The sequence below is a fragment of the Cetorhinus maximus genome, unplaced genomic scaffold, assembly GCF_964194155.1.
Source record: "Cetorhinus maximus unplaced genomic scaffold, sCetMax3.hap1.1 HAP1_SCAFFOLD_487, whole genome shotgun sequence".
In the NCBI taxonomy this organism is placed as follows: domain Eukaryota; kingdom Metazoa; phylum Chordata; class Chondrichthyes; order Lamniformes; family Cetorhinidae; genus Cetorhinus; species Cetorhinus maximus.
This window is the reverse complement of record NW_027596429.1, coordinates 153,217-297,395: the sequence shown is the minus strand read 5'-3', so window position 1 is coordinate 297,395 and position 144,179 is coordinate 153,217. Positions and strand designations below refer to the sequence as shown.

At 44.8% G+C, this 144,179-nt stretch overlaps 2 protein-coding genes, 1 long non-coding RNA gene and 7 other non-coding genes across 10 annotated transcripts; 2 read left to right on the top strand and 8 right to left on the bottom strand.

Moving 5' to 3' along the window:
* Positions 1–1,784: 1,784 nt before the first annotated feature.
* Positions 1,785–1,866, bottom strand: trnas-aga (transfer RNA serine (anticodon AGA)). The gene has a single exon. It is a non-coding gene; the product is annotated as a tRNA-Ser (tRNA).
* Positions 1,867–6,089: 4,223 nt separating this feature from the next.
* Positions 6,090–6,162, bottom strand: trnak-cuu (transfer RNA lysine (anticodon CUU)). The gene has a single exon. It is a non-coding gene; the product is annotated as a tRNA-Lys (tRNA).
* Positions 6,163–21,552: 15,390 nt separating this feature from the next.
* On the bottom strand, positions 21,553–21,625 carry trnat-cgu (transfer RNA threonine (anticodon CGU)). The gene has a single exon. It is a non-coding gene; the product is annotated as a tRNA-Thr (tRNA).
* A 5,113-nt stretch (positions 21,626–26,738) lies between these two features.
* trnas-uga (transfer RNA serine (anticodon UGA)) lies at positions 26,739–26,820 on the bottom strand. Its single transcript has one exon. It is a non-coding gene; the product is annotated as a tRNA-Ser (tRNA).
* A 3,488-nt stretch (positions 26,821–30,308) lies between these two features.
* Positions 30,309–30,381, bottom strand: trnak-cuu (transfer RNA lysine (anticodon CUU)). The gene has a single exon. It is a non-coding gene; the product is annotated as a tRNA-Lys (tRNA).
* A 10,389-nt stretch (positions 30,382–40,770) lies between these two features.
* trnal-uag (transfer RNA leucine (anticodon UAG)) lies at positions 40,771–40,852 on the bottom strand. The gene has a single exon. It is a non-coding gene; the product is annotated as a tRNA-Leu (tRNA).
* Positions 40,853–48,923: 8,071 nt separating this feature from the next.
* trnae-uuc (transfer RNA glutamic acid (anticodon UUC)) lies at positions 48,924–48,996 on the bottom strand. The gene has a single exon. It is a non-coding gene; the product is annotated as a tRNA-Glu (tRNA).
* Positions 48,997–58,300: 9,304 nt separating this feature from the next.
* LOC144673828 (uncharacterized) lies at positions 58,301–62,821 on the top strand. Its single transcript, XR_013574432.1, has 3 exons — positions 58,301–58,639; positions 59,661–59,767; positions 62,541–62,821. It is a non-coding gene; the product is annotated as an uncharacterized LOC144673828 (long non-coding RNA).
* A 6,516-nt stretch (positions 62,822–69,337) lies between these two features.
* On the bottom strand, positions 69,338–133,991 carry LOC144673827 (uncharacterized). Its single transcript, XM_078535480.1, is given in 6 exon segments — positions 69,338–69,923; positions 75,103–75,894; positions 95,438–95,787; positions 130,850–131,399; positions 131,484–132,153; positions 133,952–133,991. Coding segments are annotated over 6 exon segments (2,988 nt in total).
* LOC144673825 (uncharacterized) lies at positions 119,416–124,572 on the top strand. Its single transcript, XM_078535479.1, has 2 exons — positions 119,416–119,450; positions 122,920–124,572. Exon 2 carries the CDS (start codon positions 123,281–123,283, stop codon positions 123,953–123,955), a length of 675 nt encoding a protein of 224 aa, XP_078391605.1. The 5' UTR covers positions 119,416–119,450; positions 122,920–123,280; the 3' UTR covers positions 123,956–124,572.
* Positions 133,992–144,179: the final 10,188 nt, after the last annotated feature.

Genomic DNA, 144,179 nt, shown 5'->3' with positions numbered 1-144,179 from the left:
TACAACACTGCACAGCTCAGCTGCCCCTTCACCGCACAGGGAATCTTTTGGAAGCGTCTCAAATAACAAAGCACCAGGAAGTTTGACAGCGTTGGGAGTAAAGCCCAAATCATCAGAGAGATCGAAACCTGAACCAGCGGCTGATCCCGCTCGGCCTCACTACCACATTCAGATTAGACACAAACATTGTCTTCACCAACATTGATACTGAATTAGAATATTAAAAAAAAGACCAGGAATTAGCCATTCGGCCCCTCGAGCATCCTCAGCTACTTAATAAGATCATGTGAAATCTTCAATCATCCTCCACTTTGTAACATCCAGAAGTTTAGTTGCTGAACAGTCTCCACTCAAAATTAAAAGAGAAATGTCCTGTTAACTGCTTTTTTTTTTGCTGATATGAAGTCAGGGAACTAACATGGATAGTGTTTGGGTGGTGAAAATGGGAAACTGAACCACATTGGCACACACAAAAAATCACAAATACGCATTGTTAAGATTTGAAATTGTGAATATTTTCACACTGTCTTTCAATGTGCAGAAAGTGGAGCTGTGATCAGCTTATAGCTCAGAAGATGTACAGCAAGAATGTATATAACAGGCTGATGCTCACGGTGCCTCTTTGGAGTCGGTGAGCTGCTTCTTACGATTGTGACCATTTAAATGTCGTTCAACGAGTCCGGTTCCAAATTCTGTGCTCAAAATGACAAGAAAACTCGCTGAATTTGCTTATTGTCTTGAATTCAAAGCATCACATGGAAGATAAGAAAGTTAATCTTAACCGTGGTGTTAGGAAACGTAAAATGTCAGAAAGTTACAGCAAAGAAAGAGGCCATTCGGCCCTGTGTGCTGCTTTCAAAGAGCAGTGTGATTGGTTGATCTGAATATTCAAAGATATTCGCCATTTAGGAAGAATGGGCAAAAAGGAAAACGAGGCGGGGTCGCGCTGTTAATAAGGAACGAGATTGGTACATTAGTGAGAGAGGATCTTAGATTGAAGGATCAAGATGTAGAATCAGTTTGGGTGGAGCTAAGAAACAGCAAGAGGCAGCAAACATTGGCGGGGGTTGTTTATAGGCCACCAAACTGTAGTGGAGTTTACATTTACAAACTTCACCAAGGACAAGTTTCTTTGACCAAATGGTCTGTGTTGGATGAACACAAGTGTCCTCTTCAGCCAATGAGTAGAACCATTGCTGTTCGCTGGAACATGAAATCGATACTGTCCTCCTTTAAGGCAGTTCTTAAAGCCTCCCCCTTTGACCCACCTTTTCGTTATCTGACCAAATATGTGGCTCGGTGTCACACTTTGATATATAATGCTCCTGGGGAACGCCTTATGACGTTTCATTAGGTAAAAGGAGCTTTATAAATATAATTTGTTGTTGTAGTCCATATATAGAAAGAGACAAACTCCTCTTGCCTCATTCATCCTGGTATTTTTCACTATAACTTTGTAATGTGAAGTTGCATAGCTAATGTGAATACAGTTTGTGTTCGTAAAAATGTTTTCACCTCCTAAGGGAATTGAACCACATTGACCCACACAGGAACACTAACAGGTATACACCGAGACTGACAGGGGCCTAAGGAGAGACACATGCCAGAATGAAATCATGTCGCCAAATTGGCTAATTTTTTTTTCCAGTTCCGACTGGAGATTTGCAGAAGGCCGAGAAATGAATGGAAATAAGAGACTACGGATGTGTTTGGATCTCTTTTTTCTCGATTCGAACGATCATTAATTCCGTCTGCGCGTGGTTAAAATTGGAAGTAATGGAAAACATAGTCGGCAGGATTCGAACCTGCGTGGGGTAACCCCAATGGATTTCTAATCCATCGCCTTAACCACTCGGCCATGACTACGGAAGTTGCCCTGATTATCGCATTATTTATATGAATTCATACAATGGTTACAGCAGTGAAAGTGGTCTTTCTGCCCGTCTTGTCAACATTTTCCCCGAAACCCTGCAATTTATCATGTCTCTCCTCGTTCTCCTGACCAAACTGGGAATGAAAGAGTGAGAATGATCCACCCCGGCCTATAACCGCCCCATCAATCTACTCTCCATCACCAGTAAAGTAATGGAAGGGGTCATCAACAGTGCTATCAAGCGGCACTGACTTAGCAATGACCTGATCACTGATGCCCCTTTTGGATTCCGTAAGGATCACTCAGCTCCTGACCTCATTACAGCTTTGGTTCAAACATAGACAAGAGAGCGGAACTCCAGAGATGGGATGAGAGTGACAGCCCTTGACATCAAGGCAGCATTTGACCGAGTGTGGCATCAAGGAGCCCTAGCAAAACTGGAGTCAATGGGAATCAGGGGAAACTCTCCGCTTGTTTGAGTCATACCTAGCACAAAGGAAGATGATTGTTGTTGTTAAAGGTCAGTCAGTGGGGAAGTTTGCCGATGATTGCACAATGTTCAGCCATGCCCCACTCCTCAGATACTGCAGCAATCCATGTCCAAATGCAGCAAGGCGTGGGAAATATCAAGGCTTGGGCTGACATGCGGTAAGTAACATTCGCACCACACAAGTGTCAGGCAATGGCCATCTCCAACATGAGATAATCCAACCATCGCTCTTGACGTTCAATGGCGTTACCATCACTGAATGCCCCACTATCAACATCCTGGGGGTTACCATTGACCAGGAACTGAACTTGACGGGCCATATAAACACTGTGACTACAAGAGGAGGTCAGACACTAGGAATCGTGCAACAAGTAACTCACCTCCTGACTCCCCAAAACCTGTCCACCATCTGCAAGGCACACGTCAGGAGTGTGATGGAATTCTCCCCACTTGCCTGGATGAGGGCAGACCCCGCAACACTGAAGAGGCTGGACACTGTCCAGGGCAAAGCAGTCCACTTGGCTGGCACCACATCCACGTTCACTCCCTTCACCACCGACGCACAGTAGCGGCAGTGTGTGCCATCTACAAGATGCACTGCAGGGTTTCACCAAGGCTCCTGAGACACCAGTGTTCAAACCCACCACCATTACCAGCCAGATGGACAAGCGCAGCAGACACATGGGAACACCACCATCTGGAAGTTCCCCTTAAAGTAACTCACCATCCTGACTTGGAAATATATCGCCGTTCCTTCACTGTCGCTGGGTCAAAATCCTGGAACTCCCTTCCTAACAGCACTGTGGGTGTCCCTACTCCTCATGGACCGCAGCAGTTCAAGAAGGCAGACCACCTTCCCAAGGGCAATTAAGGATGGGCAACAAATGCTGGCCTAGAAAGCGAATCTCACCTCCCGTGAATGAATAAAAAAAGATCCAGGTTAGCCTTCAAATTATATTGCTTTGTTCTCCTTCACTGCAAATGTCAGTGCCTGGAGCAAGTCTGACGTATTGGGTCAGGTGAGGAGCGAGCTGAAGCTTTCAATATTGGTTTTCTTAACACCGAGTTTCCAAATGGGAATTGTGCAGGGCTAACGAGAAAGAGAAGGAAATTGTCATAAATTATAAAGCTCTTTGTACAAAACTGACATAGATACCATATGTGGAAGGTCCTCTTACTGAGCTGTGCCATTTGATGATGACATTGTTGATCAGTCTGTCTCCAGCATTCCTAATGAGAACAGCCGAATTCCATTTCTTCAAAACAAAGACCCAAAGTGCTGCTGCATGACGTCACCGTTTAACATTCCAGACAGCTTCATTGGGATCTTTACAGCGCAGGGTTTATAGAGGCGAGTGGGGTCGTATTCGCTTCACATGTGATGGAGCTGCGGTTTGAAACCTGGCAAGAGCATTATCCAAGCTTGTTCAGTTGACTGTCAGCAAATGCCCGATAATTTAAATTTTTGTAAACACGAGCACAAGGCTGACTAAAGTTTTCACCATTGTTGATTTTAACCAAACGAATTACCAGTTAATTAGAAGGAAACCCATCAAAATACGTCCGTATTTTCTGATTTCCATTCATTTATCAGCATTCAGGAAATTTGCTTTCGGAAATGGAACAAATACTGAGCCAAGTTGATAACACCCTTGCTTTCTGGGTGTGTGTCTCTCCTCAGGCCTCTGTCACTCTCAGTGTATATTTCTGTGTCTGTTCCTCTGTGATTGTCAATGTGGTTCAGTTCCCTGAGGCGGTGAAAACGTTTTTAACATCGCAAACTTGAATCACATTAGTTGTGTGAATTCATGTTAAAATGTCGCAGAGAAAAGTATCAGCGTGAAAGATAAAACAGGAGATTGACCCTTTCTATATATATCCTAGAACAACAACAACTTATATTTATAAAGCGCCTTAACCTAATGAAATGTCACAAGGCGTTCCCCAGGATCATTATATTTCAAAGTGTGACACCGAGCCACATATTCGGTCAGATGTCTAAAAGCTCGGTCAAAAGGGGAGGCTTTGAGAACTGTCTTAACGGAGGAAAGTATGGATTTCATGTTCCAGCTAACAGCAATGGTTCTTCTCATTGGTAAAAAAGTCGGTTGTGTTCAACCTAAACAGACCATTTGGTCCGAAAAAGTTGTCTCTGGTGGAATAGATCGGGAATGAAAAAAAAATGGCAAAAGTTGCCTCCATCATCTAAATATCAAGCCTTATTGGTCGTTTCCTTGCTGTCCAGTGACTGGGAATCTGTGCTTCCATTCGACCAACAGCGAATTGGGTGGAGGGTTTTGGAAATTGAAAGTTACGCATGTGCAGCTTGTGGAGCTATTTCACCTCACTGTCGACTTCATGTTCCAGCTCAGAGCAACCCTTGTTTTCATTGGCTGAAGAAGTCGTTTATCTTGAACCTAAACAGGCAGTTTTGAGGTGAAAGAGATTTGAACTGAAAAACAATAGTCAAAAGCAGCGTAGATAAGCCAAATCGAAAAATTTTGGTTCAACTATCCTGTTAGTCTAGTGGTCTGCATTCGTCGCTCTCACGGAAGCGGGCTAGCTTCGATTCCCGGTCAGGGAATGTCGAGTTATTGAGTTTTTTGGAACGAGTGTTGATTATTCACTGATTGGAAACGTTTAAAAGCTCCACCAGAATCAGAAAAGTGAGGGTTTAAGGGAACCTCAAGTGTTGGAAAACATCACACTTGGTTCAAGTGAAGTGAGGGAATGAAGGAAGAGGAGAGGAGATAGGGCTGGTTTCAAAGCACTGACTATAGAAATGTTGCTGTGAGGCAAAATATGGGTGGGAGAAGAACGAACTTTGCTGCCTACAGTTTGCACTGGCACAAATATCACTCCTGGTGGATCAACCAATCACAACTGCTCTTTGAAAGCAGCACGCTAGGCCGAATGGCCTCTTTGTGCTGTAACGTTCTATAATTTTATGTTTCCCAACAGCACGGGTCATTCTGCCATTTTATAACCCACTCCAGCGAGATGTTCTTTCTTACCTTGTATTCGTCTCTTTTGAAACGAAAACACGGAGCAAATTCAGCGAGATTTCTTGTCATTTCCAGCACGAGATTTGTCACGAGACTAATTGAGCGACACATTAATGGTGCCAATCCTTCCCTGGAGCTCACCGCGTCCAAAGAGCACTGTTATCATCAGCCTGTTATGCATCTTCTTGCAGTACATCTGCTGAACAATATAAGCTTATCACAGCTCTGCTTTCTTCACATTGAAACCCAGTGTGAAAATCAATTTCAAAGCTAAACAACTGGGAGAGATAATCGGCACTGGGCACATTCCCGTAATCAGTATCTGGGAGAACCAGGAAGGTGAGATCCAGGTGTCTCTTCCACGAGTTTTATCCATTCACACGAATTGATTGTGTCTGCATCAAGCAACAGCTAATTGACCTGGGGGCTGAATGGGCAGAGGGAGCTGGAGGCGAGGCAGAGACAGAAGCAGAAAGAGATGGGACATGCATTGAATTTGATGTGTGTCAGTTTCTTTCAGTGGTGAATGTCTGCCTTGTAAGTTTCACAGGAGACACAGCAATTGGTGTTTATTTCAAGCAGCAAGATTTTAAAAGTAAAAAGATAAAAGCGAATTACTGCGAACGATGGAAATGCTGGAAAAACTTCACAGCTGGTGAGAGACACAAAATGAACGTTTCCAAGCCGCACGAATCTTCTTTGGATTTTTAAAATATAATAGCGCCCAACGTAGGGCTCGAACCCACGACCCTGAGATTAAGAGTCTCATGCTCTACCGACTGAGCTAGCCGGGCATATAGAATATTGCGCCATATGCCAACACACATGGAGGAACCTGCTGCTTTCCACCCGATACCTCAGCTTGTTCTGAATTTTAAGGTGTGGAACGTAATCGGCCTACAAATGCCCCAAGGTTGCAATGCATTCCTCTCAATCACCAATAACATCATTCACATCTTACACTTCTTAGCTGCACCTCCTTCCAAATACTGTGATCCATTTCCCTCAGGATTTTCCCCTGGATTTAATATTTACCTGCTTTGTGACCTCATTTTGAAATCAGATTCGCTTCAATATCCAACACAAATTGAATTGCAAACCTGACGGACAAACAATGGAAAACAAGTCACTCGGTAACACAAATCCCATGGTGCTCATTTTCAGATTCACAACAGTCAGCTTTTCAATAAAGTGAAGGAATTTTACGGTGAAAAGAATTAGAAAGTTGGTGTGACTTTTATTTGTGACTCACTCACTCGGGTATTCTGTAAATGCTTCTCGGAGGTTTAGTGACCGGGATATAATCTACCTGTGTTTTCCTGAGCCTGTGCTCGGTGTATTGGGAGGTTTTGCCCGGGTTGGAGTATCTTGTGTCCCAGGGATGGGCAGTAACCCGCTGATTGAAGCTGCAGTCGCCGCTTTCTGCTGGCAGCGGGTGATTGGAGAGTGCGGGGCCGGAATATTGTTGCTTTTTTGCTTTTCCCTGTCTCACTCACGGTGGAGCTGAGGAAGAGTGAATAATTGATGGGTTTGTTTCAATCCAATAACTTGATAAATTTCCAATGGGTTAGATATCGGTGTATGGTCGGTCTAATTGTTTTCTCAATGGAGTCAGCAACGTTTCGGGGGTCTTCGTATTCAGCTCAAGTACCCAATGACAACCGGGAACTGAGTGACTATGAATGCTGATAGGGAGAAAACAGTTAAAGTTTCATTCCTGGGTGGTCTCCAACCACCAACCTTTCGTTTCATAGCCGAACGCACTAAACAATGGCGGCACAGGGACCGATGAAAGTTTAAGCCAGGGTGTCAGTGAGTTAAAGCTTCAGATTGCTGCGAACGGAATGACCATTGTTCTCTATCAGTTTTACTCTTCCAAAATAAAGAGTGGGACATTCATTGTGGATATATGGAAACAGTTTGATCCGACCCACTATAGGCACACCCATGTCACTGTGAACCAGCTCTCCTACAACCGGTGCCGTCTCCCTTCGAGCCTTTGCGTGTCTTGTCTGTTACCAAGTATTCTGATTGTCCTGAAGCTGACATTAGTTTTGAATTCCTGATGTGCAGTAACGAGAATCTTTTCAAAGTCTCAGATCAGTTAATTTCACTGATAACATTAGAGTCAATGTTCCAGTGTCTTAAAGAAGGGAAAGGTGCCTTGACCGTCTCTGGTCAGTCCGACAGTTCACCCTTCATTCTCATCTGATTCCGGTTCCCAAGGAGTTTCTGAAGATTCACAAAGCTGGAGACTGAGTTTTCTGTTTTGGTTCCCAGCCCATTTTCCCAGCTGTCAACTGACATTATTTTCCAAATATTGAGGAGAGGACAGCAAAGCGGCCCCGAGACCACAATGAGATCAGCCATGATCTTGCTGAATGGCGGAACAGGTTCAAAGGGCTGAATCGCCTCCTCCTGATCGTCATTCGTCCCTTTCTGTGACACAGCCCGCATCAACTCCTGACTTTAGCAAACTGCCTTCAGAATTAATTATCAGCTAAATGAACTGAAAACAATCCAACCATTTCCCTGTTTCTTCTTTCCGTTCATCTGCAAACATTCACTAAATCTGCAGTCTGAAATGGAACAATAATTGGCCAGGTTGGTGACATCCTTGTTTTCTGGATGTTTGTCTCCACTTCGGTCTCTGTCACTCTCGGTGCATATGTCTGTGTGTGTTCCTCTGTCTATGTTAGTGTGGTTCAGTTCCCCGAAGTGGTGAACACATTTTCACCAACACAAACTTTATTCACATTGATTGTGCAGCTTCATATTGAAATTTTACGGAGAAAAATATCAAGATGAAACATTCAAGAGGGGTTTGCAATGTTTGGAAGGAGGTACAGCTAAGAAGTGGAAGATGTGAATGATGTTATTGGTGATTGAGAGGAATGTATTGTAACCTTGGGGCTTTTGTCGGTCGATTACGTTCCACACTTTGAAATTCAGAACAAGCTGAGGCTTGAGGTCGAAAACAACAGTGATATGGATGGATGTTGGGACGTGCAATACTTCGCTCTTCTTACATGCCTGGCGAGTTCAGTCGACGGCGTCTGAGGCTCTTAATGCCAGTTATGTTGGGATTGCGACCTGTGCTCGGCAAAATTCCCTTTTTAAACTTTGCTGCTTTCATGGGTGATCCCCAGCTCCCCATTCCTCCGGCAGTGTCACCGCTCAAACTGAGTCTTTCTCCATCCCGCTTTGTTAATATCACAGCTGCTGGTTTATGAATGAAAACTGCTCTCGGCTTCACTGGAAGTCAGAGTATTTAATTCTGAGCATTTGGTGCTTTCACCGACGCAGCCTAGGTTTAATTCCCGTACAGGGAAAACCACTTCCTTCCCGCTGTGTGAACTGTCACAGTGAATAGGAATTCCTTATTAAAAGAAACCAGGTCTGGCAGCGTCTGTGGAGTGAGAAACGGAGTTAATCTTCCAGCTGGATGATCTTTCATCAGAGCTGGAAAAGCCAGAGCTGTAACAGGTGGAAAACAAGTCCAGAGGCGGAGAGATGGGAGTGAAAGGACAAAAGGGAAGGACTGTGATAGGTTACAAGGCATGAGAGAGAAACTGACTAAAGGGATGATGGTGCAAAATGTGGGTGGGAATGGGACAGATTTATGTTCCTGCTGTTCAAACTGGCAAAAATATCACTCCTGATCAACCAATCACAACTGCTCTTTCAAAGCAGCACGCCGGGCCGAATGGCCTATTTCTGTGCTGGAACTTTCTATAACTGTTTCATTTTCACTCGCAATGCTGCTGCCTTCACAGTCATTCTATCATCTTACAACCCATTCCAGCAAAATCCACCTTCTTCCCTTGTGTTCAGCTCCTTTGACGTCATGGGACTGAGCAAATTCAGTGGGAAGTTTTCTTCTCGTTTGGAACGAGATTTGGAACCAGATCTAGAGGATGTTTGTGTCGGTGTAAACAGTGAAATCTCCCCTATTACCTCCACGTTTTCCCTTGCACCACCATCTCGATAGTCATTGCTTTGCAGCCTATCACAGCCCTTCTCTCATTTCCTTTCTTCACCTCTGTGTTTGCTCGCGGCCTGTTGCACGGGTGACATTTCCAGCTCGGATGCAAAATTCCAGCTTTCACTCCACTGATTCAGGCGGAGCTGATATGCGTTTTCAGTTTTCAATCAAGAAGTGATGCACATTTATTTTAATCATTCGCATGATGTTTATAAGGGCTGAACCCTAACCACTAGACCCCCGGGATTGCTACTTTACAGGCCGGCATACCCATGATATCTGTGCCTTTTGTTTTCATTTCACATCTCTTTCACCAGAGACACTTTTCTCCCACAAAATGACACGTTTATGTAGAACACAAACGACTTCTTCAGCCAATGACAACAGCGATTGCTGTTAGTTGGAGCAGCATTCATTGTCACACAGTCCCGGGTTGTCATTGGGTCCTTAAGCGACAAAAAAGGACAGAAATCGCCAACTCTCCTGTCACCTGGCAAGTTCCAACAGATATTTTTTTATTGAATATTCATTTCGAGTATTCTCCACTCACCCGCTGCCAGCTGAAGGATATCTTCACTTTGCTGAGTGTCCAGTTTCTAAAAGGTCGAAGAGCAAGTGCAATCCGGCTGTGAGATACTGCATTCAGCTTATATTCAACAACAAGCAAGAGCGATGCAACTTTCCCTTTCACCTAAATAAACAAGTTTCGAAAATGTTCCTGCTTGGTTTTGAATTGGGGACCTTCAGCATGTAAAACAAACAAGATAACCACTACACTACGGGAACTCAACACTAAGCGCGTCCAGTACTCGTGATTAAAATGATGTCATGCAGCAGCACTTTGGGTCTTTGTGTTGAAGAGATGGAATTCGGCTGTTCTCATTAGGAATGCTGGAGACGGACTGATCAACAATGTCATCATCAAACAGCACAGCATGTTGGCAGGTCATTAGGTCATCACATCTATGCCAGCTTCATTTTAAAGAGGAACATATCAGTCTCAATATAATTCTCCCTTTCCATAAGCCTCATTTTTCACTATTCCAAGTCACTGTCCAATTCACTTTTGAAGAAGGTGTTTCTGCAGAATCCATGTACAGTTTATCTTAATTAACAACGTTTCCCCGACCCTGTAACATGAAGATTTGGACTTGGGTTTCTTCCAGTCCCTGGAGGAATGGATCCGAATCCTAGCGCTGCCACATTTTAAGTCACATTCCTATTTTGGGGAACTTAAGGAATACCCTTTTGGAGAACAAGAGGGGACTCTAGTTTAATATAGGGCGGGTTGTGGTCCTTTATTTTGTTTGGAAGAACATGGAGAGGCAATATAAATATAAATTGTTGTGGGGGAAAGGCGGGTGTTTGGAATTGGTTGAGTTGTTCTTCCAGAGAGCCAGCAAAGGCACGATGGGCCGATTGACTTACTTTGTAGCCATTTCTGATTTGACAAGAACACATTTGAGCTCGGAAGCAGCTGTTAGTCGTTGCTGAATGTTTAAGGTGATGGATTTCAAATCCATTGGGTTTTCCCCCTGTAGGTTTTAATCCTGCTGACTACAGTTCTCATTATTCCTCATTTTAACCAGGTCCCACCAACCTCATCCCTGCGGCTCCTGTGAAACTGACAAGGCGACACACGGCAGAAATTCATCACTGAAAGTAACTAACACACATCAAATTCTGCCGCCTTCATGTCGCATCTTTTAACTTCCTGTTCTCCATCTCAGACATTTCCAGGTCTATCAAATGTCACCCACCTGGAACTTCAGCGTCTGCCTCGTTCTACTGAATATGGTCGATTTTTCGTTTGGTGAGCAGGTGGTTCAATAGCTCAGCGGTTACACCCCTACTCTTGTAAGTCAAGGGCTGTGAATTCAATCCTCGCTGGAGTCTATATAGAACTTTCAGCTGAGAATACCAAGTAATGTGAAAAGCTAAGAGACTGCAGACCAAAATAGCATAAGCTATTACATTAAAATACTGCGGATGATGGAAATATGTATGAAAAACAAAAAATGCTGGAAAAGCTCACCATCTGACATCGTCTGTGGAGAGGGAAACAGAGTCACAGTCTCGAGTCCGTGTGACCACTTCAGATCTATAGAAGCAGAAATGTGATGGAATTTATAGTGTTTACGAGGGGGTGGGGTGGAGCAAGTGGGAAGGTCAGTGATAGGTAGGAGCTCAGGAGTGGTTGACAAAGGTGTCATGGGTACAAGACAAAGGGCGTGTTAATGGTAGTGGCAAGGGCTAGAAAAAGGTGCTGATTGTGGTGTAAAGGTGTGAATACAGAACAAGGGCCAGCACTCTGTTAAAGAACAACATGGAGCAACTGACAGATGACCCTTTAGGGGCTTCCCTCTTCGCCTTCCAAGGGCCCAAACACTCCTTTCAGGTGAACCAGCTCTTCACTTACACCCCCTTCAATTTGGTCCACTGCATTTGCTGCTCCCAATGCGGTCTCCTCTACATTGGGGAGACCAAACGCAGACTGGGTGACCGCTTTGCAGAACACCTTTGGTCTGTCTGCAAGCATGACCCAGACCTCCCTGTCACTTGCCATTTCAACAAATCATCCTGCTGTCATTCCCACATGTCTGTCCTTGGCCTGCTGCAATGTTCCAGTGAAGTCCAACGCAAACTGGAGGAACAGCACCTCATATTCCGATTAGGCACTTTACAGCCTTCTGGACTTAGCATTGATTTCAATAGCTTCAGACCACGAACTCTCTCCTCTATTTTCACCCTTATTAAAATCTCGCTATAAAAATGTATTTTCATTATTCTTTAGTTATTTTTATTCATTTATTCATTATTTTTCCCCCTTTTATCTCCTTTTCTATCCTTTGTCTCCAACCACCGCCCCTCTCCCCACCCCGCCACAAAATAGAGCCATCTGTCAGTTGCTCTATGTTGTTCTTTCACTGGACGCTGACCCTTGTTCTTCAATTCACACATTCTGCTTTCTTGCCTTTATGTCACTATCAGCACCTTCTTCAGCCCTGACCACTACCATTAACACTTCCTTTGTCTTTTGTCCATGACATCATTGTCAATCTCTCCTTAGACCCCACCTATCACTGACCTTCTATCTAGGTTCGCCTGCACTACCCGCCACGCCCCACCCCTGTAATAATAAATAAAAGATAAACAAAAATAGGTGGGAGGACAGGTTGTGATGAGGACATAAGGAATATTCAAGGGGCTATAGACAGGTTGAGTGAGTGGGCAAAAAGTTCTCAGATGGAGTTTAATATAGGAAAGTGTGAGGTCATATACATTGATAGGAAGGATCAAAAGGCAGAATATTATTTAAATGGAGTGAGACTCCAAAAATGTTCAGCACAGAGGGATCTGGGTGTTCCTACGCATGAAACACAAATTGTTGGCATGCAGGTGCAGCAAGTATAAGCATAAGCATAAGACATAGGAGCAGAAATTAGGCCATTCGGCCCATCGAGTATGCTCCGCCATTCAGTCATGGCTGATAAGTTTCTCAACCCCTTTCTCCCGCCAACCTTAAGTAATTAAGAGGGCAAATGGAATTTTGGCCTGTATTGCTAGTGATTGGAGTTTAAAAATAGGGAAGTTTTCTTGTAACTGTACAGGGTGTTGGGGAGGCCGCACCTGGAGTTCTGTGTACAGTTTTGGTCCCCATATTTAAGGAAGCATATATTGGCATTGCAGGCAGTTTAAAAGGGATTCACTAGGCTGATTTCTGGGATTAAGGGGCTGACTGATCAAGAACGGTGAAGCAGGTGAAGCCTTTATACGTGACAGTTTAGAAGGGTGAGGGGATACTTGATTGAAACGTGCAGGATTCTGAGGGGGTTGACAAGGTAGATGTTGAGAAGATGTTTCCACTAATGGGGGAACTTCCAACTAGGGGACATAGTTACAGAATAAGGGGGCACTCATTTGGAACTGAGATGCGAAGGAATTTCTTCTCCCAGAGGGTAGTGAATGCCTACAATTCTCTCCCAAGAGAGTTGTGGAGGGTAGCTCACTGAGAGTATTTAAAGAGGAGCTGGATAGATTTTTGAAATATCGGGGATTGAGGGCTATGAGGAGCTGGCGGGAAAGAGGAGCTGAGGCCTGGGGCAGATTAGCCACGATCTTATTGAACAGCGGGGAAGGTTAGAGGGGCCGAATGGCCGATTCCTGCTCCTATTTCTAATGTTCTTATATTCTTATGAAACATGTCTCTGGTGAAAGAGGTCTGAAACAAAAATAAAAGGCACAGGTAGCCCAGATAAGGCACGTGGTGAGGTTTCTGAGCAGCTTTCTCGGTGGTCTAGTGGTCAGGATTCGGCACTTTCACGGCTGTGGTCCAGATTTAATTCCCAGTCAGGGAATGGAAATTTACTGACCTCGTGAATTTCCTCATCCCTGGACATGATGCAAGGCGGGGGATTGAGATGAGATTTTGGAAAATATTGTAAGTTGGCAGGTGGGAAAATGGAGAAGAAATCACAACAGAAAACCCAGTCTCCAGCTTTGTGAATCTTTGGGAACCGGAATAAGAGGAGAATGAAGGGTGAACTGTCCGACTGACCAGAGACAGTCAAGGCACCATTCCCTTCTTTAAGACGCTGGAACATTGACTCTGATGTTCTCAGTGAAATTAACTGATCTGAGACATTGAAAAGATTCTCGTTACTGCACATCAGGAATTCAAACATAATTTCGGCTTCGGGACAATCAGAATACTTGGTAACAGACAAGACACGCAAAGGCTCGAAGGGAGACGGCACCGGTTGCACGAGAGCTGGTTCCCGGTGACATGGATGTGTCTGCAGTGGGTGGGATCAGACTGTTTCCATGTATCCATAATGAATGTCCCACTCTTTATTTCGTAACAGTAAAGCTGATAGAGACAATTGTCATTCCGGTAGCAGTAATCTGAAGCTTTGACTCACTGGTTTAAGTCTGCATAAGCCCCTGTGGCGCAATTGCTCAGCGCGTCGGGCTGTTAACTGAAAGGTTGGTGTTTCGAGACGACTCAGGGGCGAAGCTTTCGCTGTTTTCTCCCCATCAGCATTGATTATCACACAGTTCCGGGCTGTCATTGGCTACTTGCGCTGAAAATAAAGACCCCCAAAATGTTGCCGTTGTTAACTGATAACCAGTGATCTCCCAGGTAAGTGGCTTTTGTCGAATGTTAATTTCAAATATAATGAGAAAACAATTAGACCTACCACGTACCGATATCTAACCCACTGGAAATTTATGAAGTTATTGGATTGAAACAAACCCATCAATTATTCTCAGCTCCACAGTGAGTGAGACAGGGAAAAGCAAAAAAGCAGCAATATTCCGGCCCCGCACTCTGCAATCACCCGCTGCCAGCAGAAAGCGGCGACTGCAGCTTCAATCAGCGGGTTACTGCCCATCCCTGGGACACAAGATACTCCAACCCGGGCCAAACCTCCCAATACACCGAGCACAGGCTCAGGAAAACACAGGTAGATTATGTCCCGGTCACTAAACCTCCGAGCAGCATTTACAGAATTCCCGAGTGAATGTATTTTTACATAAATGTCACACTTTTTAAATAGTTTCACTAGAAAATTCCTTCATTTTATTGAAAAGTTAACTGTTGTGAATCTGAAAATGAGCACCTTGGGATTTGTGTTACCGAGTGACATTTTTCCATTGTTTGTCCGTCAGGTTTGCAATTCAAACTGTGTTGGATATTGAAGCGAATCTGATTTCAAAATGAGGTCACAAAGCAGCTAAACATTAAATCCAGAAACAAATCCTGAGGAAAATGGATCACAATGTTTGGAAGGAGGTGCAGCTGAGAAGCGGAAGCTGTGAATGGTATTATTGATGAATGAGTGAAAAGTATTGGATCCTTGGTCAATCATCATAGCCGAGTGGTTAAATGGATGGTTCTAAAATCCATTGGAGTCTCCGCAGGTAAATTCAAACCTTACCGAATGCTCTTCTTATTATTGCTGATTTCAACCAGGTGTCCACTGAACTCCTGGATCAATGGAAGAAAAAACATTCAAAATTTCTCCTTATTTTTGGACTCTAAGGGAATGAAGGGCTATCGGGATTGGGTGGGAAATTGGTGTTGAGGTTGGGGATCCGCCCTGATCTTATTAAGTGACGGAGGAGGCTTCTGGGGCCTTATGATGTATTGGTGCTGCTTTGATTCTGTTCTGTTTCAGGAGCAATATCAGACAAGGCAATCGGCAGTAGCATCCTGAGCTCGGTAATTCAGCTGAGTTGTTGTAATTGCTTGTTTAAGGTTTCACTCTTTATTGAGGCGTGGTTTCTAATCCCACTGCTGCTAAATTGTCCTATTGGTCGAAAAGGTGCCAGCTCACAGTTAAAACAGGTGTGTGCGGTGTTTCACTTTAATGGGAAGAACGAGGAGACACAATAAAAATATAAATGCCTGTGGAGAAAATGTGGGGTTGTCGAATGAGCTGAATTCCTCTTCCATAAGCTGGTATGGACAGACTGGGCCGAATTTCCTGCTCCTTTGCTGTAGCCATCTATAATTTTGTACCAACAACACTAACCTATCCATAGGACCAGTCATCGTGGCTGAGTGGTTCAGGCGATGGGGTCCAGATCCAGTCAAGGCGATGTGGAGTAGCATCCTGAGCTTGGTAGCGCAGCTGTAGTGGTTGTTAAGGGTTTAAGGTCTCATTCTTAACTGAGGCGTGATTTTAAATCCCACTGCTGCTAAAATTGCCCCGTTAGTCGAAAAAGTGCCAGCTCACAGTTAAAGCAGGTGTATGCCGCATTTCACTTTAACAGTAATACTGAGGAGAGACAATGAACATAAAAATGGCTGCGGAGAAAAGGCGGGAGTGTTGAATTAGCTGAATTCCTTTTCCATGAGCTGGCATGGACACAATGGGCCGAATGTCCTCCTTCTCTGCTGTGGCCGCCTATAATTTTATACCAACAAAATTACCCTGTGCATAGGGGCAGTCATCATAGTCGAGTGGTTTAGACGGTGGAGTCCAAATCCATTGGGGTTTCCTGCTTCTCATTTTTCCTGGTTTTAACTCTGTGTCTACAGAGTTAATTATCCGTTATATTGAATAAAATCCATCAAAACAAGCGGGCGTTTTCCTCTTTCTGTTCATTCACGAAACCTACAGTGGAAACGAAGCAAAACTTGGTGCCATGCTTGCTTTCTGGGCGTTTGTCTCTCCTTAGAAACAAACCCTTGCCCTCTGTAACTCTCGGTGTATATCCCTGTGTTTGTTCCTTTGTGTGTGTCAATGTGATTCAGTTTCCCGAGGAGGTGAACACATTTTTACAATCACAAACTTTGTTCACATTAGTTGTGCAGCTTCAGATGAAAATGTTACAGAGAAAAATATCAGGATGAAAGATGCAAGAGGAGTTTGCGATGTTTGGAAGGAGGTGCAGCTGAGAAGTGGAAGATGTGAATGATGTTATTGATGATTGAGAGGAATGTATTGCAACCTTGGGACTTGTGTAGTTCGATTCCTTCTACACTTTGAAATTCAGGACAAGCTGAGGCTGCAGGTGGAAAGCAACAGTTGTCTCCATGAATGTTGGGATATGGGATACATATGTTATGTATGCCCGGATAGTTCAACTGGTAGATCAAAGGCTCTTAATCTCAGGGTAGTGGGCTCGGCGCACATTGAGTGCAGCATCTTTCAAACAAATAACCACCAATCTCTGTTCCTTTGAAACTGGCACACGACGGATATTCACTACTGATTCAAAGCACTTCCATGTCACATCTCTTTCTGTCTCACCTCCAGCTCTCTCCGCCCTTCCAGGAGCTGTTTGACCACACACAGTCAGTTAGTGCGAACGTAATACACAACGTGATCGGTTTACAGATAACAGGCTAAAGAGACACCAGGATCTTCCTGATTCCCCCAGGTACTGATTACAGGAATGTGCACAGTGCCTATTATCCACAGTCACACGCTCCTTCCAGTCTTGTCTACGTTGTTCAGCTTTGAAATTTCTCGTATTTTCGCACTGGATTTCATTGTGAAGAAAGCAGAGCTGTGATAAGCTTATATTGTTCAGCAGATGTACTGCAAGAAGTTACATAACAGGCTGATGATAACAGTGCTGTTTGGTCGCGGTGAGCTCCAGTGAATGATTGGCACCATTAATGTGTCGTTCAATTCGTCTCATGACAAATCTCAGGCTATAAATGACAAGGAAACTCGCTGAATTTGCTCCATGTTTTGTTTTCAAAACAGCCGAATACAAGGCAAGAAAGTACATCTCGCTAGAGTGGGTTATAAAATGGCAGAATGACTGTGAAAGAAGCACCCGTGCCGTTGGGAAACATAAAATTACAGGAAGTTACAGCATAGAAAGAGGCCATTCGGCCTCGAAGAGCTGATGTGCTGCTTTTAAAGAGCAGTTGTGATTGGTTGATCCATCAGGAGTGATATTTTTGTCAATGCAAACAGTAGGCACCAAAATCTGCCCTTCTCCCACCCATGTTTTTCTTGGTACCACCATCCCTATGGTCAGTGCTCTTGTCCTTCTTTCACTCCGCTCCTGTCTTTGCTCCCGACATGTTCCAAATGTGATATTTCCAGCTCTGAGGCGAAACTTCAACTGATTCTGGTAGATCTGCTAAATGTTTTCAATCAATAAGTAGTTAGTACTCATTTTGACAATTTCACAAGATCAATAAATTTGCATTCCCTGACCGGGAATCGAAACCGGGCCGCGGCAGTGAAAGCGCCAAATCCTGACCACTACACCACCAGGGAAACTGGCAAGCTTATTTCAGATTGGTTTATTGACGCTGCTTTTATCCATGTTTCTATTTTAAATGGAATGAATTCTTCAGTCAATGATAACAAGGGTTTCTGTGAGCTGGGACATGAAATTGACAGTGAGGTGAAATATCCCCACAAGCTGCTCATGTGTAACTGTCAATTTCCAAAACCCTCCAACCTCATCACTGCAGCTCCTGTGAAACTGACAAGGGAACACACGGCAGACATTCATCACTGAAAGTAAATGAGACACATCCAATTCAAAACACTGTCATGTCGCATCTGTTTCTGCTTCTGTCCCTGCCTCACCTCCAGCTCCCTCTGCCCGTCCGGCTCCCAGGTCAATTAGCTGCTTGATGCAGACACAGTCAGTTCATGAACCCAAGCTTTCCCTGGAAAGCAGGGACAGAGAATAAGGGACCCAAGGATTTTTAGAAAGAATGCGTTTGCAGATTACATGGTAAAGATAATCTGGGATCTCATCTTCCTGATTCTCCCAGATACGGATTACAGGAATGTGCACGGGGCCGATTATCCAGAGTCGCAGGCTCCTTCCTGTCTTGTGCACGTAGTTGAGCTTTGAATCCACTCGCAAGAGTGGATTATAAAATGGCAGAATGAGTGTGAAAGAAGTGGTGTTGGGAAATATCAAATTACAGAGAAGCAAAGAAAGAGGCCATTCGGCCCGGTGTGCTGCTTTCAAAGAACTCTGAAGAGTTTTATGGAATCGAAATATTAACTCTGTTCCTTCTTCCTGAGATGCTGCCAGATATGCTGAAATTTTTTCCAGCGTTTTGTGTTTTTTTTTGTTCAGATTTCCAGCATCTATAGTATTTTGCTTTTATCCCTGGATTTCTAGCCCAGCGACAATACCACTGCGCCAATGCTGACCACTGAATAAGAAAATACAGACATGTCTGTACGTGTTTTCTCCTATTTAAATGATATCTCCTTCGACGGCAGGATTCGAACCCTTGTGTTCATTATTAACAACAAATGTAAATTATTGAACATTCACTCACACTTAAATGAACAAGCTTGGATAATGTTTTTGCCCAGTTTCAAACCGTTGCTCTGCCACATGTGAAATGACCGTGATCCCCACTGCCCTGCACAAACCCTGCGCTGTCAAGATCCCAATGGAGCTGTCTGGAATGTTAAGCGGTGACGTCATGCAGCAGCACTTTGGGTCTTTGTTTTGAAGAAATGGAATTCGGCTGTTCTCATTAGGAATGCTGGAGACAGACTGATCAACAATGTCATCATCAAATGGCACAGCGCAGTAAGAGGATCTTCCACCCATTCTATTTATAACCAGCCTTTTACAAAGATCTTGCCAATTAGTTCCAATTTCCTTCTCTCTTTCCATGAATCAGAATGTTCTCCCTTTCAACCATTACCAAATTCCCTTTTGAACAAGGAGTTTCTTCAGAATCCACGCAGTTTGCCTTAATGAACATTTCCCTTACCCATTGAAATGAAGAGTTTGGCTAGGGTTCCTTCTGCAGTTTTCGATACAAACAGTAGTTACTTACGCAATTCATTTCATATCGAACTTACAAAAGACGTTTATTCTGATCTGACATGTCCTGAGTATTTTCTCAGTCATGATGACTATGAAACTATCATTGATTGCCGTACAAACCCATGTGATTCACCAGTCATTTAGGGAATTCAATCGGTCGTCCTTACCTGGTCTGACCTGCATGTGACTCCAGACCCACAGTGATGTGATTGATTCTCAACTACCCTCTGAAATGCTTTAGCAAGTTACACAGCTGAAGGGCAATTCGGGATGGACAACAAATGTTGGCCATCGATGCTCATGAAAGAATGAAGATTCATGATGAAGAGCGATACAGAGTAATTTTGCACCATCTCTCCCACTCCCTCATGTTAAATCACAGTATCAGTTGCATCTATCTTTAGGATGACGCTAGTCTTTGGATCACACTGGTAGTCATCTTTCAGTCAGTAAGTAACTGTGAATTTGCATTTGTAAATTCATTAATTTCTGTTGTTAATTAAAGAAACTGCTAGTTTTTGTGCCTAGTCAGTTTCATCCCTCTTGATTTTGGGGGGGCTTTTTGAGGCTTGGCGAAGGGCAGATTTAATGTGGCGGTGAGATACTATATTCAGTTAATATTCAACAACAAATGTGAATTATGGAACTTTCCCTCACACTTAGATGTGTAAATCTCGATAATGTTTCTACCCATTTCCAGACAGGGGACCTTTTGCGTGTACGTAGTAATCACTGCACTACAGAAACAATGGGAAGAACCACATGGACTGACTTAGAATATCAAACCGTGCAGTCTTACTGCACTTCCGAGCCCTGTTTTGTGGAAGTACAATTCGGCTGAAAAACATAGACATGCGGCAGAGAAATTGACCTGACATTAGAATGATAAAATGACACATCACATCAGCACGTCGTTCAACACTTCACACACGTGTGAACTACCTTATTGCAATTCGTTTGATTTGTCTCTTTCTCATAACCATGCCTTTTGGAGAAAATCAGTCAAAGCCTGGGGAAGTGCCAATGTCACATGGCTGTGAGATAATGTATTCAGCTATTATTTAGCAACAAACGGGAATTGTGCAACTTCTCACAGTTAGGTGACTTAGTTTTGATAATGTTTCTGTCAGTTTTCGAACCAGCGACCTCGCACTTGTGAAGCAAATGTGAAATAACTACTTGTTTCTCTAATCATTTATTGGATGTGAACATGGCTGGCGAGGCCACTACACCACAGAAACAATTCGTGAGAAAACGCCAAAGGGACTTGTATGGAATGTCAAACTGTGAAGACATGCTGCACTGCAAGATCCTGTTTTACAGGAATAGAATTGGAGTGGGGCATTTTGGAATGCTGCAGAGAAATTGAACTAATTGTAAATTGTCACAGCTCATTATGAGGCCATTCGACCCATCGGGTGTGTGCTTTCTTCTATTTAGTTCCAATACCATTCGCTTCCTTCATAACCCTTCAGTTTTATTTTCCATTTCAATTAATTGCCCAATTCCCTTTTGAAAACTTTGATTGAAGAAAACCCATATTTAAAGAGGTGCAGGAGCTTCTGCAGTGTCCATGCACAGTGTGTGAAAATTAACAAAGTTTCCCTGACCCAATTACACGGAGAGTTGGGCTGGAGATTCATATATGGTCTTCAAAATAAAAAGAAATAATTAGAACAAAGATTACTCCTCATTCGATATCTACAATCTAGTTCCTCTTGCTGTACAACCTGTTACAGAGGCTGTTATGGAAAAGAGGCTTACTGCAGCTACACGAAGCCCTGGTTAGATCACACCTGGAGGACTGTGTATAGTTCTGGGAACGGCACCTTTTCAAGGATCAAAAATTGTTTTGCAGCATTGTCCAACCCATTACCCACTTCTCCACGGAACTTGGTTTCATCAGCTAAACCACAGGCTCCAGCAAGAGTTGAACTCGCGACCCCTGGTTTACGAGACCAGTGCTCTAACCACTGAGCTATGGAGCCAAATGCCAAATCACACGCATGGAAAGTCGACCGTATTTGGTGCACGAGGACCAGGATAACATTTCAGGCAAATGGCATTTGATAGACCTGGAAATGTCTGAGAGGGAGAACAGGAAGTTAAAAGACGCGACATGAAAGTGGCAGAATTTGATGTGTGTCAGTTACATTCAGTGATGAATTTCTGCTGTGTGTTCCCTTGTCAGTTTCTCAGGAGCCGCAGGGATGAGGTTGGTGACATCTGGTTGAAATGAGGAATAATGAGAACTGTCGTCAGCAGGATTCAAACCGACCAGTGGATTTCAAATCCATCACCTTAAACATTGAGTTATGACCAACAGCTGTCCGAGCTCAAAGGTGTTCTTATCAAATCAGAGATGGCGAAAAAATAAGTCACTCGGCCCATCGCGCCTGTGCTGGCTCTTTGGAAGAACAACGCACCCAATTCCACATACCCGACTTTCCCCCGCAGCCATTTATATTTGTATTACCTCTCCCCGTTCTTCCTGTCAAAATAAAGGAGCATTAAACCAGAATCTCCTCTTGCTCACCTAAAGGAAATTCCTAAAGTGCCTGAAAGGGGGAATGTGACTGAAACTGTGGCAGCGCTGGGATTCGGACTAACTCCTATATTCACAAAAAAAAAACAAGTATCTGTTGGAACTCGCTGGGTGACAGCAGAGGTGGCAATTTTTGTTATTTATTTTATTCTGTTTGTCACTGAAGGACCCAGTGACAGCCCGGAACTGTGTGACTATGAATGATGTTCCAGCTAACAGCAATCACTGTTGTCATTGGCTGAGGAAGTCGTTTATGTTCGATATAAACGTGTCACTTTGTGGGAGAAACGTGTCTCTGGTGAGCGAGGTCTGGAATGAAAATAAAAGGCACAGGTAGCACAGATCAGCCGGTTGTGAAGTTTGCAAACAGTTTCTCTGGTGCAGTGGTGATTAGGGATCGGCGCTTTCGCTGCTGCTGTTCTATATATACTTTTTGACATAAACATAATTGATTTCTGCAATTGATTTCATAGCGAATTTAAAACAACACATTTTTTCTTATCAAGCTACCCTCGCTATTTCTGGGCTGATATCTACAATCTGATTCAATGTGCTCTACAAACGGGAGAGCTGGATTCAGGTTCCAGTCTCTGGCGGAGTGGGTCCGAAACCCGCTGCTGCCAAAATTTCAGATGCTTCCCCCTTTCTGGCTCTTCAGGAATTCCGTTTGGGTGGACAAGAGACAACTCCAGTTTAATGCCGGACGAGGGTTGGGGAGAAGCGTGCGGATTGCAGTCCTTGATTTTGTTTGGAAGAACGGGGAGAGGCAATACAAATATAAACTGCTGTGGGGGAAAGGCGGGTGTGTGGAATTGGATGAATTGCTCTTCCAGAGAGTCAGCACGGACACAATGGGCCGAGTGACTTATTTTGTCACCATCTCTGATTTGATATGAGCGGGCTTGGACTATGGATGTGCTGTTAGTCTTGGACGAGTGTTCGAAGCGATTGTTTTAACATCTATCGGGTCTTCCCAATGTAGGTTGCAATCCTGCTGACTGTGGTTCTTATTATTCCCGATTTTAACCAGGTACCAACAGGATTAATTATCGGGTAAATAGAATAAAACAAAAACACCCGCGCTTTCTTATTTGAATTAATCTGTATGGATTCACGAAATCTGCAGTCACAAATGGAACAAACTGAGCCAGCTGGTGACATCCTTTATTTCTGGGTGTTTGTCTCTCCTCAGGCCTCTGCCACTCTCGGTGTATATGTCTGTGTGTCTTTCTGTGTCAATGTGGATCAATTCCCCATTTTTCACAATCCATACTTCATTCACCTTAGTTGTGTGGCTTCATATTAAAATCGTAGAGAGAAAATAAAAATAGATTTAAAGGATTGAAGAGGAATTTTTTCTGTATTTTTTTTGAGTGGAAACTGTTCAGCTACTAAGTGTCTATGTTACAAAGTGGAAGTTGATTGAAATTTTCACCGAGCAACATTTAAACAGACATTCACCGGGTCCTTATGGTCGAGTGTTTAAGGAAATGGACGCTGGGGAGAGATAATTTGTAAATACAAATAGCCCAAACTCATATCCCTCGGACATTAGGAACTGTATTTCTTCTCGAAGCTGTTCCACGTGTGACATTTGCAGCTCTGATGTGAAACTTCAACTCTCACTCCACTGATTCGGGCGGAGCTGTTGTGCGTTTCGGTTTTCAATCAATAAGTAAATCTGGCCTGTTTTAACAGTTTGTACCAGATCAATAAATCTTCATTCTCTGACCAGGAAACGATCCTGGACCGCGGCAGCACAAGGGCCGAATCCTCGCCTCTAAATCACGAGCAAAGCTGTCTATAACTCTCGCAACGTGCTTTATCTGCGCCACATTTGCCATTTTTTCAGACAATTTCACCAGAGACAACTTTTTCCTACAGAATTTTGTGTTTAACTAGAACTCAAATGACATCTTCGGCTAATGACACCCATTCTTTTTAAGGGGTGAGTACAGTGGAGGATTGGCACCAATAAACTGTTGTTCTACTGGTCTGATTCCAAATCCCGTGCCAGAAATAACAAGAAAACCCCCAGATATTGCTCAGTGTCTTGACTTCAAAAGATAGAATGTAAGAAAGTACATTCCCCCATAGTGTGCAATAAAATGTCGGAGTGATAGTGAAAGAAGCAACCGTGATGCTGGAAAAGATAAAATTATAGATAGTTACAGCAAAGAAAGAGGCCATTCGGCCTGGCGCGCTGCTTTCAAAGGGCAGTTGTGATTGATTAGCCAGGGGTGATATTTGTGTCAGTGTAAACAGTCGGCAGTGAAATCTCCCACGTTACCACGGCAGACGTTCATCACAGAAAGCAACTGACACACATCAAGTTCTGCCTCTGTCGCAGCTTTTAACTCCCTGTTCTCCCTCTCAGACATCTCCAGGCCGATCAAGTATCATCCACGTGGAACGTTATCCTGTTCCACTTTCCATTTATTATGGAGACTTACTGTACCAGGTGGTAGTGTTCCCATCTATCTGCTGCCTTAACCTCCTAAATGGTAGTGGTCGTGGGTTTGGAAGGTGCAGTCGAAGGAACCTTGGTGAGTTCCTGCAGCGCATCTTCTAGATGGTACACACTGCTGCTACTGTGCGTCGGTGGTGGAGGGAGTGAATGGTGAAGGTGATAAGTGAGGTGTCAACAAGTGGGCTACTTTGTGCTGGATGGTTTCGAGCTGGAGCCAACAGTGTGTTGCTGGAGCCGCGCTCATCCAAGCAAGTGGAGAGTGTTCCATCACACTCCTGACTCGAGCCTTGTAGGTGCTGGGCGAGTTTGGGGGTTCATTAGGTGAATTACTCTCCACAGCATTATCCGTGCCCGTCTTACCAAAGAAATGGTTGGTAGGACATGAATTTCTTAACAAGAGCACACAACAGAATATACCACCAACGAATATTTACGGTATTAGGCGATCTGTAGTTACAGTTTGAATAAGAGGGAATAAAAACAAACGGAAACATTCTGGTGAAGATAAATCGTTTATCCTTGTGGAATGATGTAGCATGATTTGTTTTCACACACACGTACAGAACAGGCGATGTCTCAAATGTAATTCTGTGGCTGTAATGAAAATGAATGTCAGGAGCTGCGCAGAACAAAGAGTCAATGGGAAACCTCTAGTTTTAGGCCAAAGTCAGAGGCCCATTTCGAGCTCGACGTCCACTTTATAGAGACATGGGCTAGTGCAGTAACAACAGAGACAGACCCTGGTGTGGTAATTACTGAGACAGGGCCTAGAGCAATTTAAGCAGAGACATTACTAGCGCAGTAATAATAGAAACAGCATCTAATGTTACTTAAGCAAAGACGGGGACGAGTGCTATATTAACATAGACAAGGACTACTGCTGTAATATCGGAGACGGGTCTAGTGCAGTAGTTACTGATACAGGGCCTGGATCAATATCAAGAGAAATAGGGTAGTCGTTACAGGCACAGGACATAGAATAATTGCTTCCTAGAGAGAGTCTAAGGCCGTAATAACCGAGACTGCCTCCAGTGTAAGAGAGACAGACATGATTTCGTGAAGTAAAAACAGACACAGGGAGAGTGGAATAGAAGCAGAGACAGAGGTACAAAGGCAAAGTCTCTGCAAAGACAGGATCCATTTTAATTAAAAAGACAGAACAGCTCGAGTGTGATACAGGCTGATACAGAGTCGAGTGTAACTTGTTCTGAAATATGGTCTAGCGGAATATAAGTGCAGATATGATTCAGTGTGTTATAAGCAGGGCCGTGATCTAGTGGAATATAAGTGAGACAGTGCAGAGTGCAGTAATAATTGAGACAGGATCTTGTGTAATACGAACCAGCCTAGTGTAGTGATAAGAGAGACCGGATCCAGTGTAAGAAAACTGATACAGGGTCTAGTGGAGCTTCACATAATTCAGGGCTCTTTGTAATTTAAACTGACGCAGTGTCTGGTGAATTAAATACAGGCAAAGGTACGAGATTAATAAAAACAGAGACATGGACAAGTACAGCAATAAGAGAGTAATGGTTTAGGGCAATAACAACAGGAACGTGAAAGTATGATATGAATGGAGGCATGTATTGGTGCAGCATCACCTGAGACAGGGTCCAGTTTGATAGACACGTGGCAGGTTCTACTGGAGTACTAGCTGAGACAGAGTCTTGTGAAATGTAACTAAAAACATGTTCTAGTTTTCTATGACCAGAGACAAGCTCTAGTGCAGTGCCAACTGGGGCATGGCTTATTGTAACTTTAGCCAAGGCCTGCTTCAGTGCAGTCATGACTGAGATAGTGCCAACGGTATGGTGCCCTATTCCAGTACAGAAACAACTGAGAGATGACCTTCGCTAATATGATCAGAGACATGTCCTAGTGTAATAGAAATATAAACGGCGCCTAATTTAATATGAACAGAGACAGTGCCAAGTGCACTAATACATGAGACAGCGCCTGCTTGATGTATGCAATCACGGTTTCACTGCCACCCACTGGTCAAACTTTGCTATTGCAGGTGTTGTGAAAATGTCGATTCAATTTACTGTTTCTGAGATCAATGGTTAAAATCAGAAATAATGGAAAACGTAGCCGGCAGGATTTGAACCTGCGTGGGGTAACCCCAATGGATTTCAAATCCATCGCCTTAACCACTCGGCCACGACTACATACCTGGACAGTGAAATATATATATTTCATATATGAAATCATAGAATAGTTACATAAGAGAAAGAGGGTCTTCTTCCTGCCCTGTCACTGCCACAACACAACCTTTTCCCCATAACCCTGCAATTTATATTGTCCCTCCTCGTTCTCCCTCACAAACTGGGAATGAAAGGGTGAGAATGAGAGAGGAAGAGAAGTGATGGGTTTTGTAGATCCCAGGGGAAAGAGACTCCGGGAACAGTTCATTGTGACAGTTCACACAGCAACAAGAAAACAACATTCCCTGAGGAGGGCCAGCAGTGGGAGCGTGTTTAGTTCAAACACAGAAGACTTGTTCAGCCAATAACAGCATCGAGTGTCTTAGACATGAACATGAAGTGAGGTGAAATAGTGGAATAGCTTCTTTACCCAGAGAGTGGTGGGAATGTGGAACCCGTTGCCACAGGGAGTGGTTGAAATGAATAGTACAGATACATTTAAGAGGAAACTAGGCAAAAATTTAAGGGAGAAGGGAATAAATAGTTACAATTGTAGATATAAATTAAGAAAGATTGGAGGAGGCTTCGTGGATCATAAACCCCGGAGCGGACTGGTTGGACCAAATTCCCATTTCTGTTTCGTCCACCCTGTGAGAATAATACCAGATTCTGCCGCCTCTCCACATGATTGAAACAGCTTATCCCTGACACTGTTCATGTGAATACTGCCTGTATCCTCTCAAAAGACTTGATATCTTTCCCAAAGTGTGAACACAATATTTCAGCTGAGGTTCAATAAATGATTTACAAAGATTCAGCACCATCAGTTTGCTTTTGAACTCCAAGCCTCCATTAATGAAGCCAAGGACCACATGAGCTATTTTTAAAGAAAGCAGAGAGATCAGCTTGTCCTGCTACCTTCGAAGATTTGTGTACATACAGCCCCACGTCACTCTATCCCTCTACTCAGTTCCCCGCCTTACAACCTTTCACAGCCCGTGTGTGTTTTTTTCCTTCACCTCCTCGTTCCGAACACTGTCCATAAGCCTTGCAGAATGGCTCGTCCACTCCAATTTTGCCATTTCCTCGCTTCAGACCAGCTTCACCAGGGATAACCTTGTCCTACAAAATGGTGCGTTTACTTGGAACAGGAAGGGCTTGTTCAATGGCAATTGTTCAGCCAATGAGGACAACCGTTTCTGGGAGCTGGAACACGAAATCGACAGCGAGGTGAAATAGTCCCACAAGCTGCTCCTGTGTAAACTTCAACTTCCAAAACCCACCAACCTCATCACTGCGGCTCCTGTGAAACTGACAAGGGAACACGCGGCAGACATTCATCACTGAAAGTAACTGAGACACATCCAATTCAAAACACTGTCATGTCGCATCTGTTTCTGCTACTGTCACTGCCTCTCCTCCAGCTCCCTCTGCCCATCCAGCTCCCAGGTCAATTAGCTGCTTGATGCAGACACAGTCAGTTCATGAACCGAAGCATTCCCTGGAAATCAGGGACAGAGAATGGAAGTCCCAAAGCTTCCGGAAGGGATGGGTTCACAGATGACAGTACAAAGATAAAACAGGATCTCTCTTCCTGGCTCTCCCACATATTGATTACATGAAAAGGACACGAGGGCAATCCACTGTCTGTTTAAATGTTGCTCAGTGAAAGTTTCTATCATCCTCCGCTGTGTAACATTCGGGCACTGAGTCAACAAGCAGTCTGCACTCAAAAATAAACACAGGAAGTGACAATCATATCTTGCAACATTAAAACCTGTTAATTTCCCTGTACCATTTACCACGAAGGTACATAACAAAAGTGAACAAATTTTGCGCTGGGAAAAATGTGTTCTTCCCTCGGTGAACTAAACCACACTGACACACACAGAAGAGCACAGACAGACATATACACCGAGAGGGACAGAGGCCTAAAGAGAGACAAACACCCTTGTCACTAACTTGGCTCAGTTTTCTTCCATTTCTGGCGATTTGGTGAATACTTTCAGATGAATGGAAATGAAAAAGCGCGCAAGTGAAGCGGGAAAATAACACGGGAGTATTTGGAAGCTTCTGATTTCATTTCACCAGCAATTAGCTGTCGAGACAACCAAAAGGACAAACAGGGAAGCAGCGCAGTTGGCAGGAGTCGAACCTGCGTGGGGAAACCACAATGGATCTCAAATCCATCGCCTTAACCACTCGGCCAGGACTACTAAAGGAGCGTGAATGTTTTTGAGCTAAAATTGCAGAATGGTTCCAGTGGATAAAGCTGGCACTTGGCCCCATCCACTTCTGGTCACCCTGCAATTTTTATCGTCTCTCCTCGTTCTTCCTACCAAAATAAAGCACCGCAGGCGTCAGCTGCCCCGAGCGCATCCCAATGGATTTTCGAAAAAGACAAACTACTTGAAATTTCGATCGCAGTGGGATTTGAACCCACGCTTCATAAGACACTAAAACCCGCGTTTCATAAAACGCTACAACCGAATTTCAGGGCCTTCGGCCGCTCGGACACACACCGACAGAGCAAACAGAAGCACCGTAACCATCGCCTAGAGTGGTATCAGTGCTGAATTAGACCATAACAAATAGGAGGAGGAATGGAACCATTTTGCCCCTGGAGCCCCTCATAATATCACAGAATGAAAGCTAATGTTACACCACAGATAGAGGCCATTCGGCCGGGGTCATTGGAACATAGGATTTAGCAGTAGCAGGAGGCCATTCGGCCCTTTGCGACTTCTCCACCATTCAATAAGCTCATGGCTGATCAAGTTGTGGTCTCAACGCCACCTTTTTTTTTGCCCCAAACCCCCATAACCCCTTCTTGATCAAAAAGCTGTCAAATTCTGCCTTGAATAAATTCAGTGACCCAACCTCCACTGCCTTCTGGGGAAAATAATTCCACAGACTAACGGCCCACGGCGGGAGAAAAAATCTCCTCATCCGTCTTACTCTTCTGGAAACTAACTGACCTGGTCCCACTCCCCCGCCTTTTCCCCGGAGACCTGCATTTTCTGTCCAATTCTCTTTTGAAATCCTCGATTGTATCTGCCTCCCTCACACTCTCAGGTCGTGCATTCCAGATCCTAACCACTCGCTGAGTAACAGAGAAACCCCTTTAAAACTGTACACTTTATGTGATGTTGCCTCTCCTCATTCTTCCGACCAACAGGAAACACTTCACTCTCCCTTAGAGTGAATTTCAGGTACGTTTTAAGAGTTTACACGAGGAATTCCTGTGCATTGAGACAGTTCACACAGCGGTAAGAAATAATGTTTTCCCTGACTGGGAATTGAACCTGGGCTGCGAGCGATGAAAGCACCAAACCCTCTACACGAAACTCTCCGACTTCCAGTGAAGCCGAGGGCAGTTTTTGCTCAGAAACCAGCGGCTGTGAAATGAACAAAGTGGGATGGAGAGAGACTCAGTTTGAGCGGTGACACTGCCGGAGGAATGGGGAGCTGGGGATCACACATGAAAACAGCAAAGCTTTAAAAACAGGCGGCGCCCAGCGGGGGGCTCGAACCCACGATCCTGAGATTAAGTGTCTCATGCTCTCCCGACTGAGCTAGCTGAGCATTCACACTGCTGGCTTCCTATGCAAAAATTCAGAGAGATAAATATTGTTTTCCACCTGGAGCCTCAGCTTGTTCTGAATTTCAAAGTGTGGAAGGTAATCGAGCGACAGAAGCCCCAAGGTTGCAATACATTCCTCTCAATCACCAATAACATCATTCACATCTTCCACTTCTTAGCTGCACCTCCTTCCAAACATTGCAAACTCCACTTGCATCGTTCATATTGATATTGTTCTCTTGGACATTTTAACATGAAGCTGCACAACTAATGTGAGTTAAGTTTGTGATGATGAATGTGTGTTTGCCCCTCGGGGAACTGAACCACATTGACACACACAGAGGAACGCACACAGACACATACACCGAGAGTGACAGATGCCGAAGGAGAGACAGACACTCAGAAAGCAAGGATGTCACCAACTTGGCCAATTATTGTTCCATTTCAGACTGGAAATGTAGTGAATATTTGCAGATGAACAGGACTAAGAAACACGGGGGTGTTTGGGTGGTTTTGTTTTACATTTGACGGGTAATTTAATCTACAGACAGTTTGTGTCAATCAGGAATGAAAAGAAGGGGATTTGGCAGGATTCGAACAACGTCGAAAAACGCATCAAAAACTCGGCCAGAACAATTGGGTAAAGGCTGCATGTTGTTTGTTTAAAATAATAGAATGAATACAGGGAGTTCCAGTGAGAGAAGGTCTTCCAGTCCGTGTCATTGTCCCACCTTTTCCCAGTCACCCTGGGATTTACACTCTCTCCTCATTCTTCCAACTGAAATACTGCACAGATCAGCTGCTCCTTCACCGCACGGAGAATTATTTGGAAGCGCCTCAAATAACAAAGCACCAGAAAGTTTGGTAGCAGTGGGAGTAAAGCCCAAATCACCAGAGAGATTGAAACCTGAACCAGCAGCTGAGTCAGCTCGGCCTCACTACTACATTCAGATTAGACACAAACATTGTCTTCACCAACATTGACACTGAATTAGAATATAAAAAATTATTATCAGGAATTGGCCATTCGGCCCCTCGAGCATCCTCAGCTACTTAATAAGATCATATGAAAACTTCAATCATCATCCAGTTTGTAACATTCGGAAGTTTAGTTGCTGAACAGCCTCCACTCAAAGAAAAAAGAGAAATGTCCTGTTAACGGATTTCTTTTTAAATGTTTGCTGATATGAAGTCATAGATCTGACATGGATAATGCTTGGGTGGTAAAAATAGGAAACTGAACCACATTGACACACAGAAAATCACAAATATGCACGTTGTTAAGATTTGAAATTGTGAATATTTTCACACTGTCTTTCAATGTGCAGAAAGTGGAGCTGTGATCAGCTTATAGCTCAGAAGATGTACAGCAAGAATGTATAAAACAGGCTGATGCTCACAGTGACTGTTTAGAATCGGTGAGCTGCATCTAACGATTGAGACCATTTAAATATCGTTCAATGAGTCCGGTCCCAAATTCAGTGCTAGAAATGATAAGAAAGCTCGCTGAATTTGCCTATTGTCTTGAAGTAAAAGCATCCCATGGAAGATAAGAAAGTTCATCTTAACCGCGGTGTTAGGAAACATAAAATGTCAGAAAGTTACAGCAAAGAAAGAGGCCATTCGGCCCTGTGTGCTGCTTTCAATGAACAGTGTGATTGGTTGATCTGAATACTCAAAGATATTCGTCATTTCGGAAGAATGGGCAAAAAGGGAAACGAGGTGGTGTCGCGTTGATTATAAGGAACAAGATCGGTGCATTAGTGAGAGAGGATCTTAGATTGAAGAATCAAGATGTAGAATCAGTTTCGGTGGAGCGAAGGAACAATAAGAGGCCGCAAACAGGAGTTGTTTATAGGCCACCAAACTGTAGAGGGAATGTTGGGCATGGGATAAATCAGGAAATTAGAGCTGCATGTGACATGGGTAATACAGGAATAATATTCTGCCTCGCACCACCAGCTCTATAGTCAGTGCTTTGTAACCTATCACAGCCCTTCTCTTTTATTTTCACCTCCTCACTCCGACTCTGGATTTATTCCCGAGTTTTGCCCTTGTGACATTTCCAGCTCTGATGTGAAACTTCCACTCTCACTCCAACAATTCTGGCAGAGCTACACCGTGTTATTTTCAACCAGCAAATCAATCACATTAATTTAAACAGCTCGCCCAGGAGTAATAAGTTCCAACTCCCTAACCAGGAATCCAACGCAGGCTATACTGATAAACTTGCTGCATTGTAACCACTAACCCAGCCGCTTGGCACATGGAAGCTGCTTATGGCATTTTTCATTCCAGATCTCTTTCACCATAGACAAGTTTCTTTGACCAAATGTTCTGTGTGGGATGACATCTTCACCAATGAGAAGAGCCATTGCTGTGAGCTGGAACATGAAATCGATACTTTCCTCCTTTAAGACAGTTCTTGAAGCCGCCCCCTTTGACCGAGCTTTTAATTATCTGACCGAATATGTGGTTCAGTGTCACACTTTGTTACATAATGATCCTGGGGAACGCCTTGTGACGTTTCACGAGGTAAAAGGAGCTTTAAAAATATGATTTGTTGTTGTTGTCCATACATAGAAAGAGACAAACTCCTCTTGCCTCTTTCATCCTGATATTTTTCACTGTAACATTGTAATGTGAAGCTGCACAACTAAGGTGAATAGAGTTTGTGTTCGTAAAAATGTGTTCACCTCCTCAAGGACCTGAACCACACTGACCCACACAGAGGAACACAAACAGAGACATACACCGAGAGTGACAGAGGCCTAAGGAGACAGAGATGCCAGAAAGCCAGGATGTCATCAACTTGGCTCAGTTTTTTTTCATTTCCAACTGGAGATTTGCAGAAGGCTGACATATGAATGGAATTAAGAGATCGCGGATGTGTTTGGATGGGTTTTCCTCGATTCAAACGATAATTAGTCCTGTCAGTGTGCGGTTTAAATCCAAAATAACACGAAACACAGTCAGTAGGATTCGAACCTGCACAGCCTAACACCAAGGGAGATTTAACCCTCGCCTTAACCACTGGGTCATGACTACAGAACTGGGCAGATGAGTATTTGTATGAAATCACACCCTCGTTACAGGAGAGAAAGCGGTTTTTCTGCCCATCCAGTCACTGCCATTATCTGACCTTTTCCCCGGAACCCTGAAATTTATACTGTCTCTCCTCGTTCTTCCTATCAAACTGGGAATGAAAGAGTGAGAATGATCCAACCCGGCCAATTACCCCCGGCCCGATCAGTCTACTCTCCATCATTAGTAAAGTAATGGAAGGGGTCATCAACAGTGCTATCAAGCGGCACTGACTTAGCAATAACCTGCTCACTGATGCCCAGTTCGGGTTCTGCAAGGGCCACTCAGCTCCTGAACTCATTACAGTCTCATTTCAAACATAGACAAAAGAGCAGAACTCCCGAGATGAGGTGAGAGTGACAGCCCTTGACATCAAGGCACCATTTGATCGAGTGTGAGGTCAAGGGGACCTAGCAAAACTGAAGTCAATGGGAATCAGGGGGAAACTCTCCGCTTTTTGGGGTCATACCGAGCACAAAGGGAGATGGCTGTGGTTGTTGGAGTTCAGTCAACTTAGCTTCAGGACATCACTGCAGGAGCTCCTCAGTATCCTCGACGCAGCCATTTTCAGCCGCTTCACCTTCCTTCCATCATAAGGTCAGAAGAGGGGAAGTTTGCTGATGATTGCACAATGTTCAGCCATACCCGACTCCTCAGATACTCCAGCAGTCCATGTCCAATTGCAGCAATACGTGGGCAATATCCAGGATTGGGTTGACAAGTGGCAAGTAACATTCGCACCGCACAAGTGTCAGGCAATGACCATCTCCAACACGAGAGAATCCCACCATCGTCCCTTGATTTTCAAAGGCATTACCATCACTGAATCCCTCACTATCAACATCCTGGGGGTTACCATTGACCAGGAACTGAACTGGACTAGGCGTATAAACACTGTGGCTACAAGAGCAGGTCAGACGCTAGGAATCGTGCAACGAGTAGCTCACGTCCTGACTCCCAAAGCCTGTCTGCCATCCACAAGGCACAAGTTAGGAGTGTGGTGGAATACTCCCCACTTGTCTGCATGAGTGCAGCCCCCGCAACACTGAAGAAGCTGGAGACCATCCAGGGCAAAACAGTCCATCTGACAGGGACCAGAACTACATTCACCCCCTTCACCACCAATGCACAATAGCAGCAGCGTGTACCCTCTACAAGATGCACTGCAGGACTTCACCAAGGCTCCTTAGACAGCAGCGTCCAAACACATGACCATTACGCCCATATCGCATGAATGAATTAAAAAAAAGATCCAAATTAGCCTGAAAATTATATTGCCTTGTTCTTCTGACCAATTTAAAGCATTGCAAACGTCAGTGTTTGGAGCAGGTCTGACGTATTTGTTCAAGTGAGGAACCAAATTAAGATTTCAATATTAGTTTTCTTAACTCCGAGTTTCCAAATGGGGATTGTGCAACGGCTTGAAAGTGAAAGAAAAACAAAGCTAAGGAGAAACCGAAGGAAATTGTCATTAATTATGAAACTCTTTGTACAAAACTGACATAGACACGAAGGGTGGAAGGTCCTCTTACTGAGCTGTGCCATTTGATGATGACATTGTTGATCAGTCTGTCTCCAGCATTCCTAATGAGAACAGCCGAATTCCATTTCTTCAAAACAAAGACCCAAAGTGATGCTGCATGACGTCACCGCTTAACATTCCAGACAGCTCCATTGGATCTTTACAGCGCAGGGTTTATAGAGGCGAGTGGGGTCCTATTCGCTTCACATATGATGGAGCTGCAGTTTGAAACGTGGCAAAATAATTATCCAAGTTTGTTTATTCGAGTGTGAGTGAAAGTTGGATAATTTACGTTTGTTGTAAATATGTACACAAGGGCTGGAATCCTTCTTTTTCTTTTTAACCAAATTAATTATCAGTTAATTTGAAGAAAACCCATCCAAATACGCCGTTATTCTCTGATTTCAATTCATTTGTCCGCATTCAGGAAATTTGCTTTCGGAAATGGAACAAACATTGAGCCAAGTTGGTGACATCCTTGCTTTCTGGGCCTGTGTCTCTCCTTAGGCCTCTGTCACTCTCGGTGTATATATCTCTGTATCTATTCCTCTGTGATTGTCAATGTGGTTCATCTCCCTGAGGGGGTGAAAACGTTTTTAACGTCGCAAAGATGATTCACGTTAGTTGTACGAATATATGTTAAAATGTCACAGAGACAAGTATCAGTGTGAAAGATAAAACAAGACATTGGCCCTTTCTATATATATCCTACAACAACAGCAACTTATGTTTATAAAGCACCTTTAACCTGTTGAAACGTCACAAGGCGTTCCCCAGGATCATTATATTACAAAGTATGACACCGAGCCTCATATTCGGTCAGATGACTAAAAGCTCGTTCGAAGGGGGAGGTTATAAGAACTGTCTTAAAGGAGGAAAGTATCGATTTCATGTTCCAGCTAACAGCAATGGTTCTTCCCATTGGTGAAGAAGTCTCTTGTGTTCAACCTAAACAGACCAAAGAGATCGGGAATGAAAAAGAAAATGTCAAAAGTTGCCTTCATAATCCAAACGTCAAGAATTATTGGTAGTTTCCCTGATGTCCAGTGACTGTGAATCGGCGCTTCCATTGGACCAACAGCGAATAGGGTGGAGGGTTTTGGAAATTGAAAGTTACAAAGCTTGTAGGGGCTATTTCACCTCACTGTCGATTTCATGTTCCAGCTCACAGCAACCGTTGTTTTCATTGGCTGACGAAGTCGTTTATCTTGAACCTAAACAGGCAGTTTTGTGGTAAAAGAGATCTTAACTGAAAAACAATCGGCAAAAGCAGCGTAGATAAGCCAAATCGAAAAGTATTGGTATAACTTCCCTGGTGGTCTAGTGGTTAGTATTCGGCGCTCTCACCGCCGCGGCTTGGGTTCGATTCCCGGCCAGGAAATATGGAGTTATTGAGCTTTTTGAAACGAGTGTTGTTTACTCATTGATTGGAAACGTTTAAAAGCTTCACCAGCATCAGGGAAGTGAGGGCTTACGTTTCACCTCGAGAGCTGGAAAACATCACACTTGGTTCAAGTGGAGTGAGGGAATGAAGGAAGAGGAGAGGAGAAGGGCTGGTTGCAAAGCACTGACTGTAGAAATGTTGGTGTGAGGCAAAATGTGGGTGCGAGAAGTACGAATTTTGCTGCCGACTGTTTGCACTGGCACAAATATCACTCCTGATGGATCAACCAATCACTACCGCTCTTTGAAAGCAGCAAGCCCGGCCGAATGGCCTCTTTCTGTGCTGTGACTTTCTATAATTTTATGTTTCCCAACAGCACGGGTCATTCTGCCATTTTATAACCGACTCGAGCGAGATGCGCTTTCTTACCTTGTATTCGGCTCTTTTGAAACCCAAATACGGAGCAAGTTCAGTGAGTTTTCTTGTCATTTCCAGCACGAGATTTGTCACGAGACTTATTGAGCGACACATTAATGGTGCCAATCCTTCACTGGAGCTCACCGCGTCCAAAGAGCACTGTTACCATCAGCCTGTTATGCACCTTCTTGCAGTACATCTGCTGAACAAATATAAGCTTATCACAGCTCTGCTTTCTTCACATTGAAACCCAGTGTGAAAATTAATTCAAAAGCTGAACAACTGGGAGGAGTGTGACTGTTGATAATCGGCACTGTGCACATTCCTGTAATCAGTATCTGGGAGAACCAGGAAGGTGAGATCCAGGTGTCTCTTTACCCACGAGTTTTATTCATCCCCACGAACTGTCTGTGTCTGCATAAAGCAGCGAATTCACCTGGGGGCTGAACGGTGAGAGGGAGCTGGAGGCGAGGCAGGGACAGAAGCAGGAAGAGATGCGACATGAAAGTACTTTGAATTTGATGTGTGTCAGTTGCTTTCAGTGGTGAACGTCTGACTTGTAAGTTTCACAGGAGCCGCTGTGATTAGTTGGTGTTTTTTTTTAAGCAACAATATTTAAAAGTTAAAAGATAAAAGCAAATAACTGCGAATGATGGAAATCTGAAACAAAAAACAGAAAATGCTGGAAAAACCTCAGCAGCTGGAGGGAGAAACAGGGCCAATGTTTCCAGTCCGTACGACTGTTATTAAGTATTTAAACTTTTTACATCGCCCAGCTTGGGGCTCAAACCCATGAACCTGATATTAAGAGCCACATGTTCTACCGACTGAGCTAGCAAGGAATGCCAAAAATAGCTTTGTATCTCAACATACATGGTTAATAATGTTGCTTTCCACCTGATGCCTCAACTTGGTCGGAATTTTAAAGTGTGGAGCGTAATCGGCCTACAAAAGCCCGAAGGTTGCGATGCATTCCTCTCAATCATCAATAACATCATTCACATCTTTCACTTCTTAGCTGCACCTCCTTCCAAATACCGTGATCCATTTTCCTCAGGAATATCTCCTGGATTTAATGTTTACCTGCTTTGTGGCCTCTTTTTGAAATCAGATTCGCTTCAACATCCAACACAAATTGAATTGCAAACCTGACGGACAAACAATGGAAAAATGTCACTCGGTAACACAAATCCCATTGTGCTCATTTTCAGATTCACAACAGTCAGCATTTCAATAAAATGAAGGAATTTTACAGTGAAAAGGTTTAGAAAGTTTGTGTGACTTTTATTTGTGACTCACTCGCTCGGGAATTCTGTAAATGCAGCTCGGAGGTTTAGATCGGGATACAATCTACGTGTGTTTTCCTGAGCCTGTGCTCGGTGTATTGGGAGGTTTGGCCCCGCTTGGAGTATCTTGTAACCCAGGGATGGGCAGTTACCCGCTGATTGAAGCTGCAGTCGCCGCTTTCTTCTGGCAGCAGGTGATTGGAGAGTGCGGGGCCGGAATATTGCTGCTTTTCTGCTTTTCCCTGTCTCACTCACTGTGGAGCTGAGGAAGAGAGAATAATTGATAAGTTCGTTTGATTCCAGTAATTTCATGGGTTTCTAATGGGATAGGTGAAGGTATATAGAGGGTCCAAATCTTTTCTCATTATATTTGACAGAAAAATAAATTTTAAAATGAAGCTGTTTGTGTGGGAGCTGATTGGATAACAGTAGATCCGCCACCGTTTTGGGGATGTTATCTTGCAACCCAAATACCCAGTGACAACCCGGAACTGTGTGATGATGATTGGTGATGAGGGGGAAAAACAGTAAAAAAAACTTCACCCCCTTAAGTCACCAACCTTTCAGCTAACGGGCAAACACGCGGATTAATTGCGCCACAGATACAAGCCCCGCCTCCAATCTATCCCAAATAGGGAGTCAGTGAGTCTAATCTTCAGATTGCCACGACCCAGATCGCTAGCAGTTTTACTCTTCCAAAATAAAGGGCAGGACATTCTTTGTGGATACATGGAAACAGTCTGATCCCACCCACTGCAGGCACACCCATGTCACCGGGAACCAGCTCCCCTACAACCTGTGCCGCCTCCCTTCGAGCTTTTGCGTGTCTTGTCTGTTACCAAGTATTCTGATTGTCCCGAAGCCGATATTCGGTTTGAATTCCTGATGTGCAGTAAAGAGAATCCTTTCACTGTCTCAGATCAGTTAATTTTACTGATAACATCAGAGTCAATGTTCCAGCGTCCTAAAGAAGGGAAAGGTGCCCTGACTGTCTCTGGTCAGTGAGACAGTTCACCCTTCATTCTCCTCTGATTCCGGTTCCCAAAGTCTTTCTGAAGATTCACAAATCTGGAGACTGGGTTTTCTGTTTTGTTCCTTTCTTCATTTTCCCTCCTGCTAACTGAAATTATTTTCCAAAATCTCGTCTCAATCCTCCGCCTTGCATCATGTCCAGGGATGAGGAAATTTAGTTTTATGGAGAGATTATAGAGACCGGGATTGTTCTCTTTAAAATAAAGAAGGTTAAATGAAGGTTTCACGGAGCTGTTCAAAATGATGGGGGTGGGGTCAGTGGGGACATGCGGTTTGATGGAGCAAATAGGGAGAGACTGTTTCCACTGACGGGGGTCAGTAACCAGAGGACTTGGATTTAAGATAATGAAAGAAAGACAGGCTTGCATTTTAATAGCGCTATTCCCGACCAGTGGACGCCTCAAACAACTTTCCAACCAATTAAGTACTTTTTGAAATAAAAACAGAAAATGTTGGAAAAACTCAGCAGGTTTCTCTCTCCACAGATGCTGTCAGACCGGATGAGTCTTCCCTGCATTTCCTGTTTTCCTTTCCAGATTTCCGCAGTGTTTTGCTTTTATTGAAGTGCAGTCATTGTTGTAATGTTGGGAACACGGCAGCCATTCACCGCTCAGGAAACAGCCAAAACCAGGGACGTCCCACTGAGCAGACCATGTGCTCTTGGATGAGGGTTAAACCCTGACCAGGCCACGTGGCTGCATCGTGAATCCACTCGGCTCAAAGTGAATGCAGGTGTTTATTGGGTTTGATTTTAACCGGAAGAAGGAGGAGAGGCAATACAAATTCAAACTTATTCTCTCGATGTGTCCATTGCCTGAACCACTCAACTACAAGGACTCGGTATCTGTCAGTTTAAATGTTGCTCAGTGAAAATTTTCATCATTCCCCACTTTGTCCCATCCCGACCCTTAGAAGCTGAAAAGTCTCCAGTCAAAAAAAAAGGAAGAAAATTCCTCTTGTATCTTTTAAATCTGCTCTTTTTGTTCTCTGTATCATCTTAATATGAAGCTACACAGTTAACACGAATAATGTTTGAATGGTAAAAATGAGGAACTGAACCACATTGGCACACACAGACATATACACCAAGAGTGACAGAGGGCAAGGATTTGACCCTAAAGAGAGACAAATATCCAGAAAGCAAGCCTGATACCAACCTGGCTCCGTTTTTGTTCCATTTTTAGCTGCAACTTTTGTGAATGCTTGCAGACAAATGGGAACTAGAGAACGCTGGAGATTTTGGGTGGTTCTGTTTCAACTTAATCGTTAATTAATTGTGCAGGTACACTGCAAAATTCAGGAATGATAATAAGCGTAGTTGGCAGGATTCCAGCCTACCTGTGGAGACCACAAAGCATTCAAAACCCGTCGCCTTAAACACTCAGTCATGAATACGAGCCCCAGATTTGCATTAATGTTTGTTGTATAAAACTGTAGACGGCTACATCAGGAAGTCATGCAGCAGATTGTTCACATGCCGACTCTCTTGAAGAGCAAATCAACTACTGTAATTCCACAACCCACCTTTTCCCGACAGAAATTCGTATTTAAATCGTCTCTCCTCGATCTTCCTATCAAAGTAAAACACCGCACTGGATTTAATGTCAGCTGGTATCTGTTGGTTCCAATGGGGCAGCTGCAGACACCAAAAACAGGACGGAGTACTTGGCAGCGGTGGGATTCGAACCCACTCCTCCAAAGAGACCGGAGCCTAAATCCAGCGCCTTAGACCGCTCGGCCACGCTACCTCACTGAGTACGGTTAGTCATCGTTTCCTTCACTGGTGTTGACACCAAAATAAAACAGAAACAAAGGAGCAGGAATCGGTCATTGGGAATCTCGAACCAAATCCATCAGTTAATCAGATCATCCTGCACTTTGTAACAAACAGAAGCCATTCCAGTAGTAACTTTTTTATTTCAATGTTTTATTATTTCGATGTTTCAAATGATGTTTCTTTTTTCCTATGTGGCTGTACGCGTTTGCTCAATGAAATGTTGGTAAAGGGTGATTAGATTGTGTTTGTCGACTGAGAAAAATAAGGTGATTGGTCAGAATAAACTTTTTTTTAGAACATTCGATTGAAATCAACTATTTTTAAAATGTTCATAACAGTAATAAAAATTCGGAATCCAACTATCCGTGTCATTGGGTCAGGGAAACTTTGTTAATTTTCACACACTGAGCATGGACACTGCAGAAGCTCCTGCATCTCTTTCAATATTGTTCCTCTCAACTCAGAGTTTTCAAAAGGGAATTGAACAATGACTTGAAAGGAGGAGAAAAAAAATCAGGGTTATGGACAGAGACAAATAAATTCAGATTACTGGAAAGCTCTTTGTACAAAACTGACGTAGGTCCGTTGGGCCAAAATACCTCTTATCATTCTGCGCAATTTGATGTTTACGTTGTTGATCAGTCTGTCTCCAGCATTCCTAATGAGAACAGCCGAATTCCATTTCTTCAAAACAAAGACCCAAAGTGCTGCTGCATGACGTCACCGCTTAACATTCCAGTGAGGCCCATTGAGCTTTGCGGCTATCTCCTGTTTCTGCAGTGCAGTGATTGTCCCCTTTATCTAACACATGATAAGATCCCTGGTTCAAGACTGCACAGGACCATTATCTAAATCTGCAGATTCATGTATGTTGAAGACAGTATCTTACAGCCATGTGGCCTGGTCACTGTTTATCTTTCAACCAAAAACACATGATCTGCTCATTGTGGCTGGTTAATCAGGAATGACTTTTGTCCCAGTCTGAACAGCCGGAAGATAAATCTATTGTCACGCAAGCAGTCCCATGTTGTAGCTCTGTCAACTTTTAAACCAGTTGTTGTTCACCTTACCATTTACCATGAAGATAGATAACGAATGTAAATAAAGTTTGCAATGGTAAAAATATGTTCATTCCTCTGGGAACTGAACCACATTGAAACACACACAGACAAAAACACCGAGAGTGACAGTGGCCTAAGGAGAGACAAACACCCAGAAAACAAGAATACCACCAACTTGGCTCAGTGTTTGTTCTATTTCCGACTGCAGATTTGGTGAGTGCTTGTCGATGAACGGAAATGAAGGAACGCGGAAGCGAAGCAGGACAAAACACACGGGAGCGATTGGAAGGATTTTATTGCATTTAACCAATTATTAATTTGGGAGGCACCTGAAAGACTAAACAGTGAACAGCACAATTGGGAGGTTTGCGAAACTGCATGGGGAGACCCCAATGGATTTTAAATCCATCCCCTTAACCATTCGGCGTGACTACAGTCACTGGGCTAATGGTCATGTTGCTCAACCAACATCATAGTATTGTTGCAGCAGAGAAAACTGGATTCGGTCCCACCTATTTCTGGTCACCCTGTAATTTATATCACCCCTCCTCATTTTTCCAAACAAAATGAAGCACTGCAGGTGACAACTTTCCCCAGCGCATCCTGAGGGATTTACTGAAGAGACCGAAGAAAACGAATTAGCTGAAATTTTGACAGTGGTGGGGTTTGAACACACAATTTTAATTCAGTTTATCAGGCCATTTAACCACTCTTAACAATAGTGAATACTCCTTAAACCATTACTTCGAGTGGGACCAGCTCTGAATTAGAACATAACAACTGGAGCAGGAATGGAACCATTTTGCACCCCGCCCCCAACCCCACTCCCTCCATTGGGCCGGAGAATCAAAGACAAGGTTACATTTGGCCCTGGCCTGAGGGACACAGGAGTTTTGAACAGGAGAAGGCTATTCAGCCCTTCAAGCCTGCTTCAGCATTCATTAAGTTCATGTCTGATCTGGTCCTGTTCTCAACTCCACTTTCATGCTTCCCCACCACTCCCCCCTCATATATCCCACCAACAACCTGTTTAATTCTGCCTTGAATAAATTCAGTGACCCAGCCTCCACTGCTTTCTGGGGAAAATAATTCCCTCAGCGGGAGAAAAATTCTCCTCATCTCTGTCTGAAAAGAGAGGCCTCTTACTCTTCTGGAAAGTAACTCAACTGGTCCCACTCCCCCGCCTTTTCCCCGGAGACCTGCATTTTCTGTCCAATTCTCTTTTGAAATCCGCGATTGAATCTGCCTCCCCCACACTCGCAGGTAGTACATTTCAGATCCTAACCGCTCGCTGTGTAACAAAGAACCCCCTTTAGAATTGTACACTTTCATGTTGCCTCTCCTCATTCTTCCGACCAGCATGAATCACTTTTCACTTCCGTACATTAAATTCCAACTGCCACCTGTCTGCCCAAATGGGTTTGTTGAAGAGTCCGACAGAAGAACCGATTCAAACTGGGAATGAAAGAGTGAGAATGAAAGAGGAAGAGAGGAAGTGTTTTGTAGATTCCAGAGGAAAGAGACTCCAGGATCAGTTCATTGTGACAGTTCACACAGCAACAAGAAAACAACATTCCCTGATGAGGGCCAAACCCAAGCGGCAGGAGTGGGAGCGCCGAATAATAACATGTTTAGTTCAAACACAGAAGACTTGTTCAGCCAATAACAGCATCGAGTGTGTTAGACATGAAGATGAAGTGAACAGTGAGATGAAATAGTGCCACAAGCTGCGGATGAACAACTTTCAATTTCCAAAACCCACCAACCTAATCAGTGCGACTCCTCTGAACCTTTCAAGGCAAATATTTATCCTTTATAAAGTGCCGTTCCCAGAACTATACTCAGCACTCCAGGTTTGATCTAACAAGGGCTTTGTATAGATGTAGCAAACCTTTTCCTCTTTTCTATAACTGCCTCTGTAACAGGTTGTACAGCAAGAGGAATTGGAATGTACATATGGACTGAGAAAAATAAGGAGATGCTTGGTCAGAATAAAATTCCTTTGCAAATTCCATTTGAAATGAACTTCATTTTTTCAAAGCTCTATATGAATTCCCAGCCTAATTCTTCATGTTATTGGGTCAGGGAAACTTTGTTAATTTTCACACACTGAGCATGAACACTGCAGAAGCTCCTGCACCTCTTTTAGTATTGCTTTTCTTAACTCGGAGTTTTCGAAAGGGATATGGACAATGACTTGAAAGTGACAAACATCATGGTTATGGAGAAAGAAAACGAAATGGAGAATAATTAGAAAGAACTTCGTAAAAAGTTGTTATTGATATGCTGGGCTGAATGGTCTCCTCACGTGCTATGCCATTTTAGGCTGACATTATCAGATTAGTTTGACGGCAGCATTTCTAAATCTGCCACCCGAATTCCATTTCCGAAAATCAAAGACCCAAAGTGTTGCTGCAGGACCTCACAGTTTAACATGATGTGTAGGTGCCTCTGGCTCTGTCAGGTATTGTTCTGTATTGGAGTGGGTATCACGTGTGAAAAGACCCCGCTTTGAAACTGGTCAGAAACATAATCAAAATCTATTAACTTAATAGTAAGCAAATGTACAAAAATTCACGTTTGATGCTAAATATTAAGGGAATACAATATCTCACAGCCACGTGTCCTGTTCATCCCTCAATCAACGTCACAAAAACAGATTATCCGCGCATTGTGACGTTGCTGTTTGTGAGATTTTGCTGAGCGGTGATTGGTTGTCGTGTTTCCTACATCATTACAATGGCGACACTTCAAAAAGTCCTTAATTGGCTGGAAAGCGCTTTGAGACGTCCACTGGTCTGCAAAAGCGCTATATAAATGCAAGTCTGTCTTTCTTTAATTATCATAAATCCCATTCCTCTGGTTCGTGACCCCCGTCAGTGGAAACAGTCTCTCCCTATCTGCTGTATCAAACCGCCCATCCCAACCGCTACCACCCCTATCATTTTGAGCAGTTCTATGAAATCTCCGTTTAAACTACTTTTCTCTAAAAAGAACAATCACTGTCTCTATAATCTCTCCACAAAACTGAATTTCCTCACCCCTGGACATGCTGCATGGCGAAGGATTGAGACGAGATTTTGGAAAATATTGTCAGTTGGCAGGTGGGAAAATGGAGAAGGAACCAAAACAGAAAACCCAGTCTCCAGCTTTGTGAATCTTTAGAAACACTTTGGGATTCGGAATCATAGGAGAATGAAGGGTGAACTATCCATCTGTCCGGAGACAGCCAATGCACCTTTCCCTTCATTAAGACGCTGGAACAGTGACTATGATGTTCTCAGTGAAATTTACCGACCTGAGGCATTGAAAGGATTCTCGTTACTGCACATCAGGAATTCAAACCTAATATCGGCTTCGGGACAATCAGAATACTTGGTAACAGACAAGACAGCGAGAGGCTCGAAGGGAGACGGCACTGGTTGTAGGAGAGCTGGTTCCCGGTGACATGGATGTGTCTGCAGTGGGTGGGATCAGACTCTTTCCATGTATCCACAATAAATGTCCCAACCATTTATTTTGGACGAGTTAGAGAACAATTGTGATTCCGGTATCAGCAATCTGAAGCTCTAACCCGCTGATGACTTGGCTTAGGATATCTTGCAAGTTGCGTCATTATCAGTCTTGGTGATGCAGTTGGTTAGTGGGTTCGGCTATTGACCAAAGGTTGATGGCGCGAGACCACCCAGGGACGAATCTTTCATTGTTTTCTCCCCATCAACATTTATTGTCACTCAGTTCCCGGTTGTTATTGGGCACTTGCGCTGAAAGGAAAGATTCCCGAAATGTTGCCAGTTCCACTGTTATCCAGTGAGCTCCCAGGCAAGCGGCTTTTTTTTTCGAATATCCATTTCAAATATAATGATAAAACAATTAGACCCACCATGTACCGATATCTAACGCTTTTGAAATATATAAAGATATTGGATTCAAACAAATCCACCAATTATTCTCTCTTCCTCAGCTCCACAGTGAGTGAGACAGGGAAAAGCAGAAAAGCAGCAATATTCCGGCCCCGCTCTCTCCACTCACCCGCTGCCAGCAGAAAGCGGCGACTGCAGCTTCACTCAGCGGGTTACTGCCCATCCCTGGGACACAAGATACTCCAACCTGGGCCAAACTTCCCAATACCCCGAGCACAGGCTCAGGAAAACGCAGGTAGATTATGTCCCGCTCACTAAACCTCCGAGCAGCATTTACAGAATACCCGAGTGAATGAGTCACAAATAAAAGTCACACCAACTTTCTAAATCGTTTCACTCTAAAATTCCTTCATATTAATGAAAAGCTGACTGTTGTGAATCTGAAAATGAGCACCATGGGATTTGTGTTACTGAGTGACTTGTTTTCCATTGTTTGTCCGTCAGGTTTGCAATTCAAATTGTGTTGGATATTGAAGCGAAACTAATTTCAAAATGAGGACACAAAGCAGCTAAACATTAAATCCAGAAACAAATCCTGAGGAAAAGGGATCCCAATGTTTGGAAGGAGGTACAGCTGAGAAGCGAAATCTGTGAATGCTGTTATTGATGAATGAATGGAAAGCATTGGGGCCTTGGTCAATCATCGTAGCCGAGTGATGAGAATGATGCTTTTAAAATCCACTGGGTTTTCCCCAGGAAAGTTCACATCTTACCGACTGTGCTTCTTATTGTTGCTGCTTTCAACCAGGTGTCCACAGAACTCTCGGATCAATGGAAGAAAAAACATCCAAAAATTCTCCTGATTTTTGGACTCTAAGGGCATGAAGGGCTATCGGGATCGGGTGGGAAATTGGTGTTGAGTTTGGGAATCCGCCATGATCTTATTCATTGACAGAGGAGGCTTGTCGGGCCTTATGACGTGTTGCTGCTGCTTTGTTTCTGTTCGATTTCAGTATCAATACCAGACAAGGCGAGGGAAGTACTGTCCTGCGTTCGGTAGCGCAGCTGAGTGGTTGTAGGTGGCTGAAGGTTTCGCTCTTTATTCTAATCCCACTGCTGATAAAATTGCCCTATTGGTCGGAAAAGTGCTAGCTCACAGTTAAAGCATGTGTGAGCGAGGTTTCACTTTAACAGGAAGAACCAGGAGATGCAATAAAAATATAAATGCCTGTGGAGAAGAGACGGGGCTGTTGAATCAGCTGAATTCCTTTTCCATTGGCCGACACGGACACGACGGGCCGAATGTCCTCCTCCTCTGCTGCAGCCATATCTGATTTTATAACAGCCATGTTAACTTATATATAGGGTCAGTCGTCATGGCTGAGTGGTTTAGGTGATGGATTCCAAATCCATTGGGGTTTCCTGCTGCTCATTATTCCTGGTTTTAACTCTGTGTCTACAGAGTTAATTATCGGTTAAATTGAATAAAATCCATCCAAACACTCGGGGGTTTTCCTATTTCTGTTCATTCCCGAAATATTCACAAAACCTGCAGTGGAAATGAAGCAAAATTTGGTGTCATGTTTGCTTTCTGGGCGTTTGTCTCTCCTTAGCGACAATCGCTTGCCCTCTGTCTCTCTCGGTGTATATGGCTGTGCGTGTTCCTCTATGTGTGTCAATGTGACTCAGTTCCCCGAGGGGTTGAACACATTTTTACCATCACAATATTTATTCACATTAGTTGTGCAGCTTCAAATTAAAATGTTACAGAGAAAAATGTCAGGATGAAAGATACAAGAGAGAGTTTGCAATGTTTGGAAGGAGGTGCAGCTAAGAAGTGGAAGATGTGGATGATGTTATTGATGATTGATAAGAATGTATTGCAACCTTCGGGCTTCTGTTGGTCGGTTACCTTCTACACCTTGAAATTCAGAACAAGTTGTGGTATCAGGTGGAAAGCAACATTTGTCTCCATCTATGTTGGGATATGGACCACATAGGTTATGTGTGCTGGGCTAGTTCAACTGGCAGAGCAACGGCTCCTAATTTGAGGGTCATGGGTTCGCCGCACGTTAGATGCAGCTTCTTTCAAACAAATAATCACCAACCTCATCGCTGCGGTTCCTGTGAAACTTGCACACGACGGATATTCACCACTGAAAGCACTTGATGCACATTAGGTTCTAAGCATTTTCATGTCACATCTCTTTCTGCTTCACCTCCAGCTCGCTCTGCTCTTCCATGAGCTGCTTGACCAAACACAGTCAGTTAGTGCGAACATAAAACACAACGTGATCGGTTTACAGATAACAGGGTAAAGAAACACCTCGATCTTCCTGATTCTTCCAGATACCGGTTACATGAATATGCACAGTGCCGATTATCCACAGTCATACTCTCCTTCCAGCCTTGCCTACGTTGTTTAGCTTTGAAATTGTTCGCATTTTCACACTGGGTTTCAATGTGAAGAAAGCAGAGCTGTGATAAGCTTATATTGTTCAGCAGATGTACTGCAAGAAGGTGCTCTTTGGACGCGGTGAGCTCCAGTGAAGGATTGGCATTATTAATGTGTCGCTCAATTAGTCTCGTGACAAATCTCGTGCTGGAAATGACAAGAAAGTTCGCTGAATTTGCTACTTGTTTTAGTTTTAAACGAGCCGAATAAAAGGGTAAGAAAGTACATCTCGCTCGAGTGGGTTTCAAAATGGCAGAATGACTGTGAAAGAAGCACCCGTGCTGTTGCGAATCATAAAATTATAGAAAGTTACAGCATAGAAAGAGGCCATTCGGCCTCGATGAGCTGCTTTTAAAGAGCAGTTGTGATTGGTTGATTCGTCAGGAGTGATATTTTTGTAAGTGCACAGTAGGCACAAGAATTTGTCCTTCTCCCACACATATTTTGCCTGGCGCCACCATCTCTGTGGTCAGTACTTTGCACCCAGCCCTCCTTTCACTCCCTCACTCCGCCTTTGTCTGTGTTCCCAACTTGTTCAAAGTGTGACATTTCCAGCTCTGAGGCGAAACTTCAAATGTCACCCCACTGATTCTGGTGGAGATGTTAAATGTTTTCAATCAAGAAGTTACCCATACTCATTTTTCACAAGATCGAAAACGTATATTCCCTGACCGGGAATCGAACCCGTGTCGCGGCGGTGAAAGCGCCGAATCCTAAACCACTAGACCACCAGGGAAGCTGTCAGATTTCTTTCAGTTTGGTTTATAGACGCTGCTTTTATCCATGTTTCCATTTTAGATCTAACGAATTCTCCAGTCAAGACAACGGTTTCTGTGAGCTGGAACATGAAATTGACAGTGAGGTGAAATAGCCCCACAAGCTGCTCATGTGAAACTGTCAATTTCCAAAACCTACCACCCTCATCACTGCGGCTCCTGTGAAACTGACAAGAGAACACGCGGCAGAAATTCATCACTGAAAGTAACTGACACACATCAAATTTTAAACACTTTCATGTCGCATCTCTTTCTGCTTCTGTCCCTGCCTCGCCTCCAGCTCCCACCTGCCCGTCCAGCTCCCAGGTCAATTAGCTACTTGATGCAGACACAGTCAGTTCATGAACCCAAGCTTTCCCTGCGCATCAGGGGCAGGGAATGTGGGGCCCAAGGATTTTAGAAATAATGAGTTTGCAGGTGACATGGTAAAGATAATCTGGGATCTCATCTTCCTGATTCTCCCAGATACGGATTACAGGAATGTGCAGAGTGCCGATTATCCACAGTCGCAGATTCCTTCCAGTCTTGTGCACGTTGTTAAGCTTTGAAACCACTCGCAAGAGTGGATTATAAAATGGCAGAGTGAGTGTGAACGAAGTAACCGTGGTGTTGGGAAATATCAAATTATAGAAAGTTATAGTGTGCTGCTTTCAAAGAGCTCTGAAGAAGAGTCATACGGAATCGAAACACTAACTCTGTTTCTCTCTCCAAGCATACTGAATTTTCCCAGCATTTTCTGTTTTTATTTCAGATTTCCAGAATCCACAGTATTTGGCTTTTATCGAAAAATTCTCGTGGTTTTTGGACTCTAAGGGAACGAAGGACTATCGGGATCGGGTGGGAAATTGGGTTTGAGGCTGGAGATTCGCCATAATCTTATAAAGTGACGGAGGAGGCTTGTGGGGCCTTATGACATATTGTTGCTGCTTTGCTTCTGTTCGATTTCAGTCGTAATACCAGCAAAGGCGATGGGAAGGAGCAGCCACAGTATTTTGCTTTTATCTCTGGATTTCTAGCCCAGTGACAATGCCACTACGCCACCTCATGAATGCCGACAAATGAGTAAGAAAACACGGGTGTGTTTGGGAGAATTTTCTCCTATTTAAAATGATAAATCCTCAGGCGGCAGGATTCAAACCCATGTGTTCATTTTTAACAACAAATGTAAATTATTGAACATTCACTCACACTTAGATGAACAAGTTTGAATCATGCTCTCGTCCGGTTTCAAACCGCTGCTCTGCCACATGTGAAATGACCGTGACCCCCACTGCCCTGCACAAACCCTGCGCTGTAAAGATCCCAATGGAGCTGTCTGGAATGTTAAGCGGTGACGTCATGCAGCAGCACTTTGGGTCTTTGTTTTGAAGAAATGGAATTCGGCTGTTCTCATTAGGAATGCTGGAGACAGACTGATCAACAATGTCATCATCAAATGGCACAGAACTATAAGGTATTTTGGCCCAACGTACCTGCGTCAGTTTTGTACAAAGAGCTTTCTAGTAATCTGAATTTCTTTGTCGCTGTTCATTACCCTGAATTTTTTTCTCCTCCTTTCAAGTCTTTGTCCAATCCCCTTTTGAAAACTCTGAGTTGAGAGAAACAATATTGAAAGAGGTGCAGGAGCTTCTGCAGTGTCCATGCTCAGTGTGTGAAAATTAACAAAGTTTCCCTGACCCAATGACATGAAGAGTTGGATACCGAATTTTTATTACGGTTATAAACATTTTTAAAATAGTTGATTTCAGTCGAATGTTCTAAAAAATAAGTTTATTCTGACCAATCTCCTCATTTTTCTCAGTCGACATACACAATCTAATCACCCTTTACCAACATTCTCGAACTCCCATTCGTCTGCAAGCATTCACAAAAGTTGCAGCTAGAAATGGAACAAAAGCGGAGCCAGGTTGGTGACAGGCTTACTTTCTGGGTGTTTGTCTCTCTTTAGAGTCAAATCCTTGCCCTCTGTCACTCTCGGTGTATATGTCCATGTGTGTTCTTCTGTGTGTGTCAATGTGGTTCGGTTCCTCATTTTTATCATTCAAACATTTTTCACGTTAATTGTGTAGCTTCATATTAAGACGATACAGAGAACAAAAGGAGCTGTTTTAAAAGATACAGGAGGAGTTTTCTTTCTTTCTTTTTTTGACTGGAGACTTTTCAGCTTCTAAGGGTCGGCGTGGTACAAAGTAGAGGATGATGGAAATTGTCACTGAACAACATTTAAACAGACAGACAGCGAGTCCTTGTGATTGAGTGGTTAGGGCAATGGACGCATTGAGAGAATGAGTTTGTAAATACAAATAGAACAAACTGAAATCCCTCGGACATTAGGAGCTGTTTCTATTACTGTCAGTTGTCGCAAGGAACAGGAAAATAAAAGTTCAATCCCAAATGTTACAGGAACGGATAGGTTATAATCACCAGGAAAGCCTGAACAGCCTGAAGCTGTTTTCTCTAGAAAAGAGAAGGCTGAGAGAATGCATGATAGAAATTGAATGTCTTATCCCTGTTTCGTCAAGGATTCGAGGTGAAATTTATTTCTTCCGTTTACATCTTTTGAATCCGCATCAAAGAATCACAGAATCACACAGTGCAGAAGAGGCCCTTCGGCCCATCAAGTCTGCACCGACACGTGAGAAACACCTGCCATACCTACCTAATCCCATTTATCAGCACTTGGCCCATAGCCTTGAAAGTTATGTCGTGCCAAGTGCTCATCCAGGTACTTTTTTAAAGGATGTGAGGCAGCCCGCCTCCACCACCCTCCCAGGCAGCTCATTCCAGACCTTCACCACCCTCTGGGTGAAAAAAGTTTTTCCTCACATCCCCCCTAAACCTCCTGCCCCTCGCCTTGAAATTATGTCCCCTTGTGACTGATCTTTCAACGAAGAGGAACAGCTGCTCCCTATCCACCCTGTCCTTGCCCCTCATAATCTTGTACACCTCGATCACGTCGCCCCTCAATTTTCTCTGCTCCAACGAAAACAACCCAATATATCCAACCTCCCTTCATAACTTAAATGTTTCATCCCAGGCAATATCCTGGTGAATTAAATGTTTAGATATATAGAAAGAAAGATTCTACATTGAGATGGAATTCTTAAAATCGGATTTTGTCATCTGCTGAATCAGCATTTGTATCAAACTCTCTCTGTCATTAGATTACAACAGTGACTGCACTTGAGAAGGATTTAATTGGCTCTAAAGCGCCTCCCGTTGTCCTGAGTTGGTGAAAGTCTCTGTTCAAATGTAGGTCTTTCTTTCTCTTCTTTCTTTCCGTCTGTCAATCCAAGTTAACAATCATATGGAATAGTAAAATGTATCTGTCCCTTTCAGTGTCTACCCTGCTCTCTGTCTCTATCTTCTCTCTTTGTCCCTGTACATCTGCCTCGCTCTCTTTCACTCTTTCAGTCTCTGTTTCTGCCTCAATCTCTGTTCACTTTTGTGCTCTTTGTTCCCTCCATTCACTCGCTGTCTGTGTGCAACCAAGGCTCACTGGATTGTTCGTGAGATGAGACGGTTGTCTTAGGAGGAGAGATTAAGCGGGATGAGTCTGTTCTCTCTGGAGTTTAGAATAATGAGAGGTGATCCCATTGAACAGTCTGACATTCCGAGCTAGCTTCACAGTGAACATGCTGAGAGGTTGTTTCCCCCTGGCTGGAGCGTCTAGAACTGGGCTCACATTCTCCAGATAATGTGTCAGCCATTTAGAACTGAGGTGAGGAGACATTTCTTCACTCAAAGGTTGTGAATCTTTGAAATTCGGTAGCCCAGTGGTCTGTGGATCCTCAGTCGCTGAGTATATTGAAGGCTGAGATGTTTAGATGTTTGGTCTTTAAGGGAATGAAGGGGTATCGGGATTGGGTGGGCAATTTGGTGGGGGCCTTCCATGACTTTATGAACTGGATGAGGAGGCTCGTGGGGGCGTATGGCCAATTCCTGTTCCTTTTTCGATCATTGCAATGTTATATCTCAGTGGAAATACCATCAAGATGACGGGAAACAGCAGGTTGAGCATGGTAGCCTGGCCGAACGGCCTCAGGCACTGGATTCAGGTTCCAGTCTCTGTGGAACCGCTGCCAAAGTTATAGGTGGTTCACCTGTGGGTCACTTTCAATGCTCTCTTCCTACGAAAAGGCGCCAGCTCAAAGTGAATGCAGGCATTTATTGGGTTTCACTTTAACCGGAAGAAGGACGAGAAGCAATACAAATATTAATTGCTTGTGTGAGAATGCGCGGTAGTGGAAGTAGCTTAGTTGCTCTTCCAGAGAGCCGGCACGGACACAATGGGCCGAATGCCCTCCTTCTCTGCTGCAGCCATCTATGCTCAGATACCAACAATATTAAGCTATCCATAGGGCCAGTCGTCATAGCTGAGTGGTTAAGGCGATGGAGTCCAAATCCATTGGGTTTTCCCGCTTCTCATTATTCCTGGTTTTAACTCTATGTCTACAGAGTTAATTATCGGTTACTGTGAATCAAATCCATCCAGAAACTCGGGAACTATTTCCGTTAATTGCTGAAAGCATTCACGAAATTCCAGTCGGAAATGGAACAAAAACAGAGCCAGGCTGATGCCATTCCTGCTTTCTGGGTGTTTGTCTCTCCTTAGAGACAAGCCCTTGCCCTCTGTCACTCTCGGTGCACATGTCTGTGTGTGTTCCTCTCTGTGTGTCAGTCTGGTTCAGTTCCCCGGGAGGTTGAAAACATTTTTCCCATCACAAACTTTATTCACAGTAGTTGTGCAGTTTCATATCAAAATGTTACAGAGAAAAATATCAGGATGGAAGATGCAGGGGGAGTTTGCAATGTTTGGAAGGAGGTGCAGCTAAGAAGTGGTAGATTCAGCGAGAAGTTTTCTTCTCATTTAACACGAGAGTTGGAACCAGATCTGGGAGATATTTGTATCGGTGTAAACAGTAAAATCTCCCCTATTACCGTTATATTTTGCCTTGCACCACCATCTCTATAGTCAGTGCTTTGCAACCTATCACAGCTCTTCTCTCATTCCCTATCTTCACCTCTGTGTTTGTTCTCGAGCCGTTGCGACCAGATGACATTTCTAGCTCTGATGCAAAAGTCACGCTCTCACACCACTGATTGTGGCAAAGGTGGTCTGCATTTCTCGCTTTAATCAGGAAATTATCCAGACTCACTTTAATAGTTTGCACGAGGCCAATAAATTATCATTCCCTGACCAGGAATCGAACCCGGCCCATGCCCCGGTGAAAGCGGCGAATCCGAAACACTAGGGAAGCTGTGCACGAGCCTTACAATCTGACTTATCTATGTTACCTGTGCCTTTTATTTTTATTTCCGACCCCTTGGAACAAAAAGAGGTAAAAGCAGCGTAGAGTAGATAAGTCAACTCCAGAAACAATTTGGCAGATTCCCTGGTGGTCTAGTGGTCAGGATTTGGTGCTTTCACTGCCGCGGCCTGGGTTTAATTGCCAGTCAGGGAATAAAGGTTTGTGGATCTCGAGAAATTGTTTAAACAAGTGTTGATTACTTATTGCTTGAAAACATTTAGCAGCTCTGCTAGAAGCAGAAGAGTGAGTATCGCCTCAGAGCTGAAAAAATCACATTTGGAACAAGTGGAGATCACGGAGGCGAAGTGAGGGAATGACTAAGAGTAGGGCTGGTTGCAAAGCACTGACCAGAGATGGTGGCGCAAGGCCAAATATGGGTGGCAGAAGGACAAATGTTGCTCCCTACTGTTTGTACTGGCACAGCGATCACTCCTGATCAATCAACCAATCACAACTGCTCTTTCTTTGCTCTAACTTTTTATAAGTTTATGGTTCCCAACAGCACGGGTCATTCTGCCATTTTATAGCCCACTCGAGCGAGATGTACTTTCTTACCTTGTATTCGGCTCTTAACAAACCAGAACACTGAGCAAATTCAGCGAGTTTTCTTGTCATTTCTAGTACCAGGTTTGTCACGAGACTAATTGAACAACACATTAATGGTGCCAATCCTTCACTGGAGCTCACTGCGTCCAAAGAGCACTGTTCTCATCAACCTGTTATGTGCCTTCTTGCAGTGCATCTGCTGAACAATATAAGCTTATCACAGCTCCACTTCCTTCACATTAAAACCCAGTGTGAAAATATGAACAATTTCAAAGCTGAACAACGTACTAGAACGTGCTCGTACAAGTACAAACGGACTAGAAGGAGAGTGTGACTGTGGATAATCGGCACTGTGGACATTCCTGTAATTGAATCTGGGAGGATCAGGAAGATGAGATCCTGGTGTCTCTTTACCCTGTTGTCTGCAAACTTATCGCCTTGTGTTTTACATTCCCACCAACTGACTCTGTCTGCATCGAGCAGCTAATTGCTCGAGCTGGACACGAGACAGGGACAGAAGCAGAAAGAGATGTGACATGAAAGTGCTTTGAATTTGCCATGAAAGATGCTGCCAGTTGCTTTCAATGGTGAATGTCTGCCTTGCAGCGATTAGATGTTTTTTTTTTCCTTTTTGAAAGCAGCAAGATTTTAGAAGTACCACAGCGCCCTTCTCCTTGAGTTCCCTGATTACATCTGGCAGCATCTTTGATTTGAGAGGCATAATTTATAGTTCAGAAGTAATGGATTCCGATGAAAGATTACAGACCTGAAATGAAAACTGTTTATCTCTCCACAGAGGCTACCAGGTCTACTGAGAATTCTAGTATTTTCTGTTTTTATTTCAGATGACCAGCATCTGCAATATGTTGCTTTTCTTTACCTGATTGGTGAAACATATAAGATTCTGAGCGTACCTGGCAGGGCGGATGTTGAGAGGATGTTACCTCTTGTGGGAGAATCTAGAACTAGGGGTCACTGTTTAAAAATAAGCGGTCACCCATTTAAAACAGAGAGGCAAAGTTTTTTTTTCTCTGAGATTCGTGAGTCATTGGAACTCTCTTCCTGAAAAGGCTATGGAAGCAGAGTCTTTAAATATTTTTAAGGCAGAGATAGATATATTCTTGGTAAGCAAGGGGGTGATAGGTTATCGGTGGTAGGCAGGGTACAGATTTCAGGTTACTGTCAGGTCAGCCATGATCTTATTAAATGGCGGAGCAGGCTTGAGGGGCCTAATGGCCTACTCCTGCTCCTTGTTCTCATGTAGTGCTAAGAATGTGAAACCCATTACCAATAGATTTAGAGATCCATGTCTGAGCTGAAAACGTGCAGGTAAGCTCACACTGTAAACAGATTGTTCACCAGGTGGAAATGGAAAGGGATTCGCCCTATCATCCCAATTACTGAAACAGCAACACAGTCTCGCTGGTATTATAACTAATGCAGTTGGTAAAGCGGAGTTATTTAAATTCCCAGAGGGAAACCTTAAACAACTGTCACAACCTATGATTTTAAGTGTTATGTTTGAGATGCGACCCTAAATTCAGGAATCAGACCACCAGCTCTCGAAGTTTTAAATTAAACAAAATAAAACATTTTATTAATTTACACAGATTAAAATATATATACACATGGCTACAAATTATTACTCTCAGAACTTTTTAACAAATTCCCAAACTAATCTCCATTAAGGCAACAGCAACCCATAGACTTAACCAGGCACCAGGCAAAGCATTTTCACCATACAAATTCAAAATGAGGTTCTTTTCATTTGTTCCTTGTGGATTCAATTGGAGGCTTGCAGCTGCCTTTTGATCGCACGTTGCCTCTGTTCTGCACACCCAAAATGATTGTCTTGTTATACCTACCATCACTGATTGAATGCTAATTCTCATTTTCCCACCAGCCTCTTTGAACACCACCTTTTAACAATGAAAGCCCTTTCATAATACCAATTTTATTAAAAATATAAATATATTGCTTGGTAGCTGCTAGGTAGGTGTCCGTTTTCACTCTACTTCTTGAATGCTCTATTAAAAAATGCAAATACACGTTATTTCTCTTACATCTCAAAACTAGCACACATCAAAGCACCCAGGCTAGCTGGCCTTAATCCAAATAAGACTCACCCATAGACTAAACCTCTATTTTAAAAGAAAAGTATTTTCCAAAATATTATGTACATTAATAGCTTCATGACCCCGGTGGGCGGACATTCACGTGTGCAAAGGTCTTTATTCAGTTTGCCCACATGTTAACACTCCATCATTAAAGGTTCAAAGGATTTGATCCACAATCAGAGGATTGCTACTGGCAATGGACGGTTTAAAACCCACCAACTCACCCCATCTGCTGAGATTCCGCTGAGTTCAGATCTAACTCCAGGGGTTTGTTCTGCTCTTCATTACACCCAGGAGAGAATTATGGTGGAGCCCAGAGCAATTTGGTCGTTGCATCAATTGATTCAACAATTTTATGCCTTGCCACAATGGCATTCATCGTATCTGATTACAGGACATAGGTTGATATCCTACATTTTCGCCCTTCAATGGCGGAATGGTCACCCAGCATTCACTGCGGGACAGAATGTGCCCTATTCTCACGACAGCAGTTCCTGGCACATGCGCATTGTTGTATGTGCTTGGAGCGTGCGCATTGCGGTTTGTTTCATGAGCATGCGCAGTGCTGGTCTGTGACTGAAGCTGCTCAGTGCGGTTGAGAAAATGTCGAGTGGAGCAAACTAACAGAGTTAGTGGGTGTGTGAGGAGAAATGGAGCCAGCGCAGTGGGAAGAGAAGCTTTATAAAGACACAGTGCAGGTTGAAGACCCCAACTAAGAAGTTACGGGGTTTGCGGTTGCGGAGAACGGGCCGAAAAAGTCTGGATTTCTCCCTTCGTCAGGCCCGGGGTAACGGCCGCCATCTTTATAGGGGGCAATGTGCAGAAGGGCGCATGCGCGGTCATCCTAGTCTAGGTAACAGGAGGAGAGAATGTTGTGCATTTCTGTCCTGGACTGACAGGGATGGATTTTGGAAACTCTTTTTACAGGAGGTTAGAAGGGGAGGATTTACACACAGCAAACTCAAACCAAGAGAAATGTTTGTCTCTTCTCAATTTATATCCTGGATTGACAGTGATGGATTGTTTGTAAACTCCTTTTTCACAGAATTTTACTGAATCTCACAGTGCTGAAGAGGCCCTTCGGCCCATCGAGTCTGCACTGACACGTGAGAAACACCTGACCCACCTATCTAATCCCATTTACCAGTAATTGGCCCATAGCCTTGATTGTTATGACGTGCCAACTGCTCATCCTGGTACCTTTTAAAGGATGTGAGGCAACCCGCCTCCACCACCCTCCCAGGCAGCTCATTCCAGACAGTCACCAACCTATGGGTAAAAATGTTTTCCCTCACATCCCCCCTAAACCTCCTGCCCCTCACTTTGAACTTATGTTCCCTGGTGACTTACCCTTCAACTAAGGGGAACAGCTGCTCCCTATCCACCCTGTCCATGCCCTTCATAATCTTGTACACCTCAATCAGGTCGCCCCTCAGTCTTCTCTGCTCCAACGAAAACAACCCAAGTCTATCCAACCTCTCTTCATAAACTTAAATGTTTCATCCCAGGCAACATCCTGGTATATTAAATGGGAAGGATCTGCAGATTGGAAACAGAAACCAAACATCACATTAAAATCTGACAGAATGACTTGATTCATCGGAACTTGATATTATCGGCTTCTAAGGGTAAGCATTGAGTTCCAGGTCATTGCCACTCGCTGTGTAAAATTTTTTCCTCACATGCTCCCTGTAGATCTTGCCTCAAATCTTAAATCTGTAATCCCTTAAATCTGTAGTCCTATAATCCTTTTACAATCAGATACTGTAAACAGCTTTTCTTTAACTATGTTATGTAAGCCAATTATAAACTGGTACACCTCTATCAAATCTTCCCTCAATCTACTTTGTTCCAAGGAGAACAACTCCAGTTTCTCCAAACTAACCATACAACTAACATCCCTCATCCCTCAACTCATTCTGGTAAATCTCCTCTGCCCCCTTTCGAGGACCCTCCACATCCTTCACAATGTGTGGTGATCACTGGTTTGCACAGACCCAGATGTTCTGTGTTCGTGTGTGTGACATCATCACACATCGACAATTACACGGTGACATCACCCTGCTCCCTGGGTATTTCCTCAACTGGGAGATTTTTCTCTGACTCCAGTGCTTCTGATATCTTCCCAGCTGCAGGCTCCAACAGAAGTGTTCAACATTGCAAACTCTGAATTTATTTCAGAGCTGAATGTTTTTGACCATTTATCTACAATCTAGACTTTTGTGCAGTGCTCTGTTATCTGTAAGAGGTTTCATGCCTCAGGGGCTGGTGTGACTTCTTTACTGTGGATCTACATCCATGTTCATCCATTCCTCCGTTTCACCTCTGCCCCCCGATCACTTCTCTGCCATTGTCTAACTTCCTCTGTCTCTAGTTATGGGTGTATTTTAGCTCCATTTAGGATTTTACTGTTACTTCTGCCAACAGTGTATAAAGGAAGTTTCCATCGCTCCCCAACCCTGACCATGTGCTGCTGTCTTCCTAGCTTTACCTTCCCATCTTTCATAGTCAGGAATTGTTTTCCTCGCACTATAATCCATTTCTCTTCCACTTCTGAGCTTCTGTTGACCATCAAATTCTGTATAGTTTTTATTCTCTGTAATTCATTCTGCATGGCCTGAAATGTTAGCTCTGTTTCTCTCTCCACAGATACCAGCAAATATTGCCAATCCCCAGTTGCCTGTGGAGAAGATGATGTTTGACCTTCTTGAACCGCTGCAGTCCGTGTGGTGAAGGTGCTCCCACAATGATGTTAGGTAAGGAGTTACAGGTTATTCACCCAGCGATGAGGAAGGAACATTGATATACATCCAAATCACCAACAATAATTTGTATTTATATCGCACTTTTAATGTAAAACAATATTCCAAGGCATTTCACAGAAATGTTGCAAAGCAAGGTTTAACACTGAGCAACATATGGAGATATTAGGGCAGGTGACCAAAAGCTTGGTCAAATGGGTCGGTTTTAAGGAGCATCTTAAAGGAGAGAAAGAGAAGTGGAGAAGTTTAGGGAGGAAATTCCAGAGCTTGTGGCCAAGGCAAATGAAAGAATTGTCACCAACGGTGGAGCGATTAAAATTAGGAATTCTCAGGAGGCCGGAATTAGAGGAGCTGAGATACCTCAGAGGGTTGTGAGGCTGGATTACAGAGATAGGGAGGGTCAGACCCTGGAGGGATTTGAAAATACGGATGAGAAATTTAAAATTTTGCTTCTTATCCTGGAGCCTTTGTAGGTCGGTGAGCACAGGGGTGATGGGTGAACAAGACTTGGTGTGAGTAAGCGCATACGTAGCAGAGTTTTGGATGGCCTCAAGATTACAGGGAGGCTGAATGTGGGAGGCCGGCCGGGAGTGCGTTAGGATAGTTAAGTCTCGAGGTAACAAAGGAATGGATGAGAGTTTCAGCAGCAGATGAGCTGAGACTGGGGTGGAGTCGGGCGATGTTACTGAGGTGGAAATAGGTGATCTTGATGATGATGTGGATATATGGTTGGAAGCTCATCTTGGGGTGAAATATTTCACCATGGTTGTGAACAGTCTAGTTCAGCCTCAGACAGTTGTCAGGAAAGGGATGGAGTCGGTGGATAGGGAGTTGAGTTTGTAGCGGGGACTGAAGACAATGGCTTCAATCTTCTCAATATTTAAATGGAGGAAATTTCTGTATATCCAGTACTGGATGTCAGACAAGCCAGGACGGTGTGTGACTTGGAGGGGAACTTGGAGGTGATGGTCTTCGCATACACCTGTTACCCTGGTCCTAGGTGGTGGAGGTTGAGGGTTTGGGAAGTTTTGTCAAAGTTCTGGTTTAGTTGTAGATCTATAACGAACCTCTCCTCATCCCCTACCTCTCCCACTCCCCTTCTCTCTCTGCCTCTCCCACTCCCCTTCTCTCCCTACCTCTCCCACTCCCCTTCTCTCTCTGCCTCTCCCACTCCCCTTCTCTCCCTACCTCACCCACTCCCCTTCTATCCCTGCCCCTCCAACTCCCCTTCTCTCCCACTCTCCTTCTCTCTCTGCCTCTCCCACTCCCCTTCTCTCCCTGCCTCTCCCACTCCCCTTCTCTCCCTGCCTCTCCCACTTCCCTTCTCTCTCTGCCTCTCCCACTCCCCTTCTCTCCCTGCCTCTCCTTCCCTTCTCTCTCTGTCTCTCCCACTCCCTTTCTCTCTCTGCCTCTCCCACTCCCCTTCTCTCTCTGCCTCTCCTACTCCCCTTGTCTCTCTTTCTCTCTCTGTCACATAGAATTCTCCAGCCCAGCGAGTTGTGGATGCTCCATCATTGAATATATTTCAGGCTGAAATGGGGAGATTTTTGGTCTCCCAGGGAGTCGAGGGATATGGGGAGTGGGCGGGAGAGTGCAGTTGAAGCCCAAATTCAGCCACGATCGTGTTGAATGGTGGAGCAGGCTCGACGGGGTGTCAGGACTTCTCTTGATCACTACTTATGCTCCTAAAGAGACCAGAGTCTTGTGTAGGCCCAGACCGGGTGGCAGGTTCCCTTCCCTGAAGGACATTAGTTGAACCAGTTGGGTTTTTATGACAATCCAGCAGTTTTCATGTTCGAGTTCTGGTTTAGTTGTAGATCTATAACGAACCTCTCCTCATCCCCTACCTCTCCCACTCCCCTTCTCTCTCCGCCTCTCCCACTCCCCTTCTCTCTCTGCCTCTCCCACTCCCCTTCTCTCTCTGCCTCTCCCACTCCCCTTCTATCCCTGCCTTTCCAACTCCCCTTCTCTCCCTGCCTCTCCCACTCCCCTTCTCTCTCTGCCTCTCTCACTCCCCTTCTCTCCCTGCCTCTCCCACTCCCCTTCTCTCCCTGCCTCTCCCACTTCCCTTCTCTCTCTGCCTCTCCCACTCCCCTTCTCTCTCTGCCTCTCCCACTCCCATTCTCTCCCTGCCTCTCCTTCCCTTCTCTCTCTGTCTCTCCCACTCCCCTTCTCTCTCTGCTTCTCCCACTCCCCTTCTCTCTCTGCCTCTCCCACTCCCCTTCTCTCTCTGCCTCTCCTTCCCTTCTCTCTCTGTCTCTCCCACTCCCCTTCTCTCTCTGCCTCTCCTACTCCCCTTGTCTCTCTTTCTCTCTCTGTCACATAGAATTCTCCAGCCCAGCGAGTTGTGGATGCTCCATCATTGAATATATTTCAGGCTGAGATGGGGAGATTTTTGGTCTCTCAGGGAGTCGAGGGATATGGGGAGTGGGTGGGAAAGTGCAGTTGAAGCCCAAATTCAGCCACAATCGTATTGAATGGTGGATCAGGCTCGACGGGGTGTCAGGACTTCTCTTGATCACTACCTATGCTCCTAAAAGAGACCAGAGCCTTGCGTAGGCCCAGACTGGGTGGCAGGTTCCCTTCCCTGAAGGACATTAGTGAACCAGTTGGGTTTTTATGACAATCCAGCAGTTTTCATGGTCACTTTTTCCTCGTGCCGGCCCCACAAATTCCCAGATTCATTCAGCTCAATTTCACAACCTGCCTTTGTGTTTTTGTGGGTTCTCTCTCACTCCCTTTTTTCTGTTTTAAATCAATTTCACAGGGGATTAGAAGGGGAGGATTTACAGTCGGGAAACTGAAACCAAACATCACATCAGGATCTGACGGAGTCGCCCTATTGAACATGGACGGACAAAGCACCGTTCACAGTGGGGAGATACCGTGGAAATGTGGGGATTGTGGAATGGGATTCAGATTCCCGTCTGAGCTGGAAACTCATCGGCGCAGTCACACTGGGGAGAGACCGTTCACCTGCTTCGTATGTGGGAAGGGATTCGCTCGATCGTCCAGCCTGCTGAGACACCAGCGAGTTCACACTGGGGAGAAGCCGTTCACCTGTCCCGAGTGTGGGCAGGAGTTCACCCGATCATCAGGGCTGCATCAACACCAGCAACTTCACACAGGGGAGAGACCATTCACCTGCTCTGAGTGTGGGATGGGATTCAGTCAATTATCGCATCTGCTGACACACCAGCGAGTTCACACTGACAAGAGACCTTTTAAATGCCCAGACTGTGGAAAATGCTACAAAAGTTCCGGGAACCTGATGTACCATCAACGTGTTCACACTGACGAGAGGCCGTTCAGGTGCTCTCACTGTGGGACTGGGTTCAGGGAATCATCTCAACTCACTGTACACCAGTGAACTCACACTGGGGAGAGACCGTTCACCTGCTCCAAGTGTGTGAAGGGATTCACTCGGTGATCCAGGCTGCTGAGACACCAGCAAGTTCACAAGTAACTCAGAACATTGATTAGATTTTGCTGTTAGTCACATCCAGGACTGAACCATGTACATTGGGGTCTGTTTCTGCTGATGTTAGTAAATTTCAGCCCAGTTATAGGTGTTAATATTAAAAAAGTATATCATATGATAAAGTCAAATAAATCAGCTTTGTATGAAATACAGTGAGTTGTATCTTTTTAGTGGCTCTAACACAAGTTAGTTCATGTTGAAGGACCCTCCCTCTCTCCTGCCTTCTCCACCCTCACCTCCAACAACAAGTGTGAGGAGCTCATGGAGCTTCTTTGTCACTCAGATTGAGACAATCCGATCAGCTGCCTCTGCTGCTTATCTCCCTTTCACTAGCCCACCGGGACAAACTGTCTGTAAAGATCCCCCTTGTCTGAACCCTGAACTCGCATCTTCCTCCAGTTTCTCTCTCATCTCCCCTCCTGCCCTCTCAGTGCTCATCTTGTCCATGAGACCCACCTCCTGCCCCATCGATCCTGTTCCCACTAAACTGCTGATTATCTAATTTCTCCATGTAGCTGATATTATTAATGGTTCTCTCTCTCTCCTGGGACTGTCCCTCTTCACCTTTCAATGCATCGTCATCACCCATCCTAAAAAAACCTCTGATCCCCCATTGTCTTCACAAACTACTGCCCCATCTCCAACCTCCCTTTCCTCTCCAATGTCCTTGTACTTGGTGTCCCCCAAGGATCTATCCTTGGCCCCTCCTATTTCTCATCTCCATGCTGCCACTCGGTGACATCATCCAGAAGCACCGTGTTAGTTTTCACATGTACACTGACAACACCCAGCTCTACCTCACCAACATCCCTCTCCATTCCTCCACTGTTACTAAATTATCAAACTGCTTATCTCACATCCAGTACTGGATAAGCAGAAATTTCCACCAATTAAAAATTGGGAAGACCAAAGCCATTGTCTTCGGTCACCACTACAAATTCCGTTCCCTAACTACCGAGTCCATCCCTCTCCCTGGGAACTGTCTGAGGCTGAACCACACTGTTCACAATCTTGGTGTCATATTTGACTCCAAGATGAGTTTCTGACCACATATCCACACCATCACTAACACCAGATATTTCAATCTCCATAACATCGCCTGTCTCCACCCCACCCCCAGCTGATCTGCTGCTCAAACTCTCATCCATGTCTGTGTTACCTTTAGACCTGATGATTCCAATACATTCCTGGCCGGGCTCTCACATTCACCCTGTCCCACACGGAATCATGAGATCATCAAAAACTCTGTGCCTGTGTGTTCTCACCTCAAATTACGTTCACCCATCACCCCTGTGCTCATTGACCCACATTGGCTCCTGGTCAAGCAATGTCTCCATTTTAAAATTGCATACTTGTTTCAAATCCCTCCATGGCCTCATACCTCTCTATCTGTCTAATCTGCAGTACTACAACCCTCCTAGATTTCAGCACTCATCCTCCTGGCCTCTTTGGCATCCCTGATTTTAATTACTCCACCACTGATGGCCGTGCCTAGGTGTGAAGCTTTGAAATTCTCTCCCTCAACTTCTCCACCCCTCCACCTCTCTCTCCTGATTAAAGATGTTGGTTAAAATCTACCTCTTCAATCACGGCTTTGTCCATTGGCCCTAATATCTCCCTATGTGACTTGTCAGTTTTTTCTTTATGAAACTCCTCTGAAGCACCTTGGGATGTTTTATTTTAGTTGTTCCTGTTTCTTGACAGCCAGTTTGTGCACAGTAAGATTCCACAAACAGCAATCAGACCAACTGATTAATCTACATTTTTTGATGGTATTAGTTAAAGCACAAATGTTGGTCCCACTGCACCAGGAGAACTCCCCTGTGGACAGGATGTGGAGTTGTTGAGCTCTCCTGAGTTGAGAGTGGAGCTGATTGAGCTGTCAGGCCTGCAGTGTACCTTGAAGAACCGCTGTCTGGGATCTTTCCCCTTAATTCACTGACTCCCAGCTGAAGTTGTTTCTGCAGTTAAACAGTTAACTTTGAATATCAATCCCAATTTAACCTTTGGAGCAAAATGTGCAACTTTAAATCAGCTGTAAAAGAGAAAGATAATTCACGCTAATGCATTTGGGGAGGGCAAACAAAGCTGGAGAATACACAATAAACAGGAGAATATTGGGAGGGGTAGAGAAAGTGAGAGACCTTGGAGTCCATGTCCACAGGTCCCTGAAGGTGGCAGAACAGGTGGATCAGGTGGTAAAGAAAGCATATATTTATCAGAACTCACCATACACCAGCACATTCACACTGGGGAGAGGCCATTCACCTGTACGGAGTGTGGGAAGGGATTCACTCAGTTATCCAGCCTGCTGAGACACGAACAAACTCACACTGAGGGGAGGCCATTCAGCTGCTCCGAGTGTGGCAAGAGATTTACTCAGTCATCCCACCTCCAGACACATCAACAAATTCACACTGATTAGAGACCTTTTAAACGTCCAGACTGTGAGAAGTGCTTTAAAAGTTCCAGTGAACTGATGCACCATGAACGTGTTCACACTGACGAGAGACAGTTCAGGTGCTCTCACTGTGGGACTGGGTTCAGATGGTCATCTCAACTCACTGTACACCAGCGAATTCACACTGGAGAGAGGCCGTTCACATGCTCCGAGTGTGGGGAAGGGATTCACTCAGTCACTAACCTGCTGAGACACCAGCGAGTTCACAATTAACAAGGGATTGGAGTTTGCTGCGAATCTCATCCCCAGGTCTGAACCATGTTGATTGGGGTCTGTTTCTGCTGATGTTAATAAACTCCAGCCCAGTTATAGGGGTTTATACTCTGGATAACAATCAGATGAATCAGATTTGTGTTAAACACATGGTGTATTGAGTGTTTTTTTTAATATCACTAACACAAATTAGTTCCTTTTGAACATAGGAACATGTCTCAGGACATTGGGACAGCAATGAACAAACTCAGGGGAATATTGGATACTGAGTCAAAACAACATTATATTCTTTCTCCATGTGACCTGTCTAAGAATTCTCTCATCAAACAGACCATCAACATGAGAGGAGTTGACATTTTCAGTTATTCCAAGAGGAAATTAGAGGCTGTAATTATCCAGGGATGTTGTTCTGAAATTTTACAACCTCCCACTGTCAACAAAGCTGGCAATAGACAGCTCATTGTTCTAATTGTGTTGTAGCCTCTCCCAGATTTTGTTCAATGTAGATTTAATGTTCGGAGAAAAGGGTGAGATTGGATGGTCAAAACCGCTCACAGGCTATGGAGGGTGATGTTGACTTGAATGTGCCAAAAACAGTGTTCTTCACAGGCACCAATACTTTATCCCCAGTATTAGTCACTTTGGTCGGTGTTGTCCACCTGATAGGACAGGATGTGTCCTCATGTGTCTGTTTGTATGAGTGCGGGTGTGTCCCTGAATGTGGAAGTGAGTGTAAATGTGTATGGGTGTGGAGAGGATGTCTGAGTCTGTGAGACAGACAGAGAATGTGTGTGTGGGTCTCTGTGTGTGGTTGTCTGTGCTGCTTCTCATTAGCTATAACACAAACCTTCCTCTCCAAGCAGACAACAAGGCTCCTGAGAATCCCATCCAGTGATGTGAATGGTACGATTCGGAGATCTTACATCCAGGGTGAAACCACAGACTGACCGTGTGCTGTGTAAAACCTGACACCTACACAACCAGGCCCCACTTCTCCCGGAGCAACATGAAGTGTCTGCTGCTTTCCAGATCCATTCTTTTCCCCTCACTATTATCCTCAGGTAGTTCACAAATTCCTTTTGTACATCATCCTCCAACATGCCTATGGTTTCCACTTTAAATATTTCCATCGGTCTTTTTCAGACAGCAATGGGATTGCTGCTATCACAGCAATCAGTTCTGAAATACTGTCCCTCTGATCATTAGGCTTCCTGGAGTAATACACTGATCCAGATCTTCCCACCTAACACAAATCCATATCCCCATCTGAGTTCCAGATTTTAATGTGATTGTCTAATATAGAAAACATATATCATTTAACCCATTTAAACCTGATTCAGCACACCCCCTCCACACACACTACAAGAGGTTGTCTTTGAGATCAGTTGTTCCTTTGTAATCTGGGTTGTTCTGAATGATGACAATATGAACCTTCTTCCTAACCTGTCCTAACCCTTAAAAGGGGGGAATGTGCCATTAACACATACATGCTTCAAGTTAATAATTCTGCTTTGTCCGACTGACATGGTTAATTACAGAAGGATTAGGGTATGGTCGAATGGACAGATGTCCAACAAGGTCATAAGGGGACTTCTTATTAATGTCGGGATTACAAGGTTAGACATTTTTACATTGATTTTTTTAACAATTTGCTGATTTTTGATGGAAAGGGAGACAGTGAGAAGGAGCTGGAAAGTCGGGAATGTCAGAGGAAGTGCATTTGTGGTGTGGGGTGGGAGGGGAATAACAGAGGAACCAGCTATGGGTGAAGACCATTTCTACATAGGCATGAACGTACAGGATCGAAATTATAAACAAGGGCACACGGTTCATTCTGTAATCATGATCAATGCTGTAATGTCTACAAAATACTCCAAACGTACGGGAGAAACTTGTATCGATGAGATGTCTTTGGAGCTCTCCTGTATCTGCATATTCGTCATTAAACTTGCTCTTCCATCACACAGCTGACTCATGCCGAGTGTTTTAGATACTCCACAGCACCCGACTGTCGGTTTGTTATGTTACACTGGGTAATGCTTTGTTCACATCTGACCGATATTAGTGGAATCAAAGGAACAACTGATTATAAATGTTACTTTATTGCATCTACACAACTACAAACAATAATCTCACACCCTTCTGCCCACTGGGGACCCTGCGGCGATGGCTGGTCGAGAGATATCCTCAAGTTCCTAGCACCAGTGGCCAAGCCAGTCCATAGGTGAAGTCTGAATTCGACTGGAAGGTCCCCGCTTTTATAGTATGGTATAAACAAAGGACTTATCTTGTTTGCTACATTCTTTCTTGAGTTAGTCATGGCCATCTGGTGTTTGCAAACATTAGACAGATTATACTATATTAACCCATGAGTATCATTCGGAGACTGTGGCAATCCGCAGATTCCCACACGGTTTATTCACTGAAACCAGGGACTCTCCTTGTTCTAATGGTGACATTCCCTATCTGCCCGGTTATTTCTTGAAGTCAGTCAGCCCTTGAATTGTTTGTACATTGTTTCATCATGTCCCACCCAGCTGGCCACCAGTGCAGAGGCATTGGAGGAGGATGGTTTCGTCCACGTTGTTCGAGGCTGTGGACAGGTTGAGAAGGACACTGAGTGAGTTTTCCTTTGTCACATTCACATCGGGTGTCATTGGTGACTTTGGGAAGAGCTGTTTCGATACCGTGACAGGGACAGAGATCTTACTGGAGGGATTTAAACATGGAGTTCTGGGAAATGTAAGCATGGATTTGGGAGGTGATCAGGACTTTGGAGAGTGAAGGGAGGTTGGAGCTGGAGCAGGTGTTTAATCGGATAGTGGGGTCAAGTGTTGGTTTTATTGAGGACAGATGATGATGGCAGATTTGAAGGAGAGATGGACAGTACCAGGAAAGAGAGAACTGTTAAAAATATCAGTGAACTTGTGGAAATTGGGTGATCAGCAGTTTAGAGGGAATAGGGTCAATGGAACAGGTGGTGAATCTCATAGACAAGTTGAGCACTGAAAGGGCTTGTGGGGAGATGGGAGAGAAACTAAAGAAAGATGTGGGTTCAGGGTTCAGATAAGGGTGAGCGTTAGAGGCAGTTTGTCCCGGTGGGCTAGTGGGATGGAGGGAAGCAGCAGAGGCAGCTGATCGGATTGTCTCAATCTTAGTGACAAAGAAGCTCCATGAGCTCCTCACACTTGTTGTTGGAGGTGAAGATGGAGGAGACAGAGGAGCGGGAGAGCCCTCAAAAGGAACTAATGTCTTAGGGATAGTAAAAAAAATTAACGTCATATATTTAATAGAAAGCTAATTTATTTTATTTTTATCCAGAATATTAACACCTCCAACTGGGCTGGAGTTTACTAACATCAGCAGAAACAGTCCCCAATGTACATGGTTCAGTTTAAGATCACTGTTGTTACTCATGAACCTGCTGGTGTCTCAGCAGGTTGGATGACTGAGTGAATCCTTTCCCACACTCAAAGCAGGTGAACGGTCTCTCCCCAGTGTGAACTCGCTGGTGTTTCAGGAGGTTGGATGACTGAGTAAATCCCTTCTCACACACGGAGCAGGTGAAAGGCCTCTCCCCAGTGTGAACTCGCTGGTGAGTCAACAGATGGGATGAATCAGTGAATCCCTTCCCACATTCTGAACAGGTGAAATGCCTCTCTCCAGTGTGACCATGCAGGATGGATGACTGAGTGAATCCCTTCCCACGGTTGGAACAGATAAATGGCTTCTCCCCAGTGTGAATTCGTTGGTGCACAGTCAGATGAGATGACCGCCTGAACCCAGTCCCACAGTAAGAGCAGCTGAACAGTCTCTCGTCAGTGTGAACACGTTGATGGGACATCAGTTCCCAGGAACTGTTGTAGCACTTCCAATAGTCCAAGCATTTAAAAGGTCTCTCGTCAGTGTGAACTCGCTGGTGTTTCAGTAGGTAGGATGAACGAGTGAATCCCTTCCCACACTCGGAGCAGATGAACGGTCTCTCTGCTGTTTGACTGCACCGATGTCTTTCCATGCAATTTAATCCCTTCCCACAGTCCCCACATTTCCACGGTTTCTCCCTGTTGGGACGGCATTTATGTCCTGCCAGATTAGATGATTGGCTGAAGCCTTGTCCACACACACAACACGTGTACAGTTTCTCCCCACTGTGAACGATGCTTTTTCCTTCCATGTTCAAAATCCGATGATATTCAGACTACGATAAACTGTGCAACTCCATCAGATCCTGATGTGATGTTTGGTTTCAGTTTCCTGACTGCAAATCCTCTCCTTCTAATATCCTGTGGAATTGATTTAAAACAGAAAGAGGGAGTGAGAGAGAACCCACAAAAACACAAAGACAGGTTGTGAAACTGAGCTGAATGGATCTGGGAATTTGTGGGGCCGGCACTAGGAAAAAGTTACCATGAAAGATGCTGGATTGTCACAAAAACTCAACTGGTTCACTAAGGTCCACCAGAGAAAGGACCTTCTACACAGTCTGTGCCCATAAATTCCAAAATTGTGCCTGAACACTAAGGTCTAGGTCATAGGAGCAGGAGTCCTAACACTGACTCCTAGGGAAATCCACTTTCAACCTTCCTCCATTCTGAAAAATCATTACTCTCTGTTTCCTGTCACTCAGTTAATTTTGTACCCATGTTGCTGCTGCCCATTTTGTTCTATGAGCTATAACTTTGCTCACAAGTCTGTTATGTGGCACTTTACCTAATGCCATTTGGAAGAACATGTACACCACATTAACAGCATTACCCTCATCAACCACACTGTTAACTCTTGAAAAACCTTAAGCAAGTTAGTTTAACATGATTTTCCCTTAACAAACTTGTGCTGGCTTTCCTGAATTAGCCCACATTTGCTTAATTGTCTATTAATTTTGTCCAGAATTATCACTTCCAATGCTAAACTGACTGGTCTGGTAGTTGCTGGGCTTAACATTACACCCTTTTTGATTTGCAATTCTCCTGTCCTCTGTCACCACTCATGGGTCTGAAGAAGATTGGAATAACATGGTCAGTGCCGGCACAATTTTCACTCTGAATTCCCTCAGTATCCTTGGATACATCTCATCCAATCCTGGTGCCTTGTCAACTTTATCAGACAACCTATATAATACCTTCTCCTTATCAATATTAAACACCACAAGTGTTTGAACTCCCTCCTCTTTAACCATGACCTGTGCAGCATCATCTTCTTTGGTAAAGACAGATGCCAAATATTCATTTATACCTCATCCATACCCCCTGTCCCAATGGGTAAATCACCTTTGCTTAAATCCCTAACCAGCCCCTTTCTCCTTTTACCGGCCTGTTACTAGGTATAAGCCAGAGAAAGCGTTTTGATTTCCTTCCATGTTAGCTGCCAGTCTCTTCTCATACTCTCTCTTTGCTTCTCTTACTTGCTTTTTCCAATTTCTCTCTGAATATTCTTTCTTTATCCTGTCTCTCAGTTGTATTAGCCACCTGATATCTCTGTTAGCAGACTTATTCATCTTCATCTCTTCTCTTATTTAATGAGCTGTGGATATGTTAGCCATACCATCCTCATTTGTAAGAATATGTCATTACTATGTCTGATCTATTTCCTCTTTAAGGCAGCCCATTCCTCAATTACAGTTTCTCCTGCCAACCTTTGATTCCACTTTACTGGGTCAGATCCATTCTCACCCTATTGAAGTTGGCTTTCCCCAGTTAATTATTCTTTCTCCTACAAGTAACCCTTGCCCACAGAAAGACAGGCCAACTGTTTACCTTCCAGATTTAAAGGCCGATGATATTCAGGTCCTCACGAATCGAGTGGCTCTGCCAGATCTGAATTGATGTTTGATTTGAGTTTCCCATCTGTCAACCCTCCACTTCTAAGATCCAGTATCAGAAATTTACAAAAACACTAACCATCAGTCCAAGATAGAAATTGAGAAGAGACAAACATTTCTCTTGGTTTGAGTTAGTTGTGTGTAAATCCTCCCCTTCTAACCCCCTGTAAAAGGAGTTTCCAAAATCCATCCCTGTCAGTCCAGGATAGAAAAATCACAACATTCTCTCCTCCTACCTGGACCATGATGGCAGCGCATGCGCCCTGCTGCACATTGCCCCCTATAAAGATGGCGGTTGTTAACTGGGGCCTGTCTCCGAGAGGAGATGCGGGTCAGAATTGTCTCCTCTCCATTCGGTGTAACCGCAGGACCGGTAGCTTCTTATTCAAGATTTCAGACCTTCACAGGGTCTTCATGAAGCCTCCCCGTCCACTCCGCCGCCTCCATCCCTCCCCCACTCACCGGCTCCTTTTACTCGCCTGTGTTCGCCATTTCTTAGCGTCTTCCACCAGCTCCAGGTACCGATGGTACTGCGCATGCTCCAGTCAGAGATCGCAATGCGCATGTACCAGTCACTGCCAGCTACTGCGCGTGCGCGAGGACCGCCTGTCGTTAGGATAGAGCACATTCTGCCCCCCCACTGAATCCTGGGTAAACGTACCGCCATTGAACGGCCTTTTCTGATAAGATAATTATGTTTTATTATCCGATGATGATTGGCGCCATAGGGCCAATATATAATATTATGAATATTGATATGGCAACCATAGTGCACGGCCCCTCCATCATAGTTATGTCCTGGGTGTAATTAACAACAGAACCAACCCTGACAGTTAGATCTGAACTCACTGGAGTCTCAGCAGTGGCGCAGACAAGTGATTTTTCTTCTCATACTCTGACTACTGAAACTCTGTCTTGTCAGTTGGAATGTAGCAATTATGGATCTAATCCTTTGACCTTCTAAAACTGGAGTGTTAGCAGGTGGGCAGTGAGCAAAGGGTTGCATACATGAAGTATCTGAATGGTCTCCCACAGGTATGACTGTGCTGCTGTGTCAGAAAATGGAATAATGAGGTGAATCCATTTCCACATTCAGCTGGTGTGATTTCATGGTGTGATTTTGCAACATGAGTTTCAGCTCACACTGGGATCTCAAACCCTTCTGAGAATGAGATTTACATTCTCAACCACAGTTAGAGAAAGGTGGTGCTGTAAATCTGAAATAAAAAAAACAAAATATTTGAATTTTCAGCAGATCTGGCAGTGTCTGTGGAGAGTGAAAGATGTATATAAATTTCAGGGCTGTGACTTTCCATCAGAACTACACTGCATCAGTGAGCAGACTTGAAAACTTAACTCTATTTCTCAATTCACAGATTCTCCTGGATGTGCTGAGTATTTCCATGATTCTCTGCTTTTATCTCTGATTGAAGAAGTTGCATATGAATTGTGTATTAGATTTATTGATGACTAACGTATATTTATTCTCAACCATCTACAAGTGGAAAACTCTTCCACTTGTCTACCCTGTCAACCCCTTTCATTATCTTAAAGGCCTAAGTCAGGTCATCCCTCACTTTCTTTTCCAGAGAAAAACTTTTCAATCCGTTAAATCTGTGAATTTGACATATTTTCCAATTCTGGCATCATTCCAGTAAATGTTTTTGCACCGTCCCCAGTGCTTCGCTCCTTCCTCTAATATGGAGACAGAGCTAATCTGAGCATCAAAGTCACATTGTCCCAAATTCCTGTATGTTGTAAGGATCATTATGACAGTGGGAGAGGGGACTGTGGTTTCGAGCTGTTATTCACCATCCCCTGTTTCAACCATTCTCCCATTAGCTGAAAATAAGATTAGATGAAATGAGCAGATCTAATGAGCCAGTCTGTGACATAATGAATCAATTACAAAGTTGTCTCTCAGCCTTACAGTGAAGCAGAGGGTATTTTTCATTCTAAATTTGCTAATTATACCATTAAGAATACCTGTCAGAGAATGACTACATTTCAGCATGGGGCCAGTGTAAAGCTCATTTAACATGATGACCAAGCAGTGAAGAGGTGAATTTGTAATTCACATGCACCTTGTTTGTGCATTTCCCATATTAATAGTTGCACTGAGTCTGTTGTTCTCCATCTTGATATGTTCAAGAGGGAAATCCATAAATATTTGGGCACTAAGGGATATGGTGATAGGATGGGAAAGTGGAGTTGAGCTGGAAGAACATTGAATGGTGGAGCAGGCTCAAGGGGCCTTTTAGTCCAACTCTGCTCCTATTTCTTGTGTTCTTATGAACATCAGTGTGAATCATTTCCATTCAAGCACAGCAGATGCAGCAGCACCCATCCATCTCCTCCCTTCCCTCATTCCAGGGCCCAAAACACTTTCCAAGGGGCACAGTGATTTACTGGTACTTCTTGCTATTTAGTATTGTCTATTCACTGATCACAGTGTGGTTTTCTCTACATTGAGGAGATTAAATCCCAATTGGGTAACTGCTTTGTGGAACATCACCTTTCAGTCTCCAAGTGTGACCCTGAGGTTCTGGTCATTTACCAGTTTAATCTCCACCTACTCCCACTCTGACCTCGGCCTCCTGCACTGTTCCAATGAAGCTCAATGGAAGCTCGAGGAACAGCAGCCCATCTTTCATTGGACACTTTACATCCTTCTGAACTCAACCTTCATTTTGACAATTTCAGATCATAACCACTGCTCCCATTTTTTCTGACAGTAGGTGCTGGTAATGGTTCTTCTTTTACCATTTATCTCTCCTCTGGGCCTGTGTTGTTTCTCCACTTGTCCCATTAGTTTATTTCCTTGTCTCATTATCACCCAATGCTGCCTTGCACCATCATCCCCTTTGTCATTTAATCACGAGTTCAGGCTCGGACAAGGGGGATCTTTAGAGATAGTTTGTCCCGGTGGGCTAGTGGAAGGGAGGGAAGCAGCAGAGGCAGATTATCAGATTGTCTCAATCTTAGTGACAAAGAAGCTCCATGAGCTCCTCGCACTTGTTGCTGGAGGTGAGGATGGAGGAGACAGGGGAGAGGGAGAGCCCTTCCAAAGGAACTAACTTGTGCTAGAGATATCAAAACGACTCAACTGTTCATCACGAAGCTGATTTATTCCAATTTTATACAGAATCTGTAACTGGGCTGGAGTTTAACATCAAAAAGGAACTAACTTGTTAAAAATAGTAAAAAGGTTCAACGCATTGTGTTTAACACAATGCTGATTTATTTGACTTTTATCTAAGTGGGCTGGAGTTTATTAGTGTCTACTGAAACACACTATAATGAACATACTTCAGTCCTGAATGTTATTAAGAGCAAAATCCCATCACGACAGTTACTTGTGAACTTGCTGGTGTCTTAGCCGGTGGGATGACTGACTGAATCCCTTCCCACATTCGGAGCAGGTAAATGGCCTTTCTCCAGTGTGAACTCTCTGGTGTCTCAGCAGGCTGGATGACTCACTGAATCCCTTCCCACATTCAGAGCAGGTAAATGGCCTCTCTCCAGTGTGAACTCTCTGGTGTCTCAGCAGGATGGATGACTGACTGAATCCCTTCCCACATTCGGAGCAGGTAAATGGCCTATCTCCAGTGTGAACTCTCTGGTGCAGCAGCAGGTTGGATGACTGAATGAATCCCTTCCCACATTCGGAACAGGTAAATGGCCTCTCTCCAGTGTGAATTCTCTGGTGTCTGAGCCGGTTGGATGACCAACTGAATCCCTTCCCACATTCGGAGCAGGTAAATGGCCTCTCTCCAGTGTGAACTCTCTGGTGCAGCAGCAGGCTGGATGACTGACTGAATACCTTCCCACATTCGGAGCAGGTAAATGGCCTCTCTCCAGCGTGAACACTCTGGTGTCTCAGCAGGCTGGATGACTGACTGAATCCCTTCCAACATTCGGAGCAGGTAAATGGCCTTTCTCCAGCGTGAACTCTCTGGTGTCTCAGCAGGCTGGATGACTGACTGAATACCTTCCCACACCTGGAACAGGTGAACGGTCTCTCTCCAGTGTGGACTCGCTGGTGTGCGATGAGTTCAGATGATCGTCTGAACCCAGTCCCACAGTGAGAGCACCTGAACGGTCTTTCGTCAGCGTGAACACGTTGATGGGACTTTAGTTCCACAGAACTTTTGAAGCACGTCTCACACTGTGGGCATTTAAAGTGTCTCTCATCTGTGTTAACTCGCTGGTGTCCCATGAGGTTGGCTAATTGAGTGAATCCCTTCCCACGCTCAGAGCAAGTGAATGGTCTCTCCCCAGTGTGAGTGCACCAATGAGTTCCCAGTTCCAATGGGGATTTGAATCTCTTCCCACAGTCCCCACATTTCCATGGTTTCTCACCATTGTGACTGCATTTATGCTCCGTCAGGTCAGATGATCGGCTGAAGCCTCGTCCACACACAGAACACGTGTACGGTGTCTCCCCATTCTGAACAGTGCTTTTTTCTTCCATGTTCAAAATCTGAAGATACTCAGTTTAAGATGAATTAGGCGACTCCATCAGATCCTGATGTGTTGTTTGGTTTCAGTTTCCCGACTGCAAATCCTCCCCTTCTAATAACCTGTGAAATTGATTTAAAACAGAAAAAGGGAGTGAGAGAGAACCCACAAAAACATAAAGGCAGGTTGTGAAATTGAGCTGAACGAATCTGGTAATTTGTGGGGCCGGCACTGGGAAAAAGTGACCATGAAAACTGCTGGATCGTGATAAAAACCCAACTGGTTCACTAATGTCCATCAGGGGAGGGAACCTGCCACCCGGTCTGGGCCAACACAAGACTCTGGCCTCCATAAAAACATACGAAATAGGAACAAGAGAAGTCCTAACACCCCATCGAGCCTGCTCCACCATTCAATACAATCGTGGCTGAATTTGGGTTTCAACTCCACTTTCCTGCCCACTTCCCATATCCCTCGACTCCCTGAGAGATCGAAAATCTCTCCTCCTCAGCCGGAAATATACTCAATGATGGAGCATCCAGAACTCGCTGGGCTGGAGAATTCAATGTGAGAGAGAGAGTAAGAGAGAGAGGAGTGGGAGAGACAGAGAGAGAAGGTTACTAAACAAAGCACAGGATGTCAATAAACAGAATTCAAGTGCATGGGATTGGGGTAATATCCTGTTATAGATTGAGAATTGGTGAACAGACAGAAAACAGAGTTGGAATAAATGTCTCATTCTCAGGATGACAGGCAGTTATTTGTGGGATACTGCAAGGATCAATGCTTGGCCCACAGCCATTCACAAACTATACAAATGATTTGAAGGCACTCATTTAAGCAGCACCTAAATTTTCACATTCTCATCCTTGTTTTCCTCCATGGTTGTGATCATTCCTATCTCTGTAACCTCCTCCAGCCTCACAATACCCCCTGAGATATCTGCTCTTCTCGAATTCGAGAATTACTGATTTTAATAATTCCATCACTGGTTGCCATTCTGTCAGTTTCCAAGACTCTAGAATTGCCTTCCTAAATCTCTCTGCCTCTCTACCTCATTTGCATCCTTTAAAATATTCCTTCAGACCGACCTCTTTGACCAAATTATTGGCCACCTGCCCGAGTATCTCCTTGGTTTCTAACATTTCTGTGAAATGTCTTGGTAAACTATATAATAATAAATGTGTGATATAAACACAAATTGATATTTCTCCAAATCAACAACAACAATGTCCCTTCCTCATCACTGGGTGAATAACCTGTAGCTCCTTAACTAACAGCATTGTGCGAGCACCTTCACCACACGGACTTAATTAGTAATGGGTTGAAAGGTTATGGGGTGAGGGAGGGAAATTGGAGTTGAGGCCAAAATGAGATCAGCCATGATCGTAATGAATGGCGGGGCAGGCTCGAGGGGCTGAATTGCCCACTCCTGCTCCTAGTTCTTATGTTCAAGGATCTATGGACATGCACACCGAGGGTCTGTACTTCCCGGGTCCTACCATTCATCATATACTCCCTTGCCTAGTTAGTCCTCCCGAAATGCATCACCTCACACTTTTTGGGATTAAATTCCATTTTCCAGTGTACTGCCCATCTGACTAGCCCGTCTATATTGTCCTGTAGTCTAAGGGTTTCCTCCTCGCTATTTACCACACTAGTGATTTTTTTGTGTTACCTGTGAACTTACTGATCATACCTCCTACATTCATGTCTACATCATTAATGTCCACTAAAAACAACAAGGGATCCAGCACCCAACCCTGCAGTATGCCACTGGATACAGGCTTCCAGTCACAAAACCAACCTTTGACCATCACCCTCTGCCTCCTGACACTGAGCTAATTCTGGATCCAATTTGCCAAATTGCCCTGGATCACATGGGCTCTTACCTTCTGGACCTGTCTCCCATGCCAGACCTTGTCAAAAGCCTTAGAGAATTCCATGTGGATTATATCAATTGAACTGCCCTCATCTACACACCTCGTCACCTTCTCGAAAAATTCAATCAAATTTGTTAGACATGATCTCTCACTGACAAAGCCATGCTGACTATCCTTGATTAGTTCTTGCCTCTCCACGTGGGGATTAATTCTGTCCCTCAGAACATTTCCAAAGGTTTCCCTACCACTGATGTTGGACTCACTGGCCTATTAGCTCCCTGGTTTATCCCCACCATTCTTCTTTAATAATGGTACCACATTAGCTGTCCTCTGGTCCTCTGGTACTTCTCTTGTGACCAGAGAGGATTTGAAAATTAATGTCAGGGCCCCTGCAATCTCCTCCCTTGCCTCCCACAGCACCTGGGATACATTTCATCTGGGCCTGGGGATTAATACACTTTTAAGGCCCAATAAAACCGTTAATACCTCCTCCCTCTCAATATTCATCTGTTCAAGTATATCACAGTCCCCCTCCCTGATTTCTATATCTACATCATCCTTCTGTATAGTTACTCCAGATGCAAAGTACTCATTTAAAACCTCATCTATATCTTCCAGCTCCTCACACAGATTGCCATTTTGGTCCCTGATGGGCCCTAATCTTTCCCTGGTTATCCTCTTGCCCTGAATATACTTATAAAATGCCTTTGGATTTTAACTTATTTCACCCAGCTGTGTTTTTCATGCCCCCTCTTCGGCTTCCTAATTTCTTTTTTAAGTAACCCCCTGCACTTTCTCTACCCATCAAGGGCTCCTGCTGTTTTGAGCCCTCGGTATGTACCATAAGCTTCCCTTTTTTCCCCCCTTATCTAATCCTGTCAATTCCTCAACATCCCATTTTCTCTGGACTTGTTGGTCCTTTGTGGGAAAATGTTGGTCCTGCACACTATTTCCTTTTTGAATGACTCCCACTGCTCTGATGTTGATTTTCCTACAAGTAGCTGCTCCCAGTCCACTTTGGCCAGGTCCTGTCTTATCATATTGAAATTGGCCTTCCCCCAATTCAAAACACTTATTTTCGATCCATCTTCGTCCTTTTCCATAACTACTTAAATCTTACTGAGTTATGGTCATTATCACTGAACTGTTCCCCCAGTGACACTTCTACAACTTGCCCAGATTTGTTCTCTAAAAGAAGGTCCAGCACCTCTCTTGTAGGACTTTCTATGTGCTGGCTTAAAAATCTCTCCTGGATACATTTGAAGAATTCAGCCCCCTCAAAGTTTTCACACTTTGTCTATCCCAGTTAATATTGGGGAAGTTGAAATCCGACTATTATTACTCTATTATTTTGACACTTCTGAGATTTGCCTACATATCTGCCCTTCTATCTCTCCCTGACTGTTTGGGGGTCTATAGTATGCTCACAACAATGTGATTGCCCCCTTTTTGTTTTTAAGTTCTACCTATACAGCCTGATTTAACAGCAGCTCACACTTACACTGAAGATGTTCAAGGTAAAATACTGTCTTTCCCTTTTAATGTATTCCAGTGCCGTGCCAGGGTATACAATTCCGTTCGCATAGATTTATGCAAAAAGAAATTCTAACATACCGCAAGATTCCCCACACCTTTTAAAGCACTTCTCACACTCTGGTCATTTAAAAGGTGTGTTGTCAGTGTGAATGTGGTGTCCCAGGTGGGATGATGTCCTGAAGCTCTTACCACACTGTGAGCAACTGAACAGCCTCTCGCCAGTGTGAATTCAATGTGTTTCAGCAGGTCAGTCCAAAGAGACAAACATTTCTCTTGGTTTGAGTTTGCTGTGTGTAAATCCTCCCCTTCTAACCCCCTGTAAAAGGAGTTTCAAAACACTTGGTATAAACTGGGCTCCGGGAGTTTCTAATCCGGGTTTAGAGTCCTACACCGGGTGTTTGTGAATCCTCCCAGTCCACCCTCCGGCTCCATTCCTCTCCTGCACTCGGCCCTTTCTCACCCGCTGAACTTTAAATTCCACCGCAACAAAAACAAAAATACCTGGAAAAACTCAGCAGGTCTGACAGCCTCTGCTGAGCGGAACACAGTTAACGTCTCGAGTCCATATGACCCTTCAACAGAACTAAGTAAAAATAGAAGAGAGGTGAAATATAAGCTGGTTTAAGGGGAGGTGGGGGGGGGAACAAGTTGAGCTGGATAGAGGGCCAGTGATAGGTGGAGATAACCAAAAGATGTCACAGACAAAAGGTCAAAGAGGTGTTGAAGGTGGTGATATTATCTAAGGAATGTGCTAATTGAGGGTAGAAAGCAGGACGAGCAAGGTACAGATAGCCCTAGTTGGGGTGGGGGGAAGGAATTGAAATAGGCTAAAAGGTAGAGATAAAACAATGGATGGAAATACATTTAAAAATAATGGAAATAGGTGGGGAAAGAAAAATCTATCAATTATTGGAAAAAAATTCACCGCCTTCATCCTGGTCCCCCGCCCACACTGCGCATGCTCCGTTCCCAGCAGGTTCCGCCCCACTCACTCCGATTGGCTGAGGACCTGCTGCTCCCTCTCGGTCATCCAATCCCTCCCCTTCTTCCTATTGGGCCGGAGCTGCCGCCAATCATTTTGAGTCGGAACATGCGCAGTCCGTGGAGACAGACGGTAAGTGAGGTCGAGCGAGCGGATTTAAAATGCGGGTTTAACAAAGACGGAGTGCGGATGCAGAACCGAAAATAAACCCGTGAACAGAGATAGGGCTGACGGGTGAATTTGGAAGCTTCATAAACTCACGGTGTCGGCCCCAAACCCTCAATAAGGACCCACCGGTCCCAGGTTTGCTCGGAGCTGCGGGAGAAAGGCCCGAGTTAACGGCCGCCATCTTTATAGGGGGAATGTGGGGATTGGCGCATGCGCGGCCGCCATCTTGATTGGCCAATATGCTACAGGGCGCATGCGCGGCGGCCATCCTCACGGGGACAATGAGCAACAGCCCGAGGGAGACGTTCATAAAATGTGTGTTCACCAGGAGTTTTAGATCAGCAGCAATAGAATTATAAACCCACAGTCACTCAGCAGCACAGAATTTAAGTATTGCTGAAAAAGGGAGACATATTTGCTGATATTTCATGTTGCACTCCTCTGGACAGATGCAAGAAAAACAAATTTCTCAGCGAACAACAATTTATGCTGCACGAGGAATGGGTGTTGACTGGTTTGGCCAGTCAGCTCTGATTGGTCAAGGCATTACCATGGAGAATGCACCAAAGAGCTATCATCCTCCATGCTTTTGTTTAATTCAACAAACGGCCCCATCCCTGGACATGCACCTTCTGTCTGCAGTGGACAGTTCCCTGTGTATGGATACATGCAGCTTCTAGCAAGCATAAGTGAGCCCCATTATGAGCCCGACTGATAATCTTTGAAATTTGATGTTCTTGCGTCTGTCCTGATGAGTACAAGATAAAAGGTTTTGACAGAATGTCTCTTTTTTTAGCAATACTCAAGTGTCTTAAAGGGGGAAAATGTGGTCGACAGAGGGAGTGGTGCAGGTAGAGAATTTCAGAGTTTGGGAATGAGGGAACTTAAGGCAGGATCATTAATGCTGGAGCGATTAAAATGGAGAATGTACAAGCTATCAGAATTCGAGCAGTGCAGATATCTCAGAGGGTTGTAGGGCTGGAGGAGATTACAGAGATAAGGAAGGGCGAGGCTATGGAGGGATTTGAAAACAAGGATGAGAATTTTAAAATCAAGTTGTTGCTTGACCGGGATCCAAGACAGGTCAGGAAGCAAATGGGTGACAGAGGAACAGGACTTGCTACGAGTGAAGACGTGGACAGCAGACTTTTGGATGGCTTCACATTTACGGAGAGTAGAATGTGGGAGACCAGCCAGGAGTGTGTTGGGATAGTCGTTCAAGTCTGGAGGTAACAATGGCAGTGATTAAGGTTTCAGTGGCAGATGCACTGAGACAGGGTTAGGGCAGGTAATGTTACAGAGGTGGAAACAGGCGATTTTAGTGAGGTCAGAATCTGATCTCGAGATCAAATGTAACACCGAGGTTATGAACAGACTGGTTTAATTTCAGACTGTTCCCAGGGAGAAGGATGGAGTTGCTACCTAGGGAATGGAGATTGGAGCAGGGACTGAAAACAGTATCTTCAGTCTTATCAGTGTTTAATTGGAGTTAATTAGTCATCAGGAAGAGAAGCAGGAACCAGAATAGACCATGAGACTGATCCCAGGTTTAACTTAGTTAGAGAGGGAGAGAAGGAAGGAAGGAAACCCTGGGAGGTTTGGAGAAACCACCTTCACGATCACTCATTAAATCTCCACACAGTAAGTTTTGGACACAAGGTTAACGTCTGCTATTCTGTATAGTCAGTCAGGGGGTTTCAGATTAATGTTTTGTCATGAGTAATGACTGAAGTGAATGATGAAACATTTTGTTATCTTCAGTTGGAAAAATTGTTACAAAGATACAGGAAGAATTATCCAAAACTCTGTTTGGCTTCAGCACAGGGAGGAGGGAGAGTGTGGGACGGGGATTTGCAGCTTTGGGAGAAGAAGACAGGAAATAATGTTCCATAGAAATGAGAATTGTCTGCTCTGAATTTCTATCCTGTTCTTACAGTGACCACTTTTGTAAACTCCTTTTACAGGGTATCGGAAGGGGAGGATTTACAGAGGGGGATCTCAAACCAAACATCACATCAAGATCTGACAGAGTCACTCGATTCATCAGGACCTGAATATTATTGTCTTTGAATGTGGAGGGAGAAATGTTTGTCAGTTCTGTCTGTGGGAAAAGATTTCAAACATCAGTGTGACTGGAAAAGCACCGAGTCACACACACACACCCGAGTGAGAGTGTTCCAGTGAACTGACTGTGGAAAGAGCTTTAACCAGTTACACAGCCTGAAATAACATCACACCATTCACAGCAGGGGGAAATTGTACACGTGTTCTATGTGTGGACAAGGATTCAACTGATCATCAAACCTGGAGAGACACAGGGACACTTGAACCATGGAGAAAACGTGGAAATGTGAGGACTTTGGGAAAGGATTCAATTACCCATCCCAGCTGGAAATCCATCGACGCAGTCACACTGGGGAGAGGCCGTTCACCTGCTCCGAGTGTGGGAAGGGATTCACTCTGTCAGCCAACCTGCTGAAACACCAGCGAATTCACACTGAGGAGAGACCATTCACTTGCTCTGAATGTGGGAAGGGTTTCACTCAGTCATCTGAGCTGCTGAGACACCAGCAAGTTCACAGTGGGAAGAATCCATTCACCTGCTCTGAGTGTGGGAAGGGATTCACTCAGTCATCTGACCTGCTGATACACCGGTGAGTTCACAGTGGGGAGAGACCATTCACCTGCTCCGAATGTGGGAAGGGATTCACTGTTATCCAGCCTGCTGAGACACCAACAGCTACACACTGGGGAGAGGCCGTTCACCTGCTCCGAGTGTGGGAAGGATTTCACTCAGTCATCTCAACTGCTGATACACCAGTGGCTTCACAATGGGGAGAGGCCATTCACCTGCTCTGAGTGTGGGAAGGGTTTCACTCAGTCAACCCACTTGCGAATACACCAGTGAATTCACACTGGAGAGAGACCATAAGAACATATGGAATAGGAACGGGAGCAAACCATTTGGCCTCTCAAGTTTGCTGTGCCATTCGATAAGATCATGGCTGATATTCTTGTCTTTGAATTTCCACATTCCCATCTAACCTCGATAACCTTTGATTCCCTTGCCTAACAAGAATCTATCTACCTGTGTCTTAAAAATATTCAATGATCGCGCCTCCTCGGCCTTCTGAGGCAGAGAGTTCCAAAGTCGCACAACCTTCTGAGAGAAAAAATTCTCCTAATCTCTGTCCACAAAGGGCGACCCCCTAATTTTGAAACGGTGTCCCTTAGTTCTGGACTCACCCACAAGAGGAAACATCCTTTCGACGTCCACCTTGTCAAGGCCATTCAGGATCTTGTATACTTCAATCAAATCACTCCTCCCTCTTCTAAACTCCAGTGGAAACAAGCCCAGTCTGTCCAACCTTTCCTCATAAGACAGCCCACTCATTCCAGGTATCAATCTAGTGAACATCCTTTGAACCACCTCCAATGCATTTATATCCTTCCTTAAATAAGGAGACCAAAACCGCACACAGTATTCAAGGTGCAGTCCTGTATAACTGAAGCATAACATCCTTACTTTTATGTTCAACCCCTCTCCTAACACAGGATAGCATTCCATTAGCCTTATTAATTACTTTCTGTACCTGCATACAAACTTTTTATGACTCATTTACTCAAACACCTGGGTCCCTCTGCACCTCAGAATTATGCAGCCGTTCTCCATTTAAGCAATACTCTGCTTTTTTGTTCTTCCTGCCCAAGTGACCAACTTCACATGTTCCCACATTTTACTCCATTTGCCAGATCTTTGGCCACTCATTCAACCTATCTATATCCATCTGCAACCTCCTCATTTCCTCTTCACAACATACTTTCCTACCTATCTTTCTGCCAAGTGCCAATTTAGCGACCACATCTTCACTCCCCTCATCTAAGTCATTGATGTAAATCATAAAAAGTTGAGGCCCCAGCACAGACCCCTGTGGGAGTCCACTCGTCACATCCTGCCAATCAGAAAAAGACCCATTTACACATACTCTCTGCTTTCTGCCAGCCAGCCAATCTCCTATCCATGCTAATAAGTTACCCCCTACACCATGCGCTTTTATTTTCCGTAATAATCTTTGATGTGGCACCTTCTCAAATGCCTTCTGGAAATCCAAGTACAGTACATCTACAGGCTCCCCTTTATCCATTGCGCATGTTACTCCTTCAAAAAAACTCCAATCAGTTGGTTAAACAGGATTTTCCTTTCACAAAACCATGCTGACTCTTCCCGATTGCCTTGAGCTCTTCTAAGTGCCCAGCTATAACCTCCTTAATGATTGATTCTGATAACTTCCCCACGACAGAAGTCAAACTAACTGGCCTATGGTTTCCTGTTTTCTGCCTCCCTCCCTTCTTGAATAGAGGGGTTATATTGCCTGCTTTCCAATCTGATGGAACCTTTCCAAAATCGAGCGAATTTTGGAAAATTAACACCAGCGCACCAACTACCGCATTAGCCGCCTCTTTTAAGACCCTAGGATGTAGTTCATTGGGTCCCAGAGACTTGAGATCAGCAGCTCCTTCAATTTGCTCAGTAACATTTCCCCAGTGATTCCAATTTCACCAAGTTCCTTTCTCCTGTCACCTTCTGATTTGCAGCTATTACTGGAATGTTTTTTGTATCCTTTATATTGAACACAGAAGCAAAATATTATTCATTTCTTCCACCATTTCCTTATCTACTATTCACTTCCCACTGTCACCCTCTAGAGGACCAACACTCACTTTGCTCACTCTTTTCCTTTTTAAGCACCTGTAGAAACACTTGCTCTCCATTTTCACATTTCTAGCAAACTTCCTCTCACACTCTAATTTCTTTCTACTGATTAACCTTTTAGCCATTTTCGACTGTTCTTTATATTCTGTCCAATCATCTGTCCTGCTGCTTATCTTTGTGGAGTTGTATGCTTTTTCCTTAAGCTGATGCTTTCTTTAACTTCTTTAGTTAACCACAGATGGTGGGTCCTCCCCTTATAATTTTTCTTTATGGTCGGGATGTACTCATTCTGAATACTTTGAAATATCCCCTTAAATGTCTGCGACTGCTTCTCTATTCATCTATCCTCTAGGCTAGTTTCCCAGTTCACTTCTGGTAGCTCAGCTTTCATCCCCACATAGTTGCCCTTATTTAAGTTTAAGATACTAGTCTTTGACCCACTCTTCTCCCTTTCAGACTGGATGTGAAATTCAACCATATTGTGCTCGCTGCTCCCTAGTAGTGCCCTTACTCTGAGGTCATTAATTAATCCTGTTACATTACACAATACCAAGTCAAATATAACCTGCTCTCTGATTGGCTCCTCAACATGCTGCTCTAAGAAACTATCTCAGAAGCATTCTAAGAACTCCTCATCCAGGCTATTACTGCCAATCTGATTTTTCCAGTTAATGTGTAGATTAAAATCACCCATGATTATTGCCGTCCATTTATCACAAGCACACAATATTTTCTCTTGAATACTTTGCCCTACACTATGGCTGCTGTTAGGGGCCCATCAACCACTCCCACTAATGACTATTTTTCCCCTACTATTCCTCATCTGCACCCAAACCGATTCTACATCCTGATCTCCTGATCCAAGATCATCTCTAACTATTGCACCAATGCCCTCTTTGATTAACAATGCAACCCCGCCACCTTTACCTAGCTTCCTATTCTCCTTGAATGTCATGTACCCCTCAATATTAAGGACCCAATCTTAGTTATCCTGCAGCCACGTCTCCATAATTACTAACAGATCATATTTGTTTACTTCTGTGTGAGTCATCAATTCATTTACTTTGTTTTGAATGCTATGTGCATTCAGATAGAGAGCCTTCAGTCTTGTCTTTTTGTTACCGTTGTAACATCTAGTCTTGACTGTTGATTTATTCTCAGGTTTTTTTCTCTCAGTCCTTTCCTGCCATTCTCTGACCTTGTTTCTCATATTACTATTTTGCTCTCCTTTCTTGACTCTACTCCTTGAATTGCTACCTCTACCCAAGCTTGATCCCTCACCGCTCTTGTTTAGTTTAAAGCCCTCTCTACTTCCCTAGCTATGCAATTTGTGAGGACACTCATCCCAGCATTGTTCAGGTGTAAACCGTGCCAACGGTACAGCCCCCACTCTCCCCAGCACTGATACCAGTGCCCCACAAACTGGAACTCAGTTCTCCCACACCAATCTTTGAGCCACGCATTGGTCTTGCTAATCTTATTTGCCCGATGCCAATTTGCACGTGGCTCAGGTAAATAATCCAGAGATTATTACCTTTGAGGTTCTGCTACATAATTTGGTACCTAGCTCCTTATACTGACTTTACAGAACCTCTTTCCAAGTTCTAGCTATGTCATTGGTACGTACATGGACCACGACAACTGGATTCTCCCCCTCCCATTGCAAGTCCCTCTCCAGCCCTGAGCAGATGTCCCGAACCCTGGCACTGGGCAGGCAACATTGCCGTCTGGACACTCACTTTTTGCTGCAGAAAACAGTGTCAATGCCCTCACTATACTATCCCCTACTACCACTTCATTCCTTTTTGTTCCCCCCGCGTGAATGGCTTCCTGTACCACAGTATCATGGCCAGCCAGCTCATCCACCTTGCACATTTCACTTTCATCCACACAGATTGTGAGCACCTCAAACCTGTTTGACACTTGCAAAGTCTGAGACTCCTCCACTCCTGCCTGCTCAGTCCCATTACCTGCCTCACTGACAGTCACATCCTCCTGTCCCTCACTGCTGATCAAAACAGATGACCCTCTTCTAAGAGGTGTGACTGTCTTCTGGAACAAAGCATCCAGGTATTTCTCCCCATCCCTTATGTTGTACAGTGTCTGCATTTCGGTTTCCAGATCAATAATCCTGATCCGGAATTCCTCAAGCTGCTTACACTTCCTGCAGACGTGTTTGTCATGGATCGCCTTGGCATCCAAAAGCTCCCACATCTCACAGCTGCAACATAACTCCTGTCCTATCATTCTAACTTATGTTATTTAGTTAATTTACTTTAACTACTTTCTTCCTATGTATGCTACAATTTACTGTGTTTACTGAATGCTATTACCACTGACAACTAAAGATTATATGCTTCTTAACTACAAGGGATGTGTATTCGATGTTTGTTTAAGTAACTCTATTTTATTGCTTGTTTAAAATCTTTGTTGTTTTATTTGAATCTTAAAGTTTTCAAATTTTGGTTTATTATTGTAAGGTTATTTTTATTGATAGATCTACCTGAACTCGCCTGTCCTAAGCTGGTTTCTCACACACTGTCCCTTAGACTGAGCACTTACCGACCAATCAACGTACCAGCTTCCTGTGACATCACAGTTGCCTCTTTCCCCCCACTCCTGCTGCCTCACAGCAGCTGCAACAGTGAAACAGCCCATTCCTCACTCAAATCCCCGTCTGTATATATAGACGTTCCTCACTCAAATACCCCGTCTGTGTTTATACACATTCCTCACTCAAATCACCCGTCTGTATTTATAGACGTTCCTCACTCAAATCCCCCGTCTGTATTTATAGATGTTCCACACTCAAATACCCCGTCTGTATATATAGACGTTCCTCACTCAAATACCCCGTCTGTATTTATAGATGTTCCTCACTCAAATACCCCGTCTGTATTTATAGATGTTCCTCACTCAAATCCCCCGTCTGTATTTATAGACATTCCTCACTCAAATCCCCGGTCTGTATTTATAGACGCTCCTCACTCAAATACCCCGTCTGTATTTATAGGCATTCCTCACTGAAATCCCCCGTCTGTGTTTATAGATGCTCCTCACTCAAATCCCCCGTCTGTATTTATAGGCATTCCTCACTCAAATCCCCCGTCTGTGTTTATAGGCATTCCTCACTCAAATCCCCGGTCTGTATTTATAGACTTTCCTCACTCAAATCCCCCGTCTGTATTTATAGGCATTGCTCACTCAAATCCCCAATCTGTATTTATAGGTGTTCCTCACTCAAATACCCCGTCTGTATTTATAGACGTTCCTTACTCAAATCCCCCGCCTGTATTTATAGACGTTCCTCACTCAAATACCCCGTCTGTATTTAGAGACGCTCCTCACTCAAATCCCCGGTCTGTATTTATAGGCGTTCCTCACTCAAATCCCCAATCTGTATTTATAGGCGCTCCTCACTCAAATCCCCGGTCTGTATTTATAGACACTCCTCACTCAAATCCCCGGTCTGTATTTATAGACGTTCCTCACTCAAATCCCCGGTCTGTATTTATAGACATTCCTCACTCAAATCTCCGGTCTGTATTTATAGGTGCTCCTCACTCAAATCCTCACTCTGTATTTATAGACGTTCCACACTCAAATACCCGGTCTGTATTTATAGACGCTCCTCACTCAAATCCTCACTCTGTATTTATAGACGTTCCTCACTCAAATCCCCAGTCTGTATTTATAGACGCTCCTCACTCAAATACCCCGTCTGTATTTATAGGCATTCCTCACTGAAATCCCCCGTCTGTGTTTATAGATGCTCCTCACTCAAATCCCCCGTCTGTATTTATAGGCATTCCTCACTCAAATCCCCCGTCTGTGTTTATAGGCATTCCTCACTCAAATCCCCGGTCTGTATTTATAGACTTTCCTCACTCAAATCCCCCGTCTGTATTTATAGGCATTGCTCACTCAAATCCCCAATCTGTATTTATAGGTGTTCCTCACTCAAATACCCCGTCTGTATTTATAGACGTTCCTTACTCAAATCCCCCGCCTGTATTTATAGACGTTCCTCACTCAAATACCCCGTCTGTATTTAGAGACGCTCCTCACTCAAATCCCCGGTCTGTATTTATAGGCGTTCCTCACTCAAATCCCCAATCTGTATTTATAGGCGTTCCTCACTCAAATCCCCGGTCTGTATTTATAGACACTCCTCACTCAAATCCCCGGTCTGTATTTATAGACGTTCCTCACTCAAATCCCCGGTCTGTATTTATAGACGTTCCTCACTCAAATCTCCGGTCTGTATTTATAGGTGCTCCTCACTCAAATCCTCACTCTGTATTTATAGACGTTCCACACTCAAATACCCGGTCTGTATTTATAGACGCTCCTCACTCAAATCCTCACTCTGTATTTATAGACGTTCCTCACTCAAATCCCCAGTCTGTATTTATAGACGCTCCTCACTCAAATCCCCAGTCTGTATTTATAGACGCTCCTCACTCAAATCCCCAGTCTGTATTTATAGACGCTCCTCACTCAAATCCCCCGTCTGTATTTATAGGCGTTCCTCACTCAAATCCCCGGTCTGTATTTATAGGCGTTCCTCACTCAAATCCCCGGTCTGTATTTATAGACGCTCCTCACTCAAATCCCCAGTCTGTATTTATAGACACTCCTCACTCAAATCCCCAGTCTGTATTTATAGACGCTCCTCACTCAAATCCTCACTCTGTATTTATAGACGTTCCTCACTCAAATCCCCGGTCTGTATTTATAGACGTTCCTCACTCAAATCCCCGGTCTGTATTTATAGACGTTCCTCACTCAAATCCCCCGTCTGTATTTATAGACGCTCTTCACTCAAATCCCCCGTCTGTATTTATAGACGTTCCTTACTCAAATCCCCCGCCTGTATTTATAGACGTTCCTCACTCAAATACCCCGTCTGTATTTAGAGACGCTCCTCACTCAAATCCCCGGTCTGTATTTATAGGCGTTCCTCACTCAAATCCCCAATCTGTATTTATAGGCGTTCCTCACTCAAATCCCCGGTCTGTATTTATAGACACTCCTCACTCAAATCCCCGGTCTGTATTTATAGACGTTCCTCACTCAAATCCCCGGTCTGTATTTATAGACGTTCCTCACTCAAATCTCCGGTCTGTATTTATAGGTGCTCCTCACTCAAATCCTCACTCTGTATTTATAGACGTTCCACACTCAAATACCCGGTCTGTATTTATAGACGCTCCTCACTCAAATCCTCACTCTGTATTTATAGACGTTCCTCACTCAAATCCCCAGTCTGTATTTATAGACGCTCCTCACTCAAATCCCCAGTCTGTATTTATAGACGCTCCTCACTCAAATCCCCAGTCTGTATTTATAGACGCTCCTCACTCAAATCCCCCGTCTGTATTTATAGGCGTTCCTCACTCAAATCCCCGGTCTGTATTTATAGGCGTTCCTCACTCAAATCCCCGGTCTGTATTTATAGACGCTCCTCACTCAAATCCCCAGTCTGTATTTATAGACACTCCTCACTCAAATCCCCAGTCTGTATTTATAGACGCTCCTCACTCAAATCCTCACTCTGTATTTATAGACGTTCCTCACTCAAATCCCCGGTCTGTATTTATAGACGTTCCTCACTCAAATCCCCGGTCTGTATTTATAGACGTTCCTCACTCAAATCCCCCGTCTGTATTTATAGACGCTCCTCACTCGAATCCCCGACCTGTATTTATAGGCGCTTCTCATCTCCCGAGTATCTCCCACAGGTCCGATCCGCTCCAACTCCCAGCAAGGTAGAGGGATGGAGCCAGTGACTATGGAGTGGAGTTTGTAGCGAGGACTGAAGACAATGGCTTTTGTCTTCTCAATATTTAAATGGAGGAAATTTCTGTTAATCCAGTTCTCCCAGGATCCTTGGGTGCATCTCATTTGGCTCAGGTGATTTCACAACTTTAAAGTAAAAGCAAAATACTGCGGATGCTGGAATTCTGAAACAAAAGCAGAAAATTCTGGAAAAACTCAGTAGGTCTAACAGCATCTGTGGAGAGAGAACAAAACAGTGAATCATACGGACTCGAAACATTAATTGTTTATTTCATTCCGCAGATGATGTCAGATCTGCTGAGTTTTTCCAGCAGTGACGGAGGAGTGGGTGGGGCTGGATGACCGATGGGAGCAGCTGCTCCTCCAGCCAATCAGACTGAATGAGGGGCGGGGCTGATCTCGGTTCTCCCTCATTGGCTGAAACTCTGCATCATTCTGAAAGCTGATTTGTCTCAAACTCCAGGAGAAAACTGGACCTTTCTGTTTGTGACTTTAAACAGATGAAACCCTGTGGGTGTGGAGCAGACATTTCAACAATTGTTACTGAAATGTGGGAACAGAATAAAACAATGTACAAACAATTCAAGGGCTCACTTCAAGGAATGACTCGCCAGGCAGGGAAAGTCACCATTAGAACAAGTGGAATCCCTGGTTTCAATAAATGAACGGGCAGGAGGGTTAGGACAGGTTAGGGAGAAGGTTACTACTGTCATCATTCAGAACACCACATGGAAGCCCAGGCCTGGGAGAGGGGGATCCACCGCAGACATAGGAACAGGGGAACGAAAACAAAAAATGCCAGAAAAACACAGCAGGTCTGAAAGCATCTGCGGAGAGAGAGACAGAGACAATGTTTTGAGTCCGTAAAACCCTTCTTCAGATCTAAAAGGAGGTGGAGATGTGGTGAAATATGTACTGATTAAGGGGGGTGAATTTGCCCAATCTCTCTTCATAAGACAGTCCCACCATCCCCGGAACAAACCTGTGAACTTTCATTGCACTCCCTCTATGGCAATAATATCCTTCTGAGGCAAGGTGACCAAAACTGCACACACTACTCCAGGTGCGGTCAAAACAAGATTCTAAACAATTGAAGCAAGACTTTACTACTCCTGTACTCAAATCCTCTTGTGGCAAAAGCTAACATTCCATGAGCCTTCCAAATAGCTTGCTGCATCTGCATGTTAGCCTTCAGCGACTTATGGACAAGGACACCCAGGTCCCTTTGTACATCTACACTTTCTCATCTCTTATCATTTAGGAAATACTCTGAACGTCAGTTCCTTCTGCCATTTTTCCACAATATATTCCATCTGCCATGTTCTTGCCCACTCACTAAGTCAAGTTCTCCCATAGCTGCTTTACATCTACCTCACAACACATTCCCACCTCGCTTTGTATCATCTGCGAACTTGGAAGGATTACATTTGGTCCCCACATCCAAATCGTTAATATATATTGTGATCAACTGGGACCCAAGTACTGATCCTTGTGGTAGCCCACTAATAACAGCCTACCAACACAAGAATTACCCGTTTATTCCTACTCTCTGTTTTCTGCCTGTTCACCAATCCTTAATCCTTGTCAGTGTATTGCCTCCTATCCCATGTTGGTTTATTTTGCTAATTAATATGTCAGGTCCTGGTGACTTATCAACTTTCAATCCCATTCTTACTGATATTAATTTCCTTCAACTCCTTATTCTCCCTACTCCCTTGGATCTCTAAACCTGGGAGATTTCTTGTATCTTCCCCGGTGAAGGCAGACTCAGAATTATCATTTAGCTTCTCTGCCCTTTCTCTATTCCCCGACTCTGCATTCAATGGACCCACATTTGCCTAAAGCAGCTTTTAGAGTCTGTTTTTATCTTTTCTCCAGATTGCATTCATATGCTATTCCCCCTTTCTTTACCAGTTTCCTGGTCTTCTTTTGTTGTATTTTAAAAGCCTCCCAATCTTCAGGTTTACTACCACTTCTGGCAACTTTATAAGCCTTATCTTTAAATCTTATACCATCCTTAACTTCCTTTGTCAGCCACGGTTGACTGACTTTTTGGGGATTTTGCACCTTGAAGGAAGGTATATGTGCTGTAAGCTATGTAATAATTCTTTGAAGACTATCCATTGCCTCTGTACATTTTAATGTATTTTCACATTCTATCTCAGCCAATTTGTCCCTCACGCCTTCATAATTTCCTTTATTCAACTTTAACACCCTTGCTTCAGAGTGAACTACCTCATTTTCAAACATAGCATAATATACTGTAATATTGTGTTCACTCGTCCCTCAAGGTTCTTTTACAACAAGATTATTAATTAGTCCTTTTTTATTACATAATGCTAGATCTAAAATAGCCTGTCCTCGAGTCGGCTCCTCAACATACTGCTCTCGAAAACCATCCCCAACATACTCCAGAAATTCATCTTCCACTGCATCAGTGCTCAATTGGTTTACCCAGTGTACATGTAGATTGAAGTCACCCGTGATCAATGTATACCCTATGCTACATGCTTCTATCATCTCCTGATTAATACATTACTATTACCATTACTATTTGGTCGGCTATGAACAACTCCAACCAATGTCTGCTGCTTTTTGCTAATTCTTAGCTCCACCCAAACAGATTCCACACATTGTTCTTCCAAACTGAGATCCCCTTTACTAATGCACTGATCTCATCCCTTATTATCAGCACAACTCCACCTCCTTGTCTGCCTTTACGAAACTTCCAGTATCCATGAATATTCAGTTCCCAGTTTTTGTCACCATGCAGCCATGTTTCCATAATGGCAATAATATCTTACCCCTATATACGACTATTTGTGCCTTTTCATCATCGATTGCGAATGATGTGCGCATTCAGGTAGAGCACCTTTAATTTTGTCTTTTTAACATAATTCTGCATTCGAAGCAGACTCAATGCTCTGCTTTGTTTCTCCTGCCTTGTAGCCTCACTACTACTTCCTGTTACCCATTTTGCTTCCTTATAGTTTTACACTTAAAGGAGGAGTAGAATAATTTAACAGTAACTTCACTTTGCTACAATTCTCCTAACTTTATCTTACTTTGGTTTACTTTATGACTATATTTCACTTTGACTTGATTTAACGTTACTTCCCTATTGCTGGTGTTCCTTACTGAAATCCAGGTGGCTACCTCTTTATAAATGTTAGTTTTTTTTCTAGTTTTAAGCTATTTAAACACAATCCCTAACAGCAACTTCTCACCAACCAAGTTTTCCTGTGATGTCGCTCTTGGGTTTATTTTCAAACTCAGCCCGCTGCCCGATCAGAGGTGTTCCTCACAGGTCTGGCTGTCTCCTCTCCAAGAAGGTGAGACACATCGGGAAGGACCAGAAGAGAAAGTTTACCTGTGTCGCAGCCACATAGGATCTCACTTGTGGCTTTGATAAGAACTGTTTTCGAACTGAGGCAGGGCAGAAACCTGATTGGAGGGATTCAAACAGGGAGTTCTCGGAAAAATGGACACAGTTTTGGGAGATTACAAAATGTTTAAGGATTTTTGAAAGGAAAGAGAGGCTGGAGATATGGCGACAGCATGCAAAGATGGAAGAGTGAAGGGCTTGTTTTTATTTAAGGATATATAATGATGGAAGGTTTAAAGGAGAGCGGAATAGTATCTGAAAAGAGAGAACCATTGACAATGACGGTAAACATGGGGAAGTTGGATGGTCAGTACTTTAGTGGGAATAGGGTCGATGGAGCAAGAGGGCATGAGAGGAGATGGGAGAGAAACTGGCAAAAGATGTGTTCACGGCTCAGACATTGGGGGAAATTTAGAGACAGTTTGTCCTGGTGGGTTAATGGAAGGGAGGGAAGCAGCAGAGGCAGCTGATCGGATTGTCTCAATCTTAGTGACAAAGAAGCTCCATGAGCTCCTCACAATTGTCGTTGGGGCTGAGGATGGAGGAGACAGGGCAGAGGGAGAGCCCTTTGAAAGGAACTAATTTGTGCTAGAGATATCAAAATGACTCAACACACTGTTTATCGCAAAGCTGATTTATTCCAATTTTATACAGAATCTGTAACTGGGCTGGAGTTTATTAACCTCAGCAGAAACACACTCTTATGAATATGCTTCAGCCAAGAATATCATTGGGAACTAAATACAACCACAGCAGTTACTTGTGAACCCGCAAGTGTCTCAGCATATTGGATAACTGTATGAGTCCCTTCCCACACTGTGAGCAGGTAAATGGCCTCTCCCCAGTGTGAACTCTCTGGTGTCTCAGTAGATGGAATGACCGAGTGAATCCCTTCCCACACTTGGAGCAGGTGAACGGTCTCTCCCCAGTGTGAACTCGCTGATGAAATGAAAGATGGAATGACCGAGTGAATCCCTTCCCACACTTGGAGCAGGTGAATGGTCTTTCCCCTGTGTGAACTCGCTGGTGTTCCAGGAGGTTGGATGGATCAGCAAATCCCTTTCCACATGTGGAGCAGGTAAATGGTCTCTCCCCAGTGTGAACTCTCTGGTGTCTCAGCAGGCTGGATGAATCAGCAAATTCCTTCTTACACACAGAACAGGTAAACAGTCTCTCCCTAGTGTGAACTTGCTGGTGTCTCAGCAGGTGGAATGACTGAGTGAATCCCTTCCCACACTCGGAGCAGGTGAACGGCCTCTCCTTAGCGTGAACTCGCTGGTGTTTCAGTCGGTTGGATGAATCAGAAAATCCCTTTCCACAGACTGAACATATGAATGGCCTCTCTCCAGTGCTTGTACACTGATGGATTTCCAGCTGGGATGGGTGATTGAATCCCTTCCCACAGTCCCCACATTTCCATGGATTCTCTCCATTGTGACTGTGTTTCAACAGGTCAGATGATCGGATGAAGCCTCGCCCACACACAGAACATGCGTGCGGTTTCTCCCCACTGTGAACAGGGCTCTTAATCACCATATTCAAAATCCGATGGTATTTGGGTTGTGATAAATTGGACAACACCGTCAGATCCTGATGTGATGTCGGGTTTGTGATTCTGGACTGCAAACCCTGTGAAAATAGTACAAAACAAACAAAGGTGAGTGAGGGAGAACTCACAAAATCACAAAGGCTGGGTGTAAAATTGAGCTCAATGTGTGGGACTGGCATTAGGAAAAAGTGACCATCAAATTTGCTGGATTATCATAAAAACCCAACTGGTTCACTAATGTCCTTCAGGGAAGGGAACCTCCCTGCCAGTCTGGGCCTACACAACTCTACCAGAACTTTGACAGCATTTCCCAATCCCTTATCCTCCAACCTCCATAAGGACCAGGGTAGCAGGTGAATGTGAACACCATCACCTCCATTTCACACTCTGCCCTGACTTGTCTGACATCCATTACTGGATGGACAGAAACTTCCTCCATTTAAATTTTGGGAAGACTGAAGCCATTGTTTTCATTCCCTGTTACAAACTCCACTCCCCAACCTTCAATGCCTTTCTGACAACTCTGAGGCCGAACTAGACTGTTCACAATCTTGGTGTCATATTTCACCCCAAGCTGAGCTTCTGACTACATACCACTATGGCCGTCCATTTCCACATCAGTCATTTTGCCGAATTTCATTCCTGCCTCAGCTCAGCTGCTGCTGAAATGCATCCATTCCTTTGCTACCTCTAAACTGGAATGTTCCTAGCCTGCCACATAAACAATGGAGTCATTTACAACTCCACTTCCCATGTCTTTACTCGCACTTTGTCTCGTTTATCCAACGCCTCTGTTCTCATTGAGTTACATAGGCTCCTTGTTAAGCAGCACCTCAATGTTCAACTTCTCATCCTCGTTTTGAAATCCTTCAGTGACTACGCCCCTCACTATCTCTATCATATCCTCCAATCTACATCCCTCCCAGATATCTGGACTCATTTCATTCAGACCGATTGAGCATCCCTGATTTTAATTGACTCACTGCTGGTGACCGTGTCTTCAGCTGCTCAGGCTATAAGCTCGAGAATTACCTATTTAGGCCTCTCTTTCTCATCCTTTAAGACTCTCCTTAAAACTTGCCTCTTTGACCAAGCTGTTGATCATGTGCCCCAATATCTCCTCATGTGCTTCAGTGTTAAATATTCCGGTATAATATTCCTGTGAAATACTTTGGAACGTTCTATTCTAATCAGTGTGCTACATAAATGCAACTTGTTGTTGTTGATTTGGACATTTATCATCGCTGAGTGAAAATCCTGTAACTCCTTACCAATCAGCATTATTGGAACACCTTCACCACAGTGACTGCAGTGGTTCAGGAAGAAGGCCCACCAACACCTGACCAACAGACACCTGGGGATTGACAATATCTGCTGGTCTTGTTAGTGACACCAAATACCAAGAATCGAGTTAACCAAAAATCTCGGAAAAAAAGGCACTGTAGAAATACTTGTTACTAAAACAACACTCTTAAATTGAATGGACGTTTGTCACTCTGTTCTCCCCCAGGGTCTACCTCCTTTAACAGCCTCACACTGGAAATTGCTGGGCCAGACTGGGTTGCAAAGTCCTCGGGGTTAACCCCAGCAGCTTCTCCTCCAATTCCACTCCAGCTCAAAACTGACGCAACAAAAAAGACCCCCATTCAACACCCACCCTAATTCAAACCGGCTCCTAATTGGTCTGCCTGTGTTTCCAGACTCGGCTGCATGAAACAATAAAATGAAAGCAAAGCTCTGCAAGACTGGAACTGAAGTTAAGAGATAAAATATTTTAAATATCCAGCAGGTCAGGCAGCATGAACAGATTAAGAAACAGAAGTCGGGGCTCAGGTCGCTGACCTGCCTTCAGGCTGCACGATAACTCTCGGCGATGGCCGCCGAATAATGGCGGGAAATATTCCCACAATGCAATGCGCCCCAGAAACCGCTCTATCTAAAAGTTGTTAATTTCCTGTTGGAAGGTCGGTTGCCGCAATCGGCGGTTGGCAACTATGGCGCCGGGAGAGTCAAGGAGGTGAAGAACTGCAGCAAAATACAGGAGGATGATCACCCGCCTTTATTACAGAACAATAAGCCGCGCATCTGCGCTTGCGCACCCGCACCAGGGCCGGGACTAACAACTGTCCCGCATCCAGAATCACCGGGACCTGCAGCCTGGAACTGGGAGTGGGAGAAGCGGGAAGAATGAGGAGAAACAATATAATCCAACACTCACAACAACCTCGAAACCACCTCCATTCCCGGGATAGTGAGACAGAGTTTAGAAACACTCACCAACACGATTCCAGTGAAACTTCCACGAGGAAAAGAGGGAGCAGTGACTGTGCCTGCTCTGATATAGCCCCAGACCTGTCACTCAAACCCCTCAACTCCGCCCAGTTCACAGCTCAACCTACCAGCTTGCAGCTTCCTGCACATTGACCCCGCCCGGCCCAGGTGTGGGACAGTCCAAGGTGAGTCCTTCGCGTAACCAGGACAGTGGGGGAGGGGTGACGTCCTGCCCTGTGCTGTGTCCCAAATGGTTCCATCCTCTCCTCCCCCAAGGCCCACTAAACACTGCATGCAGACGGCTGAAGGACCTTGGGGATCCTCACTGACCTGCACAGGTACATTATGCTGCTCCCCACCCCCGATACACTCTGTAAACAAGTTACTTTTCTTTTTTCTGCTGCTCCTTCGCGTAAACATCTTGTTTTATACAAGTTTTGTTTAAGACTTGTTCAATCTTGTTTAATTGCAGGGCTATGGGGCAAAGGCAGGGACGTGGCATTAGGTAAATTGTCCCTTCAGGGGCCTAATACAGACACGACTGGCTCCTTCTTTGCTGCAACCATTCTATGATTCTCTGACTTGTCCCTATCCCGCTGCTCCATTCAAAGTGATTCCCACCTTCTGCTTTTGTCCCTGACTCCCTGTTTAACCAAGTAATTCCTCCCCTTTCCCCTGCTCACCCTGTGCAGTGTGTGTATTAGACTTCCTCCGGACACCTCCCCCCACCACCATCCCGGCGCCATCCACCATCAGCAGATTTCTGCTTGTCTGGTTTTAGTTTATATTTACAGAATTGCAGGATTTAGCTTCAAACTCGCCTTAATTGAATCCAGTAAAGCTGAAAAATTTTGTCCCACACAACAGGATAGATTATTTTGTTTAAAGTCAGAGCGAAAAATGCAGTTACTGCCCTCAATTAAAGAAGCTCTTCATTTTATTCCGCACCAGACCAGCATCTAAAACAGTGAACATTATCCCCCAGACCCGAATATAAAACAGAGAACATTATCCCCCAGACCCGAATATAAAACAGTGAACATTATCCCACAGACCCGAATATAAAACAGTGAACATTATCCCCCAGACCCGAATATAAAACAGTGAACATTATTCCCCCAGACCCGAATATAAAACAGTGAACATTATCCCCAGACCCGAATATAAAACAGTGAACATTACCCCACAGACCCGAATATAAAACAGTGAACATTATCCCCAGACCCGAATATAAAACAATGAACATTATCCCCCAGACCCGAATATAAAACAGTGAACATTATCCCCCAGACCCGATTATAAAACAGTGAACATTATCCCCCAGACCCGAATTTAAAACAGTGAACATTATCCCCCCAGACCCGAATATAAAAGATACAAGTGTAAAAAGGTGCAGGAGCAGCGTAATCTGGGGCTTTATGTGCACAAATCATTGAAGATGGTGGGGCAGGCTGAGAAATTAGTGAATAAAGCATGTGGAATCCTGGGCTTTATGAGTACGGGAATAAAGTACAAAATCAACCAAGTCAAAATAAACCTGAATAAAACACTGGTTTGGACCCAACTGCAGTATTGTGTCCAATTCTGAGCTTTAGGAAGAATGTGAGAGTGTGGAGGAAAGATTCACGAGAGATTGGAACTTCAATTAGGCGAGGTGAAGTTGGTTTGTTATCCTTGGAAGGGGAAGCGTTCTCTTGCGTCTTTTCTGGACCCTCTGTCTTCACTTCCTTCCGAAATTGTAGCCATTCAGTGGCGGTGATGTTAAAAACTTTCTTTCATGGAATGTGGGCAGGGACAGCATTTGTTGCCCTAGAAGCAAGTGCTTGCCACACCATTTCAGAGGATTATTAAGAGTAACCACATTTCGGTGTGGCTCTGGAGTCACATGTCAGACCAGGTAAGAACGGCAGATTTCCTTCCTGAAAGGACATTAGTGAACCAGGTGGGTTTTTATGACAATTGATAATGGCTGAATTGTTGCCCTTATTGAGACTCGCTTTCAATTCCAGATTTAATAATTGATTTTTAATCCCACCAGCTGCTGTGGTAGGATTTGAACCCCTGTCCCCAGAGCATCAAGCTGGTTTTCTGGATTATTAGTCCAGTAACATTCCCACTGTGGCACCGTCTCCCCCAATATATATTTTTAGCCAACAGTTGAGTATTTGTCAGTATTTTGTTCCATGTGGTTTCTATTCTGAGTTTCAGACAGTTTCTGTGCCAAGTGGACGAGATGTTTAAAGTTCATTCATTTGCCCCTTTTCCATCTCCAGGTCCGGGAAAGACACAGAGAATAATGTCCCCTCATTAAGTATCTATTGACGAGACTGAGATGGACAATTCCCACTCCCCATCTTTCCGGTGGATAATGGATGTTCTGTTACATTCAGGTTTCTCTATCATTTTATCTCTAATTTTATTGAGTTATTTTATTTTTATCCCCGAGACCCAGACCCAGGATAACGGCCGCCATCTTGTTTCAGTAGGTAGTAGGGCGCATGCGCGGCCTTGTTGCTGTAACAGTGAGTGGGCGGGGCTTCAGGGCCCCGTTTCTCAACAGGGTCCTTGTGCCCAGTAGCGGTTACACTGAGTAAGTGGTTTTTCAGCAGCTTCACCCGCTCCCAGGCTACACGTGATGTTTGCGGCCCAGAGGACTCCATGGACCTTGTATATATTCAGGGTGAGAGGCTGCGGCCCCTGTGGGGCTGATCCGAAGCCCTTGGTGACACTTCAGCCCCACAATCCTAATCTCTGGCTGCCCAGTTAAGGGGGGTGGTGGGTGGGGTGGGGAGAGGCTGGCCTGGGAATAAGTTGGAGAATCTTCTCCTGTAACTGCTCATGGGCTTGGTTAAAACAGGAATTTGTAGATCCAGGATGGGTGACACACATGGGGGTGGTCACATTGGCTGCCAACCTCTCTTCCGTGGTCCTGTCCGTGCCCGGGTGTCCCTGGTGAGGGAACATGCGGTGTCCACCGGTACGCTTGATACCTCCTACAACCGGTGGGCACCTCAGGGTACAGAGTGTCTGATAGACACTGGAAACAACATTCTGGTTTACTTAGGAAGGTTCCCTTTGCTTTTATTGGGACTTTGTTGCTGATTTGAACTTCTTTCAGTTGGATTGGACTGCATGTTTGAGTGAAGAATGTACCAAAGAAACTCGAATTTTCTGTTTTGAATTTCTACCCTGTACTTACAGTGAAAAGTTTTGTAAACTCCTTTTACAGGGTACAATAGGGATATGATTTGCAGATAGGAAACTCAAGCCAAACATCACATCAAGATCTGACAGAGTCACTCAATTCACCAGGAAACATAGAAACGTAGAAAATAGGATCAGAAGGAGGCCATTCGGCCCTTTGAGCCTGCTCCACCATTCATTATGATCATGGCTGATCATCCAACTCAATAGCCTGCTCCCACTTTCTCCCCATATCCTTTGATCCCTTTCACCCCAAGAGCTGTATCTAACTCCTTCTTGAAAACATACAATGTATTGGCCTCAACTACTTTCTGTGGTAGCGAATTCCATAGGCTCACCACTCTCTGGGTGAAGAAATTTCTCCTCATCTCAGTCCTAAAACCCCATATCCTCAGACTACTACCCCTGGTTCCGGACTCCCCCACCATCGGGAACACTCTTCCTGGATCTACCCTGTCTAGTCCTGTTAGAATTTTATAGGTTTCTATGAGGTCCCCGCTCATTCTTCTGAACTCCAGAGAATATAATCCTAACCGACTCAATCTCTCCTCATATGTCAGTCCCGGCATCCCAGGAATCAGTCTGGTAAACCTTTACTGCACTCCCTCTATAGCAAGTACATCCTTCCTCAGACAAGGAGACCAAAATTGCAAAAAATATTTCAGGTGTGATCTCACCAAGACCCTGTATAATTTCAGCAAGACACCTCTGCTCCTGTACTCTAATCCTTTCGCTATGAAGGTCAACATACCATTTGCCTTCTTTACCACCTGCTGCACCTGCATGCTTACCTTCAGCGACTGGTGTACAAGGACACCCAGGTCTCGTTGCACATTCCCCCTCTCAATTTATAGTCAATGGGATAATAATCTGCCTTCCTGTGTTTGCTACCAAAGTGGATAACCTCACATTTATCCACATTATACTGCATCTGCCATTCATTTGCCCACTCACTCAGCTTTTCCAAATCACACTGAAGCATCTCTGCTTCCTCCTCGCGGCTCACCCTCCCACCCAGCTTTGTGTCATCTGCAAATTTGGAGATATTACATTTAGTTTCCTCATCTAAATCATTAGTATATATTGTGAATAACTGGGGTCCCAGCACCGATCCCTGCAGTACCCCACTAGTCACTGCCTGCCATTCGGAAAAAGACCCATTTATTCCTACTCTTTGTTTCCTGTCTGCCAACCAGTTTTCTATTCATCTCAATACACTAGCCCAATCCCATGCGCTTTAATTTAACACGCTAATCTCTTATTGTCGAAAACCTTCCGAAAGTCCAAATAAACCACATCCACTGGATCCCCCTCATCAACTTTATGAGTTACATCCTCGAAAAATTCCAGTAGATTTGTCAAGCATGATTTCCCTTTCGTAAATCCATGCTGACTCTGTCCCATATTGTCACTGATTTCCAAGTGCTCAGCTATTAAATCTTCCATAATGTACCCTAGAATTTTCCCCACTACCGACGTCAGGCTGACTGGTCTATAATTCCCGACGTTGGACCTGAATATCATTGAAAATTGACTGTGGAAGGAGAAATATTTGTCGGTTCTGTCTGTGGGAAAATATTTCAAACATCAGTGTGACTGGAAAAGCACCGAGACACAGACACGTCCTAGTCAGAGTGCGCCAGTGAACTGACTGTGGAAAGAGCTTTAACCTGTTACACTATCTGAAAAAAAATCTCACCATGCACAGCGGGGAGAAACTGTGCAAGTGTTGTGTGTGCGGACAAGGATTCAACTGATCATCCAACATGGAGAGACACGGGGACAACGACACCATGGAGAAACTGTGGAAACGTGGGGACTGTGGGTTAGGATTCAGATCCCCATCTGTGCTGGAAACTCATCAGCGCACTCACACTGGGGAGAGGGCTTTCATCTGCTCCGAGTGGGTGGGAAGGGATTCACTCGACTAACTAACCTCACTTCACCTCAACTTGTTCACTCTGACATGAGACCTTTTAAGTGTTGCGACTATGAGAAGAGCTTTAAAAGCAAAAGGAATCTGCTGAGAAACGAGCGAGTTCACACTGGGGAGATGCCGTTTACCTGCACTGACTGTGGAAAGGGATTCACTCTGATAAGTACCCTCACTTCACATCAACTTGTACACTCTGACAAGAAACCTTTTAAATGTTCTGACTGTGAAAAGTGCTTTAAAAGCAGAAAGATTCTGTTCATACACCAGTGAGTTCAAACTGGGCAGAAACCATTCAACTGCTCCAAGTGTGGGAAGGGATTCACTCAACTAACCCAGCTCACTTCACATCAACGTGTTCACTCTGAAAAGAGACCTTTTAAACGTGCCGACTGTGTGAAAAGCTATAAAAGCAAAATGGGTTTGCTGACACACCAGCGAGTTCACACTGGAGAGAGGCCTTTCACTTGCTCCATGTTTGGGAAGGGATTCATTCACCCATCTCTCCGGCTGACACACCAGCGAGTTCGCACTGGAGAAAGGCCATTCACCTGCTCCGTGTGTGGGAAGGGATTCAGTCATTCATCCACCCTGCAGACAGACCAATGTATTCACAAGTGACTCCCAGGGTTGGATTCTGCTGTTATTATTGCAGCAAATCACATCCAGGACTGAACCATGCTCTTTCTGACAGTTGGGGTTTGTTTCTGCTGATGTTAATAATCCCTGTCACTGGGCTGGAGTTTAATATCCTGTAGAAAGCTTAAATCAATCAGCTTTGTGTCAAACATTGTCGACATATTAGTCGAGGCATTGAATGCAAGAGCAGGGACGTTATGATGGAGCAGTATAAAGCATTAGTTAGGCCACATTTGGAGTACTCTGTGCAGTTCTGTTTGCCACACTATAGGAAGGGTGTGATTGCACTGGAGAGGGTGCAGAGGAGATTCAGTCAGGATGTTGCCTGGGCTGGAGAGTTTCAGCTATGAAGAGAGACTAGATAGGCTGGGGTTGTTTTCCTTGGAGCAGAGAAGGCTGAGGGTGTACCTGGTAGAGGTGTACAAAATTATGAGGGGCATAGATAGGGTGGATAGGAAGACATTTTTCTCTTTAGTGGAGTGGTCAATACTCAGGGGGGCATAGATTTAAGTTAAGGGGCAGAAGGTTTAGAGGGGATTTGAGGATTTTCTTTTCACCCAGAGGGTGGGGTCTATCTGGAACCTGCCCGTGAAGCCTACATCCCATGAATGAATTTTAAAAGAAAGACAACACTTTCATCCCAGAAATCAACTAAGTGAACCTTCCCTGAAATGCTTCTAATACAACTCTATCCATCCTCAAGATTACCCATAACTATGTTATCATAAGGTGCGAATGGTATGAGCTGGAACTTGGTCTTTTTTATTTTTCAATCCATTTGCTAACAGAATCTGCCCCTCCCATCCCCAGATTCAGACAATGATTAACTGAGAGTCAGTCTCTAATGGCGGCCTTAAAAGTGGATAAATCCCCAGGCCCAGGTGAAATGTGGGACTCAGTGCCTGAGGGAGTGGTAGAGGCAGGAACCCTCACAACAGTTAAGAAGTATTTAGATGAACACTTGAAACACCACAGCTTACAGGACTACGGGTCAAGTGGTGGAAAATGGATGAGAGGAGATGGGGTTTGATGACGAGCACTGCAGGAATTCACCAAGGCTCCTTCGACAGCACCATCCAAACCCATGATCAATAACATCTAGAAGGATAAGGGCAGCAGATAGATGGGAACACCGCCACCTGGAAGTTCCCCTCCAAGCCACTCATCATCCTGATATAGAAATATATTGCCATTCCTTCACTGTGGTTGGGTCAAAATCCTGGAACTCCCTGCCTAACAGCACTGTGGGTGTACCTACACCACATGGACTGCAGTGGTTCAAGAAGGCAGCTCACCACCACTTTCTCAAGCGCAACTAGGGAAGGGAACAAATGCTGGCCCAGCCAGCGAAGCCCATATCCCATGAATGAATAAAAAATAAACAGAACATGAGTGATTATTGTGGCCTGTAGAATGAAACAACGCTTTAAATTATCAAGACATTAACACATATTCCACAGAAAAATTGCCTCTCAAACATTCAGGAAAGAATTAAACACATTGAACATATCAAAGTGAGTCAAATTAATTTGAAGAAGGAAATAGAATCTGGATTTAGAAAATATCCACGAAATGGTTGCAGGTGAACAGAGCTGGAGAATCTATAAAATCTGTGCATGAACTTTTCTTTGAACCAGATGTAATTACAACATGTCTATAATTTAGAATTGTGTGAGATGATCGGCAGATGGGGAAGATGAATCTAAGTCGATAGTTATCACATTTTAGTGGGAAAGTTTTGACATTTATTCTTGGTGGCAGCTCAAGTGTTTGTGTTGCTGATTCTGATCATTCTAGAAACTTTAGCATGTTATCTATGGTTTTTCATCAAGAAATTAGGGAAACAAGCTCGGAGCTTAGAAATAGTGAGGTTAGTCAGGAATCAGTTGTGAGAAATCAATAAGGATATTCCCTTCTCAAGCTGGGGAGATCTGTGCGAAATCACTGTCTAATAACCTTATAAAATCTTCAGAAATTGATTGAACATTACAGAAATAGCTCTCTCTCTCTCTCTCTCTCTCCCTTGTTTAGGAAGAAAGATTCCTGGCTTGATAAACATCGGACAATGTATCCCTATGATAACTCATCGGGATGGTCTCAGTAGTTACAGGATGGAATTTGTAGTAGTGATTGAAGACAATGGCTTTTGTCTTCAATTTTTAATTGGAGTAATTTTATGCTCATCCAGTATTGGGTGTGGGATAAGCAGTTGGATAATTTAGTAACAGTGGAGGAATGGAGAGGGATGGTGGTGAGGTAGAGCTGGGTGTTGTCAGTGTACATGTGAAAACTAACACGGTGCTTTTGGATGATGTCACCTAGTGGCAGCATGGAGATGAGAAATAGGAGGGGCCTAAGATAGATCCCGTTTTTAGGATTGGTCAGGACGGTGGGTTTAAAGGTGAAAGGGACAGTACCGGTAGAGAGAGAGACAAAACTGTGAATATCAGCTAACATGGGGAAGTTGGGTGATCAGCAGTTCAGTGAGAGTGGGGTCAGTACAGCAGAAAGTGGGTCTTATGGACAAGATGAGCACTGAGAGGGCATGAGGGGAGGTGGGAGAGAAACTGGAGAAAGATGTAGGTTCAGGGCTCAGACAAGGGGGAATTTTAGAGACAGTTTGTCCCGGTGGGCGAGTGGAAGGGAGGGAAGCAGCAGAGGCAGCTGATCGGATTGTCTCAATCTTAGTGACAAAGAAGCTCCATGGGCAGAATTTTGCCCTTGGCGTGCGGGCTCGGTGGGGGCGAGTGGGGCAGTCAGGAAGCTGCCCGCTGCCTGCAATCAGGTCCGGAAGGCAATTTCATGCTGGGGGCCAATTAAGGCCTGCGCTGCGTGAAACGTGAGCAGCAGTGCTCAGCGCTGCCTGTGCGGGCGGGGGGAGGAGTGCAAGCTGGGCGAGTGTGACCTTTGTGCATGCACGTGAGAGCGAGCTACATAATCTCCCTGAGGCAGAGAGCTGTCTCTGGGAGATGGATTGATTTGAATAAATATATACATGAAGATTTTATACAGGTTCTGAAACATGTCCCCTCATGTCACTCTGTCACATGAGCAGGGACATATTTTTAATTAATAAGATAAAAGCAAAATACTGCAGAGCAGTACTTCTTCAAGGTCGGCATTCCTGGAAGAGAAGTGGCAGTGAATTAAATAAGATAAAAGCAAAATACTGCAAAATAGTTTTGCAAAAAAGCAAAACTCTGTTTGTCTCTCCAGAGATGCTATTGGAACTGCTAAATTTTTCCAGCATTTTCTGTTTTTGTTTCATGCTTTTAATCCAAGTGTAAACCAGGCGATCTTAGTGATGGCAAAGGTATGAGGTCAGGAGCTTATCCCAAGATCAAATGTAACACTGAGTTTACGAAGAGACGGGTTTAATCTCAGACTGTTCCCAGGGAGAACGATGGAGTTGATATCTGGGAAATGGAGATTGGAGCAGGGACTGAAAACAGTGTCTTCAGTCTTCTCAGTGTTTAATTGGGGTTAATTAGTCATCAGGAAGAGAAGCAGGAACCAGAATGGACCACGAGACTGATCCCAGGTTTAACTTAGTTAAAGAGGGAGAGAAGGAAGGAAGGAAACCCTGGGATGTTTGGAGAAACCACCTTCATAATCACTCATTAAATCTCCACACAGTAAGTTTTGGACACAAGGTTAATGTCTGCTATTCTGTATGGTCTGTCAGGGGGTTTCAGATTAATGTTTTATCACGAGTACTGACTGAAGTGAATGATCAGACATATTATTATCTCCAGTTGTACAAATTTGTTAAAAAAAGATACAAAAAAAACTGTCCAAAGCTGTATTTGGATTTCAGCACAGGGAGGAGGGAGAGTGTGTGGGACGGGGATTTGTAGCTTTCGGGGCACAGGAGAGGAAATAATGTTCCACGGGAACTAGAATTGTCTGTTCTGAATTTTTATCCTGTACTGACAGTGATGACTTTTGTAAACTCCTTTCACAGAGAATTAAAGGGGAGGATTTGCAGAGGGGAAACTCAAACCAAACATCACATCAAGATCTGACAGAGTCACTCGATTCATCAGGACCTGAATATCATCGGCCTTTGAATGTGGACGGAGAAATGTTTGTCTGTTCTGTCTGTGGGAAAATATTTCAAACATCAGTGAGTCTGGAAAAGCACCGAGACACACACACACCCGAGTGAGAGTGTTCCAGTGAACTGACTGTGGAAAGAGCTTTAACCAGTTACACAGCCTGAAATAACATTTCACCATTCACAGTGGGGAGAAACTGTACACGTGTTCTCTGTGTGGACGAGGCTTCAACTGATCATCCAACCTGGAGAGACACAGGGATACCCACACCATGGAGAAACTGTGGAAATTTAAGGAGTGTGAGAAAGGATTCGATTACCCATCCCAGCTGGAAAAGCATCAGCGCAGTAACACTGGGGAGAGGCCATTCACCTGCCCGAAATATGGTAAGGGATTCACTCACTTATCCCAACTACTGACACACCAGCGAGTTCACACTGGGGAGAGATCATTTACCTGCTCTGACTGTGGGAAGGGGTTGAGGTCTTCATCAAACCTCATTGTACACCAGCGACTTCACACTGGAGAGAGGCCATTCATCTGCTCCAAATGTGGGAAGGGATTCATTCAGTCATCTCACCTACTGACACACCAGCGAGTTCACACTGAGGAGAGACCGTTCAGTTGTACTTCCTGTGGAAAGAGATTCAGGTCTTCATTCAACCTCAATGTACACCAGCGACTTTACACTGAGGAGAGGCCATTCATCTGCTCCAATTGTGGGAAGGGATTCACTCGAGCAGTTGATCTACTGAGACACCAGCGAGTTCACACGAGAGAGGCCGTTCACCTGCTCCGAGTGTGGGAAAGGATTCACTGGGTCCTCTGACCTGCTAAACCACCAGCGAATTCACACAGAGGAGAGGCCGTTCAGCTGTACTTCCTGTGGAAAGAGATTCAGGTCTTCATCCAACTTCATTGTACACCAGCGACTTCACACTGGAGAGAGACCGTTCATCTACTCCAAATGTGGGAAGGGATTCACTCAGTTGGCTCACCTGGTGACACACCAGCGAGTTCACACTGGGGAGAGACCATTCCCCTGCTCTCAGTGTGGGAAGGGATTCATTCAGTCACCACAGCTGCATAGACACCAGCGAGTTCATAAGTGACTGCATGGTTGGATTCTACTGTTATTGCTGCTGTTAATCACATCCAGGCAGTTGGGGTTTGTTTCTGCTGATGTTAATAATCCCTGTTACTGAGTTGGAGTTTAATATACTGGATCTATATATGATTGTGTTCTCGGGGCTGCAGTGTCCCTTTAAGAACCGCTGTCTCTGATCTTTCCCCATAATTCAGAAACTCATCAGAAATTAGTTTACAACAAGATTCTGAACTTTTACTTCAGGATTGTTTAGTAAGTGTTGTCCAATGATAGAATCGCATCTAATATCATTTAAGGGGAAGCTGGACAAGCACAAGAGGGAGAAGGGAATAGATGGTTAAGATTGTAGATTTAGATCAGGATAAATGGGAGGAGGTTCTTGTGGAACATAAACAGCAGCATGGACTGGCTGGACCGAATGGCCTGTTTCTGTGTCATGTATCGTATGTAATTACACTCAGGGTCTGGTTCTAACCTTTGGACAATACCACCTATTCCTAGACTGCCTAAACAGTGAAAATAATTTCCATTTAACCTCTGTTCCCCTTAATGTGCTCAATTCAGCTTTTACTGTCACTGTTAATATCATCCATGTTCAGTTGGGGTTTATTTCTACTGATGTTAATAATCTCTATAACTGGGCTGGAGTTTAATATCTTGATGTTAAATAAATCAGCTTTGTTTCAGACATGCAGTATGTTAAGTCCTTGATTTCTCCAGGATAAGAGGTGACTGATAGATGTCCTGTTACTGACTGCCCCTTTTTTTGGATCTTTTTCCCTTTCTTACTCGAGATTCTTTCAGTTCTCATACCTTTGCTTACTCTCACGGACAAGTCCCAGCTCCCTGTTCCTCCCAGAGATCCTCTGTTCACCTTGCAATTAAGGGAAGGCATCGCTATCAAAAACAGAAAATGCTGGAAATAAAAATCCACACTTTTCCAATTGCCAATTAATTTTCTCCTGGATTATTGGCTCCAACCTTTCCCCACCACCGATGTGAAGTTGATTGTCCTGGAATAGCTTGTGTTTTTGAACAGGGGTGTAACATTTACAATCTGTCAGTGCTTTGACACAACTACTGTATAAGGAAGATTGTGACCAGAGCCTCCACAAGTTCCATGTGAAGGATGCTGTCTCTGACAGTGCAGCAGTCCCTCAGTGTCACCCTGGAGTGTCAGCCTAGATAATATGCTCAGGTTTATTAATATTTCCTCTTGTTATTGATGTGGGTCATTAAGAAACAATGGACTCTTATGATGTCATCCAGTCCCAGTGCGATGATGTCATCCAGTCCCAGTGCGATGATGTCATCCAGTCCCAGTGCGATGATGTCATAAAGACTATTAAATACCAGCGGAGCCTTAGTGGTGAAAACAGTTTTGTTCGAGATGACAGCAAGTCCATTACTGATAGATCAGCAAATGGAATTAATGGGAAAGAAAGTGAGGCAGCTGATGAACATCAGGAATAGTGTTGTGAATTATGAAGATGTACAGTATATGTCCCATCTCCCGACACTCTGCCCCCATCTCCCGACACTCTGTCCCATCTCCCGGCACTCTGCCCCCATCTCCCTACACTCTGCCCCCATCTCCCGACACACTGCCCCCATCTCCCGACACTCTGCCCCCATCTCCCGACACTCTGCCCCATCTCCCGAAACTCTGCCCCCATCTCCCGACACTCTGCCCCCATCTCCCTACACTCTGCCCCCATCTCCCGACACACTGTCCCATCTCCCGACACTCTGCCCCATCTCCCGACACTCTGCCCCATCTCCCGACACTCTGCCCCCCATCTCCCGACACACTGCCCCCATCTCCCGACACTCTGCCCCATCTCCCGACACTCTGCCCCATCTCCCGACATTCTGCCCCCATCTCTCGACACACTGCCCCCATCTCCCGACACTCTGTCCCATCTCCTGACACTCTGCCCCATCTCCCGACACTCTGCCCCATCTCCCGACACTCTGCCCCATCTCCCGAAACTCTGCCCCCATCTCCCGACACTCTGCCCCCATCTCCCGACACTCTGCCCCCATCTCCCGACACACTGCCCCCATCTCCAGACACTCTGTCCCATCTCCTGACACTCTGCCCCCATCTCCCGACACACTGCCCCCATCTCCCCACACTCTGTCCCATCTCCCGACACACTGCCCCCATCTCCCGACACACTGCCCCCATCTCCCGACACACTGCCCCATCTCCTGACACTCTGCCTCCATCTCCCGACACTCTGTCCCATCTCCTGACACTCTGCCCCATCTCCTGACACTCTGCCCCATCTCCCGAAACTCTGCCCCCATCTCGCGACACTCTGCCCCCATCTCCCGACACTCTGCCCCCATCTCCCGACACACTGCCCCCATATCCAGACACTCTGTCCCATCTCCTGACACTCTGCCCCATCTCCCGACACACTGCCCCCATCTCCCGACACACTGCCCCCATCTCCCGACACTCTGTCCCATCTCCCGACACACTGCCCCCATCTCCCGACACTCTGCCCCATCTCCCGACACTCTGCCCCATCTCCTGACACTCTGCCCCCCATCTCCCGACACACTGCCCCCATCTCCCGACACTCTGCCCCATCTCCCGACACTCTGCCCCATCTCCCGACACTCTTCACCCATCTCCCGACACTCTGCCCCCATCTCCCGACACTCTGCCCCCATCTCCCGACACACTGCCCCCTCTCCAGACACTCTGTCCCATCTCCTTACACTCTGCCCCATCTCCCGACACACTGCCCCCATCTCCCGACACACTGCCCCCATCTCCCGACACTCTGTCCCATCTCCCGACACACTGCCCCCATCTCCCGACACTCTGTCCCAATTCCCGACACACTGCCCCCATCTCCCGACACTCTGCCTCCATCTCTCGACACCCTGTTCCCATCTCCCGACACTCTTCCCCATCTCCCGACACTCTGCCCCCATCTCCCGACACTCTTCCCCCATCTCCTGACACTCTGCCCCATCTTCCGACACTCTGCCCCCATCTCCCGATATGCTGCCCCCATCTCCCGACACTCTGCCCCCATCTCCCAACAATCTGCCCCCATCTCCCGACACTCTGCCCCCATCTCCCGACACTCTGCCCCCATCTCCCGACACTCTGCCCCATCTCCCGACACTCTGCCCCCATCTCCCGACACGCTGCCCCCATCTACCGACACTCTGCCCCCATCTCCCGACACTCTGCCCCATCGCCCGACACTCTGCCCCCATCTCCCGACACTCTGCCCCATCTCCCGACACTCTGCCCCCATCTCCCGACACGCTGCCCCCATCTACCGACACTCTGCCCCCATCTCCCGACACTCTGCCCCATCGCCCGACACTCTGCCCCCATCTCCCGAGCAGCCTGTCTCTACCTCTGCTGAACCCACACAGGATGCACCATGTTGAAGCCAGAGGGAAGGACTGGGTGAGAAATTGTAATTCACCAAGGGTGTGAACATGGGGGTTTAACAAAATATTAAGTTTCCTGTTTATAACAATGAAACATAAAACGCATTGATTGGAACCACTTCCAGCTCTTGTCCATTCTGACATCCCGTGGGCCAGCTCACCCTCTCACTGGGTTCATGCTGAATGTCAATCCAGGCTGGGAGCCATTGGGTGGATGTGCAATGGGTGGGTGAGTGGGTGAAGGAATGTTCAGTTCACAGGGAGGGGGATGGGGGAGGGGGGTTGGTGCTGGTGGTGGGAAGTGTTCATTCTGAAAGAGTCCCACCTGAAACAGTGACCACTAACTTATCACTTTCCAATGATGTTTGACCTGCTGTGTTTTCCTCTGAAACCCAGGACAGTCAAACTATGTCCCAAAGTTCAGATTAGGGCCTTGAGCCTGGGCTATGGGGCCCACATACATGGAGCACCATTACCGGATGTCCTTCATCCCCGATTTTAATCACTCCACCATTGGTGGCTGGGCCTTCAGCTGTCTGGACCCTAAGCTGTGGAATTTCCTCCCTAAACCCCTCCACCTTTCTCATCCACTTCCCTCCTTACAGACACTCCTTATAACCGACCTCTTTGGCCAAGCTTTTGGTTATCTGACCTAATATATCTTTATGCCCCGGTGAAACTCCTTGGGACAATTTATTATGTTAGAAGCCCGATATAAATTTAAGTTGTTGTAGTTGTTTTTGTAGTTCAGTGAGAACTGTTCACTTACTGAGTGAGTGAGTCTGTATCAATGTAACTCAGATAGACACATCTTGTGTCATAGTTCAGTGAGATCTGATCACTTACTGAGTGAGTGAGTCTGTTTCAATGTAACTCAGATAGACACAGCTTGTGTCATAGTTCAGTGAGATCTGATCACTCACTGAGTGAGTGAGTCTGTATCAATGTAACTCAGATAGACACATCTTGTGACATAGTTCAGTGAGATCTGATCACTTACTGAGTGAGAGAGTCTGTATAAATGTAACTCAGATAGACACAGCTTGTGTCATAGCTCAGTGAGATCTGATCACTAACTGAGTGAGTGAGTCTGTATCAATATAACTCAGATAGACACAGCTTGTGTCATAGTTCAGTGAGATCTGATCACTTACTGAGTGAATGAGTCTATTTAATGTAACTCAGGCACAGCTTGTGTCACAGTTGGGATAAGGTGATTCTTTCCAAACATTCAAAATTACCACAAAGCCATTAAAGAACATCTGTTGTGAGCCGAATTATTTGGTAGAATTAGAGTGAAGGAGTGGGATTGACCCACAGCCTGAGCCACCACTTTAAGGACAGGAAGAGAGAGAATCTGGAGAGGAGAAAAGAATTAGTAGGAGACCAGGCGCTGAATCTGTAACAATGAGCAGAGAGGGGGAGGAGTGTGTGGGACAGGGATTTATAGATTTGGGGGAATGAAAGGAGAAAGAATATTCCATAGAAACTAGAATTGTCTGTTCTGAATTTCTATCCTGTACTGACAGCGATGGCTTTTGTCAACTCTGTTTACAGGGTATTAGAGGGAGAGGATTTTCAAATGAAAAACTCAAAGCAAAAATCTCAAGATCTTATAGAATCACTGAATTCATACATGATCAGCCTCTGATTATGGAAGGAGAAATGTTTGTCTGTTCTGTCTGTGGGGGAAAAAAAAAAATCATCAGTGTGACTGGAAAATCACCGGCACACACACACCCGAGTCAGAATCACATCTCGGGGTCAAACTTGACATCACGTGTGCACAAAGTCTGGTTTACATGCTCATGAAACACACCGCAATGCGCATGTGCACGGAGCTCCTGTTGTGAGGATAGGACACATTCTGTTCCCCTTTGAATGCTGGGTAGCCCCGCTGCCATTGAAAGTCCTTATTTCTGAATAGGAAATTATTACTTGTGATCCAGTGACGATTGGAGCCACAGGGCCAAGATATAGCAATGTTTTTTGATATCAATTGACTTAATAAAGTGCACTGGTCTTCCGCCATAGTTCTGTGCCAGGTGTAATTAACAGCAGAACAAATCCCTCGTTAAATGTGAACTCACTGGAATCTCAGGAGGCCGTGTGAACAAGTGATTTTTCATTCCATACACAAAATATTTAAATTCTGTCATCAGTAAGAATCTGACAACTCAGCTTGTGAACGATCATTTCACAGTGTGATTTTACCCAAAAGTTTCCAGCTCACACGGGGAACTCAAACCCTTCAGATAATGAGTTCCACATTATCAACAATCTACAGTTATCAAAAAGCGGTTGTTGTGAATCTGAAATTAAAATGGAAAATGCAGAAATTTTTAGCAGATTTGGTAGTACCGGTACTGTGAGGAATATAGCATCTGTGAACAGTCCTGAAAACTTAACTCTTCTCAATGCAGATGCTCCTAGATGTGCTGAGTGTTTCTGGAACACTCTGCATTATCTCTGGTGAATGAAAATTGATCATGATTTACACATTAGATTTAATAGTGACTAACTTATATTTATTTCCATCCATTTACAAGTGGAAACATCTTCCACGTGTCCATCCTGTCAAACCCTTTTACTATCTTAAAATTCTCGGTCAGGTCATCTCTCACTCTCTTCTCCAAACAAAATCTTTGCAAACTGTTGAATCTTTGTTGATTGATATAACTTTCCAATTCTGGCATCATTCCAGTAAATCTGTTTTGCACCTTCCCCAGTGCTTCTCGATCCAATTTAACATACGGAGACAGAGCTAATCTGAGCATCAACATCGCTATTGCCCCAAATTCCTGTATGTTGGAAGGATCGGTACGGCAGTGGGAGAGAGGACTGTGGTTTCGAGCTGTTATTCATCATCCTCTATTTGAGAGATTATCTCATTAGAATATTTGGACACTAAGGGAATCAATGGATATGGGAATGGGGCGGGAATGTGGAGTTGAGCTGAAAGATCATTTAATGGTGGAACAGTCTCAAAGAGCCATATGGTCTACCCCAGCTCCTACTTCTTGTTTTCTTATGAACATCACTGTGAATCATTTCTATACAAGCACAGCAGATGCAGGGCCCGCTCTTCAACTCTTCCCTTCCCACATTCCAGGTCCCCAAACACACTTTCCAGGTGACACAATGAAAAAGGTCAGCGACCTAAAACATTCCGTCCGCTTGGTTGACATGAAACTAAACTTATGATGAATTCCTCCTCAATAACAGGGAGTGGATCAATAGCACTACTACTGACCGAGCTGGTCGATTCCTAAAAGACATAGCTGCTAGACTAGGTCTGTGACAAGTCATGAGAGAGTCTTCAAAAGGGAAAAACATACTTGATCTCATCCTCATCACTCCGTCTGCTGCAGACGCACCTTTCCATGACAGCATCAGTAGGAGTCACCTCCTACGAAGTCGTTGTGGAGACGAAGTCCCATCTTCACATTGAGGACGCCCTCCATCGTATGATGTGGCATTACCATCGTGCTAAATAACATAGGTTTCGAACAGATCTAGAAACTCAAGGCTGGGCATCCTTGGGGGACTCTGGGCCAACGGCAGCAGCAGAATTGCACTCAACCATAATCTGTAACTTTATGGCCTAGCAAACCCCCCCAACTCTACCAGTACCATCAAGCCAGGGGATCAACCCTGGTTCAATTAAGAGTGCAGGAGGGCATGCCAGGAGCAGCATCTGGCATACACAAAAATGAGATGTCAACCTGGTGAAGCTACAACATAGGACTACTTGCAGGCCAAACAGTGTAAATGATATGTGACAGACAGATCTAAGCGATTCCACAACCAATGGATCAGATCTAAGCTCTGCAGTCCTGCCACACTCAGTCGTGAATGGCGGTGGACAATTTAACAACTCACTAGAGGCGGAGGCTCGACAAATATCCCCATCTTCAATAGTACTGAAAACCTGGACTCCAGAACTCGCTGCACCCATAGCCAAGCTGTTCCAGTACAGCCACAACACTCGCATCTCCCTAGCAATGTGGAAAATGGCCTGGGTGTGTCCTGTACACAAGGCATGATAAACCCAATCGGACCAATTACTGCTCTATCATTCTACTCTCGATCATCAACAATGTAATGGAAGGGGTCATCAACAGTGCAATCAAGTGGAACTTGCTTAGCAATAATCAGATCACTGGTGCTCAATTTGGGTTTTGCCAGGATCACTCAGCTCCTGACCTCATTACAGCCTTCGTTCAAACATGGACAAAACAGTTGAACTCCGGACGTAACGTCAGAGTAACTGCCCTTAACATCAAGGCAGCATTTGACCGAGTGTGGCATCAAAGAGCCCTAGCAAAACGGGAGTCAATGGAAATGAGTGGGGAAATTCTCCACTGGTTTGAGTCCTGGGTTGTGGTTGTTGGAGGTCAATCATCTCAACTCAGGACATCGCTGCAGGAGTTCCTCAGGATAGTGTCCTCGGCCCAACCATATTCTACTGCCTCATCAATGGCCTTCCTTCCATCATAAGGTCAGGAGTGGGGATGTTCTCTGATGATTGCACAATGTTCAGCACCATTCGGGACTCCTCAGGTCCTGAAACAATCCATGTCCAAATGTACCAAGACCTGGAAAAACTTGGCAGATGGAATATAATTAGGGAATATGTGAGGTTATGCTATTTGACGGGAAGGATAGAGGAGCTGAATATTATTTAAGTGGAGAAAGACTGCAGAAGGCTGCAGCACAGAGGGATTTGGGAGTACTTGTGCATGAATCCCAAAAAGCTAACATCAACGTTCAGCAGGTAATAGGGAAGGAAAATAGAATGTTGGTCTAAATTTCAAAGGGAATGGAGTATAAAAAAAGGGAAGTCTTGGCAAAACTATACAAGGCAGTAGTTAGACCGCCCCGAGAATACTGCGAACAATTTTGGTCCCCTATATAAGGAAAGATATTCTGGCACTGGAGGCAGCCCGGAGAAGATTCATTCTGTTGATCCCGGGTATGGAGGGATTTTCTTTTGAGGAGAGGTTGAGTAGATTGGGCCTGTACTCATTGGAGTTTAGAAGAATGAGGGGCGACCTTATTGAAACATATAAGATTCTTCGGGGGCTTGACAGGGTAGATGCTGAGAGGTTGTTTCCCTTTGTGAGAGAGTCTATGACTAGAGGGCATAATCTCAGAGTTAGGGGGTGCCCATTTAAAAAATAGATGAGGCAGAATTTCTTCTCTCAGAGGGTAGTGAATCTGTGGAATTCTTTACCACAGAGGGCTGTAGAGGCTGGGTCATTAAGTATATTCAAGGCTGAGATAGACAGATTTTTAATCAGTAAGGAAATCAAGGTTATGGGGACAAGGCAGGGAAGTGGAATTGAGGATTATCAGATGAGCCATGATCTCATTGAATGGCGGAGCAGACTCGATGCACCGAGCGAGGCCGCAACTTTCTCCCAGTTACAGACCTGGGGTAACGGTCGCCATCTAGCCAAATGGCCAGCTTCTGCTCCTAAATCTTATGGTCTTATGGACATTACCCAGGCTTGGTCTGGCAAGTGGAAAGTAACATTCATGCCACATAAGTGCCAGGCTATGGCTATCTCCAACAAGAGAGAAGCTAAGCAACTCCCCTTGTCATTCAAATGCATTACTACCATTTAATCTCCCATTATCAACATCCTGGGGTTACCATTTACCAGAAACTGAATTGGACCAGCCATATACATAGTCTGGCTACAGGAGCCAGTCAGAGGCGAGGATTCCTGCGGCAAATATCTCACCTCCTGACTCCCCAAAGCCTGTCCACAATCTACTAGGCACAAGTCAGGAGTGCGATGGAACAGTCTCTACTTGCCAGGATCAGTGCAGCTCCAAAAACACTCAAGAACTCAACACCATCCAGGACAAAGCAATGCACTGGATTGGCACCACATCCACAAACATTTATTCCATCCACCACCAACGCACAGTCGCAGCAGTATCTACCACCTACAAGATGCACTGCAGAAACTCACCAAGGTTCCTGAGGCAGCACCTTCCAAACCCACGACCACTACCACCTAGAAGGACAAGGGCAGCAAACCCATGGGAACACCACCACCTGGAAGTTCCCCTCCAAGTCACTCGCCATCCTGGCTTGGAAATATCGTCGTTCCTTCACTGTCACTGCGTCAAAATCCTTGAACTTCCCCCAGCATCTCATGAATGAATTTTTAAAAATCAATTGTAAACACAAAGCTTCCAGCCGGGATTGAACCGGGGACTTTCTCATGTAAAGTAAAGGTGATAATCAGTGCACTAGGGAAATGAGTGTGAATCCCCCACGGACAGAGGGGAACTGACCACCCATCTCTAGCTCTAATTCCCAAACAGAAAATGCTGCCAAGAATCAGCAAGTCAGGCTGAGTCTGTCACCGCTCTCACCATCTGAACCGTCACAATGCCCGGCTGATTGACGGCAGCTTCGGGCCAATAGCAAGAGGGGACGTGTCTGGAGGACCGCGCTGATCCTCCAGCCAATCGGAATGAATAAGGGGCGGGGCCGGGCTGGGAGTGAAGCATGCGCAGTGCGAGTAATGGCGACTGAGAGACGCTTCTTTCTCGGATCCGGAACCGGTGAGTGTGTGAATGGCGGGGAAGAGGGAGCGATGGATCCGGCGGGTGGGCGGGAGGCTTTGAAAACATGTTATGTAAACAGCAATCCCTGAAAAATAACTTTCCGGTCCCCGGGGTAAGCGTTTCCCCATTTGCACCGAGCGAGGCCGCAGCTTTCTCCAGTTCCAGACCCGGGGGTAACGGCCGCCATCTTTATTGGGGGCAAAGTGCATCAGGGCGCACGCGCCGCCGCCATCTTTATTAGGGGCAAAAGATCAAAATGTTGCAAAAGCTCAGCAGGTCTGACAGCATCTGTGGAGAGAGAGACAGAGTTAACGTCTCGAGTCCGTATGACTCTTCTTCAGAGCTAAGGAGAAGTAGAAATATCATGGACTTTACACTGTTTATGAGGGGGTGAAGCTGGTGGAACAATGATATTCAGGTCCTGTTGAATTGAGTGAATCTGTCCAATCTTGATGTGATGTTTGGTCTGAATTTCCCATCTGCAAATCCTCACCATGGCTCCTTAGGCAGCAGCTTCCAAACCCACGACCACTACCACCTAGAAGGACAAGGGCAGCAGATACATGGGAACACCATCACTTGCAAATTCCCCTCCAAGTCACTCACCATCCTGACTTGGAAATATATCTCCTTTCCATCAATGTCGCTGGGTCAAAATCCTGGAATTCCCTTCCTAACAGCACTGTGGGTGTACCTACACCACATGGACTGCAGCGGTTCAAGAAGGCAGCTCCCCACCACCTTCTCAAGGGCATTGAGGCATAGGCAAGAAATGCTGGCGCAGCCAATGATGCTCGCATCCCATGAATGAATTAAAATAAAATGCTGTAAAAAGGAGATTCCAAAAATTCCATCACTATCCAAGGGTTGGTGCAGGAGGGAGGGCTTTAGATTCCTGGATCAATGGGCCCATTTCTGGGGAAGTTTGGGCCAATAGAAGTCTGACAGGTTGCACCTGGGCTGGAACAGGACCAACATCCTTGCGAGGGGGTTTCTAATGCTGTGGGTGGGGGGTTAAACTAACTTAGCAGGGGGGTGGGTTACAGAGTGGAGGTATACCAGGCGTGATGCACAGACAAGTATAGAAGAAAAAATCAAGTCAGTCTGGAAGGCAGAGCATATATTGTCAAGTTAAGGCACAAGGCAGCATGGCAAGGCTGGATGGCAACTATTTTAATGCAATGAGTCTTGCGAGTAAGGCCGATGAGTTGAGGGTGTTGATGAACACATGGGGATATGATATCATTGCTATAACGGAGACATGGTTGAGGGAGGGGCAGGACTCGCAGCTCAATACTCTGGGGTACGGAATCTTTGGGTGAAACGGGGGTGGGGGTGTAAAAGAGGAGGTGGGGTCACAATATTGATCAAGGAGTCAATTACGGCAATAAGGAGGGATGATATCTTAGAAGGTTCCTCAAATGAGGCCATATAGGTTGAACCTAAAAAGAAAAAGTGGGTAATCACATTGCTGGGAGTGTACTATAGACCCCCAAACAGAGAGTGAGAGATAGAAGGGCAGATATGTAGGCAAATCTCAGAGAAGTGTAAAAATGATAGGGTAATAATAGAAGGGGATTTCAACTTCCCCAATATTAACTGGGATCGACAAAGTGTGAAAGGCTTAGAGGGGGCTGAGTTCTTAAAATGTACCCAAGAGAGCTTTTTAAGCCAGCACGTAGGAAGTCCTATGAGTGAGGCAGCAGTCCGAAGCCGGGCAAGTGGTAGGAGTGTCTGTGGGGGAGCATTTCGGTGATAGTAACCATAATTGAGTAAGATTTAAGGTAATTATGGAAAAAGCCAAAGATGATCTGGAAATAAAGATTCTGAATTGGGCGAAGGCTGATTTTAATATGATAAGACAAGATCTGGATAAAGTGTACTGGGAGCAGCTATTTGTAGGAAAATCTACATCAGAGCGGTGGGAGTTGGTCAAAAAGGAAATAGAGTGCAGGGCCGAAAATAAATTGAATTTTATTGGGAACAACAGTTTATACTGCATGAGAAAAGGGTGCTGATTGGTTGGCCAGTCAGTTCTGATTGGTCATTGCTATGGAGAATGTTCCAGGTAGTTATCATCATGTGCTTTTGTTTAATTCAACAAAAGGTGCCATGCCTGGACTTGTTCCTTCTGCCTGCAGAGGACAGGTCCCTGTGTATGAATATATATAGCTTCTAGCAAGTGTAAGTGAGACACTTTACGAGCCTGACTGATAATCTTTGAAATTTGATGTTCTTGTGTCTGTCCTGATGAGTACAAGATTAAATGTTTTGACAGAATGTCTCTTTTTTTTAACAATACTCAAGTGCATTAAAGGGGGGAAGTGTGGTAGACAGAGGGAGAGGTGTCGGGAGAGAATCTCAGAGCTTGGGGACAAGGGAACTGAAGGCACGGTCACTAATGGTGGAGCGATTAAAATAGGGAATGTACAGGACCAGAATTAGAGCAGTGTAAATATCTCAGAGGGTTGTGGAGCTGGAGGAGATTACAGAGATAGGGAGGGGCGAGGCCAGGGAGGGATTTGAAAACAAGGATGAGAATTTTAGAATCAAGTTGTTGCTTGACTGGGAGCCAAGGCAGGTCAGGAAGCAGAGGGAGGTGAGGGGAATGGGCCTCACTGTGAGTGAAGACATGGACAGGAGACTTTTGGATGGTGTTAAGTTTGCAGAGGGTAATGTGAGCGACCAGCCAGGAGTGTGTTGGAATAATCGAGTCTGGAGGTAACAATGGCAGCGATGAGGGTTTCAGCAGCAGATTCACTGAGACAGGGTGAGGTTGGGTGATGTTGCAGAGGGGGAAACAGGCGATCAGAGTGATGACACAGATATGAGGTCAGAAACTCATCTCGAAATCAATTTTAACACCGAGGTTGTGAACAGACTGGTTTAATCTCAGACTGTTCCCAGGGAGAGGGATGGAGTTGGTATCTGGGAAATGGAGATTGGAGCAGGGACTGAAAACAGTGTCTTCAGTCTTCTCAGTGTTTAATTGGGGTTAATTAGTCATCAGGAAGAGAAGCAGGAACCAGAATGGGCCATTAGGCTGATCCCACGTTTAACTTAGTTAGAGAGAGAGAGAAGGAAGGAAACCCTGGGAGGTTTGGAGAAACCACCTTCACAATCGCTCATTAAATCTCCACACTGTGAGTTTTCGACACAAGGTTAACATCTGCTATTCTGTACGGTCGGACAGGGGGTTTCAGATAAATGTTTTGTCATGAGTAATGACTGAAGTGAATGATCAAACATATTGTTGTCTCCAGTTGTACAAATTTGTTAAAAAGATACAGAAAGAATTGTCCAAAACTCTGGATTTCAGCACAGGGAGGAGGGAGAGTGTGTGGGACGGGGATTTGCAGCTTTGGGGGAACAAGAGAGGAAATAATGTTCCATAGAAACTAGAATTGTCTGTTTTGAATTTCTATCCTGTTCTTACAGTGATGACTTTTATAAACTCCTTTTACAGAGAATTAGAAGGGGATAATTTGCAGATGGGAAACTCAAACCTAACATCACTTCAAGATCTGACAGTCACTCGATTCATCAGGACCTGAGTATCATCGGAATTTGAATGTGAAGGGAGAAATGTTTGTCAGTTCTGTCTGTGGGAAAAGATTTCAAACATCAGTGTGACTGGAAAAGCACCGAGACACACACACCCGAGTGAGAGTGTTCCAGTGAACTGACTGTGGAAAGAGCTTCAACCAGTTACACAGCCTGAAAAAACATCACACCATTCACAGCGGGGAGAAACTGTATCATGTTGTTTGTGTGGATGAGGCTTCAACTGATTATCAGACCTGGAGAGACACAGGGATACCGACACCATGGAGAAACCGTGGAAATGTGAGGACTGTGGGAAGGGATTCAGTTACCCATCTTCGCTGGAAATCCACCGACGTACTCACACTGGAGAGAGACCGTTCACCTGCTCCAAGTGCGGGAAGGGATTCACTTGGTCATCCAGCCTGCTGAGACACCAGAGAGTTCACACTGGGGAGAGGCCATTCACCTGCTCTGAATGTGGGAAGGGATTCACTCAGTCATCCTACCTGCTAATTCACCAGCGGCTTCACACTGGGGAGAAGTCGTTCACCTGCCCTGTATGTGGGAAAGGCTTCACTGGGTCCTCTGACCTGCTGAACCACCAGCGAATTCACACTGAGGAGAGGCCATTCCCCTGTACTTCCTGTGGAAAGAGATTCAGGTCTTGGAACAACCTCAAAGTACACCAGCGAGTTCACACTGGAGAGAGACCATTCACCTGCTCCGAGTGTGGGAAAGGATTTACTCAGTCATTCAACCTGCTGATCCACCAGCGAGTTCACACTGGAGAGAGGCCATTCACCTGCTCCAAATGTGGGAAAGGATTCACTCAGTCATCCAACCTGCTGAAACACCAGCGAGTTCACACTGGAGAGAGACCATTCACCTGCTCCGAGTGTGGGAAGGGATTCACTCAGTCATCCAACCTGCTGAAACACCAGCGAGTTCACAATTGACTGCAGGAGTCCGATTTTGCTGTTATTGCTGCTGTGAATCACATCCAGGACGGAACCATGTTCATTCTAACAGTTGGGGTTTAAAGCCAGCTAGTCTGGGTGTTTTGATGTATAGTACTTTTGAGATGTTAATTAAATAAAGATACGGAAGTTAAAAGGTATAGTGTAAATTTACATTTGTTCAATACAGCATTCAAGAGTGGGAGTAAAACCTTGCACCTAGCTGGGAGACGCCGAGCAATGTGTTTAAATAACTAATAAAATTAGTGGGATGAAAATGTTATTGTTCGAAGATGTGACATTAAAAACCTAGGATGCAATGGAAAATTTACATTGAAATAGGAAGCTAGGTATAAAAAGAAAGGAATTTGTGTGTGTAAGGCAGAGGCATTTAAGATCTAACCAGCCTGTAAGCCTACAACTGTGTCTGCAAAGGAACCAAATTGAAAGGAACCTCATATTTAATTTGTAAGGTCAAATGTGCTTTGCCTGGTATCTGTTTAAAGTCTATGGGTTACTGTTGCCTTGGTGAAGATTTACCTGGAGTGATTAATTTGGGTATTTGTTTAAAAGTTATTATGGTAGTAATTTGTAGACATGTGTATGTGTTTAACTTGTTAAATTAATAAATGATTAATTTAGTTTTATATATAAAAAAACCTTTTGAAGCTCGGTGGTCTTATTCCTGAATTCAGAGCCGCATCTCAAACATACCAATTGAAAATATAGGTTATGACAGTTGTTCAAGTTTCCCTCTCAGATTTAAACAACTCAGCCTTTACCAACTGCTGTGTTATAACTCCCAGTGACAGAGAAGGAACAGTGATATATTTCCAAGTCAGGATGGTGAGTGGCTTGGAGGGGAATTTCCAGGTGGTGGTGCTCCCATGTGTCTGCTGCCTTTGCCCTTCTAGATGGTAGTGGTCATGGTTTTGGAAGGTGCTGTCTAAAAAGGCTTGCTAAGCACCTTCTAAACCCAAAAATTAGGGTGTGAACAATTGGAAAAACGATGAGATGCCCTCGCTCACATGAAATATTGGGGTGGTCTCTCTCCAGTGTGACTGTGTTGCTCTGTCAGTAAATGGGATAACCGACTTCATCTCTTCCCACATCCAGCTGCTGAGTGATCAGTCTGCAGTGTGAGTGATCCACGAGTTTCCAGCTCAGACTGGAATTCAGTCCCTTCCCACATTTAACAACAACTTGCATTGATATAGCACCTTAACAGTAGTAAAAATGCCCCAAACTGCTTCACAGGAGTGGTAACAGCCCCCACATTAACATGATGGTTTTTTGACAACTCTGCTCATGTCTCCAATTGAATCTCTAAAAGACTGCTGTAATTTCCATCCAAAAAACAGGAATGCACAGATTTTACTGACATAAACCAGTGGCTCTGAGAAATGTACTATAACATTGATTAATGTCCTTACGGTTGGAAAAGCACAGATCCTCTGACTTAGTCTGGTCCATGCCTTGGTTGACCTGCTAGGAATATAAAATAAACAGCAATTGTTTGTCTATTTCATGTCAGTGACAGCACACACATTTATTTTAGTCCAATGTCTCAGAGCTGATTGTCTCCCAGACAGATTTCTTCCAACAATCTTAACAAGTCTTACCTGTCTCCCAGTTTGTTTCTATTGCTCCTGCATTCAGCCGATCCCATTCTTATTTCCATGGATACTTCTCACTGGTATTGTCACTATTATTTTCTTCTCTTTACTGTTTCTAAATCCGTTTCCTCTCTGCTTTATGTCTCCCCATTCTGGCCATTCAGGCATTGTTCCCAAAGTTGGTAAGGATATGGAATGTGTCAAGCAGCATGATATATATACTGTATCTGCTGTGTGCCTGCCATTTTCACCAGTCTCTCTATATCCTACTGACATTTGTTACCATCTTCCTCACTGTTTCCTGTATTTCCCAGTTTTGTGTCATGTGCAAATTTGAAATTCTGCCTGTATCCCCATGTCCAGGTCAGTAACATATATCAAAGAGATCAGCAGTGCCAACACTAGACCCTGGGGTCACACTGCTGTAAACTCCCATCCATTCTGAAAAACAAACTTTTCTGCTGAGCCAATTTTATAGCCAGGCTGAAACTCATGGGTTTCAGCTTTGCTGACAAGGCTATTGTGTGGTACCATATTAAACATCGTTTGAATGTCCATGTAAAAGGTATCAACCCCACTCCCCTCATACACCCTCCCATTACTTCGCCAAGTTGGTCAAAAATTATTTGTCTTTAATAAATCCATGGACTTTTTCATTTATTATTCCATACTTTTCCAAGTGCCAATTGATTTTGTCCCAGATTATTGTCTCCAGCTTTTCCCCACCACAGATGTGAAGCTGATTGTCCTGGAATTGCTGTGTTTTTGAACAGGGGTCTAACATTTACAATCTGTCAGTCCTTTGACACCACTACGATATAAGGAGGATTGGAAGATTGTTACCAGAGCCTCCACAAGTTCCATGTGAAGGATGCTGTCTCTGACAGTGCAGCAGTCCCTCAGTGTCACCCTGGAGTGTCAGCCTAGATAATGTGCTCAGGTTTATTAATATTTCCTCTTGTTATTGATGTGGGTCATTAAGAAACAATGGACTCTTATGATGTCATCCAGTCCCAGTACGATGATGTCATGAAGACTATTAAATACCAGCGGAGCCTTAGTGGTGAAAACAGTTTTGTTCAAGATGGCAGCAAGTCCATTACTAGTAGATCAGCAAATGGAATTAATGGGAAAGAAAGTGAGGCAGCTCATGAACATCAGAAATAGTGTTGTAAATTATGGAGAGGAACAAAATCTTCAGTACCTGCTAGGTATGGCACAACACATATCCCAGGGGCAGCAATGAACAAACTCAGGGGAATATTGAGCTACAGAGTCAAAACAACATTATATTCTTCCTCCATGTAACCTGCCTCAGAATTCACTCCATCACTAGACCATCAATACGAGGGGAATTAACATTTTCAATAATTCCAAGAGGAAAGTAGAGGCTTTAATTATCCAGGATGTTGTTCTGAAATTTACACTACCTCCCACTGTCACCAAGGCTGGCATTAGGCCACTCAATGTTAGTTTTGCTGTTGCCTCTGTCGCAGATGTGGTTCAATATAGATTTAATGTTAAGAGAAAGGGGTGGGATTGAATGGTCAAAACTGCTCACAGACTATAGAGGGTGATGTTTCCTAGAATTGGCCAAAAATTGTGGATCTCATAGGAACCAATACTTTATCCCCAGTATTAGTCAGTTTGGTTGGTGTTGTCCACCCGATAGGACAGGAAGTGTCCTCATGTCTGTCTGTTTGTATTGGTGTGAATGTGTCTCTGAGTGTGTATATGTGTGTGCGTGTGGAGAGAGGATGCCTGTACGTGTGCATCTGTGTGTGGAGAAGATGTCAGTATGTCTGTTGTGTGTGGAGAGAGGGTGTGTGTGTGTAAGACAGACAGACAAAGTGTATGTGGGTCTCTGTGATTGGGTCTCTGTGTGTGCTGCTTCTCATTCGCTGTAACGCAAACCTTCCTCTCCAAACAGACAATGTGGCTTTTGAGAATCCCATTGAGTGATATGAATATTACAATTACAACATTCTTCAGACATTCTTCACCTACAGGCTGACTGTGTGCTGTGTAAAACCTGACATCAACACAACCAGGCCCACTTCTCCTGGAACAACATGAAGTGTCTGCTGCTTTCCAGGTCCCTTCCTATCCCCTCACTATTATCCTCAGATCTTTTGCAAGTTCTTTTCCGGAATCCATGTTGAGGATCTCTAACGGATCCTTCCCTTCCCCTGTAATCAGAAACAGAATCTCTCAGGATCCCTTCAAGCATCTTCCCTGTGATCGAGGTCACGCTGATGGGCCTCTCATTCCCTGGCTCTGATTTGTCCCTGATTTGGAAAGTGGGAACACCATGAGCTACTTTCCGATCTCAGGGAACAATCGCTGACTCTATTGAGCTGTTGAAGATACGGACAAGAGGCTCACAGGGCACCCGTCCCATCTCTTTAAACCCCCTTGGGTGGATATCATCTGGGCCTGGAGCACCATCTAGTTTGAGATTTCCTACTTTCTCCAGGATGACAATCCCTTTCTATTTTAATATTGATGGTGTTATTGTCGACAGCACATCCCACAGCTGGAATCTGAGCATCATCCACAGGAGTGCAGACTGATGTGAAACAGACATTTAACAGCTCAGTCATAGCCTGGCAATCTGATTCAATCTGTCCTCAACTGTCTTTCAGTGGCTCGAAACCACCTTTAACCATCTTCCCACTCCTGATGGAGCTGGAAAAGCTTTGCTGTTATTTCCACAATTGTTCACCACCTTCTTTCCCAAAGATCTCTTCTCTAATGGCTGCTTTTCTCTCCCTCAATTGTGGGTGATATATGTCTAACACACACGCACACGCATCAATAAAACAGGGCATTCCAGGAAATATAAAACAGGTCTTTCTTTATCTGGAGATAAATGTCTGTTGTATAATTCTCCCAGCAGTTTACAAGTACCTCTGAATTAGTCCATCTGCTACTTTAATGCAGAGTTTAATCAATGTATTTAAAATAGATTTATTATAAATGAGTTAACACCTGCCTTTCAATGGTGGATACAGAAAAATTACCACAATCATTTTCAGCCTGGAAACTGCCATTTCACTTTCAGTCAGGAACAGTTTTACACCAATTTTTGATTTGACAACACATTTCCAGCATTCACCATTGTTCTTCCTGACTCTAAACACAGTTGTAAAGGAGCCTCCTGTTCTGTGTCCAGGAGCTCTGAACCATGGAAGAGAGCAGTTAGGACACATTTCTTACACACCTCAGGGTTAACCCACACGGGGACTTTGCTGTCAGTGAAGAGAGAGGAGAAAGACCAAAGTGCAGTTTGTCCCTCTCAGTGTGACCCTGAGGGACTGTGTCCAGGTTGAAGTTCTGTTCCTGCCGGATGTTCCTCAACCCAGATTGTCCTTTCTGAGCTCCAGCCAGGTGATAACAAAGAACAAAGAAAAGTACAGCACAGGAACAGGCCCTTCGGCCCTCCAAGCCTGCGTGATCATATTGCTTGTCAAACTAAAACATTTTGCACTTCCAGGGTCCGTATTCCTCTATTCCCATCCTATTCATATATTTGTCAAGCTGCCTCTTAAACACCACTATCGTACCTGCTTCCACCACCTCCTCTGGCAGCGAATTCCAGACACTCACTACCCTCTGCGTAAAAAACTTGCCCCGCACATCTCCTCTAAAGTTTTCTCCTCTCACCTTAAATCTATGTCCCCTAGTAATTGACTCTTCCACCCTGGGAAAAAGCTTCTGACTATCTACTCTGTCCATGCCACTCATAATTTTGTAAACTTCTATCAAGTCGCCCCTCAATCTCCGTCGCTCTAGTGAGAACAATCCGAGTTTCTCCAACCTCTCTTCATAGCTAATAACTTCCAGACCAGGCTGCATCCTGGTAAACCTCCTCTGCACCCTCTCCAACACTTCCATATCTTTCTGGTAATGTGGTGACAATGTGTTGTTAAATACTCAGGTGGGAAAGGCAAAAAACAACAACAATGTGTTCAAAACAAAGCTGATTTGTTTGAAATTCATCCAGAATATTAAACTCCACCCTGGTTACAAACACAATTAACATCAGCAGAAACAAACCCCAATTGTCAGAATGAACAGTGTTCGGTCCTGGATGTGATTAACAGCAGCAATCACAGCAGTACTGAACTCATTCAGTCACTTATGAACTGGCTGGTCTGTCAGTAGGTGAGGTGACTGAGTGAATCACTTCCACACATGGAGCAGGTGAACAGCCTCTCCCCAGTGTGAATGTATTTGTGTTTCAGCGGATCCGTTTTGCTTTCAATTCTCCGCTCACAGTCAGAACTTTGAATAGGTTCCTTATCAGTGTGAACAAGTTGATGTGTATTGAGGTGGGACGGCTGAATGAATCTCTTCCCCACACCTGGAACAGGTGAACGATCTCTGTCCCCCATGTGAGTGCGCTGGTGAACACTGAATTCACATGAACACCTGAACCCAGTCCCACAGTGAAAGCACCGAAACTGTCTCTCGTCAATGTAAACACATTGATGGCACATCAGCTTCACAGAACTTTTATAACATTCCCACAATCCAGACATTTAAATGATCTTCCGCCAGTGTGAACTCACTGCTGTGTCAACAGGTTGATTGAATCATTGAATCCCTTCCCACACATGGAGCAGGTGAATGACCTCTCCCCGCTGTGAACCATCAGGGAATGTGGGTTGTTAAAGCTCTTGTCACAATCTAAACATTTAAACCCTCTCTCCAATCTCAACTTGGGTATGCAGGCCCGAGAGAGAAAGATGTGAGGTCAGAGCTCAGACAAGAGGGAACTTCAGAGACAGTTTGTCCTGGTGGGCTAGTGGGAGGGAAGCAGCAGAGGCAGCTGATTGGATTGTCTCAATCTTAGTGACAAAGAAGCTCCATGAGCTCCTCACACTTGTTGCTGGAGGTGAGGATGGAGGAGAGAGGGAGAGCCCTTCAAAAGGAACTAACTTGTGTTTGACATATTAAAAAGATTCAGCACACTGTGTGTTTGGGAAAAAAACTGATTTATTTGACTTTTACCCAGAATATTAGCCCCTAGAATTGGGCCAGGGTTTATTAACATCAGCAGAAACAGGCCCCAATGAACATGAAAACAAAAACAGAAATACCTGGAAAAACTCAGCAGGTCTGGCAGCATCGGCGGAGAAGAACAAAGTTGGCGTTTCGAGTCCTCATGCCCCTTCAACAGAACTAAGTAAAAATAGGAGAGGGGTGAAATATAAGCTGGTTTGTTTCAGTCCTGGATGTGATTAACCGCAAAATCCAATCACTGTAGTCATTTGTGAGCTTGTTGGTGTCTCAGCAGGTGGGATGACTGAAGGAATCCCTTCCCACAGTCAGAGCAAGTGAATGGTCTCTGCCCAGTGTGAACTCGCTGGTGTAAAATGAGGGCAGACGACCACCTGAACCCAATCCCGCACTGAGAGCACCTGAATGGTCTCTCGTCACTGTGAACACGTTGATGGGACATCAGTTCGCTGGAACTTTTAAAGCACTTCCCATAGTCTGGGCATTTAAAAGGTCTCTCCCCAGTGTGAACTCGCTGGTGTGTCAGCAGGGCGGACAACTGAGTGAATCCCTTCCCACACTGGGAGCAGGTGAAAGGTTTCTCCCCAGTGTGAAGCCGCTGGTGTCTCAGTAGGGAGTTTAACTGAATGAATCTCTTGCCACAGTCAGAGCAGGTGAACGGTCTGTCCCCAGTGTGAATTTGCTGGTGTACAGTGAGTTGAGATGATCGCCTGAACCCTGTCCCACAGTGAGAGCACCTGAATGATCTCTCATCAGTGTGAGTTCGCTGGTGTTTAATGAGTGCAGACGATGTCTTGAACCCACTCCCACAGTGGGGGCACATGAATGGTCTCTCATCCATATGAACAGGTAGATGGCACCTCAGATCACGGGAACTTTTATAGCACTTCCCGCAGTCTCGACATTTATATGGTCTCTCATCAGTGTGAACTCGCTGGTGTGTCAGCAGGTTGTATGAATGCGTGAATCCCTTCCCACACTCAGAGCAGGTGAACGGTCTCTCCCCAGTGTGAATTCGCTGGTGTCTCAGCAGGGACGATGACTCAGTGAATCCCTTCCCACATTGGGAGCAGGTGAACGGTCTCCCCCCAGTGTGAATTCACTGGTGTCTCAGCAGGGACGATGACTCAGTGAATCCCTTCCCACATTGGGAGCAGGTGAACGGTCTCTCCCCTGTGTGAATTCACTGCTGTCTCAGCAGGGATGATGACTCAGTGAATCCCTTCCCACATTGGGAGCAGGTGAACGGTCTCTCCCCAGTGTGAATTCGCTGGTGTCTCAGCAGCGAGGATGACTCAGTGAATCCTTTCCCACACTTGGAGCAGGTGAACGATTTCTCTTTGGTGTGAACTCGTTTGTGTCTCAGCAGGGACGAGGAATCAGTGAATCCCTTCCCACAATCAGAACAGGTGAACAGCCTCTCCCCGGTGTGACTGCACTGATGATTTTCCAACTTGGACGGGTAATTCAATCCCTTACCACAGTCCTCACATTTCCGTGGTTTCTCCCCAGTGTGACTATATTTATGTCTTGACAGACCAGAAGATCGGCTGAAGCCTCGTCCACACACAGAACACGTGTACGGTTTCTCCCCACTGTGAACGGTGCTTTTTCCTTCCATGTTTAAAATCCAATGATATTCAGGTTACCACAAATTGGGCGACCCCATCAGAACTGGATGTGATGTTTGGTTTCAGATTCCAGACTGCAAATCCTCCCCTTCTAAAACCCTGTAAAATTGATTTAAAACAGAAAAAAGAGAGTGAGAGCAAACCCACAAAAACACAAAGACGGGTTGTGAAATTGAACAGAATGAATCTGGTAATCTGTGGGCCCGGAGCTAGGAATAAGTGACCATGAAAGCTGGTGGATTGTTGCAAAAGCCCAACGTCCTTCAGGGAAGGGAACATGCCACCTGGTCTGGATCTACACAAGACTCTGGCCTCTGTTACAGGAGAGAAAGGGAGGGAGAGAGGGGCAGGAGAGACGGGGGTGAAAGATTTTATACATCTACAATGCAACTAAAGCTTTGACAGAATTTCCCAAACCCTCAGCTTCCATCCCAAGAAGGACCAGGGGAGCAGGTGTATGTGAACACCATCACCTCCAAGTCACACACCATCTTGACTTGTCTGACATCCAGTACTGGGAAAGAGACATTTCCTCCATTTAAATATTGAGAAGGCAGAAGCCATTTTCTTCAGTCCCTGTTACAAACTCCACTCTCTAGCCAGACTCCATCCCTCTCCCTAGTAACTGTCTGAAACTGAACCAGACTGTTCACAACCATGGTGAAATATTTCACCCTCAGATGAGCTTCCAACCACATGGCCACATCATCACCAAGACTGCCTATTTCCACCTCAGTAACATCGCCCGACTCCAGCCCAGTCTCAGCTCATCTGCTGCTGAAACTCTCATCCATTCCTTTGTTACCTTTAGACTTAACTAGCCTAATGCTCTCCTGGCCGGCCTCCCACATTCAACCTCCCTGTAATTTTCAGGTCATGTAAGACTCTGCTACCCTTGTGCTTACTCGCACAAAGTCATGTTCACCCCTCACCCCTGTGCTCACTGACCTACAAAGGTTTCCTTTTCATAAGCACCAACATTTTAAAATTATCATCCTTGTTTTCCTCCATGGTTGTGATCATCCCTGTCTTTGTAATCTCCTCCAGCCACATACCCCTCCGACATCTCTACCCTCAGCTAATTCCGGCCTCTTGGGTATTCCCGATTTTAATCGCTACACCATGGGTGGCCGTTCTTTCATTTGCCTAGTCCACAAGCTCTGAAATATCCTCCTTAAATCTCTCCACCTCACTTTCCCCCTTTTAAGATTCTCCCTAAAACCTACCTCTTTGACCAAGCTGCCCTAATATCTCTTCTTGTGGCTCAGTGTCAAATGTGAATTTGTGACATTTCTGTGAAATGTCTTGGAAAGTTTCATTATTTTAAAGGCACAATATAAATACAAGTTATTGTCACTGACCTGGACATATATCGTTGTCTCTGTCTCATCAAGAAGACATTGTAACTCTAAGCGTGAAGCAGACAGAATGGGAACAACTTGTCCATCAGTCATTGAAAAGGTTCCAAAAACATTGCCCCCTACAAAGATGGCGGCAGCGCATGCGCCCTGCTGCACATTGCCCCCAATAAAGATGGCGGCCGTTAATCAGGATCTGCAACTTGGAGAAAGCTGCGGCCTCTCTCGGTGCAAAAGGGGAGACGGGCCCAGGGAAACCGGGAAGTTCGATTTTTCGGGTTTCCGGTTTACACAACATGTTTACGAAACCGCTCCGCTCACCCACTGGATCCATCGTTCCCTTCGCCCCGCCATTCACCGACTCACCGATTGCGAATCCGAGAAAAAACCTAATCCCCAGCGCCATTACTCACACTGCGCATGCTTCACTCCCAGTCCGACCACGCCCCTCATTCACTCCGATTGGTTCGAGGACCAGCCAGTCCTCCAGTGCTGCCCCCTCTTCCTATTGGTCCGGCGCTGCCGTCAATCAGCCGGGCATTGTGACCGTTTCAAATGGTGAGAGCGGCCACAGACTCAGCCTGACTTCCTGATTCTTGGCAACATTTTCTGTTTGGGAATTAGAGCTAGAGATGGATGGTCAGTTCCCCTCTGTCCGGGGGGGATTCACACTCATTTCCCTAGTGCACTGATTATCACCTTTACTTTACATGAGAAAGTCCCCGGTTCAATCCCGGCTGGAAGCTTTGTGTTTACAATTTATTTTTATTCATTCATGAGATGTTAGGGAGGAGTTCAAGAATTTTGACCCGACAACAGTGAAGGAACGGCGATACATTTCCAAGTCAGGATGGTAGTGGCTTGGAGGGGAACGTCCAGGTGGTGGTGTTCCCATCTATCTGCTGTCCTTGTCCTTCTTGGTTTATTGTTAGAAGAGGTGGAGTTCAAAGAGTCTGGTGATCCAATGAAAATTTACATTGAATGAGATGTGCACTTGATCTTACTTTGCTTCCAAAAAAAACCTGATAAAGGCAAAATAGTGTGGATGCTGGAAATCTGAAACAAAAACAAAAATGCTGTAAAAACCCAGGAGGTCTGACAGCATCTGTGGAGAGAAAGACAGAGTTAACGCTTCGAGTCCTTATGAGTCTTCTTCAGAGCGAAGAGAATAAAAATGTGGTGAAATTTATACTGCTTAATGGGGGTGGAGCAGGTGAAGCTGCATTGAAGGCCAGCGATACGTGGAGTTAAAAGAGAGATTGCAAAAGATGTCATAAACAAAAAGTCAAAGGGTGTTGACGATGATGGTACTGGCGAAAGGCGGTGCTAATGGTGACATTAAGGGTAGAAAGCAGAATGTGATAATAGTCGGACAAGGGTAAGCACTCTGGAAAAAAACATGAGCAACTGACAGATGGCTCTAGTGGGGGTGGGGTGGCGGGAGGGGAAGGTGGTGGGAAAAAAGATCGAAAATAGGCTATAAGGTGGGGATAAAACGATGAATAAAATTGAAAATGAATTTTAAAAATAATAATAAAAATAAATGGAAAAAATAACAATTAAAAAGTGAAAATTAATATTGAAAAAAGTGTATAAAGAAAGAGGTGAGGATGGAGGAGAGAGTTCATGGGCTGAAGTTGTTGAACTCAATGTGAGGTCCGGAAATAAACTGAAACTGGGATTGTAATGGCGGCCAGATTACCCACAATCCCGTGCGCCTGAGAAACCGCCCTATCTGCCTCGGGTTGTCTGGGTGGAATGCGCATGCTCGGAGTCTCCTGCTCTCTTTGCTTGAGGTTGGTGCCGGAGAGAAGCCGGAAGCGGCGGATTGAGAGATTGGAGAATGTTCATTGGTTCAGATTCGGCACTGGGGCCGCACTGCGAGTTTATAAACCCCGCCCCCGACACTGACCTGACAGCACACAAATCCCCGGCTGATTGACGGCAGTTGCGGACCAATAGGAGAAGTAGGCAGTGCTGGATGACCGAGTGGGAGCAGCTGCTCCTCCAGCCAATGAAAGTGAATGAGGGGCGGGGCTGAGCCCGGATCTCCCTCATTGGCTGAAACTCTGCATCATTCTGAAAACAGATTGTCTCAGACTCCAGGAGAAAACTGGACCTTTCTGTTTGTGACTTTAAACAGATGAAACCCTGTGGGTGTGGAGCAGACATTTCAACATTTGTTACTGATGAAACAATGTACAAACAATTCAAGGGCTGACATTAAGGAATAATAGGGCAGACAGGGAAAGTCATCGTTACCACTGGAGGGAACAAGGAGGGTCCCTGGTTTCAATAAATGACCGAGCAGAAGGGTTAGGACAGGTTAGGGAGAAGGTTCAAACAAAAAGCTAAAAGCTACTGCGGATGCTGAAAATCCAAAACAAAAACAGAATTACCTGGAAAAACTCAGCAGGTCTGGCAGCATCGGTGGAGAAGAAAACAGTTGACGTTTCGAGTCCTCATGACCCTTCGGCAGAACTGAAGTATAGTTAGGAGAGAGGTGAAATATAAGCTGCTCTAAGGTGGGGGCGGGAGGAGAGAGAAGTTGAGGGTGGGGTGGTTGTAGGGATAAGCAGTGATAGGAGCAGATAATCAAAAGATGTCACAGACAAAAGGATCAAAGAGGTGTTGAAGGTGGTGATATTATCTAAGAAAAGTGCTAATTAAGAATGGATGGCAGGATACTCAATGTACAGCTCTAGTGGGGGTGGGGTGGAAAGACTAACAAAGTTTTAGTTTTAGATTTAAAAATAATGGAAATAGGTGGGAAAAGAAGAATCTATATAAATTATTGAAAAAAAGGGGAGGGGGAAGAAACGGGGTGGGGATGAGGGGAGGGGGAGTTTAAGATCTAAAGTTGTTGAATTCAATATTCAGTCCGGAAGGCTGTAAAGTGCCTAGTTGGAAGATGAGGTGCTGTTCCTCCAGTTTGCGTTGGGCTTCACTGGAACAATGCAGCAAGCCAAGGACAGACATGTGGGCAAGAGAACAGGGTGGAGTGTTAAAATGGCAAGCGACAGGGAGGTTTGGGTCTTTCTTGCGGACAGACCGCAGGTGTTCTTCAAAGCGGTCGCCCAGTTTGCGTTTGGTCTCTCTAATGTAGAGGAGACCGCATTGGGAGCAACGAATGCAGTAGACTAAGTTAGGGGAAATGCAAGTGAAATGCTGCTTCACTTGAAAGGAGTGTTTGGGCCCTTGGACGGTGAGGAGAGAGGAAGTGAAGGGGCAGGTGTTGCATCTTCTGCGTGGGCATGGGGAGGTACCATAGGTGGGGGTTGAGGAGTAGGGGGTGATGGAGGAGTGGACCAGGGTGTCCCGGAGGGAACGATCCCTACGGAATGCTGCCAGGGGGGGTGGCGGCATCATGCTGGAGTTGGCGGAAATGGCGGAGGATGATCCTTTGAATGCGGAGGCTGGTGGGGTGATAAGTGAGGACAAGGGGGACCCTATCATGTTTCTGGGAGGGAGGAGAAGGCGTGAGGGCGGATGCGCGGGATATGGGCTGGACACGGTTGAGGGCCCTGTCAACGACTGTGGGTGGAAAACCTTGGTTAAGGAAGAAGGAGGACATGTCAGAGAAGCTGTTTTTGAAGGTAGCGTCATCAGAACAGATGCGACGGAGGCGAAGGAACTGAGAGAATGGGATGGAGTCCTTACAGGAAGCGGGGTGTGAGGAGCTGTAGTCGAGGTAGCTGTGGGAGTCGGTAGGCTTGTAATGGATATTGGTGGACAGTCTATCATCAGAAATTGAGACAGAGAGTTCAAGGTAGGGAAGAGAAATGTCAGAGATGGACCACGTGAAAATGATGGAGGGGTGGAGTTTTTTAAAACCCGCTTTCACAGCCATATTTCCTTTCTCAGTGACTGTCTCCGTCTCCGACTTACCCCACGTGGATTTCAACTGAAATTCCATCCCTCTTGTTTCGAACCCACCCAGGATTAGAGGTATCTCCGGGACATAAAACGTTTCTCGGACTGCTGTTCCCGTCGCATTCTGAGATCCACACTCAGTACCATGCGCCGCCATATGAACACACTCGACCTCTCCCTCCAGCAGCACCGCTGCACCCTTTTTCAAAGCTGCGCGTGTCCCCAGTTTAATTTTATTCTTTGCCTCATCCGTCGCCTCAACAAGAAACTTATTCTCTTTCTCTCAAGTGTTAAGGAACGCAAGCTCCAACAACTCATCGACACCAACACCCATCTGGGACCCTCCACCCCTGCTTGTCCCTCCGTCCCCACCCGATCTTCCAATCCCAGCCCCAGCTGCGTATTCACTATACCCCCTGACCTTCCCCTCTCCGATGCTGAACGTTCAGTGCTCAGCAAAGGACTTAGTTTCATACCCTTACGCCCTCATCTCAATGAATTTCGGGCTCAGCATGATGCTGAACTCTTCTTCCGCCGTCTTTGTCTCCGTGCTCACTTCTTTGTGCAGGAATCCTCGCCCCGTTCAACGGATCCTTTTACCCACCTCCAATATTCTCCCTCCACCTGGACCCCTCCCTCTGGATTCTTACCTTCTCTTGATCTTTTCATTGAGAACTGTCGGCGTGACATTAGCCGTCTCAATTTCTCTGCTCCTCTCACCCATTCTAATCTGTCTCTCTCTGAACTTACTGCACTCCGTTCTCTCAGGTCCAACCCCAACATTGTCATCAAACCCGCTGACAAGGGTGGTGCTGTTGTTGTCTGGCGCACTGACCTCTACCTCGCGGAGGCTGAGCATCAACTCGCAGACACTTCCTCCTGCCTCTCCCTGGACCATGACCCCACCACAGAACATCAAGCCATTGTTTCCAGGACTTTCACTGACCTCATCTCCTCTGCAGATCTTCCTCCCACAGCTTCAAACCTGATAGTCACCCAACCTCGGACGGCCCACTTCTACCTCCTACCCAAAATCCACAAACAGAACTGTCCTGGCAGACCGATCGTGTCAGCCTGTTCCTGCCCCACGGAACTCATTTCTCGTTATCTTGACTCCCTTCTCTCTCCCCTTGTCCAGTCCCTTCCCACCTACATCCGTGATTCCTCTGACACCTTACGTCACATCAACAATTTCCAGTTCCCTGGCCCCAACCGCTTCCTCTTCATCATGGATGTCCAATCCCTCTACACCTCCATCCCCCACCAGGATGGTCTAAGGGCTCTTAGCTTCTTCCTTGAACAGAGGCCCGAACAATCCCCATCCACCACTACTCTCCTCCGTCTGGCTGGACTTGTTCTCACACTGAACAATTTCTACTTTAACTCCTCTCACTTCCTCCAAATAAAAGGTGTGGCTATGGGTACCCGCATGGGCCCCAGCTATGCCTGTCTCTTTATGGGGTATGTGGAACATTCCTTGTTCCATTCCTACTCCGGCCCCCTCCCACAACTCTTTCTCCGGTACATCGATGATTACTTCGGTGCTGCTTCATGCTCTCGTCGGGACCTGGAAAAATTTATTAATTTTGCTTCCAATCTCCACCCCTCCATCATCTTCACATGGTCCATCTCTGACAGTTCTCTTCCTTTCCTTGACCTCTCTGTCTCAATTTCTGATGATAGACTGTCCACCAATATCCACTACAAGCCTACCGACTCCCACAGCTACCTCGACTACAGCTCCTCACACCCCGCTTCCTGTAAGGACTCCATCCCATTCTCTCAGTTCCTTCGCCTCCGTCGCATCTGTTCTGATGACGCTACCTTCAAAAACAGCTCCACTGACATGTCCTCCTTCTTCCTTAACCGAGGTTTTCCACCCACGGTTGTTGACAGTGCCCTCAACCGTGTCCGGCCCATATCCCGCGCATCCGCCCTCACGCCTTCTCCTCCCTCCCAGAAACATGATAAGGTCCCCCTTGTCCTCACTTATCATCCCACCAGCCTCCGCATTCAAAGGATCATCCTCCACCATTTCCGCCAACTCCAGCATGATGCCACCACCAAACACATCTTCCCTTCACCCCCCCGGCAGCATTCCGTAGGGATCGTTCCCTCCGGGACACGCTGGTCCACTCCTCCATCACCCCCTACTCCTCAACCCCCACCTATGGCACCTCCCCATGCCCACGCAGAAGATGCAACACCTGCCCCTTCACTTCCTCTCTCCTCACCGTCCTAGGGCCCAAACACTCCTTTCAAGTGAAGCAGCATTTCACTTGTATTTCCCCTAACTTAGTCTACTGCATTCGTTGCTCCCAATGCGGTCTCCTCTACATTGGAGAGACCAAACGCAAACTGGGCGACCGCTTTGCAGAACACCTGCGGTCTGTCCGCAAGAAAGACCCAAACCTCCCTGTCTCTTGCCATTTTAACACTCCACCCTGTTCTCTTGCCCACATGTCCGTCCTTGGCTTGCTGCATTGTTCCAGTGAAGCCCAACGCAAACTGGAGGAACAGCACCTCATCTTCCGACTAGGCACTTTACAGCCTTCTGGGCTGAATATTGAATTCAACAACTTTAGATCTTAAACTCCCCCTCCCCCCATCCCCACCCCCACCCCGTTTCTTCCTCCCACCCCCCCCACCCGCTTTTTTTTCTATATTTATATAGATTCTTCTTTCCCCACCTATTTCCATTATTTTTAAATCTAAAACTAAAACCTTGTTAACCTTTCCACCCCACCCCCACTAGATATGTACTTTGAATATCCTGTCTTCCATTCTTATTTAGCACTTTTCTCAGACATAACACCTCTTTGACCCTTCTGTCTGTGACATATTTTGATTATCTGCTCATCTCCACAATCACCACACCCTCAATGTCTCTCTCTCCCACCACCACCACCCCCCCCCACCCCACACCCACCTTAAACCAATTGATATTTCTCCCTTCTTCTAACTATGCTTCAGTTCTGCCGAAGGGCCATGAAGGCTCGAAACGTTAACTGATTTCTTCTCCGCCGATGCTGCCAGACCTGCTGAGTTTTTCCAGGTAATTCTGTTTTTGATTTAAATAGACAGACACCGAGTCCTTGTGGTCGAGTGGTTAAGGCAATTAACACATCGAGAGAATGAATGTGTGAATACAAATACTCCAAACTGATACCCCTCGGACATTAGGAACTGTATTTCTTCTCGAAACTATTCCACGTGTGATATTTGTAGCTCTGATGTGAAACTTCAACTCTCACTCCACTGATTCGGGCGGAGCTGTTGTGCGTTTCGGTTTACAATCAATAAGTAAATCAGGCTTGTTTTAACAGTTTGTACCAGATCAATAAACCTTCATTGCCTGGCCGGGAATCGAGTCCGGGCCACAGCGGTGAAAGGGCCGAATCCTCACCTCGACATCACGAGGAAAGCTGTTTCCAACCCTTGAAACGTGCTTTATCTCCACCGCATTTGCCCTTTTTAGGATACTTTCACCAGAGATAAGTTTCTCCTACAGAATTTATCATAAATGACATCTTCGGGCAATGACAGCCACTGTTTTTAAGGGGTGAGCTGCAGTGAAGGGTTGTCACCAATAAAGTGTGTTCAACTGGTCTGGTTCCAAACCCTGTGCTGGAATTAATGAAAAATTTTGAAATTGCTCAGTGTCTTGACTTCAAAAGCGAGAACGTAAGAAAGTATATTCCCCCAAGCGTGTAATAAAATGTCGGAATGACTGGGAAATGATGCTGGGAAAAATAACATTATAGACAGTTCCAGCAAAGAAAGAGGCCATTCGGCCTGGCGCGCTGCTTTCAAAGAGATTGATTGGTCAGGAGTGATATTTGTGTCAGTGTAAACAGGCAGCAGTAAAATCTCTCACATAACCACGGCAGACATTCATCACTGAAAGCACATCAAATTCTGCCGTTTTCATGTCGCATCTTTTAATTATCTGTTCCCCATCTCAGACATTTCCAGGTCTATCTAATATCATCGATGCGGAACGTTGCCCTGTTCCCCGTTCCACTAGGAGAATTACTATGATTAAGTTATAGCAAGTGGCTCCGTAGCTGTGTGGTTAGAGCACTGGTCTAGTAAACCAGGAGTCGTGAGTTCAACTCTCACTGGGGCCTGGGAATAAAATGTATGAAATTTGGTGGGAAGGTCACCTTTGAGGAGAGCACTGTAAAAGGGCATCAGAAGGTTATGTGAGTGGCCAACAAGATTTCAGATAGATTGCAATGTAGACAGGTTCACTTGGTCGTAAAAATTAGAACAGCAGAATACTTTTGAAATGTGTAAGTGCTGATGTTCAGAGAGACTTGTGCAAGCAACGGAGAAAGTGAGCATGCAGGTACAACAAACAATTAGGAAGACCGATGGCAAGGGGATTGTCATAAAGCAAGGATAAATAAGTCTGTTTCGGTGAGACGGTATCGAGAATTCCGTGTGCTGTTTTCGTCTCCATATACTGGCAGTGGAGACGATACAGAGAATGTTCACTAAATTGGTCTCTGGGATGCAGTGGTTGTCCTATGATGAGAGGCTGAATAAATTGGGCTTCTATTCTCTGGAGTTTAGAAGAATGAAAGGCAACCTCTTTGAAACCGACAAAATTCTGAGGGGGCTTGATAGGGTGGACACAGGGACTGTTTCCGCTGGTCAGGGAGTCTAAAACACTGGGGTACAGTCTCAGGATAAAGGGCCAATAATTTAGGGCTGAAATGAGGAGAAATTACTTCACCCAAAGGGTTGTGGATCTTTGAATTCTCCACCCAGAGGGTTGTGGATGCTCCATTATTGAATACATTTAAGGCTGGGATGGACAGGTTTCTGCTCTCTCGGGGAATTAAGGGATATGGGTAACGGGCCGGATAATGGAGTTGAAGCCCAAGATCAGCCATGATTGAATTGAATGATGGAACAAGATCGATGAGCCGTGTGGCCTTCTCCTGCTCCTATTTCTTGTGATCATGTGTATGATAAAGACAATAATTCATGTTATAATAAAAACAGAAAGCGCTGGAAGTTCTCAGCAGGCCTGACAGCAAATGTGAAGGGAGAAACAGAGTGACGGTTTCAAGCTTAATATGACTCTTTTCCAAACCATGATTTGGGTGCTGGTTATGGCATTTTGCACAACATCGAGACAGGGAATAGAACCCAGGCGGTGCAAGCACCGAATCTGAACGACTAGGGTGTTTCTATAGCATACGTTTTGAACGAAATTAGCTTCCAACTGAAGGTTTGATGGTTTAAGACAACTTAGACTCCCTCTCCTCCTGCGTCTACTTATATCACTGACATCGTTCTGCTTTGTGCCCTTTGGCTACAAGGAAATCTTGCCCAAACTTTGCTATTTCTGCTGTTATTCAGTAACTTCCCACACAAATGGATTTATGAATATTCATTTCAAATAAAGCGAGAAAGTGGAGGAAGCATGTGAAGGAACGGCAATATATTTCCAAGTCAGGATGGTGAGTGACTTGGAGGGGTACTTCCAGGTGGTGGTGCTCCCATGTGTCTGCTGCCCTTGTCCTTCTAGATGGTAGTGGTCATGGGTTTGGAAGGTGCTGTCGAAGGAGACTTGATGAATTCCTGCAGTGCACCTTGTAGATGGTACACACTGCTGCTACTGTGCGTCGGTGGTGGAGGGAGTGAATGTTTGTGGATGGGGTGCCAATCAAGTGGGATGCTTTGGTGTCAATCTTCTTGAGTTTGTGTTTAGGAGCTGCACAAATCCAGGCAAGAGGAGAGTACCATCACAATCCTGACTTGTGCCTTTAGATGGTTTAGACTTTGGGGAGTTAGGAGGTGAGTTACTCATCGCACAATTCCCAGCCTCTCTGACCTGCACTTGTGGCCACAGTATTTATATGGCTAGCCCAGTTTAGTTTCTGGTCAATGGTAACCTCCAGGATGCTGACGATGCATTTATGATACATGACGCAAGTATTCCAGCTGAAGAATTTTAGATTATTGAATTTATTCAGTGGCAAAGAGTACTGCATGAATGAATTAAAAGGGTGAAAGCCTCGTCTCAAACCCGTTACATTGTTTTGTGATTAAAGTGATACAACCCTACCCTCTGCTGGCACCTCACCGCCACTACAGGCGGAGCTGTTTGCTAGTCTCAGAGAAGTTCAGTTACTGCATGGCTGCATTTCAAAACATATTGATGAATTGTAAATATGGAACAATACTGTATCGGATTGAAGTTTGCAGCAGGGTTCGCTCTTTTACCACCTGACCCTGTACATGAACTCTCTCATCATTCCCCATTGGAGGTATTGGCTGGAGCTGGTTGTTGGGAGTTATTTCAGATTGCAATGTGCACATTTGATACAGTTATCAGACTCTAATCTCTTTCAGAATGGGAGTAGTTAAACTTTGCTGTGCTATGTAATTCCTCTGCAAGACATTGTCAATGTTCAACCCGACACATTCGATCTTGTTAAAGCTTTTTTACCACTTATGTCTGGAAGACAATGTTCTCCATTTCTCACATTCTTTGTCCTAGGGGGGAAATTATACATATCAAACACAAACAATATATGGGAGAGAATTTATTTTCATATCTTTACAGCCTGGTCAGAGAATCTAAAACACGGGGAATGGTCTCAGGATAAGGGGCCGAACATTTTTGTCTGAGATGAGGAGAAATTACTTCACTCAAAGGGTTGTGAACCTTTAGAATTCTCTACCCCAGAGAGCTCTGGATTCT

What these genes read in the sequence shown, in the direction of transcription:
- LOC144673825 (XM_078535479.1), top strand. Translation starts at nt 123,281, where the DNA reads ATGGAGAAACCGTGGAAATGTGAGGACTGTGGGAAGGGATTCAGTTAC.